At 42.0% G+C, this 144,179-nt stretch overlaps 1 protein-coding gene across 1 annotated transcript; it reads left to right on the top strand.

Moving 5' to 3' along the window:
* The first annotated feature begins 65,636 nt into the window (after positions 1 to 65,636).
* Positions 65,637 to 115,278, top strand: Lrig3 (leucine rich repeats and immunoglobulin like domains 3). The gene is made up of 19 exons (XM_040754778.1): positions 65,637 to 66,159; positions 71,736 to 71,807; positions 72,004 to 72,078; positions 94,136 to 94,267; positions 95,150 to 95,293; positions 96,409 to 96,552; positions 96,865 to 97,008; positions 97,417 to 97,560; positions 98,402 to 98,482; positions 99,578 to 99,649; positions 101,727 to 101,798; positions 102,283 to 102,446; positions 105,826 to 106,146; positions 107,406 to 107,687; positions 108,728 to 109,180; positions 109,872 to 110,030; positions 112,076 to 112,219; positions 112,316 to 112,585; positions 113,811 to 115,278. Exons 1-19 carry the CDS (start codon positions 65,924 to 65,926, stop codon positions 114,053 to 114,055), a joined length of 3,354 nt encoding a protein of 1,117 aa, XP_040610712.1. The 5' UTR covers positions 65,637 to 65,923; the 3' UTR covers positions 114,056 to 115,278.
* Positions 115,279 to 144,179: the final 28,901 nt, after the last annotated feature.

The following is a 144,179-nucleotide window of genomic DNA, read 5'->3' as shown; positions in this document are numbered from 1 at the left end:
ATAGGGGGGGATCATATCCAGGGCCTCATAAATGTTGAACAAACACTCTACCACTGCTGAACCACAACCCCAGTCATCAAGTACATGTGTTAAATATAATAAATATATATACACACATGCATATATATGTGTGTATATATATACTCACACACACATACATACATACATACAGATATTGCCCCTTTATTGGAAATTAATTGACCAGTCAAGTTTGGGTCAACTTCAAAATTATAAATTCTCCATTCTCTGCCACTGACATATATCAGCCTTGACACCAGAACCACAAGAATGTGCTTCTTATAGCTCTGTCATAAATCTGGAATTAAATAACTAAACTCATCCAATTATCCTTTAGAGACTGTATTGACTAACTGCATGTCCTATGAACTTTAAAAATTCATTTTATATTTATAATCAGTTTCTATGTTTCCCAGAAAGATAATCTGTTTGAAGTTCGATTTGATTACGTTGTATTGATAAGTCTGTTTTTAGACCTAGTTCCCTTTGTATTCATTTCCCATGCATTGTCACATTGGCTGGAACCTAGAGAACCAGAGTAGAGACAGCAGCAGAGGCAGTGCTTGCCTCGCTCTGTGAGCAGGGAAGTCAGACAGTGTGACAGCAGCTGCAGGGTTTATGTCGGTTAATGCTTGGCAGGTTGAGGACACTCTGGTCCCTTTTAGTTTGACAAGAACTTCTGTGAGTTATTAAATTCTCTGGAGATGCTTTGGATGTCACCTGTTGAGTTAAGCATATCATTTTTAGCTAACTAATAAATTACAGAGACTGATTTTCAAGTGTTAATGATAAACCGGCCTGCCTGCATTTTAGGCTTGGAAGCCCTAGTAAAGATACAGTAGACTCATTCCTGTTTACGATGAAATCTGTTTCTCATGGATTGGGCTATGCTCCACCTTCCTTGGCCTTCACAGAGAACCAGCTATGGATTTCATCAGTTCTCAGTTGCTATTCTGTTTCTAATTGCAATGGGATCTTTCTGGGTTTTGTTTTGCCTTTTTTTTTTTTTTTTGGTTTTTCAAGACAGGATTTTTGAATTCACTCTGTAGACCAGCCTAGCCTCGAACTCACAGAGATCTGCCTGTCTGCTTCTGAGTGCTGAGATTAAAGGTGTGTCCCAGCACCCTTAGGTTCTCAATAGGATCTTTCTATGTCTTTCCTCATTTTTTCTTTTCTTTACTTTTAATTTATTCTTTTTCCCACATAGCTTCATATAGTGGTGGTGTTTAATTTTCACTGAGAACAATGTATAATTTACTTTTCATTCCTTCTGTGATCCATTAATTTTTTAGCAATCTGTTATTTGATCTCTAATTATTTATGAATTTTTTCAGATAACTTTGTGCATGGAGACTTGTTTGATTGCCAGAGTACATATTCTACTTTGCTAAGTGTTCTCTGTGAACACGATAATTTTATTGATTTCATTATGTAGTCTGTGACTGCCAACTGTCAAGTTGGTTGACAATATTGTTCAAGTCACCCATGCTCTTTTGTGCTCTGGTTCAGACGTTGAGATAACATGTTAAAAATCCTCATTACAGTTATAGACTTGTCTGTTTACCCTGCAATCTTCACAATTACTTCACTAACTTGTATTGCTTTCAGAAAAATCTTTTAAAAGAAACACTTATAAATTCCTTTTCTATGTTCTATTTGTCATATAACTATCTATATATTTATATCTTCTACCTATCATCTATCTATTTATCTACATATCTATTATTTACCTATTGATCTATTTACCATCTATCTATGTGTCATCTGTGAATCTATCAATCTATTTATTGTCTACATCTCTACCTATTATCTATCATCTGCCTATCATCTATCTATCTATCTCTCTATCTACCATCGATCTATTTATCATCTATCTATCATCTATCTATGAATCTATCATCTACCTATCTACCTTCTATGCATCTATCATATACTTATCATCTATCTATCATCTATAAATCTATCTACCTATCCACTATACTTAAGGTAATATGTTTCGTGTTTATTTTCATGTTTCTGTGCTCTAGGAATCACTGATTTTGTGGATAATTAGAACTTTCACCTGCTTAAGAAATGTTTCCAAGTGACAATTTCTTTGCATGTTTTGTTTTGTTTTTTCCCTTCTGTGACTCCAACTACATGTATAATCAGGGTTTGTCTTTGTCCTATAGTCAATGATGCTTGGTTGAGTTATTTTGTACCACTTTTTTCTTTTTATACCATATATAGATTGAACCTCAGGTTTTTATACATGATTGGCAGGTAATCTATCACTGAGCTACTAAGTTACACCTCAACCCTGTACTTTCCTTTTCCCTGTCTCTCTGTCTCTCTCTGTTTAATTTTGGATAGTTCCTATGGTTTCAGGTTTACAAATATTCCCTCTGCAAAATCTCATCTGTGAATTAAATCGCATATATTGCTTCATTGTAGAAATTGTATATTTTGTTTTCTACATGAGAAAATAGAAAACAGGGCAGGTAAAGCCACAAACAAAAAAAGCAAAAGAGGTGAGGAGGTACACACTGGGCTTTTCCACCATAGAGGTGCAGCCTGTACCGCAATCGTGTTTTAGGCCTGCAGTGAGCTTCTCAAGCACGCGGCATGTAATTGCCGTAGCTCCCTAGATGCCTCTGCCTGTTAATTCTCCCTTGCTTTACACTAATTGATTTTTCTCCTCGTTATTGGTAATACGCTCCTGTGTCTTTGCATGTCAGGTAACCTTTGATTGATCCCAGGCTCTACACACTTTACCAAGTCAGGCACAGAATTTAGTTTCCTGTAAGGACTTGAATGCTTTGTTCTGGGGTATGAGTAAGTCACATGAAAACCACTTGATCCTCCTCAGACTTTCTATTTATGATACGCTGGTGAGACTAGAAGAGCAGTTTAACTACGGTTCATATTCCCCACTAATAAAGAACATTTTACCCGGTGTTCCATGAATTACAAAGCTATTGCATCTAGGAGGAACGCATGTTTTCCTCATGAGTGTGCTCTCTCAGAACTCTGCTAAAAGCTGGCTTGAGAGTCTCCTCAAATCTCCAAACATTTTGCCATGCAACATCTGTTCCCCCTAACTCCAGTTTTTTTTAAAATCCATCTTCACATTCTCAGTGCTGTCTCATAGTTTAGGGAATCCATGAACCTCCACCCGGGTTCTTACTGCCTCTCTAAACAATTACCACACACACACACACACACACACACACACACACACACACACACACACACTTAAAAATTTCCGTTGTTCAGTCTTCTTATTGATGTCTAAGAATTGGAAGGCCAACTAGACAAAATGGCCTTCTTCCTGGTTCAGCACTGCAGACTTGGTATGCTGAGGAGAGAGTAACGTTTCCCATGCACTCACTGGCTGCTGTTCCCATGAAGCTCCTGCCATGTTCTCAGAGGAGAAGGAAAGGCGCCTGGTGAAATTTCCATACTCACTATGTCATAAGGTATGTGATTTGAAAACCAACCGCACACTTCTGTATTATAAAAGAAAGCTTCAATCTGACATCAGATGTTAAGAAATGCTTAAAGCAAGAAGTGACTGAAAACCCCAGAGCCTCTTTGCACACTTGAGGTTATTCAGTAGGCAAACAAAAGAGAAAGAAGTCTGTCTCAGCTCACCAGGGAAGCATGTAAGCAAAGGGCATCCTGCCTCCTTTCAAGGGAGTAGAATTTCAAAGGCTTAGAATCTGGTATGGCGGAGTGGGGTAGGGAAGAGGCGTCAACTGATACCATTGAAGTTAATTGGGAATTTGAGAAGGTGGAGATGAGAAAATGTATTGTTTACTTATTGGTTCACTTAAATTTTGATGACAAATTTGTTTGATTCTAAAAATGATGATTAATTTGCATGATAAAATGCAATGAACATGAGCTGATGACTCTATGTTCCCAACTCAAACATACATGAACAGTTGTGTGCTTGCAGGTGGAGATATTTTTGTAGCTATATGAGGTGAACACTCAGAAGGGCAGTATTTGGGCTCAATGCTTAACCTCAAATGATACTTTCCTTACAAAAGTTTCCTGTCAGTTTTGACAAATGTAAGTTTGGAATTCAGCACGGCCATTCAGACGCATTCTACAAGTCTTGTTTCCTTTCTCGTTTAATAGGACACAGTTAAGATGCAGTGCATCTGGGGTTGTAAATGGTATCTGTAACACTAATTACCTCAGAGAAGGAACTGTTACTGTCCATGACTGGGCAACAGCACCTGCAGTGTGTTTGAAACCAGGACACAGTGGATGGAGGCCAAAGGCAGTTCCGTTTGCTGAGAAAACAAATTACTGTGTAGCAGCTCAGTTAGAATATGATCTTAACATGTTAAACTCAAGTCCAAATCATTTGGAGTTCCTCCTCTCCCCTCCAGGACAAAAGGAAAAGTTCTGATAACATATACTACCAGTGTATATAGAACACTTGGCTGAATCATTGCTAAGCTGGAGAGCGGTGTCACATGACTTGTATCCAAGAGTATGAAATTCTTGAGTCTCTTAGACTCATGAGATTACACCTCAGTGTCTGGAATTCCTCCACATGGGGTGAGGTGGCATGTCTTGTAGCTAAAATGCAAGACCAATTGACTTGAGACAAAGGGATTCACAAACAAAATGACAATCATCTTTATTGGGCAAATCCCATGGTGGGGCTTAGAGAATTCAATACTGTGCATCACATGAGGATAATTTGAGTTTGCCCAACTGGAATCTGATGAGTTACTGCCAGTATTTTAGAACATATTAATACCATAGCAATCTCCGTGGTTTATAATAAAGTCCCGGTACCCTTTCTAATTCTAAGAGGACACAAGGTGCATGCATCCCTCCCTCACTTCTTTTGTCTTTCTTGTTTTCCATTCTTTTATATCAAACAATATTCCCTATGTTATAATTTAGGACATAAAACTGCAAACAACTGGTATGTTTTATTGTGTTAAAACATTTCTCTCAGCTGTCCACTTGGTTTTTATCTGTCATCTTTCAAGTGTAAGTTTTGAATACCTAGATGTACTGTTAGCATTCATGTAAAATGTTTCCATAGGATCTTTTTCTCTCTCCAAACAACTTTAAAATTTGCTCTTTGGAAATAGTGCTCAGTTGGAATTTGTCTCTTGATCCAAAAGAACAACAGAGTTTACCAGGCCTTCCTCCCACACTCCCGGCATACAGGGAAGAGCAATTCTTAGAACATGAACAATATCTGAACAAAAATGGAACCAACACAAAAGCAAAGAAAGTCTTTCCAACCTAGAGAGAAAGCTGGATGGAGAATTCCTGTGTGTTGCATACAAGGCATGAATGCAGGCATCACAGTTGCATAAACAGCAACCTAATTCTAGGAAACCAAGGGAGGATACAAATTTTTTTTCAAAAAAAAACCTACAGTGAGAAAAGATGGGCTTTAAAAATATCTCTCATCTTTCTCTGCAACTGTAAATAATGGGAAAATGGCAAGAGGGCTTCAAGAAACAAAGTAATGTTTCAGACTGAATGGACAGTGGAATGGATGAACGGTGGAGGCTATTTCCAGGAACAAAACAGATCTGAGCATGTCCAAGTGGACTCCTCTATTAAAGTCTGCACAGTTTACATCTATCTGTTCTTTGATTTCATTCTCATATGGTCCTAACAGCAGAGGCCTTGGTTGTCATTTTAAAGTTGAGAAAGGGCTGGAGAAATGGCTCAGTGGGTAAAGAGCTCAATATGCAAACACGAGGACTTGACTTGGAATCCCCAGACCCCATGCGAAGTTGAGTGTGTGGCCTGTGACCATCTGTAATCCCTGTGCTTATGGTGAGACGGAAGATGGACAGGAGAGTCCTTGGAAGCTCTGAGGACAAACAATGGGCATAACAACAGGAAAACAAAGTTAACAAATACATCCATGCAGATTTATAATATACATGAAAGCATATACATGCAGACATACAGTCCACACATCATTATATACTTTAATATTTTAATGCAAACTTATTGTATTAAAATATAAATTATATAATTTAAAATAAATATATTTTTTATTTTAAAATAAAACACAATGGGTAGTTGATATATCCTTTGCATGCTAACACAGCTTGAGTTTACTCAATGAAATGAAACATAATGTATTGGTGTTACACAATTGCTATTCACATTTTCTTAGCATCTCAAAGTGCCACTGACTCTCACAGAATTACTCCAAAAGCACATATCTCCTCTTAGCAAGCTACACATCCTTTTTATTTGCAGCTCCCTTTTTCCATGTCTGTATGTTACAGTGTGGGAAGTATTTGTATCACTCGCCTAAATATTTAATGTCTAGAAACTTAAGGCTTGTGAACCTAACTTTGCATTTCCATGGATTCACAGAGGACCCTATTACACTGTTTGTATTAGGAGAGTTCCACTACCTACACAAAGAAATGGAACCCCTTGAAATATTTATGTCATTTGATTGCCTGTTTTATTATGGAACAAGTGTATGAAAGTGTTGGACAGATCTTGTTATGCAGTCCTTTTTCCACAAGTATGGTATATTTAAAGGAAAGATTCCCATGGCCCACTATTAACAATCTTTAACTACAGGCTGGGGATACAATGTTTCTCTGAATCCATCTCTCAAAAAGAGACTCTGTGTCACAAATAATATGTACTATGAATAATAAAAACTCAGAGACAGATATTGGAGTTCAAGCTGAAGATCAGAAAAGCAAACTACTAGCAGCCAACTACTAGTTCTTACCTGTGCTTCAGACTGAAAGGACAGTTCTGTCTTCATGAATCCTCAGCGTGACTGGAGACTGAATGATGCATGAGACCCTGAGTTCCCATTTTATCTACCTCTCTAGTGCTAGGATTAAAGGCATGCACCACTACTACCCAGCTTCTATGGCTAATTAGTGTGGCTGCTGGGACTGAAGGTGTATGCCACCACTGCTTGGCTCTAGGGCTGTGGCTAGCTTTGCATTCTGATCTTCTGGCAAGCTTTATTAAATCATAAACAATATATCATCACAAGATCCACTGTGCATTCACTGTTTTTGTTTTGTTTTTTATTATTACCAGGTAATTTTTTCTTGAATTGTTTTATTTTTTCCTCCTAACTCCATGTTGACCACTTCATTAGAATACAGTTTCCCACCTCTCTTCTGGATTAAGATAACAGACCTTTAAAAATCTGTTGCTGAGGGGGTGAGAAGACACAGCACCAACCACTCAGGCACTGGGAGTCAGTGAGTAGCAGAGTGAGCTGCAGACTCATTCATTAAGGAAGTTAGACCTGCCTTTATACCCCCTCCCTAGGTCCCATTAGCTCAGGCTGCTTTGTCCTTTGCTCCTTGGTGTCTCTGGATCAGGTGTCTCTTCCTCAGCAGTCTCTGGGAATTGAAGCAGGCTTGGCTCAGGGAGGAATTACTTGCCTTGCATGCTCATGCGGGTTGGCCTGGGCACCAGGGCCAGGGCTACCTTGGGTTGGATAGGCTGGCCGCAGTTTCTTCTACAAAGATCTCCATTTACTATTCTACTATTTTAATAGAAATATCTTTCAAAATACAAAGCAGATTTTTTAACTCTATTGATCAACATCCTAGAGCATTTCACTGTGCTGTCCATGTAGTCAAAACTCCCTTCCACAGGCAAGAACTAATTGGGACAGAAATGCCCCTGAACTGAGTTTGTTATCAGATTTAGAAATATACACATATGAATATTTAGATGTTTTGAAGCTGGAACCCAAAGCTGAAGACAAAATCCATGTATGTGTTCTATATACTTTTTATGCACAGCCTGAAAGTAATTACAGAGAACACTTCATGCAACTGTGTTTTGACTGGAGCCTGTCACATGAAGTTCACCTGTAACGTCGAGTAAGCTATCAAAAAGTTTGAACATGAGAGCATTTGGTATCTAGCATCAGTCCCCAGCCTATCTGTCCTCCGAGTTGCAATGCCCAACCATGCCGCATCTGTCTGCCTCTGGCGTACTAAGCTTATGCCTGTGTTCTGCTTGCTTTGGCTCTGAACAAAGTCTTAACTCACAGCTTGCTTCACTGACCTATCTCTAATGGTTTCCTCTCAGAGATGGCTTCCCTAATTCCAGCTACTACCATCACCACCAAACCATGTTTACCACCTGCTGGCTCATGGATCACTCTTATTCTGTTTAGTGAGTGTATTTATGTATCATTATATTTGTCTGTTATTTGCTTCCTGACTTCACATATAAACTCATGAAAATAAAGACACCATCTTTTATGATTACTGTTGCATCTCCAGATTTTTGCTGAACAATAAATATTCTCTGGATGAATGAATTAATGATATTGCTTAAATCTAAAGATCAACTGCTTGAGTCAAACAAAAGAGCTGAAATCCATGTGGAGAAACAATACCTACACCCAAATTAGACTTATCAGGACAAATGCAGACATGGTAACAAGCTCAGTGAACAACCAAGGAAAACAGCAGGTTTGAGACTTACTGAAAACCAGCGCCTGTCAATCCATGAATGTTGCACTATAGAGTATGAATTCAGTCTTTAGGATGCCACTCTGTAGAGAATGAAGATGCCACAGGCATTAATGTTTTGACACTTCCTTTGGCTTTTGGAGATCATTCCTGTTTCTTAATTTCCTTATTTTTATGATGAATAAGAGGGCTTCAAATATTAAGTGAGGCCACACAATCTCAAAAACAAAACTACATGCTATTTCTTATATATAGAAACTAGCTGATAACATGTGTACACATACAATCAAATATATAAGAGATAATTGTTTGGAAGTGAGGAAGGATTGAATGTTGCAGGTAATGGACAAGAGTTATAAAAGAGGGCATAAAGCTGAATGTCTTTCCAGTTCTAGCTCTGCCATGGATTTCTTGCTTTGGGTGATTGATAATTATTAAAAAACATCCAATAGTAAAGGTACAAAATTCAATATTAAGCCCCATAGCTTCTGTTCCAAATAGCTACTCTAACTGTACAGAAGTTCATTGAGTTGCATAGTCTTTGAGTCTGGTTAATTTCTCGGTGTGTGATTTTTTTTTCATTTTCCATGCTCTTTTATTAAAGGCTTAAAATAAAAAATAATAAGTTAAAAAATAATACGAGATTAGTAATAGTACCGAATTAATTCCCCCAACATATCTCAGAGCATTGACCAGGCATCCACAGAGGAATAGTCATGGCCACTGTTCTCAGTGAATCATCCTTCTAATGGTAGGCATCTGTGTGAGCTATTTGAGTTAACTCATGGAAATGCTTAGCATGGAATCTGATATAAAATAGCTTTGCAAAATTTAGCTAGTGCAATTTTCATTAGGCCTGGGAAACACTAGTTTTGGAAGCAGGGGAAAATGTTGAGAGTGATGCTTTAGCAAAATGTATTTGCTAGAAATAAAAATTATCTAAAGTGGTTGAGATTAGAGAAAAGGACGCAGTTATGACTTCCATCATTTGTAAGGCCTCTATCACTCTGCCCAAAATAAGCATAATTTTAAAGTCATCTACTCAGGTTGACTCAGATTCTAATAACTCAGTTTAGGGTAATTCACAAATATTATAATAGATTCTGATAATGAACTTCAACTTGGCAGTGCATCTACAGCAGAGAATAAATATTATAGCAAAGGGTGCATTGTAACTCAGTGATCTCAAGTTGTCTCTTCACAGATACCTGTTGTATTCAGCGCTATGCTGGGCACTGCTCCTCAAACTGAATTGTGTTTTTGTATCTGAGAGTTCACAGCTAGTGGGGAGGAAAATATACAAGTGTGTTCTTGGAAAGTGGCAGGCAATTCACTATGGACATTCTAAGGAGAAATGCTATGTGCCCAAAAGACTCCATGAGGAGGGATGAGGGCATGTTTAAGAGGGAAGAGGAATTTGCCATGTGTGAAAGGAAGAAGGCTTGGTAGTATTCTTTATTGGTAGTAACAGTTACTTCACTGAGAGACTTCCATGTGTCAGTCTCTGTCTGTATTGCAAGGGTTAACTGGTAATAACAGGAGATGAAAAGTCTATCACTGTGGTCCTTGCTTTGTAAATGAGGCAATTGAAGGCCAATGTTATTAAGTAACTTTTTGCCTATGGCAACACCTCAAAGCAGTGAAGGATTACTCCAGGGCTACCCTCATGAGAGGTCATTATTTCTGTCTGTCACACACTGCATTCTCCTAGCATCATATATAATCAAAGTCATTTACCATAAAATCAAAAGAAAGAAAGGATACATGAGCAACGTCCTCCCAGTTCCTTGTGTTGAACTACCCCCAGTGTTGAGTGTTCCTCAAACACTGTCTCAAAAATGTTGTGAGTGTGGTGGATATCTTTACCTCACCTTTGGTCACAAGTGAGGAAGATGAAAGGCTTTGTGGGCACAATCAATTAGATTTGGAATAGGATACCCATCCCTGAGGATCACCTGCTACTTCATCCGTCAGTGTCCCCCCCCCCCCAAAGTACTGATGACCTGAAAGAGCAATGACAAAGAAGCATGCTCTGGGGCAAAGGTGGAAAGTACCCAGCTTTGCCAACACTTTTCCTTCTTCTTCTTCTTCTTCATATGAATACAGCCAATCGCAGGAGGGTCACTGACCGTGAGCGGTCATTGTTAGAGGTGAGAAAATGGCCAGAGGCAAACTTCGAGTACCGGAGCTCTACTTACAAGCCTTTGATAATAAAAGATGAAGCCACCTTTCAGAATAGCAAAATATCATTTGTGTTACAAAAATAAAGGCTTCTTTATTTTTCTCCCAGGAAGTTATAAAAAAAATGTATGAAGGAAACATATTTTGCAACTTATGTCAATTGTAAAACACTCTCTATGTTGTATGACACACCTGGAATAGAACTCATGCTTTTGTAACTCAACTACTTCACACTTACCCTAACGTTACCATCTCATGCCTAATTTTCTGATTTGGGACTAAAACAGTGAAATACAAACAATGTAACACAGTGACTATTAAGCCAATAACTTTTTAAACCCATACTGCAGGTATATCTTCTTGAGGTGGACATGTATCTGAACCTCACCCCTCCACTGAGAACTTCTATAACTGATTCTGTGTATGTAACTGCATCATCATGTGCCTTGATTTCCCCTTCTGTGAAGTGGAGACCTTATTAGCATGCAACACCTAGGGCTGAGGATCAAAGAAAGTGACGCCTAGAAAGTCTGGGAGCTGAGTCTGGAGTATGGGGAGTTTCTGCATGTGTTGTCACTTGCTAATTCTGTGTTCACATGTGACAGCTACAGCATTCTTCAAATTAGCCAAGATATTGTTTTAATGTGGTGACATTAAACTCAATGTTTTGCTTTGTGAGACTAATGTCCAAATCTCATACACAGGTCCTCAGATGCTGATTATAAATTTCAGAATACTGTAACACAGGTCTCTTTACTCAAATACACAATCAAATGTGTTATGGTATCAATACAGATAAATACTGGTGAGCCGATTCATCAATTTGATAACAACTTATAGATAAGAGAGCAAAAATGAAGATCATAACTGTAATTTCTTTCTTGGTAACATCAACAAACTAAATAAAATTGAAGATAAGAAATGTAGACAGTGTTGTGTAATTATTTCCGCTTAACTGACTAATTCCGTCCTGGAGGAAGGCTGGTAAAACTCTTGGAAGGAAGCAAAACTAACAAATCTCGTGAAGTTCCTGAAACTTATAAGACTTACAAGGTCCTTCCACAAGCAGCAAACATCTGCTGAGAGGAGGGGGCTCTATAACCAGCCAAGTTGCCTGCAAGATGGGTAGAAGATTCTAGGGATGGGACATTTGTGAGTCATCATGTGTGATGAGGTGGGCTTTTGGGTGATGTAGCTGTTTTGATTCACCCATGATCCTGCAAGTAAACCCTCATCCATATTCCTAGGAGAAGCCTCCGTAAACTTACTGGTTCATGACGCTGAGCTTGAGTGGAGTCATTTCTTTTGTTCTGTCATAAAGCATGCTATCTGGAGTATACACATGTTTGCTCGTGTCTCTCCAGGAAAAAAAAAATCAAACAACACACAGAAACTGGAGAATCCACACGTATGTTCATTTCATCATTAAGGAAGCAATGACCTCATGAGTTTCACTGACTTATCTATAAGCAATGCTCCTTTTTGAAAGACTTAAATTGGCCAGAAAGATTAGTATTCTTTATTCTTGGTACCTACGTGTCTTTTGTTTGTATTACTTGAAATAAAGGTTAAACCACAAGATGCTATGGGAGCCTTGTGCACCCTTGATTTCTGGCACCTAGCCTCTACTCTGAGGGAAGAGATTCCTCTTGTTTAAAGCCACTTCATTTGTGTTCATTTATGATGGCAGCCTTATGAATCTAACATGTGTGCCTTATTCAACTCATTCCTTATAGCAACACAGATCAAAGGAATGGCATATGGGTAAAAATACTAAGATCTAAGAGGTTAGGGATCTTGGTCAAGGTCACAGGCTAGAAATGGAATTGTGTGTTCCTTAGAATCCTGTCCCCTGTTCCCTCCAACAGGCATTCACTCTTCTACTCAACTCCTGCCCATTCAGAGCTGTCCAGACACTGGACATCACCTCTGCTAAGCTGAAATCTCTATAAGCTCCTGATCCAAGCGGGAAAGATCCAGGAACAGTACAACCTGACAACGGCTTCCTTTCATACTAGCACTTGCCTACTCTCACTTCCTGGGTGGCTATGCCCTGCCCCTTTCTCTGTGTTTAATCTCAAGTGAGATGTTTCATTTTCTGAGTTCTGGTTTATCTGGGAATAGAATGCAACTGAAAGCTCTAACTGAAGAAACTTTCCATAGAGAGACAAAAAGAGCTTGTTCAAATAAATGTTCTTAGTTAACTTAAAAATACAGGTGTGGGGACTTCTTTAATTTCTTTCTTTAAAGATTCAAAGTTCTTGTGATACAGGTCTTTCACTTGTTTGGTTAGCGTTAACCCAAGGTATTTTATGTTGTTTGTGGCAATTGTAAAGGGTGATGTTTCTCTTATTTGTTTTTCAGCCCTTTTATCATCTGTATATAGTAGGGCTACTGATTTTCTTGAGTTGATCTTGTAGCCTGCCACTTTGCTGAAGGTGTTAATCAGCTGTAAGAGTTCCCTGGTAGAGTTCTTTGGGTCATTGATGTAAACTATCATATCATCTGCAAACAGTGAAAGTTAGACCTCTTCCTTCCCAATTTGTATCCCCTTGATCCCCCTTTGTTGTCGTATGGCAATGGCTAGAACTTCAAGTACCATGTTGAAAAGGTATGGAGAGAGTGGACAGCCTTGTTTTCTTCCTGATTTTAGAGGAATTGCGATGAGTTTCTGTCCATTCAGTTTGATGTTGGCTGTTGGTTTACTGTATATAGCTTTTATTATGTTTAAGTATGTCCCTGTTATCCCAGATCTCTCCAAGACCTTTATCATGAAGGGGTGTTGGATTTTGTCAAAGGCTTTTTCAGCATCTAGTGAGATGATCCTGTGATTTTTGTTTTTCAGCTTGTTTATATGCTGGATTACTTTGATGGATTTTCGTATGTTGAACCATCCCTGCATCCCTGAGATGAAACCTACTTGATCGTGGTGAATGATTGTTTTGATGTGTTCTTGGATCCAATTTGCCAGTATTTTATTGAGTAGTTTTGCATCAATGTTCATGAATTAAAGAAGCCCTCAGAAAATGGAAAGATTGCCCATGCTCTTGGATAGGTAGGATCAATGTAGTAAAAATGCAATCCTGCCAAAAGCAATCTACAGATTCAATGCAATCCCCATTAAAATCCCAGCACAATTCTTCACAGACCGTGAAAGAACAATAATCAATTTTGTATGGAAAAACAAAAGACCCAGGATAGCCAAAACAACCCTGTTCAACAAGGCAACGTCCAGAGGCATATCCATCCCTGACCTCAAGCTCTATTATAGAGCTGTAGTCCTGAAAACAGCTTGGTATTGGCACAAAAATAGACAGGTAGACGAATGGAATCAAATTGAAAACCCAGATATTAACCCACATATGTATGAACATCTGATCTTTGACAAAGAAGCTAAAAATATACAATGGAATAAAGAAAGCATCTTCAACAAATGGTGCTGGCATAACTGGAGGCTGGCATGTAGAAGAATGCGGATCGATCCATGTTTATCGCCATGCACAAAACTTAAGTCCAAATGGATCAAAGACCTCAACATAAATCCAGCCACACTGAACCTCTTAGAAGAGAAAGTGGGTGGTACCCTTGAACGAATTGGTACAGGAGACAGCTTCCTGAACATAACACCACTAGCACAGACAGTGAGATCAACAATTAATAAATGGGACCTCCTGAAACTGAGAAGCTTCTGTAAGGCAAAGGACACGGTCAGCAAGACAAAAAGGCAGCCCACAGAATGGGAAAAATATTCACTAATCCCACATCTGACATAGGGTTGATCTCCAAAATTTACAAAGAACTCAAGAAGCAAGTCTCCAAAACACCAAAGGATCCAATTAAAAAGTGGGCTGAAGAACTAAATAGAGAATTTCCAATAGAGGAGTCTAAAATGGCTGAGAGGCACTTGAGAAAGTGCTCAACATCCTTAGTCATCCGGGAAATGCAAATCAAAACAATTCTGAGATACCATCTCACTCTGGTCAGAATGGCTAAAATCAAAAACACCAAAGACAATTTATGCTGGAGAGGATGTGGTGAAAGGGGAACACTCCTCCATTGCTGATGGGAGTTCTAACTGGTTCAGCCACTTTGGAAATCAGTATGGAGATTCCTCAGAAAAATGGGAATAAACCTACCACAAGACCCAGCAACTCCACTCTTAGGCATATATCCAAAAGATGCCCATTCATACAACAAGGATGTCTGTTCCACTATGTTCATAGCAGCATTATTTGTAATAGCCAGAACTTGGAAGCTACCTAGATGTCCCTCACCCGAAGAGTGGATAGAGAAAGTGTGGTACATTTATACAATGGAGTACTATTCAGCAAAAAAACCAAACCAAACCAAAACAAAACAAAACAAAAAAACAAAAAACAATGGAATCCTGAGATTTGCAGGCAAATGGATGACACTAGAAGAAACCATCCTGAGTGAGGTAACCCAGTCACAAAAAGAGAAACATGGCATGTACTCTCTCATATATGGATTTTAGACATAGATTTGGGGAGTGCCAGCCTACAATCCCATGGCCAGAGCGTCTGGGAAACAGAAACTTCATTCAGTGGCTGATGGAAGAAGAGGCAGACTCCCATGGCTAAGCACTGATTTGAACTCAAGAAAGCCAGTAACAGAGAGGGAGGACTGATGACCAAAGGGATTAAGACTGGGCTGGTTTAACCCCCAGAAACAGCTGACCTGACAAAGGTTAGCTCTTGAATCCCAGGCATCAGCCTGGGAATCCAGCATGGGACTGATCAAGACCCCCCTGAATGTGGGTGTCAGTGAGGAGGCCTAGGTAATCTATTGAGCCTTGGGCAGTAGATCAGTACTCATCCCGAGTATACACATGGACTTTGGACTCCCATCCAACAATGTGAGATGCACTCTCACCCTGAACTCTTGTGGGAGGGTCTAGGCCCTGCCTTGTATGAAATGACAGACTATGGACACCCCCATGGAGGACCTCACCCTCCCTGGGGAAATGAGGGGATAATGGGGGGGTAGGGGGAGGGCATGGGAGGAGGGGAGGGAAAGGGAGAGGGACCTGTAACTGACTTGTGAAGCAACCTTGTTTCTTATCTAAATTTAAACTGAAAAATAAATTTTAAAAAATTCAGGTGTGGGGAATTCTGGGAAGGCAGTTTGAAGCCATTTATTTTAATCAAAGAGCTGATCCAAAAATACTATAAGTCTTTGTTACATCTTTAAACAGATCTTCCTCAACCACACGTCGGGAAAGCAGCAGAGAAAAATGGATCCTGGATGAGCTGCTGAAGAACTGTGATGGAGATTGACAGGTCACCTCCCACACATGTGGTCTTCACCTGGCCACTCATCTCCCCATTCACTGACGGAAGGAGCTTTTGGCATGAGAGATGCCTTGACTTGTGATGAGCAGTTGCTGGGCAAGCTTCCAAGTGGTTACCTGTCTTGCTCCGGTGAACATTTTAAAATATTTACATCTATACGCTAATAAAACCAGACAGAGCAAAACACCCAGGCACATTTTAAATCCATGTAAATGGTGCCATTGTATTCAGAGAATGACAGCACTGTGAAATAACAGCACTGTGCTGTGGAGAGAATGTTCCCTATAGTAGTCATGCTGCAAGAATGTTCATGTGTATCAGGTTTGTCCACGGCAGCTTCATTTTAAGATGTTATCAACGTTCCATAACATTTGGTACATGGATACAAGTGGAGAGAGGCACTGAGCCTCCACAAAAACTGTCTGGATCCCCAGGATGAGCAAGGATCTTCAAGACATCCTTGATTCACTCTAGACTTCTATTCACCATTATTTATTGGGTAGGCTCTTGCTGTCTTGAGTCTCTGAGGTAGACTAGGATTATCCAAGCACAAACAACAATGCAGGTGGTAAATAGTAAAAACATTGGCTTCAAAGTCAAATTCCATATGCTGTTTCTATGTTCACTGGTTGTGTTGCCCTGGACATCTTGTCTGCACATGCTCATACATGAGCTGCACAGGTTGTGGCAGGTGTACAGACAAGCCAAGGAGAGGCCCTCACTAGCTGGACATTTGGTTCTTCCTTTTCCTCTCAGGAGAGTCCCACACTCTCCGTTTCAGGGTAATCTAGATTTAATTAGGTCTCAGTCTACCCATTATGTCTCCCTGCATCAGGCCCCTGCCCTGAACACTTCTTAGATCCTTGCTGCTGGTCCCTGAGGGAGGTGGCTATGTGTTTAGATCCTCTATCTGGAGTATAGAGAGGAAGGCTCTGAAAGGGGCTGGTTGGAAAATGCTCGAGATTGGCATGCTATGTTTGGGACTTAGTCCTTCATCATGATAGTATGAAGAGGCACTAAAGGGATTAAAACAGTTTTATGTCTAAAGGATCACCGTATCAAAAGAGGCAGAGCTGGGGAGATCGGGGATGAGACAAAGAAACTTTTGCACTAGTTGAGATAAAATAGAGAATTTTCAATAGGAGGTGGGGTGGGTATTCATGCCGAGAGGAAGAGGTAAGATATTTTTAAATTGTAAGTAAAATACTGAACCAGAGATTAACTGGAAATAATGTAGAGAGAAGAGAAATCAATAATGCAACCATAATGGAAGGGAATTTAGGTTATTTGTCATTTAATGAGCATTTGATACATGCTATTGTATCAAATTGAGTGTGTTTTATTACAGTCACTAGCTGATGTGCTGAAACGTACTCAAGTTGAATATAAACTTGATTTTTGTTTGTACAAACTGAGTAGAGGGTTCTTTTTGTGTGTGTCATTTTTCTGCTAAAGTTCTTTGGCTAGGCATATCAGTGGACTTAAAATTGGTTACTTTTATGATAATCATCTTGCATACTAAAGAATTTCACAAAAAATGGAAATCGTTTCCAAACATCATCAACTTTGACAAATACTAATTTTAACAAATGATGAAGTTAATATTATGATCATAGATATTTAAACATTTATCAACATTAATCTTATTATTATTATAATTTTTATTTATATTATTTTATTCTTAATTTTGTAGCACATGGTTTGTTTTCATCCCTCAAAGGATCATAAAGCTTCTGGACACATACTGCCAACCATGCCTAGTTAGCACTCCGGACCTGAATCAGGTCCACTGTAGAAGAATAAATGGGAACTTGGGTTATGGCATACAAGATACTACAGACAAGGGAAGCCAGCTTCACATGGTACCATTTCCCTCAATGTCTACAGCTTGGCTCCCAGCCTCTCTCAGCCTTAACCAGGAGAACTTACTAAACAACATCATGATGTCATTCCTTTCACCTTATTTATGGGTGAATATGAACTGTACAGAGTGTCTCACTGTCTTGAATAAAAATCACTGGGTATTAATGATTATCTGGTGAAAATGTAACATTTCAAAAAGCCAGTAAATACTACCCTTTTAGGGTAGTGGTTTTTTTATGTTTTTTTGTTTTGTTTTGCTCTTGTTGGTTTTTGATCATAAAGAGACATTAAAAATTATACAATTGGAAAAACAAAAGAGAAATGCCATGCCCAAGATCACTGAGCAGCTATCGACATCACCAAGGGAGTCATTCCCAGGAATGCTCTGAATTCTGAGAGATACTGGTGACTCTTAGGTGACAGGTGATGGAAATCTCATGTGGCCTAGCATCCTGCTTCCATTTCAAATGGCATTCAGAGCATCATACTCTGCTCTCATTTGTAAAGCCTTCAGAACTCCCTCTAAGAACAAATCACGGACATGAATGGCTAAAACAATCTTCCAAAAACTTGGCTATTTGTTATTGAATCTGTCCAAACACTTCACTGCATTAAGAATTTGGAACATGGCTGCTGTTTAAAGATAGTGGATGCTTTTTCATCATAGATGTTGGCATGATCTCCAGATGATATCAAGGTTATGTTTCTGTTGAATTCTTGAATAAGAAAGAGGCCAACTATGCTCTTATGATTATGAACAGGTTCAAACTCTATGGAAAGTCAATACAGGTATTCACCTCATAGCAAACAAAGCAAAACAAAACACAATCAAAAAACCCAAACCGTTGATGAATAGGCCGACATTTTCTTTGGAAACCAGGACAAAAGACCAATGAAAAGCTCCTTTGTGATACTTCAAGTGCCTTTTGGATCATCATAGAAACCCCTAAGATCATGTGGGATCCTGACACAGGCAGCATCAAAGGTTACACGTGCTTTAATTTTAGCTGATGCTTCAGATACAGAGGGAGGCCATGAGTAGGCAATACCCCTATAATCACATACCACTCTGCCTTATGCCTTCAAGAACTCTAAGGATGGATATCAGAGTTTAGCAGGTGAATGGCTTCTGGAAGTCTAGCACCCATTGTCCCAGGCTCAGTCACTTCATGAGCTGTGTGCCGATGCATGTTCTGTCCCCAAACCTATGGTATCACTATTGGGATCTGAGCTTTCTCCACGAGGTATGTCTCCTCCTCACTCCTCACCTTCAATTCTGCCTCCTAGGAACTTCTCAACAGAGATACCATGAGCCATGTCCCATCATCTATTCCTTCTGGGCACAGAGGACGTTGTCTCTAGCAGCAGGGACCCCAGACACTGGGCATTTTTGTAATAGACATCCACATGCATACCCAGGTAAACATTCTCCTTCACCTCTGCCACTGCTTCACTAAGCACTAAATCAGACGGTGCAATCTTCCTGGAAATCCCCCAGCTAAATCCACTCCCCAATGAACAAGCTGTGTCAGGATAATTTAAACAAGTTGTACGAAGTTACACTGTCACTTGGCTCCCGTTCCACCCCTGCATGATGCTGCTTGGGACAAATTTAAAAATTCCTTTAAGGTGGAAACTGGAACCTGTCTCGTCCTGACAGAATTGAGAATGTATCCACTCGGGCCGAAGGAAAAGCAGGTGGTACAACTGCCCTCACCAGCTCCTTTCTTGCTAAGACCAGACCACTGTGAAAATTCCTAATGATTGCTTTAGTGAGCTTTGGGCTGGGTGCTTTGTGCTACAACCTTGTTTGTAATTACAGCACTCTAGAGAACAGGGCAAAGAAAGACTTGAAACCACATTCTAAGATTCCCCTCTTAAAGCAAAACAGAAGGAAAAACAGACAAACCCAGCTTCTTTTCTAGAGATGTGTCCGAGACCATCCACTGACTCCAGAAGGAAACAGAATGCTCAGGGGTTTGGAATGGTGGACCGCAGTCCCTTTGGATTCACCAGGTACTCACCTCAACACAAAGCCAAAGTTCTGAGGGATGCTTCTGGAACACTGCCGAACTCTTCAGAAATCTGCAGCTCATGCAAAGAAAATTGCATGAGCAACTCCAGGTGTGACCAGGCTATTCCTCTGGCTGGAGGGGTAAGGGTAACTAAGACACCTGTCCTTGGGTAGGTTAGGGGAAAATAAGACACACGCCTGTCTTGGGATGATCTCATGGCCATCTACCTAATTTGTTTCTATTGCTGTTGAAATTGTGCAAGGAGCAATAGCTTGAGTGCCTCAGAATACCACAGTAATTAAGTGATTACAGGTCCCCATGCCAGACCTTTCCCAGCCAGGTAGCAGCGGCACACAACAGGCGGGACAGCAGACAGCAACAGTGAATTCTAAGAACATACTTCATTATTTTTAACTGGATGCAATGTGTCTACATGGAGTAAAGAAGCCCAGTGTAAAGGGAAAAAAGAGCGAATGTTACCCAAGTTGGGTAGCAAATGCAAACCCACAAATTACACCTTTAATTGATTTATTTTCAACTCTGCTAAAAATTTGTGTTCAGATCTAATATCAAGAATATATCCTCAATGCATTTTAAAAAGGTTCTATTGCGTGTCGTTTATTCTTTAAAATGAGAATTTTTTAATGATTGTATAAAAATCTTCTTTGTTTTATGTTTTAAATAAGCCAGTTCTCACACAAGATAATTCATATCAAAATGTTTAAATTTTACACAGGAAATTTCACTCTTGCATTGAGAGAGAGAGAGAGAGAGAATAGCAACAGCATAGTATTCACCAATTCACCCTAGATCTCTTTATAAGTCAAAGCCTCACATTGTGTTAAGTTAAAAATAAAATATAATAAAACACTGGGCAATGTTAGCCCATGTATTTGGAGGCAGAGGAAGGTGGATCTTTGTGAGTTCAAGGCCAGCCTGGTCTACATCAGGAGTTCCAGTACAGCTAGGATTACACAGAGAAACCTTGTCTCAAAAAAACAAACACCAAAACCAAAACAAACAACAACAACAACAAAAACCCACACATTCCAAATATACTTTGACATTTCTCTTTTTTGACAACTCCATATATGACAGTTGTCAGAGTGCATAATGTAGGTATATAGCCTAATATCTCTTGCTTATCAATTAGAATGTCATAATTACTAGTATCTACATAAGTTTTATTTCCATGAAGAAATATATGAAAAAACAGTATTGTATAAACAGTAAGTAACTCATGTAAACACACTAATGTAGTTGGAGACTTTATGTGCCACCTGCCAGTCCACAGCCTCTTATAAAACAATTACTCAGAGGTTTAATATTAATTATAATTATTTGGCAGATGGCTCAGGCTTATTTTTAACTAGTTCTTACATCTAAATTAACACATTTCTATTCATCTGTACATCATCACACGGCCATGGCGTTATACCTCTATTTTCTACACATCTTGCTTTCTTGGCAGCTGCCGGCATCTCCCTCACTCCACCTTCTTTCTCTCTGTATCTCTATTTGGATTTCATGCCTAGCTATATTCTGCCCTGGCATAGGTCAAAACAGTTTTAGTTATCAACCAATAAAAGCAACACATATTCACAGCATACAGAAGGACATCCTACATCATTTGCATCATACAGAAGGACATCACGTATCACACAACAAAATAAAATCTTTCTCATCCTATATTTTACTGAGACCCAGCTTTATCAACACCTGTCATTTTCTTGTTTAAAATAAAACCAGCTAGAAATATTGACTTTGTATAAATATAAGAAATTCCTTGTTTGTGCTAACTTAGTGTCAAGTTACCAAACATTTTATTTCAAGTACCTTTTAAAAGACTAGGGAGATAGCATTGACAAATGCATCCAAGCACAAATAATTCCACCTGAGTATATGGAATATACCCAAGAACTGAAGACCGTGGTTGTGAAGCGCTACCTGGAGATCCCATCGTTCTGGTGTAGATTTAAGCTGTTGTTTTTCTCTCTCCTCTATTCTAAAACACTTTTAGTTGTCTGTATGGAGTGGCAAGTGTCAACCAACCTCCTTTTACCTGAGCAGCTAATAAGTATCATTTTGACATTAAAAGAAGTGGCGTGTCTCAATTTGTCACCTGTACCCTGGCTGTCCCCAGACACTGACTCCCCTAGGCTCTTTCCAGACTTTGTCTTTTAATTTCAGTTCTCTCCTCTGATTGGTCCAACCAACCTATGTTACAAACTTCTCTCCCCAGGAGCCTGGCCCAACTCTCCCGGGTAAAACCATCCTCTGCCATGGATGACTTTTTATTCTGATTATTTATTTGAAAACCTATCACTCTTCAATACCATGCAGTGCCTAAGACTCTGGATTATATATTATTGATTTTTTTAAGGTTACAGAAATTATTACAGGAGATTCTAGGTAGACATCTGTTGAATTGACTATCTTACACGTGCATACACATCCAATGTACACATTGTCCCATTCGTAACATGCTATGTGGTCTGTCTTTAGTAGTTTTTCTCACCATCTGTAAAATGAAATAATAAATCTTGTTGGAGTAATATTTAAATTATACAAATATTTTAAAAATTCATTAAGATATTTAATGGGGTTGAGGAAAAGGTACTTAGGAGAAAATTCAAATCTGTAAAATTCTACATAATGATGCTAGTGATGCCTGTGTTTGGTGAATAACCCTTGGGCACTAAGCCCGAGGGGGAATTCTCTCATATCTCACTGAGCATCCCTAAACTCTATAGACTACGACTAATTTGTACTGTCTGTGATTAACTTGTGATAATGACAGTAATAATGCTTATGGCATTTATCCTTTGCAGGAAGTGACCCCATTAATTAATTACAGATAGATATCTACCACTCACACAAAGAAGGGCTCTGTGTTATAAAACTGTTTCAAAAGAGTCCTGATTGTAACAGTTATTGGTAAATAAGATTTAAATGAGTTGCTTAAAATAAGAGAGTGCCGCCCAAAGGTCTGAAAACTCCTAAGACGCATGCACCCTATGAACTGACTAGCTGCTCATATCATTTAGACCTTCCTGCTTCAAAAGACCTTCACACCGTGGTTAGAGGGGGCAAAACAATAAAAAAAAACACAGCTCCCCATGAAGCAGTAACACATGACCAACAGCAGACATTGAAAATAAAAGGGCGGCAAACCTGCAGCTTGAAAGGGGAAGGCAGAAAGGCTTTCATACTCCTCTTTCCTTGAAATCCCAGGAGGCACAGTTTTCCCTTGCTCCCCCTCCCAACCCTCCCCTGCTCCTCCTCCCCCTCTCCCCCACCCCTCCCCTCCTCTTTCTCCTTTTCAACTTGCAGACCAGCAGCTCAATTTACACAGGACCATGTCAGATACTCAGCTCAGAGTTCTCAGAGTTCAAAAGTACCCTGCATCTTCCCTCTGCTTTCTCTGCCTCTCTTTAGCTCCTTCCTCTGCGTTTGAAAGAACCCTAAGCACCCCTGACCTAGCGTGTTCCAACAAGGCCACTTCTGAGCAGTTCCTTGTTGGGTTAGGTAAAAGAAAAACCGTTCCCAGCTGTGCCCCCCACCCCCATCCCTCGATTTTCTCAGACTACCTCAGGGCTGCAGTTCAGGGATACCCCAGTGGAGTCCCACCAGAAACTGCCAACACCCCTGAAATATCAATATAGTAAACTAGCAGGCATCAAAGGGATTCCTAAATCACACCAAAGACAGTTTTACTACCCATAAAGTAGAAAACCCATGCAGAAGAGAGGCTGCCCTGGCTTTACTGTTTATTGGCCAGGTGGAACTGATTAAGAATGTGAGAATCTGTGGTACCAATAATCATGTGCTTCTCGTGTTCAACTCAAGAAAGGGTTTCACATAACCCAGCAATAGACGGGCATCAGTACTCAAGAAATGCAACTAGCAGCTGCTTACACTCAGAACTGGGATAGACAGGCTGGCTCAGAGAAAATAATATTAAAAGAGGGACAGAGAAGACGGAAAGTTAGTCTCAGAAACCACAAACCAAGATACCAGCTTCTTTGCAAATGAATGTGAGATGAACCTGTGTGAATTGAACACATGCCATATTAAAATAGATGGAAAGCTTATTGTCGGGTCTGGCTTCATTTGAAGTCCTCTTTATGATGGAGGCCAAAATATTGCATTCCCTGCTGGACATGGTTCTTGTCTATGAGATGCTTTACCAGATGCCAAAGTAGAGAAGACACTGCTGAAGAGTAATACTCCAAAGACATTCGACTGGAGACAGTCTGTCTCCAGTCTTTGATCAGAGGAAAAATAAGTGTACCTTAAAATCCTGAAATGACAGGGTCCAGGATAATATAATATATGGTTAATATTTATAGTGTGAATATTTATGACTTTGAAAAAATTATATTGGGGCAGTACTGCTCTAAATGTATTTATAGCTTATTTACAAATACTCTAGTAGTGTGGTGTTGACTCATTCCTTTAATCCCAGCACTCTGGAGGCAGAGGCAGGTGGCTGTCTGTGATTTCAAGGCCAGCCTGGTCTACACAGTGAGTTCCAGGACCGTCAGGGCTAAACAGAGAAACCCTGTCTCGAAAACAACAACAAAAAATACAAAACAGTTACCTGGTCTGATGTTTCCTGTCATCAAATGTGCAATTCAAAAGCACCAAGTGAAAGTTATGCCAAAACCTCAAATCTTTATCATAAAAATCATAGTTATTGAACACTAATTGCAATAAACTTTCCAGAGAACTTGATAGTTGTGGTAGTTTGAGTGCAATTGGCTCCCTTAAATTCATAAGGGTGGTACTATTAGGAGGTGTGACTTTGTTGGAGTGGGTGTGGCCTTTTTGGAAGAAGTGTGTCATCTTAGAGGTGGGGTTTGAGGCAGCATATGTGTTCAAGCCACACCTAGTGTCCCAGTTCACTTTCTGCTGACAGAGAATCAAAATGTAGGAATCTCAGCTCCATGTCTACCTGCACACCACCATGTTGCACCATGATGATAATGGACTGAACCTCTGAAACTGTAAGCAACCCCATTAAATATTTCCCTTTATAAGAGTTGCTGTTGTCATGGTATCTCTTCTCAGCAATAGAAACCCTAACTAAGACAATAGTTTTTCATAAAACAATAAGAAAATCAACATATAAAGAAAATAAAGCAATTTCCCACATTTAGAGTTTAATTTTCATTAAATTGCTCAACCTCTATGAGATTAAAGGCTCTCAATAGGATGTTTTACATATGCAGTTTTTAAAACTCCATTAATTTCAAATGTTATTCCATTAAAAAATTTAGAACATAGTTCATTAATTATAAATGATTATCAAAGGAAATCATCTTTCCCTGAAATTATAAAATGGAATTTAGTTAAAAATAAAGGTACTACTTTTACTGAAAGAATTTACTCTGAAGCTTTTGAAAAAGAAAAATATGAACAGGTAATAAGTGTAGAGAAAAGTACATACTTGTAAATTATACACCAGTCATCCATAAGATAAATATCAAATACGATAAATAAGAAACACGTCAGGAAAAAAAAAGGAGAGCTTAGATTTTAATTGCATCATTTTAATAGGTACTGTGGCAAAAGAAAAATTAAAACTAAATTGAAGATATTAGTATACATGAGAATCCATGCATGCACCCCAGGATACCTGAGAATACAGTCAATGAGAAATCATTAGCTTATTTGATACTATGAGGGGGAATTTTTTTGAGATTCCTTTTTTAACTCTACTGCACAGTTCTTGAGTGTGAAATCTGTAGCAGACAACAGAATGTCACAATGTCAAAATATTTGGTATGACTGCTCAGAGTAATTCTTGGTGACTCTGAGAATCAAAGAAAAATCTATACAGGAAAGCTACATAGGAAAGCAAAGGAATTTGGACATTGGGTTTAGTCTCAGTGATAAGGCCTGTGGTAGTTTGAATAGGAATACCCCCCATGGGCTCATATATTTTAATGGTTTGTCATTAGGAAGTGGCACTACTTGGGAGAGATTAGGAGGTGTGTACTTACTGGAGTAGGTGTGACCTTGTTTGAGAAACATGGTATTAAATGACTGGCCTGACCATGTTTCTTGTTGGTAGAATGTGGGTTTGAGGACTTTGGATTAGGAAATCAGTTGAATGCTTTAAGTGGGGCTTAATGGGCCATACCAGTAGGAGCACTCAGGAGGTAGAGGCAGGTGAATCTCTGAGTTTGAGGCCAACTTGGTTCACAGAGCAAGTTCTAGATCACCCAAGCTTAGGCAGTGAACGAAACCATCAAAAATTCAAAACTGGTGAAGATGAAATTGAACAAGGGTGCCACATTCCAGCCCCAGCAAGCAGAAGAATTTGGCAGTTTCAGCCACATGGTTCTGGCTTTAGAGTCAAGAATATAAGAAAGGGATTGTGAAATCTCCCTCCGTGGTTAAGGAAAGCTGCTGAGACCAGGTGTGTTTCAGGGCTGTCCCCGCAAAGAGGCACAAAGAAGTGTTTGCATGAAACTGTGCAGGTGAAGCCTGGATTGCCTTGGAGACCTCACAATTTTGTAGATGCCAGAGTTGTGGGATACCTGCCAAGGAGAGCCCCTAACAGAAAATGGAAACACTCCGAGAGAGAAGTGTGTTGCAGTCAAGAAAACTGAATGGAGCTGGAAATCTGAAGAGTGCTTTGACATAAGACATGGAGATGCAGAGTTTGGAATTTCCTACCTGGTTTTAGGTCTTGTTTTGGTCCAGCATTTCCTCAGCATGCTCCCTTTTCACCCTCTTCAGATGGTAATATATATTCTGTGTCATTGTATGTTGGAAGTATGTGATCTGCTTTTCACTAGTGTTTTATAGATTATAGCCGAGAGATTTCTCTGAGTTTCAGAAGATACTTTGGACTTCAGAATTTTAAATAGTGTTGAGACTGTGGTATACTATGAGAACTTTTAAAGTTGGACTAAATGAGTTTTTGCAGACCCAACCACAATAGTTTTTTGGGAGAATTGTGGAAAAAAATTGTAACTTTGGGCTAGAAAAGCTATTGACTTTTGAAAGCTCAGTGAGATATTCTGTAGGAGCTTGAAAGATGAGAATGTCCAGAGCAGAGTAGAGAATGGAGGTCCGGCTTGTGATGGTTCAGAAGGAAGCAAAGACTCTACTGGGCCTTTTGAGTGATGAATCTGTGGTTCTTGTAGCTGAGGCTGAAGAATCTGCTGTGATTAACAGAAAACCAAAACCCAAACCTTTGCTTTGTTGGGATAATAAGTGCTGGTCAGCTAGAGCTAATAAATTAATGATAATAAAGAAAAGACCAGAATCATTGAGGTGAAATCTTCTGGGAAGTGTTTTCACAGAGTTAGCACACAGAAGCAGTGTCCCAGAGGCAGTCAAGGTTGAACCTCATGCTGGCATCTGAACTTGGTAGTGTCATCTAGGTATCACTGGTTTTCAAAGAATGAAGACATGAAAGCAGCTGAGGGTTGGCACTGTCAGAGGCCAGGATAGGCCATTGGAGAAAGTATGGCCTCAGTAGCAGTAGAAATACAAGGACTGAAGTGTTCATGGAGAGAAGCTAAGGTTTTACAACAGGAAAAGAGCCCAGGAGAGGCCATTGGTAAAAGTGCAGCCCAGTTGCAGTAGAAACCCCAGCATTTTGGAAATGATGGTACTACGGGATGAGCACCAAGAACAATGGCAAAAGTGGAGTAGAAGCTGGGCAGTGGTGGCGCACGCCTTTCATCCCAGCACTCGGGAGGCAGAGGCAGGCAGACCTCTGTGAGTTCCAGGCCAGGCTGGACCGACAGCCTCCAAAACAATACAGAGAAACCCTGTCTCGTAAAAACAAAAAAAAGTGGAGTAGAGCCAGCCTAGCCGAGAAGACAAGTGTGTGTGCTGCAGAAAAAGGAGACAGAGAAATGGCCCAGGACCTTTGGAGGAGACCAGATCACGAGTGAATCCCAGATACTAAATGTTGAGTTATCTACACTGTTGAGGTTAATTTTTGCTTTGTTCAGACTGCAATTATGCCCTGGTTATCCCCTCTTGAAATATTTAACTTAATTTTTCATTTTATAGGAGCTCACAGATGATAGACCTTGATCTTTTAAAAGGATTTTGGATTTTTGAAAGAGATTGAATATTCTAAAGAGATTGAATTTTTAATATGTTTGAATTTGACTGTGGAACTTTTAAAGTAAATATGGTTATAGTGCAAGATCTTGGTATTGATGAGAAAGGAAATGTGGCTTCACAGTGATATGTTAGTGTGTCAAGCTGACAAGGGGTCAATTGTGCTGAATAGTTTTATATTAGATTGACACAAGCTAAAGTCATCTTGGAGTAGGGATCCTCTTTTAAGAAAATACCTCCATTGCTGGGTGGTAGTAGCACACATCTTTAATCCCAGTACTTGGGAGGCAAAGGGAGGTGGATCTCTGAGTTCAAGGTCAGCCTGTTCTACAGAGTGAGATCTAGGACAGCCAGGGCTACACAGAAAAATCTAGTCTTGAAAGCTCCCCCAACTGCCCTCCAAAAAAGAGAAGAAAATGCCTCTGTAATATCAGCCTATAGGTGAGCCTATAGGATATTTCTTAATTAGTGATAGATTGGGGACGGTCCAGACCATTGTGGGTGGTACCATCCCTGGGCTGGCAGTCCTGGGTTCTATAAGAAAGCAGGCTGAGCAAGCTATGAGGAACAAGCCAGTAAGCAGCACCCTTCCATGGTCTCTGCATCCTGCCTCCTGGTTCCTGCCCTGTGTGAGTTCCTTCCCTCACTGCTTTTGATGATGAAGTTTTATGGGCATGTGAGGGAAATTAACCCTTTCCTCCCCGTATTGCTTTTGGTCATGGTGTTTCATCTAAGCAATAGAAACTCTAAGACAAGACCTAAATCTGGCTTAACATTCATAATAAAATTGCAGAATATCTAAATTCTGTCCCATCTGAAGACTACTTGATGAGCATCTTCAACGTGAAGGACTAGAACTTTCCTGTAATGCAGAGGCTTCTTGTCACTTTATTATATATTTCAATCCCTATATATATACAGAACTGGGAAACTATTCATCATTGCATCTGCTGTGGTCCTCAGGAAATACTGCCAACCTGTAATGCAGGGGTGAATTAGCCATTGACAAGTAGTGTTTAACCATCTTGCACAACAACCTAATGATCTACATGACATTTTTAACTTGAAAATGCTCTTAGGATGAGTGTAACTTGTCAGAATATCTTATTGACTTTATTCTGTCTTACTAAACAATCTGTTTTGCTCTGATATGTATTTTAAATATCTTCCCCTCATGGAGCTAAGACTATAATTCAGTGGCAGAACACATCCTTAGACCTACAAGACCACATGTAAAATTTCCCATGCAAACAAAAAAAAAGAAAAGAATTCTCAGTTAGCATAGTGAGACTGATCCAAATGTCACATTTCCTAGGAGATTGTGGCAAGAGGATTATGCATTTGAAGCCAGCCTAGGCCACACAAGTCCCATGCCAGCTGGGCAGTAGAGAGTCTTTGTTTCAAAACACAGAACAAAACACAACAGCAACAACAAACCCCATAACTCTCTATGTTGTAATTTTCAATTATCCCAATGAGCCCAAAGCATCATTTTGAGTTATTGGGTTTAGAAGGAAAAATTTCTGCATGTGCCAATTGAGTTCTAAACCTCAGAGACCCAAGAATCACATGACAGAGAGACAGCACAGCAGACAATCCCGTATAGGAAAAGAGTAGCATTAATTGAGTCAAAGTCTACCTGGATTACAAGTCCAAACACAGACAAGTATGGCCAAGGCACACTGCCAGCAGGGAGAACATTCAGGAACTCTGCCACCTTTGAACCCAGTAAGGCCAGCCAGTTCCATGCTGCCTGCCCAACAATGAACCAGTGACCTTCTAGGATGTGGGGTTCTCAAGGCCCTGAGAGCGATCTACTTGCCAATGCATGTTCAAGCCCAAAACATGTTTCCTAATATGTTCTCAGCTTGCTTAACAAACAGAGGCCTCTAGGAGGTTCCCACCAAATAAAGGTGCAGTCCTACCTTCATTTCGCATGACCTCATGCCTAACCCTTTGTATTTTCTAGAAGGTGATCCCTTAATGTCCTCTGGCCCTTTTGAGTTTCAAATTCCTGAGCAGGGCTTTGAGGGTAAGGGGATCTTATTTTTCTAACAAAAATGTCTTTGCTCTAGTAGATTGATTTAGGTGCTCTGGATATGACCTATATTTCCTTATATTGATTACAATGCCTGTAAATCACTGTTGCAGAGTAATAACATTAGTATTATTATTACAGCTGTTTGTTTCCATTTTCTTCTACTAAACTATTGGCTCTGTAATGGGCTTCCTAATTCACTGCTTGGGTATAATATGTAATGGGTAGGAAGGATGCAGAAATCATTGTTGAGGGGACCTGGGGGTGGCTGGGTTGGAAAAGCTTTCACTGTGCAAGCATGAGGACCCTCGTTGGATTCCCCAACATCCACATAAAAGGCTGGATGTGGTAGGGGCTGTGGGAATGGAGATGGGAATCTCTGGGGCAAGCTGTTCCACCAGCCTAACTTGGTTGGTAAGCCTGAGGTCCAGGGAGAGACCCTGTCTCAGAAACCAAGGAGGACATTCCCAAAGATCACCACAGGCTGGCTTCCGGCTCCCATATGTGTGCACACAGATGTGCACATGCACCCGCATCGTGCTAACTTGCTTCCTGTCGCTGTGCTGGGGAACTTTTCAAAAGGCAGCCTGAGGAGGAAAGAGCTAATTTCATCTCACAAGTTGTAATCCATCATCACCAAGGAAATCCCAGGCAGGAACTCAAGACAGTGACTTGAGATAGAAACCACATAGGATAGCGATGTATTGGATTGTTCCCCCAGGTTTGCTCAGCTACCTTTCCTGTGCTGCCCAGGCCTACCTGTGTAAGAATGGCACCTCCCACAGTGGACTGAGCTGTCCTGCCTTGATTGGCAATTAAGAGATTGTCTCACAGACATGCTCAGAGGTCACACAGAGCCAGGCAATTCTTTAGTTGACAGTCCTTCTTCCCATGTGTCTGTCTCATGTTCACCAGGACATGCATGAACAACCACCCATATGTGTTCATGCATACACATATGGACACAGATACACACAATATCAACCAAATTAAATTTAAAAATAAAAAATGGAGTGAGGGAGAATTTATATTGAGGGGGCTGGAGAGATGGCTCTATGGTGAAGAGCACTGGCTGCTCTTCCAGAGGTCTTGAGTTCAATTCCCAGCGACCACATAACGACCAATAATGGGGTCTGATGCCTTCTTCTGTCATGCACGTGTACATGCAGACAGAGCACTCATATACATAAATAAATAATATTTTCCAGGCATGGTGGCACACACCTTTAATCCCAGCACTTAGGAGGCAGAGGCATGTAGATTCTGTGAGTTCGAGGCCAGTCTGGTCTACAGAGGAAGTTCCAGGACAGCCAGAGCTATACAGAGAAACCTTCTTTCAAAAAACTAAAAGATAATAAATAAATAAATAAATAAATAAATAAATAAATAAATAAAATAGCTATAGAATAAGTGGAAGACATTTGTTATTCTAGACTGTTAATAATCATTTCTGTTCTGTAGAAGGCATGTTTCAAAGGTGAATATTTTCCCTAGAAAGTTAAAGGCCAGCAGTTGAAAGACTATTTTTCCCATGTTTAGTTTACATAAGGAACATACCCTGTGGTATACAAGCATATACATACCCAGTCTGAGACTGCAAAGCCTTTGGGGTTGGTCCACACACAGGATGGCAGGGCTTTTCCCTCATTTGCTGCCACCAGAGCTTGGCACAGAAACACCCCTAATGACTTAGGCAAATGAGGTCACTGTCCCTTCCACAGATCAACTGTGGTGGTAGGAGCTCATGTCCCTGTGGTCCATATACCAGTAAGAAAATTTAAAAGTATTGCAGTTCACAAACCACCCTTGTGCACAGTCTTTACAAAGGCCAAAGGCTCCAGACACTAAACAGGGACAAACGCAAACTCCTGTTGTATTGGCTAGCCTCGAAGATCAGCATTCTTCTACCTTATTGCACTTCATACTGAATTATTTTCTGCACATTCTGCCCTGTGCTCCCATCCCAATCCTTCACTTTTATAGGGCAAATCTGTTTCCACATGTAGCAGTCTATGGAGTTCTTAATTGCTCTAAATAGTAAAAACCCAGAGTCAGATATAGAGGAAAATGCTGAGAGATCAGAGTGAAGAAGAAGCAAGCCACAGCACACCTTACCTCCTTATTGACTCAGCAGACTAGGGAGTGAGTTCCTGTTTCTCCCTGCTTATATCCTCTTTCTGCCCAGACAGCTCACTTCCTGTCTGTCTGTACAGACCTCCAGACCTCTATGGTTAGCTGATGGAGAGCTCTATTCTGTGACCTTCAGACAAGCTTTATTTGTACAAGCAAGATATCACCACATTGCATGGACCCCACACAGGAAGAACTTGCAATAGCCTCAGTATTTCTGCTTTCTCCTGATTGGTTCAAACCACCACAGTGAATATCGACTCCCCAACTTTTACTTCTTCCTGGTTTGAGATGGGGTGACTACTTGTGAAAGGCTGAAAGTTGTAAGCGGTTAGATGATCAGGTGACTGAGGCTCTCCACAGCAGATCTGTAGACTGGACTTCTTTGTCAGTACAGCGAATGATATGAACCCAGAGATGTTGGGGTTCTAGCTGAAGACCAGAGAAGCAAAGTGGCCAGCCACCAGAAAGCTCTTACCTCTACTAAGCCTGGGGAGATCCTGTCCTCAATGTGACTGGAGACTGAATGCCCATTATTAGACCCTGCTCCTATTTTATATACCTCTCTACTACTGGGATTAAAGGCATGAGCTCTGTTTCTCCTTTAGACTGATTGACCCTACGTGGCCTTGAACTCACAGAGATATATCTGCCTCTGTCTCCTTAGTCCTGGGATTAAGGGTGTGTCACCTCTGCCTGGCCTCTTTGGCTGTGGCTAACTTTGCATTCTGATCTCCAGGCAGGCTTTATTAGATCATCAACAATATAGCACCACAACTACTAGCCTCTCCACCCCCCCTCGTCCTTGGCCAGACAGACACAAGGCAGATGGTAACCTAAGGGTTAAACACTGATTTGGGTTTTGTTGGTAAAGGAAATATAGCACTCCATCACATTTTATTCTGAAAATGAATTCACATATACTTGTATACACAAATGAACATTACAGTTTAAGTTTTTAATACTTGTTCTTGTATTTTTGAAAAGGACTAAAGATTTCAATTAAGCAAACTTTTAGAGGAGGACTAATTTGTGCAAATCATCCCACTGAGTATCATGGAAACACGGTGAAACAAAACTTGTTTTTTAAAGATGGAGTCCAAGCCATGAGAAACATGAGCACACTAGTATATTATGAACTCCACTGAAGATACCGATACTGATCTTGTAGGGCACCACTGCATGGTGAGTACAAGCATACAAAATCATGAGTACACACACAGGGAATATTAGTTCATGTATAAAATTGCCTGTAACTATCATAAAGGCCTTTCAGTATACATTACTAAATAAGGAAGTTTAAGGTGTTTGGTCGTAAAACAAGCAAACTAGGAGGTAACAATTCAGGGCTTTGAAGTTTCGACTCAGTGCCAAAGTCCCTGCTCTTTCCACAAATCACCCAGTCATTAAACTGCAATATAAAAGTCCAAACCATGTGAGGTGACATTATAGATGAAAATGAAAAGCAAAAGAGAAAGGAGTCACTCAATATTTTTGAAAACAGGTGATATTTAAATATTTCAGGTTACACTCTGCCAAGTTTTAGCTTCTGCTGGGTTTTTGTTGCAGACCTTACAGAACAAAGATATATGACATCTTATCCCAGTCACACCCAAGAGAAGTCGGCCCTTCAAACTGTATTGGCCCCTCTCAATGGTTTACCTGATTTCAACCTGACTATAATTAAGAATCTCTGATTTAAATTTTCTTTTCAAGACAAGGTTTCTCTGTATTGTTTTGGAGGCTGTCCTGGAATTCTCTTTGTCGACCAGGCAGGCCTTGAATTCACAGAGATCTGCCTGCCTCTGCCTCCTGAGTACTGAGATTAAGGCGTGTACCACTATGCCTGCCTGATGACTTAAATCTTGATGAATGAATATATGTGATACTATTTTGTGTACAGATATACTGAATAGTACCAGTGAATCACATGATACTCATAGCCCTCAGAAGTGAATCGACAGCTCTAGCCATTGAATAGAATCCTTCTTGATGCTTTTAATCAGGGCCACAAATAAACAAGAGAATTTTTAATGTTTTATGCAACAAGAATCAACTGTACATTAACAGAAAAGTTAGAGATAATTGAAGCAATTATCTGAAAACTTGAGGATGCCCAGCTATGATGAAGTAATAGAGATTGGGCAGAGTACAATATGGACAGTGGGTTCAAACATACCAGAGGATGATGTACATGGCTCAGCCATTGGAGCCTTCCTGATCCTTCAACAGGGGAATTTGTGTATGGCTGCTTGCCTAGTTGCCCACAATTATTCCAGTTGAATAAGTAGTCATAGACTGACTCTTTCGAGTAATCACAACCACCTGATTAGCTTAATAACAGAATAAATGCCAGGACATTTAAGAAGTCTGAGAATTATTTTCTAACCCCTGAGGTCATTGTTTGAACTACTTAAAGCTATAAAGTCTCTTATTGATCTCCCCAGAAAAGTTTCCCATGTAAAATCACGTGCATGTGGGTATATATGTGTATCCTTCCATGACCTAGAACTCTGGGAACTACATAGGATGCTCCAAAAGTACCATCCATCCATAAAGAAGAACAGAGAAGGAATGTTTTATGTGCAGATGTTTTTCCTTTCTGTCTTCCTCCCTCCCTTTCTTCCTTCTCTCGCCCTTCCTGATTTGTTTATGGTTTATTTTAGGATAAATTTTTATTTATTTTCTTATGAGAAGCACTTTTACTATCCTGATATATGAAAAGTACTACTCTGTAACCATATTGCAAGTTTTTCATATCTTTTTATAATGGTGGAAAGTACAAAGAAAATCCAGTTTTGTGCTTCAAAGTAGAGCTGTATGACAATTTTTCCGTTAACTTGAAATGCTACATTTATTGGATATCAAATTTTGACCTATGCATGGTCCATTTCCAGAATAGTTTTTTAATATGTTTTGATATCAAATTAAGACATGTATCTTCTTTTCTTCTACATCTCTTAGAGATCATCAATTCTTGGATATTTCTCTTCCATAATAGGTTCACTTTGCCAGTTTGTTTGAAAGGCAACTTTGAAACTATAACATAGAAAGAATGAGCATAAGGATTAATTTCTGGGAGAATTCAGAACTTTCACATGACTGATTCTTTACAACCATGTTTCTGTGTTTATTTCAACAGGCATTTATAAGACTTGCTTTAATTACCACTGGCTTATGGTCCATATTAATACAATAACACTACCAAAGTCTACTAGACTACGTCTTGCTATATTGTCTGTTACTACTTCCCACACTGCTCATGATTGCTCAATAAATATTACTTGGTACAATTCTGTATATCCCAAACATAAAAATCACAGAGCACAAGCTTAGCACAGTGGACTCCTTGAGTTCAATCCCCAACACCCTCAAGATAAATGAATACATATGATAAAAAGCAATTTAATCTGGCTTTACGGAAAGAGCCATGTTTGTCCAGAAGGAGGAGAGAAGAACAATTCGGCTCAAGGAAAAGACTAAGCAAAATCAGGAAGAGATCCCTGCACAGCATGTTTGAAGACCCGGCTGTGAATATTCTGGGGTGCAGGTTTGGGGTATCCAATAATGAAAGCCAGGTGCTCAGACTAGAGATGAAAGATAAGGCCAGCTCATGAAAGGTTGGGATACACCATGGGGTCTGACCATACTGTATTTATTTAACTTCGTGGTGGTTCAAAGTTCTATCTAGAATTTCATCATTACCATAAAGTCACTATACATTGCAGACGTGATTTCAGATATAGAAACCCATAGCACTGATATGCCCTGCACATTCACTGACAGGCTGGCACTGCTCTGTGTTAAGGAGGACAATCCTGTCAAGATGGGTGGAGTCAGTGGCCAGGAGTCATGTGGAGATTTAATGATGAGTCTAGTCCTTGCAGGTGCCTTATTTTAATTGTAGAAAACTAGGAGATTAAATGTCAACATTTACAAATAAATATTATTCTGAGCTGCAAAAACAAGTTATTTTTAAAGAGGGAAGGCTGGTTAAAGGAAGTCAGGGGTTAGTGGCCAATATCAAGTACACCCAATAACGTTCAGCACTTGTTTAGTTCACCCTTCTGGGAATTCGAGATTATTACTTCCTCCTTATCTCACCTCCCTCTTCTGCTGCCAGATGAAGCTTGTCCTGGGGAACCGGAGCTGGACAGCAGCAGCTGCAGTGTTAGCAATAGATGCTATTAAGAGTGGCACCTGTATCACAATAAGAGACAGTGTTCGATACCATGGGCTTTGATTCCCAATGCAACAGAGACAGGTGAGAGTTTACAGCCATTTCTCTTGTAAGCCTAATCAAACATGCCATATGTATGCATATGTATATGTGTGTGTATACTATAACATATGATATAATCAATCTATATATTTACACATACATGCATACCTCTACTCATCCATTCATCTAATACCCATCCATCATCTATCTATTCATCTATCTACCTACCTACTAGCTATCATTTCCCATTTTATCGTCTATTTATTTATGTATCCATCCATCTATCATATCCCCCACTATCAGTAATCTGTCTATCTATCTATCTATCTATCTATCTATCTATCTATCTATCTGTCTAGTCTGACAGGATTTTAACACCTACCCTAGCCTTATAGTACTAATCATCCTGCCTCTGCTTCCCAAGTGCTGGGATTTCAGATGTGTGCTGAGATGGTATTTGCTGAAGACAGAAGACTGAAGACAGACCAGATAACTAGACCACGCTAGGGAATGGTGGTGAAACAGGAGCCTAATTTTGTATTAAGGGTGATGAGATACAGAGCCAGGGCAGGTAGGGGGCAGGGGTCTTAGCTAACACAACTCAATGGGACCCCTAGCTAAAGGTGGTTTTTACAAGGTGTGTACACATGAACCTTGAAAAAAAACCTCAGATCAAGCAGTGACCATCACATCCTTAAAATAAGGCACCTTTCTTTACATGTTGACCATGCCCCTGTGCTGGAAGGCAGTACATGCCATGTTCCTGGGAGGAAAGCAGTTGGTGCTGCTGCCTCCTTGGCATGCTGTAACATTTCAGATCACAAGCTTTCCCCAGATGACAATTGTGGTCAGGGAAGAGTTTAACCATTTCAGGGTCAGAACAGGCCTACTGCAGGATGACTCTAATGGGAACTTCTGAAGAGAACTGTTATCAAGAGCAGCAAAAACAAACAATCAAACAAATGCTGCTGAAACCTGAGACACGACTCCACCTACCACAGGCCACCTTCCCCTCACATAGTCAGCACATCGGGAAAGCCTGGAGCACATACTGCAGGCCAAGTCAGCTCTGCCAGCTGAAGCTTAACTTTGGAATTTCCTGTTTCTCTCTTTCGATTAGGATTCATTCTCCTTTCCTTTTTACTTTTTAAAAAAAATTCTTTGTGAAAAGAACAGAAGTTGGCTGTGGGGGCTGGAGCTTAGGGATCAGAGATGGATAAAGGGAAGAGGGTCCTAAAAGACAGCAGAGAACAGGAGAAGCACTCATGGTGCTTCAGCTCTTGCTGTAGGCAGGGAGCAGAAGGGATGGCGAGGGGAGGCAATGAGTAGGTTCATCTGTTCCACTGTAGGAACAGCTCTACCAGGGGCTGGAGAGATGGCTCCCCAGTCAAGCCCTGCTCTTCCTGAGAACCAGTAGCAGGAGGCTCACACCAATAGCAACTCCAGCTCCTTTATCGCTGATGGCCTCTGAGGGCACACACACTCATGACAGTAGTCGGGGTTTCCACTGCTGTGAGGAGGCGCCATGGCCATGGTAGCTCTTACAAAGAAAACATTTTACGGGTCTCACAATTCAGAGGTTCAGTCCATTATCACCATAGTGGGCAGCATGACAGTGTGGGCAGATGTGGTGCTGGAGAGGTAGTTGAGAGTCCTACATTTTGTAGGCAACAGGAAGTCAACTAAGGCTCTGGGCTGTATCCTGAGCACAGGAAACCTGAAAGCCCGCCCCCACAGTGACACACTTCCTCCAACCAGGCCATACCCACTCTAACAAAGTCATACCTCCTAATAGTAACATTCCCTATGAGATTACAGAGGCCAAGTACATTCAAATCACCACACTCACATGGCATATACACATAGATACATATACAGAGAAGTACACAAATAAAAAACAATAAAAAGTATTTAAGGAAACTGTTTACTATGTGCAAATACCATACATATTATAGATATAAATCTTCGTACTATCAAGTTGCATACCTTAAATATGTGCAGTGAAATTTGTTTTTCTAAGGAAGACTTTCAGACTTACTGAGAAACGGAAGGAAGAAAGCCCTTACTCTGAGGACGGGGTATTTTGAGGAGACAAAGAAGGACACAATGAAGAGGTGTGAGTCTTATATGTAGTTTGATTATAGCAAACAGGAGAAAACAAGCAAATGCTCCCACGAGGCCATGTCACCGTTCATCATGACGAACTCATCTTTCTTGTCAGAATTGGGTTTGCAGCTACTCTTCGTTAGGCTTACACAAATAAAGATCAGTTGGATCCTACAAAGCCAAGAAAGAAAGAATTTGACTATGCTGCAGTAAAGAGGGGATGGAGTGATGTCTCAATGATTAAGAGCACTGGCTGCTCTTCATGAGGTCTCAGGTTTAAGCCCAGAACCCCTATGGGTTCACAATCTCCTATAACTCCAGTCCCAGGGGATCTTATGTCCTCTCCTGCCTTCCAAGGGCACCTTCCCACAGATACATGCGGAGAAAACATCCACACACACAAAGTAATAAAAGAATTTTATTAAAAGAAAGGGGGGGGGCGAGAGGAAGGAGAGACAGTCCCAGGTCACATCATACAGAGCCTACAGGAGCTGAGTGAGGCCTGTCTCATAGTTCTTGTCCTCCCTTCTAAGAAACCAGGTGGGCGGGACTCTCAGAAGCTGTCTTCATTCAGGAGGGGAATGGCAGCACATTCACCATTCACATGTGATTTCTTCTGCATCATGTCACTGAGCAGTCTGTGGGTACCCTCTAATTCCGTGAAGGACGACGCCTTCCATACATAATTTCGGATGAAAAACAACTTGGAATGTCCCGTCTTTCCAAGCAACAATGAAACCTTATCAAGAAGGAGCTTCAGCTTGACCTTAGCATGGTTTTTTTCACGTGGAAGTTCTTTTTTATAATGTTCCTATATAGAGAGGTAAGTCTGGCATTGCTGGCCACACTTGGCCATACCTGGGCAACAAGCATTTTCCTTTTTATGGCTCCATGGTTTTGAATTTGCCACTTGATGGATTAAGCCGGCTGATGGCAGCTCCTACGAGTCAAATGGCACAAAGTTTGTCCCACAATTCTACATGTACCAGTTAGCTTGAAACAAGTGTGGTGCCAATATTTATATCATGGGCATGGGCAGACACAACAGCTACCAGAGCTCACCCCTCCAGGTGGACAGTGGATAAATACGTACCATATGACTACATATAGCACATATGGGTATTTGATGTATCAAGGTTAAGAAGCATTTTCAAAAACACGTTTCACTCTTTCTTTTATTTATTTATTTATTTATTTATTTATTTATTGGTTTTACAAGATAGGGTTTCTCTGTATTGTTTTGGAGGCTGTCAGTCCAGCCTGGCCTCAAACTCACGGTGATCCGCCTGCCTCTGCCTCCCGAGTGCTGGGATTAAAGGGGTGTGCCACCACTGCCCGGCATGTTTCACTCTTTCTATGTTGATTAGCACCACTCTGAATTTGAAGATAACCACCAAATAAATAAATAAATAAATAAATAAATAAATAAATAAATAACTTCATTCCACATATTTGAACATGGTTTATTGTCAGCCATTAGAACTAGTAATACTATATAGGAGGTTTTTAGTGAAAGGCTACAGCCCCTTTCCCCCTTTTGAGAATCTCACTTTGGTTTTTGGTTTGGTTTGGTTTTCCTTTGGCTTTTTGAGACAGGGTTTCTCTCTGTAGGCCTTCCTGATCTGGAACTTGCTCTGTAGGCCAGGCTGGCCTGGAGATCAGCTTGCCTCTGCCTTCTGAGTGCTGATACTAAAAGCTCGAGCCACCCCCCACAGCCAGTTTTGATTCCTCCATCGTTTTTGAAAGAACAATTGGCTTTTAAATGGGAATGATCCCAGTCTAGACTTTGTGTGAAATGACAGGCATGTTTATTCAGGACACACCTGGCCCAACGCAAAGTTCCGTTTCAGTCTCCAGAGAATGGAAGACTTGATCCTGTCACTAGTGCTTTCAGGGCTTAGCGACCGCCTGCAGAAGTCACAGAAGCAGCAAGGACCAAGGTTACATAAGGAAGCAAGGAGTCAGGGCAACATGCTCCTTACTCCCCACCCCCAGTCAGAGCAACACACTCCACCCACTGGAGTCATGGCAACATGCTCCTCCCACTAGAGTCCCAAGCATCATGCTCCTCCCTCTCTGGTCAGCAAGGATAACAAAAAGAACCTGGTCCCACTGAGCAGGTACCACCCACTCTGACCTGGGTGAGAGATTCTTTAACTGTCAACAGGCCTCCCTGAAGAAATCGAGCTCTTGGAAAACCACAAATCATGGACTTGAGCCCGCTTCTGTTAAGAAATCCTTCCCAGACATTATGTCACTTTATTTTTCTTTCAAGGCTGCTTATGAACAGGGCTTCAACTGCAGAAAACGTGTTGATTGTACTTATCACAATGCAACTGCCTTTCAACACTTTGTAACTTTTGTGCCAACGAAATAACTGGGAACATCTTGGGCAGGTAGAGGATTTACTCATTTAATTACACACATACTCATCTATGACTTCATTTTCTAGTACAAATAATATCGACTTGCATATTGAAACTATTCTTTCTCTTGGGATCAAAGCTGTGATTTTTATTTAAAAAAACTGCAGAAAAAATGAAAAGTGCGAGTTCCTAAATAGTTATTAAAATTCCTAAGATTTTAACAAACTATTTATACGAACTGGAAAAAATAGATAAGCAGTTCCCGAATTGTAAGCTAAATTATCAGAATATAGTTATGAACTGCATTTTAGCAACACTTCACAGTTTTATGAATAGAAAGAATAAAGTTTCTAGAAGAAACTAAAGACCCATAAGACTTATAACCAGAACTGACAACTGATTCTGTAACATAGCCAGTAAGCCAGGTGTGGTGATTTACCCCTGTAATGCCAGCACTTGGGAGGCAGAAGGAGAAGGGTTAGTATTTTAAGGCCGAGCATGTGTTTCACCGTGAATGCCAGACCAGAATGGGTTACATGAAACCCTGTCTCAACAAAACAAACAGGCAAAAGACAGCAAAATAATTCATAATAATAAAGATTATTTGGAACATACCTACAGTAAAGCCCTGAAGTACAGGGATAAAACCAGGCATTCTAAATTTAAAAGCATTTTCTCTTTCACCAGTCTTTCCAAAATACATACTCAGCATTTCAGTGTAGCACTTCCAGTGTTCCCTCATGCCTCCATTTTAACTCAGTCCTAAAAACTAATTTGTTCACCATAATCATTATTTACAAAACTAGCTTTTCTGGGCCTAGAAAAAGTAAGACAAAAATAAGTTAATTCACATATTCAAACGGAGGTCCTAGTTAGAGTCAGATTGCTACTTTCTTTCCAACTAGATTGCTTTCCACTTAACTGCATATCAATTTAATTTTTAGTAACAGACGCAACTGCTTCAATTACCCACGACAAACATTTACTTATAGATACCTCTTCCTGGATCTAATAAAACTCCACATTAGGGGGAAACCCCAGTACTGTAGAGAATTCACACACTCTGAATTCAGCTCCTGTACAAGAATAGTCTTGCTAAAATGTGGGGTTACCCTTTGGAGAGTGAATTATAATGAGACTTTGGCAGCTCCCCAAATCCAATATTCATCTTGGAAAGTGAACCACCTAACTGCATTCTTATCTGTATTTGGTGATTAGCTGTCAACATTAGAGTCCTCAGCTCTTCTCTTAGTGAGAGCATGTGGACACCCCATGGTCAAAAATCTTACAAACGCCCCCGTGTGTTGCCACAAGAACTGTGTCTCCAGGATGCATAGCTCTAGTGCAAACATAGGAGTCCATCAACTAAACACAGGAAAGGCTAAAAAACACTAGCCACCACTATTACAACATGCCAGGATCTGTCTAGATGGATCTCAGTGGTGGAACAATTGCCTAGCTGATGTTCCCCAGACTCATGATGGAACCTAGTGCTCAATGTGACACTATACAGATAGAAAGAGTATAGAGGACAATCCGGTCTTGAGACTCCTTCTGCAAAGCAAAACTAGAGCTGTCACAGTGCAAACCTGTAGGAACCCCTCTCCACTTCCATCAGCTCCAAGGAAAAGCTTTTATCTGGTGCCTTGATTGTGGACTTCCTACTCTCTAGAACTGTGGCCAGTTAATTTGCATTATTTTTAAATTATCTAGAAAAAAAGTACTTTGTTATAGCAACATGAACAGACTGAGGTGGAAAAATCTGACAAAGCTCATTTTTTTTCATTTTGGTAAATATACCATAAAATGTTCACAAGAGTGAGTTTTCAACTTTAGTTGGTTCACGCCTATTATCACCTGAATCATCAACACTTGGTAAAGAGGCCAGATAAGAATGAAGGCTCTGACTCTTATTTTGAATTCACCTTCTGCTACTCACAAAGACATTTTTCTTTGACTATGAAATGCCATGGCAACGGCCACAACATCTGTGTAAGGTAACTGCTTGCCACCTATTGAATATCCACAGAAGGCACAGAAGCCAATTTAGCTAATGTCCAAGCAACCACTTTAACAGTAGCCCACAAAGCTGGCTGAGGATCAAAATCAATTGGAGAGCTTTTGAGAAATATAAATTCCCAGGCCCCATTGCATTTTTATAAAGCTCCTTAAGGAATTCAGATGTGCAACCAAATTTGGAACCCTGTGACTTTTTGGTATTCAGAGACTCACCAACGGGGAGTTCTTTCCACAATGTTCCTTGAAAGTCAAGAATTTAAGCTTCTGAATAAAGGGCAAATAGATTCTTTATAACAGGTAACGTTACACAAGCTTTTATCGTCCGTGGGGAGCATTGGAAAGGGGGACATTTCAGTGTTATTTAAGGAAAGGTAGAGCTTCAGAAACTTAATCTCCCAGACGATCCTGAACTCTATTATATATTTATATATTCTCATTGTAATCACCAGGTCTTTAATCCCCTACTTTCATTTTTCAGATTACTAGAGCCAGGAACATGCCCTTTCATTTAGCTTGAGTTTGCTCATTTGATTACTTAGCTGTCATTTTTCAGAAAATACTCATGGCAAATCTGAGCCCAGGTGGGAAAACCTGCCCAAGACAGTGCCCAGGCGGGAAAGGCTGCCCAAGACAGTGCCCAGGCGGGAAAGCCTGCCCAAGACAGTGCCCAGGCGGGAAAGGCTGCCCAAGACAGGAGAGAGTGAAAACACTAGGCAGAGACAAGGAATAATGAGGGACATCCAACAGTGCTTGAAAGTATCGCCTCAGGTTAGGCCATTGACTAATTCTCCCCCCACTGTGTGTGTGTGTGTGTGTGTGTGTGTGTGTGTGTGTGTGTGTAATTTCCTACCTTTTGAAGAACAGGAAAGGACAATGAACAAAATGTAACCTCTAAAGACTCTACCTGAGAATAAGAAGAAAGCACGTGGACAGCACCTAAAATTGGGGTTTAAGAATAGAATTGCTGAGGTCAGGATGAAAGACAGAAGAGCAGCATGAAAGGTCAACGAGATGGGTCAGCGGGTCAAAGAACTTGCTGCCTAACCTGACACCTGAGTTCAATCCCTGTGACTCACAGGATAGAAGGGGGGAGCCGACTGCTTTCTATTCTTTCCTGACCTCCACACATGTGCTGTAGCATATATACACACCTGTTCACACCTGTGCATACGCACACTCACCAAGAAACCAGCAACAACACATAACTGACTGCTTCCTATTATCTTCTGACTTCACCTCTACACATGTGTTGTAAGCTTATATACACACCTGCGCGCGCGCACACACACACACACACACACACACACACACACCAAGATACCAGCAACAGCACATGGGCTATTAAAAGTGACAAAGGTATTTTCAGCTTCTGAGCTACCTGCCACCAAGATATCAAGTGTCATCATTCACATCACCAGGACTTGGCAGCTTCAGCCTTTACCTCATGATGGAAATCCCCATATTCCTGAAAACGGTTCCTTTGGAACTGTGTTTTATTTTCTGTTCGCTTATTGTTGTGTCACAAAGACACCAATAAGAATTGTGATTACCAACAGCATTTCATGCTGAGCCTTGTAAGCATCTGCACGTGCTCCTGCAATCCATGGCCCTTTTGATTTCTCTTCTTGCTGCGTTGCCCTAAAAGCTTCCCTGAGAACACAGCTTAGTCACAATCATTGGGCACTCTGCATATGGATTAACTCCAGGAGTTTCATACAAAGATAAGGCAGTGGCCTATGAATGAGCAAAGGTCAGGCCGGAGTCAGAGAATGGCTTCCCCGTGGCTGAGCCTGCTGCCATCTCTCATCACGTCATAAAAGCCTCCAGAATATAGCTACTCCCATTAGCAGACTTTCAAAGATTTGAAGTTTCTGTGTAGACACAGCTTTTTTCTAAGAGACTTATACTCATTTTAATTTAGGAAAGTTTTACATTAAGCTGTCCTTAGAGCAAACAGGAGTTCTAGAACACCATCCTGAAAAACTTAGACTGACATTTACATGAATCTAAATCCACCATAGCAGTTCTATCGAAACCCTGAAGAGGATATAAACATCTGACTTATGATAGGAAACAGCTAGCTAGTGGAAAAAAACATGCAGCCACTTTAAATAGTTTATGAGGAATTATGCTTTGAAGAAGTATTGACATGGGGATCCTTACAAGTTTGTAGAAGGGCAAAAAGTTGCATTGTTTCTCAAGTATGATTTAAATATTAATGAGCATATCAATTGCGTATGCAGCAATAAAAGATACCTTACCCACCCAAGTTCTTGAGCCTCTCCATGTCTAAGACATATCATCAATAATAGTCACATTTATAATATTCTTTGTTGTGAACCAATTGAAGATGTTTATGCAATGCACACTGTATTATTTTTCTCATTGTTCTTGGTAGGTGCTGGCTGCATTCATAATTATTCCACTGTTGTTTAACTATGTCACTATATTTTAATGTCCATGTTGTTCTAATAGTGCTGACATTTTAAAAATATGATTTATTTTGTTAGCACATATTTTAATTGTTTTATTATTTTATGCAAATGGGTGTTTTGCCTGTATGTATGCCTGAGCATCCCCAGTGGAGGTCAGAAGAGGACATCGGATTCTCAGAACTGGAGTCACAGCCAGTTGTAAGTTGCCACATGGGTGCTGAGAATCAAATTCAAGTCCTTTGGAAGAGGAGTCAGTGTTCTTAGCTCATGAATCGTTTTATCCAGCTCTAGTACTGACATTTTCAAAATATAGAAAAGAAGGTGTCCACAGGACTTGCTTGTGCAGAGTGGGGCTGATAGGAGACTGTTTCTAGCTTACCTCTTCTTGTCTTTTAATCAATTTTGGGCAAGCATGACCTATGCTTTTCAATTCAATGAAAATTAAAATTGCCCACTGAAAACAGAAATGCAAAACATATCTCACAATGACAACTTTCAAACCATGAAACCCAAATCTTACAGACATGAATGTCATCCACAACTCATAAAGAGCACATTCTAACACACGGGTGTGATTTCTAAGACATTGGCTTCAGCTTTGCAGAATAAAAAGGGTCCCTCAAACTGCTAAGCTATAATTTTTAAGCCTATTCCTACCCAGATAATTGTCCAAGTCAGAGCAACCCATTCCTAACTGGCACATTTTATTTATGTCTCGTCCTTGAAGACACACCCCTACTACAACAACATCAGCAGTATGTACTGGCTCCTTTGTTTAGTTCTACTCTTGCATTGAATAAAACTATCACTCACAGGAAAGGAAAGGGCCCACGGTATGGAGAAAGGACTCCCCTTTCTGAGCTAAAATGACATCAACACAGATTTTACCCTGTAGGGTCAGTACCACAAGACAAGAGCTGGCAGACTGTCACAGGAGTCAGAGAGCAGCAGTGACACATCTTAATTTGTTTTACAAGCTGCCACCCCCAAGAGTGTAAATAGGACTTGATAAGAACTATGAGCTTTCCAAATCTCTGATTTATTTGTTCTCCCAGACCAACCAAGTAATGCCCTCTGAAAAGCTCAAATTTCTACCCTGGGAATCCCTTGTCATGTTTAATTCAGTTGACACAGGCAGACCCTCCTCTTTTGAGGAAGGTTTAGAGGCTCGATTTCAAAAGAGTCTTCCCTTTCAGATGTTTTACATTTAAATTTATAAAACTAAAACTAACCAGCTTCTGGGACAAATAACATACCAGTTCTGAAATAGGTTCTTCTGATTTCAGTTTTTGTTCTTCACTGCTTATGCACTGCTCAGGACATGGTTTGTTGAACCATGCAAATGTAGAAGCCGAAGAAGTCCTTCAAACTAATTCTCTTGACAGGGGGATAATTACAAAATGAACCAATTATGGGTGGTTTAGAAGATGACAGTTGAGGCAAGCGAAAACAGGATTTCATTCATTGGACAGCAAGATGCTGTCACATAATCAGGTAGTAGGGCTTTCAAACAGACCAGATTGTATCATACGCAAGCACCAAGGCCCGATGCTTGAGGCTGTATGACAAAAGATGCAGTTATTTTTAAAGAAAAGAGAAGTGAAGAAAAGAAATGGCATCTGTTCCTTTGATGTACCCTGGCAGGTGACTCAGGATGCTCCCATGAATCTGCAGGTTTTCACTGCACTGGGCTGTCATATGCCTATGACTGTGAATATGTTGCTTCAACCCTCTGGCCTTTATTTTTGTTTCATTTCAAAAATAAAATTATGGGGCAATTTATATGCAAATAATAACTAATTTAAAATATAGCAATGAAATTAACTTTTTATTCCATCTATTGTTGCCTTATGAATTGAGATAAAATAGCTGGGTCATGACCCATGTTAGCCATCAAAAAGAAATAAAACAAAGAAAATATACCTAAATGTGTTTTGTTGCCAAATTCAGAGGATATCTCAGGACAATCTGATTTAATGTCTAAGCCCCATGGAATTTCACTTTGGGGGTCTCATGGCAAATGTCCAATAGTCTGCACTGCCAGAGAACAGAGAGAAAGTGGGCTGGAATTTCAAAGCCAAAAGAGCAGACAAGCCTACACTGAGGAATCAATTGGCAATGACTGTTCTATACTTGGGTAACTCCCATAGCTAGCTCAAAGATGGAAGGGGAAAGAACTTTATTAATTTGAGGAATGCTAATTACTTTTGTGGACCAATGCCAGAGTAGTTAAAACACAGATTTTCGTTTTCAGAGGAAGGAGGGGAGAGAACAATGACTTTAGTGGGTGTTTGCAAAGCCGGTCTGTGAGGGCTCCTATTTGTGAGGTTTCCTCAGGCCAGTGGGGGGGCCCTCCCTCCCACACACACACAACACACACACACACACACCCCTTCCTGAGGACCTGCCTTACCCAGTTAGCTCCAGTGTGAGGTATTTTCACCAATCTTTCTTTCCTTTGTCCTTTCCCACATTCTAAAGACACAGCATGAACCTCATGGGTAGATACTGGCATCCTTGAGAGTATCGTGTCTATATTGCCGATGGTCTCTTGCATCTTATTCATCCTACTCCACTTTAGGTCCTATCTTTCTTTGAAGGACCCTCCCCATATCCAACTAATGGTCTCCTATAGCTCCTTATTCTTTCCCTGGTTTGGCACGAACACTGTTTGATCCACCCTTCCTCAGCTATAGCATCCCTGCCCCCACCAGTTCAGTATGGATTCCACCACGTTGGTCTTAACCACCTGGCCTCAGTCATGAGCTCTTTTCACAGTCACTTTCTGCCTGGCCACTTCTCTGTGGATGAACCACAGTCACTTGACACTTGAATTCAGCCAAATGAATCCACTCTTCTCACCTATCATGCTGTCACCTGAAACCCAGCCTTATGTCTTTTTTCCCTTGTCCTGAACAGATTCCGTTTTATGCTTCAGCAGTCTTCTCTTTCCGTGACTATTGTCTTCAATATCCTTGACTCGCAGAGGAAGTGCCTCGCTGGCTTGCTGACGTTCACACCTCCTATCTGAACGTCTCATGGTTCATTCGCTGGCTGGCTGGTTTTTCTCTAGAACCATTTCCTCAAACTTCACATACTCTTAGTTGTATCCTCAGATAGTTCCTCTACTGGTAATCATGACCTCTACCTTCTGTTCCAAACACCCATGAAAAACCACTCGTTGTCTAGTGGAAACAAAGCGTGCAGAAAACCCAACATAAAAGCTTAATGGGTTTTCTTCCAAAATCCCTCCACCTGCTCTCCCATTTGTTCCTACCCCATTCCTGCACTGGGTATTTGAGTTCATTAAAGCTCTCAGCAGTGTCTGTCCAGAACTCAGTTATCTTTTCTCCAAATCTGCTTATCTCGAAGAACCCATTTGACTCTGAAGAAACTCAGAGTCATCTTGAGATCCTCCAGGTTGATTAGCAGTCATAAGTGCCAGTCAAGAATCCTGCATCTTAACCATCCTGAAATGTCTCTTGGATACACTGAGGCTTTTTAAATTTGCCCTTCTGTTAGTTCATTATTTTCACATGTGAAATTAGTTTAACCTCAGTATTTAAAACTCATAGTAAAGAAGGGAAAATATGATGCAATCTGACACAACTGTTAGGATTTTTCTGTGTTTCTCTTAAATCATTTCAAAATGCTGTTATCCTAGCTATAATATAAAGGTGCCATACTCTGCACATACCATTGATATTTCCATCATTTTTCTCTGTGACACTACATAGACCTTATATTATTACCGCATGGCAGCAACAATTAACACAGTCTCCCTTAAATCAATTATTTGAGAACAGCACTGATGTTGAATCCTCCTGAACCTCCAAGGCAGCAGGGAATTTAATATATATTTAGAGCTTACAGGCGGTATATTAAAAAACATTGCCATCAGCTGTTCTAATGAGCAACATTTCCTATCAGGTTTTCCTAATGTCACCTGTCATGCAGAGAGCATAGGCACTGTCAGAAGACTTTTCACTCAACCAGACCAGCAACATCAACACCTGTGCACACGAGAACATCGTTTCCAATCTCTCAATAGATTCTCCTCCACCTAGAGTCATGTAAAGTTTTCTTTCACCATAGAACCACACAAGAAGAGCATAAAAGTTCAAGACTCGGGGCTGAGGATGTGGTGCAGTTGATGAAGTGTTTCCCAGCATGCACTAAGCTCTGGGTTTCATAACCAAAACTCTGTAAATAAAATGTTGTCATCCAGCCTGGTAATCCCACACCGTAGCAAGTAGAAGTAGGAAAATCATATGTTTAAGGTCGTCCACAGCCACATAGAAATCTGAAACCAATCTGGGATGCATGAGACCTGCCCCTGCCCCAAAGAGTTTAAAACACGTCCCTTCATTTACCTAGCTTGTGACTTTGAGCTTATTATTATTTCTTCTTCTTTTTCTTCTTCTTCTTCTTCTTCTTCTTCTTCTTCTTCTTCTTCTTCTTCTTCTTCCTCTTCTTCCTCTTCTTCTTCTTCTGCTTCTTCTTCTTCCTCTTCTTCTCCTCCTCCTCTTCTTCCTCCTCCTCCTTCTTCTTGTAAACAGCTTGTGTATGTGTGTTTCAAAATATGCATTAAAAACTAAGCAATGAAAGATCAGTAAAAAAAACTATAAACCAGTGATTATTATGCTAGATCAGATTTTTTTCAGTCTCTAAGGCACGCTGACAAGGACTTGGGGTGCAAAAAGCATAATTAGTATCACTGAAATGGCAGAAACAATTGAAAAATCTAGCTCTGTTTGTTGAACTAATTTCTTTAGCTAAGGTCTCAGTTTCCTCACTCGTAAAATATTGATAATAATCATAATTAATAATGGTAATTACTACCCAGTGCTATCAGGAGAGTCAAAAACTAACTGGTACAGAAGTTAGTATTTTAGTTAGGGTTTCTATTGCTGTGAAGAGAAACCATGGCCACAGCAACTTTTACAAAGGAGAACATTTAACTGAGGGGCTCACGTACCCTTTCAGAGGTTCAATCCTCTATCATCATGTCAGGGAGCATGGTGGCATGCAGGATGCAGGCAGACGTGGTCCCGGAGGAGTAACTGAGAGTCCTACGTCTTGCAGGCAACAGGAAGTTGACTGAGACACTGGGTGGTGTCCTGAGTATAAGAAACTTCAAAGCCTGCCCACACAGTGACAGGATTCCTCCAAAAAGGCCATGAACACTCCAACAAAGCCACACCTCCTAATAGTGTCAGTCCCTATGAGATTTGGGGTCTGATTACGTTCAAACTACCACAAGGATATGTGCCAGCACCAGCAAAGCCTTGCTCGTTTTGGACATTGAAGTCAAAATGAGACTCTGTCATATGCTCTCACTGCTGTGGAGTTTGTAAGCCTGGGCACAACTCCTGCGCTGTGCTTTATTTACTGATACACTTTGGGTTTCCTGCCTGTCACATGCCTATATCTTTCATCACCAAGAGAAAGTAAATAGTGCAAGGAGAGAGAGATCAGTGCACTGTGCAGCACAGTTCGTGTCTCCAATCAGAAAAAGTTATGGGCATTGTAGCCACTGGGCTCACTTTTGGGGTGACACACAGTCCAGAAAACAGACACTGGGGCTGAATCTTGTCTACAAAACACCCCAATAGCAAAGCATACATTGAAATGATTTGTTTAAGAGGCCATTTTGAGTCAAGCTTACCAGATTGGAAAATGTTAAATCCCACTCTTTTAATCTTATGACTTTAGTTGATATTTATTCCATTCTACTTTGAAAAAGATGGCAAAGAAATGTTATGGTTTTCCCACTGAATAAAGTTTTTAAGAAGAAAAATTCTGATAGCCCATATATATGTACTTTTTTTCCTCATTACTTGTTTAGATTGACATCAGAAAACCCAAATAACAAGTAATGAAAACAAATTGTAACTGGAAGGGATCAGACTGCCCCTCTTGAAAAAGATCAGAAAGACTTCCTGCATCTTTGAAGAGCTACACTTCATCCTCCATGAAACCCAGTAAGGTCACCAACAACAGGCAAAGCTTGATGACTTGGAGCTCACTGTTATTAAAATGTTACAAACACTGCGACTAGCAGATAAGCTTCTTGATAAGTTTGAGAAAATATCCAAAGAGGTCTTCTAAGTTTTCAGAGAAAAGCAAGGTCCCTTTCCCTTCGTTTTAAAATTTTCTTTAGGAAATATTTCTAAGACCGGTTTCTTAAGGTAGCAATGCATAGTCCCAAGCATCAAACAAGATCATTCAAAAGCCAAATAAAATTGAGTTAGCATCACCGTAAAATACAATTAATAACTCTTAAGTTGGCATAGCACAGAGATACTTGCACACAGTGTTTATTGCTGTACTAGTCACTATATCTGAGATAGGGAGCCAGCATAGATGTCCTAGCTCTTCCTTTGAGAGATCTGTGTGGATTTTTGTTTGTTTGTTTTCTGAAAGTATCCACGGATCACTCTTAAGGTCTGATACTCAGGTTCATACTCACTTTCAGTTTCTTTTCCCTTCTCTTTTTGTCACTTCAAAGCATGCACCCACATATGGCCCTTGAGCAAACAAGGTATGCCAAGAGAAGAGCACCTAGGCTCAGAGACCGTCAATTACACTTTTTAGCTGATAAATAACTTGGACACAGTCTCTGTATTGTCTCAAAAACATTATCAAGGAGCAGACAGCGAGGCTCTCATCCGTGTTGACTCTGAAGCCACTGTGGATAACTCTCTCCCTCCTGCTTCCTCTTTGACCCAGGATGTGCACTCTGCAATGAGCCCAGGAAACAGTGGGTGAAGCAGGATCCAGAAAGATGTCCTCGACACAACCTGAAGTAGCTACAACGCGTAGCTGAAGGGTAAGGAATAGAGGAAAAGATTCCCCATCACACGGAACATGGCCGCTTGTCTTCCAGTGCCGGTGGTTGTGGCCTGCTTTCCCTGGGAAAACTTCTCTCCTCACTGAAAATTCAACAGTGAATCACGGAGACCCCAAAGGGAGAGAACCAAGCTGCGCGGTGGAGAACACCTGTGAAAAAGACCACCAAGGCAGTTCTCCTGCGGAGTGGATTTGCTGGGCACACAGCCATACCCTCCACTAGGCCAGCCCTGACCCAGGTTACTATAAAGCTAATGATTTGCTTTAATCCAAACCAAATAAGACTAGGCAATGTTTTAAAACTTTTAATGAAAAATATATTCCTACCTTTGACCCTGGCTATTTTTCTTCAAATATTTAAAATTCAAACACACAGAGAGCTTATGCTTTTATTTCAAACTAGAAAACCTACACACACACACACACACACACACACACACTTAGTTTAATTTACAGGTTGACTTATCATACATCATACACCGAACTTCTCCCAGTAATACACAAGAACTCAGTATTTATTTGTTAACTAGAAAACACACAAAGTCCTGGCATTGTGGGCCAACTTGCATCCACTTTTTAAGCAGTTATGTTGGAGAAGAGTTACAGGAGAGGTTTTCAGCAATGAAACACATTGCCCACAGCTGTGGTGAAGCAGCCATAGCTAAAAACTCAACTCTTTCTCCTCCACCTCAGTGACACCATCACTGTAGTTTAAGTCGAGTTCACATTCATGTGTGGGGAGCAGTTGTCTCTGAATTAAAACTATTCTCTGATTTTTAAGGTGAGGAGGGAGGCTGGCGGTGGTGTGATTTTGCGTCTGTGGATCCTTGATGTCCCTCTCTGAGATTCTCTGAGTGTGAAGACGCCTCACTTCTGTGCCATCATGATACGGGCACTCAGGGTCATGTACACTGCTCAGTATTCTTCTCCTTGTCACTTTGTTCAGAATATGTGCCTGCACACAGATGAGTCCACGGGTCTTCAGCAAACGGGATATGGTATGTATGAGGCACATCTCAAGGTATTTATAGGAAGAAACTTTCCTCCTGGGGTCAACATGCCAGTTGAGACTCCTTAGCTTTCCTGTGACAAGAGTTTCTGCCCCCCTTAGTTCCAGCCACCAAGAGGCTAAGGTTGGGGAGTGTGGGGTCGCCTAGGCTATGTAGTGAAACCATGTCTCAAAAAAACAAGGAAGAAAACTTTTTTCTGATTGAAAATGTGAGAATAAGAACTATGTGGTCCCCAAATCCTCAGGCACTGTCCTCAGAGCATCTGATGTCAGTATAAAGACGGAGCAGAGCAGGCAATGACTGCAGATCAGGAGATCTCAGTTGGTAAAAAGGTGGTAGAGTTGGAAGCCAGCACAGAACGCCTGCTGCTATCAGCTCTGTTAGTTTATCTTTGGTATTGATTTGTCCCTGTGATAAGCTGGAAGTTACCGTACATCCTTCTGCAGGACAAGATTAGTTTTCTGTTTATTTTCAGGATAAAATAACCCCCAAGCTGCTTTTCAATTCATCAGAACAAGATTGCATTTGACATCTGCCTTCAAACAGAAGAACAGAGTTTTCTTTGGGTGTGAGGATATGGTTAAAGAAAAGACAGGGTCTGGGCAAGAGCACCCATCCTTCAGCATACCCCGTCAGCATGAGTAAAGACTGGTCCACCTTGGTTCCCAACCAAAGAGACAGAGCTCCTGTGCTGACTCAGACATTCTGATAGGCGTGCATGTGTCATCTGTAGGGGTGCAGGCACTATGTAAAGCTCCACCGACTTGAGGAGCAGGCCTCATTCTGGATACGAGGTTTCAGTATAAAACAGGATCAAATGCCTATTCCATTTATTACATTCCAGTGGAGGACATAGGCAATAAAAGAATTCATTTGTACATGCATGTGTGTGTGTCGGGGTTATATTTAATTATGATAGAGCAAGGAAACTTAAGTAGGGTAAGAACAAGGGGTTGCCTTGGAAGGAGAGGAGGGAGTAGAGGTGAGAGTCTCTGGGAGAAGAACCCAGTCATGGACTCTAACGAGGAAAGAATGAAGCAGGAGGCTATCAAGGAACTGCGTAGAATTAACACCAACAGGAATTTTCTTGGGTACAAATGTTCTAGAAATGGAAAGAAAGAAAAGCAAGGAAGGTTTTTGCCACAGTAAGGTTGGAGAAGAAGGTAAACCAGATAGATCACCAGGAATCCTGTGGCATTTGTTCCAAGTGTGAGAGAACCATGGAAGGATTTTGAGCAGGATGTGGAGGGATCCATGTTGGGAGGAGGATAGGCACTGCTCTGTGGAGGGTTACAGGGATCTCTCAGCAGCACCAGCAGTGGGTAAAGAGACTTGGCATTAGCTTAAGTGAAAAAGGTTGTGGCTGGAATTGGGTGGTGAGAACAGAGCTGTTGAAGGTGGTTAGCATTAGTTTGACAGCAGAGATAACAGGACATGCCCCTGGGAAAGGTGAGTGGAAACTATGATGGAATGAGAGGTGTGTGGGTAAGAGTAAGGGAGAGGGAGGCTCTGTGTTCAGATAATGGCAGGACCTGACTTCCAGGGCACAGGGAATTCACACATCACATCTCTAGTAAGAAGCCAGTACACATGCCATCTATACCACCTGTGATCACTGAATGCTATTGGTCCCCATAGTCTCATAGGGAGTGGCACTATTAGGAGATGTGGCCTTGTTGGAGTAGGTGTGGTCTTGTTGAAAGAAGTGTGCCACTATGGAGGCAGGCTTGAGGTCTCATATGCTCAAGATACCACCTAGTTTCTCAGTCCACTTCCTGTTGCCTTCTGATGAAGATGTAGCCAGCACCATGACTTCTGCATGCCACCATGCTCCTTACCATGATGATAATGGACTGACCCTCTGAAACTGTAAACCACCACAATTAAATGTCTTTTTTGTCAGAGTTGCCATGGTCATGGTGTCTCTTCAGAGCAATAGAAATCCCAAGACCACTCCTTCAAAGGCTCAGGTAGAAAAAATGTAAGTGCCAGAGGATGGGGAAATGCACTGTGTTCATAACATGGGTCACAACATCTGTAGTTACCTATAAATCCTGAACATGATCAGAAAAGTCAACTTTTCGTCATGGATACTGGTAAGGATCATGAGTGCTCCCCCCACCTCTGTCCTGGTGACTATTGGCTGTTAATAGTTGCTGAGGCTGTGATATATTCACTAGTGTAGTCACTGACAAGTTGTCCACGCTTCAGTAAATGACTTCCCACACATGCTCATGGGAGCAATTCTACTATGACTTCCCACACATGCTCATGGGAGCAATTCTACTTAAACACAGTCCCTCTCTTTCTCCTCCACCCCAACAAATAAAAAGATCTGAGAGTAAGAGGGATACCTGTTAGAAAGAAAGGTTTCAGTGAGAGAGGTAGATGAAAAAGGATAATGAAATGTGGGAAAAATGACTAAAATTCAGTAGTAGATGTATAAAACTGTTACTAAAAATCCATAAATAAATAAGTGGAGTGAGAGCCACACAAAAAGCAGAAGCACACACACACGCACACACACACACACACACACACACACACATACACACACACACCTTGGAAGTGTTGTCACACTTTCAAAATAAACATTTATGTTTTCCATTCACATAATAGACAATTGGATGGAGTGGACTATTGGGATACCTAATACTTGGTGCTGGCTGATTGTTTGTAGCATGGCAATTTCCTCATAGTCATTTATTATGTGAGTATACGATAGAGATGATTCTCCTTGTTATGTAGACATATTGGAAAGCAGCCCCCCCATATGCTTCCCCCTCTAAATTCTCACACTCATCCAAGGCAACCATAATTAAGATAGAACAACTGAGTGGTTTTCTTTACTCCTTAGCATTTGTCTACATGCTTTGATGGAGCTGGGTGGGAAGAAAGAGGAGTTCCAAGAGCTCACAGTTAAAGAGTGTTGTCACTCACAGAAAGAAACCTTAGCACTACATGAAAGGAGGTGCCATGCTTCAAATTCCCACGTCCCTGAACTCTACATGTAGAATATTTCACAGCAGGTGGGAAGGGTCAAATGGTGTTTGTGTTTGAGATACCTCCTCTATCTGATGCTAGAAATACCCTGGTGCCCTGTGGAAAGGCTATCATCATCCACAATGTCCCTCAGTTTTATCCTGGGCCCTCTGTGCCTCATAGACTGTAAATGTTGGAAAGCTATTTGGTGCCAGCTGTGTAACTATCTATGATGAAAGATGCAAGGCATTTTAAAAAGTCACTGCCCTAAACCATTGATTCTCTTAAATATTGGAGTTTCTGGAAGCTGATGACTCTTGCTCTCAGATTTAGACACACGAATGTGTTTAAAGATACAGCTACAGCTGCCAAATATGGACTGTTTTAGGATATGTAAGCTATCTTTCAGCAGATAGTCTGTTTTTGAATGGTTTTATTACAAAGCTGTTTTCCCAAATGCCTCTGGACAACCTTTTAAAAAACTCTTTGTAGTCATAATCAGGGTGTTCAAATTGTGCATAATTTGGTTGTCACCATTCTGGTCTTGAATCAGAGGAAGTTAAGTGTCATTACATATAAGATGGAGAATCCACTCCTCACCTTGGGACAGTTCTCTGATGCTCGCATTGGCATTATAGGAAATAACCAGGACTCTTCAGTGTTTCCTTCCTAGGGTTCAGTCTCAATGACTAACTGCAGACTTCAGAGAAACACTCCTCTACTGCCAGTGCTCTTGAACTCTTTGGGGACAGGTCCCTGGGCATTCGATGTATTTAATAATTCACATCTAATTTCCCATGATAGACTTTCATCACTACAAGTAAATATCTCTTCCAAATTCAAGTTTTGAAGGGACCCATTGGCCTTTTAAAAATATGGCCACCAGGGCTTGAGGAGTGGCACAGTGGCAGAACACATTTTCAACCAAGTGATGTAATCCCACACCCAAAACTAACCAAACAAGGTACTACTATTTTACATAACTTAATATGCCAGAACCAATGCTCAAATAAACGTCACTTTCAATAACGTATTTTTTAAATTTCTAGAAGATTCGACATATTTTCATATGAAGTCCTTTGGTGCATAGGTTAGAATCATAGATGAGGGCACATAATATTAGATGGTAAAAATGAGCTTACAACTTTTAACCTGGGATGGGTGTGTCTCCAGCACCTTCTCTTAATAATGGTAGAACATGTGCATCTATTTGTACTAGAATTCCAGAGGGCTTGATTTAGCCATGACTACATTTTTCAGTGTAGGGATCATTATCACTGTGCTGCATAACTTTAGAGTAAAAACAAAAGCAAAAGTTAACCTTACAATTTGAATCAGGTCACCAATTCCTTTGTCTAATGGTGCCAGTTACCGGATCCCAGGGTAGGATGTTTTACAGTACTAGAATCAAACCTAGGATCTCATGTCCATTAAGCAAGTTCTGTACCACCAAGCTATACTCCCAGCCCTGGTCTTTGCATTTGAGCAATGATTAACTCATAACATAATTGAGCAACTTAGGGAGAGTCTACTCATTAAGGGAAGCCTCATGGAAGTTTCTGGGGCAACAGCTTGAAAGGCAACCTCAAACAAAAGCTGACTGGGAAACTGAGCCACTTTGAAACTCTTGTTTGTTTTAAAAGCTCTCTTTAAACCATACAGGAGTCAGAAAAGCACAAAGATTATCTTTAGTCCCTATAGCAAAGGCAAGGAAATACTGTTACCATGTGTAAAGACTGTCAAGAGTTGGAATATAACTACAGCAGCGACATGTCTTTCTCTGGGCTTCTTGGAGCACATGGTTACCATTCATCTAAGTACAGCCCATGATGAACTTGTAAAGAAAGGGGAGCATTCTTCTCTTTTAGTCTTTTCTCCTAGTCTAATAACCAACTGCCTAGGCTCCTAGACAACCTTCATTTAGGGAGCAGCAATGGTTAAAATGTTCCTGACTTGTCAGCGGCAATTCTAAAGTTATGGTGGGCTTATCCAGTAGATGACTCTACTGTCCTTGAGAAGATCTCATTCTGATACCAAGGTGAGAGCGTCAACCTTCAACCTTTACAGACCAGGCTCTCAAGTGACTGAGCCATGCAGCTGCATAGCCATGTTTCAAAACTTTAATCCATGTCAAAAGGAGGGGCCTATCAGCGGTTGCAATGCCATGTTTCACCTGCTGCTCCCAGGCTGCTGACTTGAAAGCTCGTGTTTAGAGCATGAAGAGAGACTTTAGAGACCTGCCTCTTCCAAATCTACAGTGAAGAGGTGTGGTGCAGTGGGTAAGGGACAACTTGTGGAGTAAGATGGAGTAGGTTGGAATCCAACTCCTACACATGTACATTTCTTAGTATCTCATACCACGGTTTCTCTCATTCACAAATACGCAGATACTCTATGGGGAGGTTGTAGGACACAAATGGGTTAGTACATACCAGACACTTAGAGAATGTTAAGAAGCCAGGAGTGCTGGCAAAGATCTGTATTCCCAGCACTGAGGTGCTGAGGCAGGAGGATCAAAACTTTGGGAAACTCAGTAAGACTCTGGCTCAGAAGTCAACAGAGAACTCTAGGAAGATAGTTCACTGGCAGAACACCTGGCTAGCATGTGTGGGACCCCAGGTTCACTCCCTGGTGCTGCAGAAATAATAGTGGCGATGGTGATAACGTGCTGTAGATGCTTGCCAACACTGACAGCTAGCGTGAGGAGTTGCAAGGGACATTTGTATGCTTATCTCTGTAAAACACATGAGCTGAAAATAAACATCCTATCTCTCAATAGGCATGTATGTTGAGTAGTGTTTGGGAGGCCCTGTTAAAAATAATTGCAATTCTTCAAATTGCATAGAGAAGATTCAAGAATATTGCTGGCTAAACACTTTCGGGTTTCCTCTGGGAGTTTGGAGTGGGGTGGGTACAGAAAAGCTCGAATGACAGCAAACAGCAGGCAAGATTCATTTCTAGGACCTGAAAGGATGAATGCCCCCCAGCCCCACAAAGCCACTCGAGTCTGAGTGAACTTTCCTGGAATGGACACCTTTGCCTGCAGCGGACAGGTGTGCCTGGATGAGGCGGCAGCGTCGAGATAGCAAGCTTTCTCAGGCAACTTCATGCTCTGTGCCAACATTTCAATGGGAATCTTTTGTATCGATGTCTGAGCACCACAGAAGTATGTAAAACCTTTTGCCAAAAGATTTTATGATTTTATTACATTTATTTGGTGTGTGTGTGTGTGTGTGTGTGTGTGTGTAGGTTAGAGGACAACTTGTGGGCATCAGTTTGCTCCTTGTATTACGTGGATCCCTGGGATTGAACACTCACTCAGTGATTGTGTGACAGCTTGTGTCCTGTTTAGGAATGGAAGCTGGGGGTAATGGAGGCCACTTGATCCTGAGGATGAGCAACATAAAGCCACCTAATAAATAGGCCTGAGTAAATGTAAAGTGCCGAAGATGGTGAAGCTGTAAATAAAATCAATAAACCAACTATTTAGGTCATGATTTGGGAATGCAGATTAATTATTAGAATACCATAGATTTACTGTTAATCCGAGAAATAGGAGAAAACCATTTTACAGGGAAGGTCCCACGAGGCACACAAGCATCCTTTTCAGTAAATATGCTTAGTGATTCTTTTAGACCCCATGGCATATATCACAGCATAAAATTATGTATGTTATATAGTATATTTTATAGTAATTATTATAGATTATATGTTACATTATATATTACATTAATAATTATATATCTTACTATTATATATCTATTGAAGCACATTATATCTATTAATTAAGAATCCGACTTTATGTGGAACTTTTAAGTTCTGAGGTTCTACTGTGAAGCGCGGGTCTTGGTTTTTGAGCCATTTTCTAGAGGAGGAAAGTAGAGAGAGGAAACGTCAAGGTATGGAGAGTTTTGCCACTTCACCTCTGACCTCTCCAAGTCCACTGCCAGGACTTGGACTTGTCATGCATCTGTGTTTTACACTCCAGAAAGAAGGACTGGTCTAGGGAGATCTTATTGTTTGGGATGTCCCAGTGGACTTTGAGGACTGATGCTAGCTGGGGAGTTAGGAGTCCAGTGAAGGTATCTGAAGGACTAAAAACATCTTAAGGGTCCCTTGCTGGGAAAGGATGCTGTAATAAGGAGTGCAATAGTCTCACTGCCTTTACCCATCTCTCTAGCTCCATCTCCAGACAGCCAGGAGCCCAGGGCAAGTGGTGCCTTGATTTCCTGGGTATCTGCTTTTATCCACAGTCTGAGTTTCAGAGGACACATTCTTCCTAGAGGGTGATTTGAGAAATAAATAAAATGTAAAGCAGTATGTATTTAATTTGTAGCTAAGTCAGTGTTCAGATAACAGTGTTTGCTTTTAGTTCAAATAATGTCATACAACTGATAGACTTGAGAAAAACAGATTGGTAGCCAGCTCCCTCTCTCTAGACACAGATCTTTGTTGAGCAAGACTGTGCTTTCCATTTAAAACTGCATTTTGTGTTTGCTTGAGTGTGAGGAAAGGGAGTGAGGGGAAGCCGTGTTTAGGTTACTGAACCAGTAGCAGGGACTTTTGCACTTTTCTTTCTCCCCTTATCTTCCCCCCTTTTCACAGTTCACGGGTATACAAACCGCGTCATTCATTGTAAGGATAAGGCAAAGGCTTCATGCTTGTCCTTGGATGTTAAAACTGACAACCTAGCACCTCTATTACTTCTTATCTCTGAGTCATTGGCCTTGCCAACACTCAAGATAAGAAAGTCTCTCACTTGTTGGGGGTGGGGTGGGGAGTGGAGAGAGAAAGAGAGAGAGAGAGAGGGAGGGAGAGGGAGAGGGAGAGAAAGACAGAGAGAGAGAGAGAGAGAGAGAGGGAGAGGGAGAGAAAGACAGAGAGAGAGAGAGAGGGAGAGGGAGAGAAAGACAGAGAGAGGGGGGGGGAAGAGAGAGAGAGAGAGAGAGAGAGAGAGAGAGAGAGAGAGAGAGAGAGAGAGAGAGCATGCCTGCATTAGTATGTAATGAGCCAACCAAGTAACAGGCATGTTACAAGCAAAAGAAAAAACAACAACAACAACAACAAAAACCTCCTACCCACAGGGTCTGGGACATACTAGCCACAAAATGGGCCGTAGTAGGTATTTTATAGTCAGCACTTTCAGTTCACCTGGGGAGTGTTGGAATGGGGGAAGGAGGGATCTTATAAGTAAGAAACTGCTAAAATTTAGGCATTTTCCACAAGGAAGTCAATTTTCATTTTCAATTACCTGGTGACACCTTGATTCTCAGAAGGAAGAAGAAACTCAACACTTCATCTCATTCTAATAGAAATGTTAAGTGACTCCCAGTCAAAATGAACATGACTACCTCATACTAAAGTCATGTTGATTAGACATTAGCCACAACAATTCAACCATAGGTACAGCATGTGTGTACGAAAGAACACTAGCCAGAGAGGATCAGCAACTCACTAAGCCTCTCAGGAGTCTCTGTTACTAGTTTTGTGAAATCAACAGAATTCTTTGTTTTTGTGCAGCTATAACAGCATCCCTGAGACTTGGTAATTTATAAAGAACAAAGATGTATTTCTCACAGTTGCTGAGGCTGCAGAGTCCAAGCTCAAAGCACCCACACCTGGGGAGAACTTCCTGATGTGTTATCCCCTAGTAAAAGCAGAAGGGAAGAAGCAAATCTTGGGAGATAAAGAGGGTGGAAGGGGCCAAACTCAACTTTCCAACAATCCACTGTTAGAGCAGAAGATGTCTCCCGCTGTGGTGGCAGCACTGACCACACCATCCCCAGAAAAGCAGAGCCACACTCCTCTGACTTAATTGCTCTTTGGGGTTCCCTCTCAACCTTGTCACATTAGGGAATGTTCCAAGCATTGGCAAACATGTCAAAAAAAGCTTGGTGCCTTTCTTTAGCTGTTTCCTGAGGACTTCGCCTTCAGTTTTGTTTCCCACAGAACACAAAGGAATCCATACAGAATGTGGGGAACCTCAAATCCTATTTCAGCCCCCATTGTTACCCTAGATAGATGCCTACCCAGTTAAACCTCTCTCTGGCCCTTGTTTGATGAAGGTCCTTGGGGAGTTTGTAGAAAGAAATGCCTTGCTTTACATTTCTGTGTAGGACAGACACTCTTTGTATGACTACATGATTAAAGGATGTATGGAGATGGACAACACTCCAGGTCTTTCCCACGCCATGTCTTCTACCCTCCATCATCACGTGACATGACTTTCAGTGTAAGCATAAACCACACATCCATAAAGCATCCTTTGCTGGCACTGGGTTCCCAGCAACTAATCTGAACCACAACAGGATCTTACACAGGCCCTCGAAGAAATCTGTGATGACTGTCTCTAGAGACATGGAATCCCCTCCCCATCAGTAGAATGTGTCTGTCCATGTTCGAGTCCTGCAGACACAACCCCAATGCCATGTTGTTGAGGCTTTGGCTTCAGGATTGGATGAATGTCACCCTGGCTGCAGCAGGTTCCCCATAAAACAATCTATACTGCTTTCCCTCCCCCTTTTCCTCTCTCCCTCCCCCTCTTCCTCTCTTACATGACTTCTGCCTTGGGATGGTACATCAGGAAGGTACTCACTAGATGTGGACCCCTGACCTTGGTCTTGCCAACCTTACTTGTTATGAGTCTCCCAGCATCAGGTGTTCTGTTACAAGAGCATAAAACGAACTAAGAGCTTATGAGAACATAAAGCAAACTAAGAGCCTCCTTCCCATTTTGACAATTGTTTTATTTGATGTCATCGCCTTAAGTGGTTACCCTTAAAGGATATTTCCCATGCTCCCAATTTATTATCATAAAAATGAGTGTGTGTCTTCTTGTTGTGCTCATATTTATATGGTTAACTCAAACCTTAAATTGTGTAATTATAAACACAAGTCAGTCTGAACCCCACTGTGGATCAGCTGGCTACTAACCGTCAGGGGCACATGGGCAGAGGAGCGCAGTAGGGAGGAGCTGGTGGTCTTCAGAGAAGGCCTAGGCCACAGTTAGTAGGTACTACAGACAGACCACTGGCGACAGGGACTTATCCAAGGAGCTGATAGAGGGAATCCTGATAAAAAAAAAAGCTTTGATTGTATTTCCAACTAGCTGATTAAGAAAATCTACCCAGTGAAGGCAGTGGGAGAACATGGTTGGGGGCAGGGTGGGAATGGTTAGGCAGAGCTTCTGGAAGCCTGTGTAGGAGGGATTCCTAGGCAGATGTGCCAATGGACCAGGCTGAGGAGGTACAGAGGGATCTGGACGGGGAAGAAGTGCTATGTCACAGAGCAAAACACAGAGCTCCACAGTGAATGGGGAGGGCTTGTAGGTTGGCAACAGCAGCCAACTAAAGGGGTCATTAGAAGCCAAACACAAAGAGGAACTGTATAGGTCACTCTCAGAATTTCAGACTTTACTTCCAAGGCAATGGAACCCAAGAAAGGAATTGGGCTGTGGAATCGTGGGTGTGGACCCTGGTTTGAGCTTTCTCTGGGTTGTGAGAAAAGAAGTGGGGTGCCAGATAGGAAGGGAGTATGGGCCCGATCTGAGCAGGAGCCAATGGTGTCTGGGTTTACATAATGTCTAGGAGAAGGAGACAAGGCGCTTTCTTGATTGGCTTCAACAGAACTTGCTGGCTGGTTACGGAGGTGGCGCTATGGATGAAGGATGCTGGAGGCTGTGCTAAGGTTGGAGAGTTGCTTTTTAGAGTCCAGGGTGGTCACCTGGATGGAATGACGCTCCCTTGTTGGAAATAGTGGACAGAGATGGAAAATTAGTGAGGTTCAGGGATGCTGAAACACAATTCTGAACATGTCACATTTGAATATCCAATGTGAGGTGGCCTGTGGGTGGTTGCTAAAAGTGTGTGTGTGCGTGTGTGTGCGCGCACGCTCGCACGGCTGTATGTTTTTTGAGTATGTGTTATTTAGGAGAAAGTTCTGAACTGGAAACAAGGGTGATATGTAAATATAAACATAGAAGTATCAATTTAATTCATGGAGAAGGTGAAATTGAGTGTACGCAGGAAAAGTGAGCCTTACATTGTCAACATGATGACAGACTTCTGATGGTCCTTGACATCTCAGGAACAAGCCAAGGCTCTCATGACACATAGCAGCATGGGCAGACATGTGCTGAGATTTCCAGTGTTTTTAGGAACTTCAGTGTAGCAAACCTGGCTTTCCTTATGTAAGTTATTCAAGCAACACTAGCCTGGAAAAATCCATAGCCCAGACTATAGTGAACACAATTCTAATGGAGGCCCTGTAATTATAACCATTTCTTGTCCATTGTTTTAAAACATGACGCAGCTACAGGCAGGTGGAAAGATCTCACCTAAACTAGGGTTTGTCTACCTCACAGACTTCCATTTCCAATGGCAATGACCACACAGGTGAATTGCTGCCGGGGAAACTAATGGGCATGGGGTTAAAGTCTCATTTACACCTGCTCTTCAATGCACACCACCTAGCATATTAAGCAGTGGCCAGCTACAGACATGCATGGGCAGATACCATACAGCACACAGCCTATAGAAACAGAGCCCTAAAATTAGTTCATGCCATCCCACAAGGTGTTAGATATCTCTTTAGGGCCTATTACTTTTTCCTGAGGAGGGGTTCGTTTTCTCTGAGATCTCCATCACTTTCAAAACCTGGCTGCCCAGGTTACCTTCAGGAGTGTCCAGACAGACTTCACTGGGAAGTCTTGTAGCTTGATTCTCCTCCCTCAATAAAACCCATAGATGGGCAAGTACGTTTAATTCTGGTAGCCTTTTCATTCAAGATCTGTCATCACCTAAAAACCAAGTAGACCAAGGTACGTGTATTTTTATTCTTCCAAGGTCTTAGTATATATTACTGCTCTTAGCTATTGGCAGAAATCTGATTGCCAACTCGGGTTTATTAAAAGATTATTTCAACCCAGCTCCATCCACTTGATTTTGAATTATTTGAGACGGGGTCTGACTGTGTTGTTCTGACTGACGTTGAACTCACAGATCTGCCGGCCTTCCAGGACTGGGCTGCCAGGCTATGTATGTATGTATGTATGTATGTATGTATGTATGTATGTATGTATCCGGCTTGTGAACCTAAAAAGACCCTAATAGTATCAATATTAAAACTGTTTTTTTTTTCATCAAAGCCGCTGTTTCATCCGCGGATGGTAAAATAATCGACACAGTTCTTTTCTCTTGGAATTGGAGAACTCCCTCACCCCCAAACTACTTCACTGTACTCAACTAAGTTTCCCCAAGTTAACTCCACGTCTGAGCAGCAGCGGCCTCAGTCCTCCTGGCTCGTTTTGCTCTTCCATTCCATCTGATCCATGGTTCCCAGGACATAGCGGAGACTTCTGGCTGCAGACGCTGGAAAAAGTAACTCGGAATTTCCTACAATCTCAGCTCCACTTTCTCCTGGGCGCCTGCCCGGGGGCTGGAGCCTTGTTATTGTCACGTGGCCTCGGGTGCTAGGCGAGCCAATGGGCAAGCGCCCGCCTCCGCGCCCCTCCTCTTCGCTCTCCGCGCCGGGACTTCGCGCCCGGCCGCTCGCCGCAGGCGGAAAAGTTTGTCTCAGGGCGATCGAGCTCTCGGACCCCGCTCGGGCTGCTCGCACCGCAGCTGGCCGTTCTCCACCGCTGAATCTCCCGCTGCGCGCGGGCATGCGAGGCCTTCAGTGCCGACACTGAGCGGCGAGGAGCACGCGGCGGCGATCAGCGCGTCCAGCCCGGTGTGGGAGTCGGTGCTGGTCGTGAGAGGGAGTGAGAGGGGTTGGCACGAGGCTACGGAGCTCCGGGACGACCGGAGGCGGCGGGGCGCGCGACGATGGGTGCTCCCAGGCTCCGTGTGGCCGCGGCGGCGCTGGGGCTGCTGCTGTGCGCCGGGCTGGGGCGCGCGAGCCAGGCCGGGCGCGGAGGCCACGGGGCGCTGGGACAGCGCTCGGACGATGCTGCACGGCGTCCGTGTCCAGACGCCTGCCACTGCCTCGGGGACCTGCTAGATTGCAGCCGCCGGCGGCTGGTTCGCCTTCCTGATCCTCTCCCGGCCTGGGTCGCCCGGCTGTGAGTATCAGATCGTTCTCGTGGGGTGGAGGGGACCGCCCGGCCGAAGGGTGCGGGACGAGCGGAGTCCGCCAAGGCCTGGGCTCAGGGCGCAGTGTGCTCTGCGTGCGCCCAGGCCGCGAGTAGAGCCCAGTGGGGAACTCAGTCTCCTGTGTCCGCGCAGGTGGGCTCTTGGCTTGGGGGATCGGACGCCCGCGACCGCAGGAGCCAGTCTGCGAGATCCCTGGATTTTGCATGTTTTCTTCTGAGTTTATTATGTGGGAAACTGGCCCACCCTTTGCTTCTCAGTGGTTTAGAGTCCCTGCTTGTCTCTGGTCACTGCTTGTGAGACTTTCACATAGAAACCCCTCCTCACCCTCCCTGGTGCCCTGAGTTTTCTTCTCTCTCCTGTAAGTAATTTCACATTAGCAGACCATCAGCCCCCCTCCTGGGCCACTTTGTAATGCGTCTTGGTTCCGGTGAGAAGTTGGGTGCGAAGTCTGATCTGTGGATAAGCCAAGGGAGGAAGTAGGTTTTCAGAACCGACACCTCCTCTCGGAGGGTTTGAGGGCCTGCACCAAGTGATGTTTGGCGAGTTTTAAGCCGAGAGGTCTGAACGGCCTGAAGTCACTGCCAACTGTGTGGAAGAACACGAAAGAAAATATAATTTACTTGGAAATGCAAGTTCTTAAAACATGTCAGCTCTCTCCAGTCTCTCCCAACCCCTTACTTTTCTTAAAATTGGAAGGGGTGTTTAAGCCATAAGCAATAAATAAATAAATAAATAAAATCTGCATTAAAAATAGTTAACCTGCTTAAGAAAAAAGAACAAATTGCACTTTCTTAAATTTAGGCCTAGCAGAAATTCTCAGCTCTTAAACAGTCGTAGTAGGTCTTGACAATAGTGGCAGAAACTTTGGTCAGGAGGCTTAAGAAATTGTGTTTTGAACCAGTGGGCCAACCTAAAGTCTTTCATCAGTTATAAACTGTTGACCATCAAACAAAACGCCTGTTTTAAAAAGCAGTTTAATAAGGAAATAGAATTAACGAGAATTGGATTGATATTTAATGGCTGATTATGGAATGTCTGATGTAGCAACTTTTATTACTCGTGAAAGGGGAGATAAAGGCTTGAGCCTAAAGCAGGAAGACTTTCAATTAGTTGTGGCTAATTCCATTCAATTGCCTCCTCTTGGGGGGTGGGGGTGGGGAGTGGGGGTCGGGCTGCAGCGTCCATGGCAGCAGAATGGCTCCATTGACAACATATGGAATTGAACATGTAAATGCCTGCAGGCGAACACCTATGGATGATAGAGGGATGAGAGAGAAAACTAAACGGGGCTTCCCTGGAGTACCTTTAGAAATGCTTACCAAGTCTAACTTTACCCAGTGGTTTCTCAGTGACAGGTGGCCCATTGAAGACTGTCAGTACACAATATTGTATTTTGTAAGTTAGATGCATTTCAGAAAACCGTGTGGGCCTGGATTGGAAGTTGAGTTGAATCGAAAAGGGGGATTCAATGCCTATTCAAACGTTCTTAAAGAGAGCTGACCTAATTAGGATTTTGTCTTGCAGATAATTTGGTGGCACACTAAAAACAAATTACAGTTTATTTGGTTAGCACACTCTTTAATTACATTTCCGCCAGTAGTAAATTGTCTCAATACAAGTCCACATTCCTAAAATGTATGTGAAAATACATTCCACTTGTATAAATAAGCACTTAGTTTGTTGTCAGGGGCCCTGCTGTGACCTCTCATCGGACAGCCTTCCCATTCTTGTCCTTGTGTGACTTCTGACCATCTTTGTAGGTGTCACCAAACCATGTGGTCTTAAGTTCTTTATTGTCAGTGTTTCTTTTGTTTGTGCTCAGAGCCCTAGAGGTCTGGTCTTCACCTCAAAGAGCAAAAAGCAACATGCAATTGAGTTCCTCCCCCTGTTATTTGGTGTATTGCAATAGGAGGTGTAAGCTGCTGCTAGTTAACTCTTACATAATTACAAAAGCTTTTAAGTAGGTGGCTTCTAAGACCTGGGAGTGAGTAGAAAGTGTGCCTTGTTCAGCACAGCTCTCTTTTCCTTGGGTAATTAACAGAGCAAAAGCTTTGTCTTTGGAATAGTATATCAGAAAGTTCAGGGAAGTATGCTGTGTGCCCTTTGTTTCCTTTGTTGAATTGCAAGTTATGAATGTCTGTGCTGTGTGTGTGTGTGTGTGTGTGTGTGTGTGTGTCCACTTTATCCAGTTGTCACTTATTGCCATAGGAGCGCCTTGTGTGGAAAGCTGAATAGTTGGAGCTAAACAATAATAACACTGTACTTGCTTCTGCTTTTAGAACAAACCTGCGGTTCTTTAATGAAAGTGGCTATTAAAAAAGTAACTGCTTGGAGCCTCGCTCGCAAAATCTTTGTGCTTTCAGAGCTCCAAACCCAAAGAGGGAGGCTTGTTAAAATGCACTATTTAGCCAGAGGAGGGAAATTGTTTGATTGCCAACTGGAACCTCAAGTGTTATTAGATCCTAGCTGGAATTTCAGATGATGTATCTTATCACGTGGAAATGTTTGAACTCTTAACAGTGCTGAGGTGAAAGTCCGAAAGGTAGCTTGTGCCGGTGTGACTTCTTTGGTTTTGGTCTGTTATGAATCCTCTGGAACTGGCTGCTCCTGGGGCTGGGGAGGGAGTAATATTCCTTATAGTTTCCACAGCTGTTCTTCTCTATTTTCCAGACCAGAATTCGAGCATGGCAGCGTGATTTATGAGTCTCTTTGGATTAGTGTTTTAAAACAGCTACAGCCTGCCTTTTTGTTTTTCGGCTTTCCATATTTCTGCTGAGTTAGCAGCTTGGCAAGGCCCCTGTGGGGTTCAGAAACTCCAGCTCCACTGTCTTTGCATTTTCAAATTTGAGTTTGAAGACAGATTTTCAAATAGAAAACTATAGCTAGAACCAAATGTTGTAATATTGATAATTTTCACATATGTTCATTCACTCCATACAACGAAGAGCTAGTTACTCTACCGTTCTACCATACACGGAGTTTGATATTTCCAAGCCTTTGTCCCCTGGCTTTCTGGATAAATAGTTAACACCTTGCCACCCATGTATTGGCTTCATCACAGCAAATCTTGCTGGGGGAAGCTGTTCTTTCGTGTAACTTCACATAACAATGAACCTGCCCTCCCAGGAATGGTTTCTGTCAAGGAAACACTAGCACTTTATGTCCAGAGTCTCTCAGTGCTCTGTCCATAAAAATAATGTGTAGGGAAGATGTAGCAAAACGCGGCATCCCCTAAAAAGAAAGTAATTACTTCTGAAATGTATATTGCCTTAAAATCTAAATTGAGTTGAATTAAAAGTTCCATGGCTTTAAGTATTTAGCAGTAAAAGTCACTTAAGAATGTTTCTCTTCTTTTCTTCTCCAGCATATAATGTGGTTTTAATAGTATACAGAGCTTAGGCTGGAAGCATTTGCAATAACTGAACTGTGTATGGCTGCCAGTTCCTTCCGGAAGACATGAAACCGGTGTACCCAGATTTGTGCACTGGGCTGCTTCCCAGTTTAAAGATCTTTTGTTGGGGTTTGGGGGGAGGGGAACCCCATCCCATTACCTGTGGAAAACTTTGAACACTCAACTCTTATTTCTCCCAGGATTCCCTGTTAAACAACCCTTGCAGTGAGCTTTTCTTTCCTTTTAATTTAAAAGAAAATCAACTGTATGAAATGTAAATACCGGATTGCCCCCCCCATTCTTTCAAACACAGGAAACAATGGTGGGGTGGGGGCAGGCTCAGCATTCTTGAGTTAAGTAGGTCCAAATGACTGTCTGTGGAGTGAGGCTAAAGTCCCAGGTGGAGGACTCTTTCCTTGACTGTGTTTTAAACCATGTGGGCAATCTGGTACTGTCTGGGGGTGCTAAAGGCACTCAGGTTTTGTTTGACTGCAGACGTGAGCTGTTGGGCTCACGGCTTCCTTGATGAACTCCAGATGGACTTGGGCTGGACTGTGAGGGGAAAGTGTCTGGCTGCACCAGCGTGGTGAGCATACACAGCAGCGGCTGTAATTGTAGGATTTTTATAGTTTAAAACAGAGCCAGATCACTCCCCCCCCATGTTATAACTCCACCAGAACAAATCTACTCGTGTCTGTTACTGTCTGGTAGGCCTCTAGGCAAACAGAGCTTGAATAAAATCTTTGCAAGTTCCTTTTTATTTTGTCTTAAGGTGAAACACAGAAATCAGGGCTTACCCTTAAAACAAACAGTGTAGAAAATGACAGGATCCTTAAATTCGAAGCAAGCAGCAACCCTGTTTGTCTGGGCCTGTGATTTCTATTTTTCTGTTGTTCATGGGAGGACATTCCGATGTAGGTAGCTTGGTTCATGCTTGTCAACAGCTAACTTTAGTCATCCAAAACTTCGGTTATTTAAAAGTCTTCATTTTAAACACTGAGGAACTAATTTAGGATTAGCTGGTCTGTTCAGAGGGGAGCTTCCAGCCAGCCACATTGTGTTTGAACCTTGTTTGCAGTGATCTCCTAACCCATTAGTCTTCATTATGCTACTTTGGAGGCATATGAATGGGATGTTGAAACATTTGTTCAATTTTGTTCCTTCTTTCAAATCTCCATGGTGGACTTTCTAACCCAGAGCACTGTGTAGCTAGCTAGGAGTTGGTTACTTGTAGCACTTTGATGCCTGTGGGAAAGTTACTAAGTTTGACTTAGCCTTCGGTTAGTAAGAAGCACCTTTCTCTTAGTGACCAAAATGCCTGTGCCTCTTGCCCTGCAGTGTTAGATGGTTGGTGTGGGTTAGACACTGTGCTACATTATTGGGTTTTGAAATTCAAGGTGTTCTTTTTTTTTTTCTCTGTATTGCTTTGGAGGCTGTCCTGGAACTCACTCTGTAGACCAGAGTGGTCTTGAACTCACAGAGATCCACCTGCCTCTGCCTCCTGAGTGCTGGGATTAAAGGCATGCGTCACCAACGCCCGGCTGAAATTCAAGGAGTTCTTAAAGGACAGGATTCAGGCTGTATCCTTTGAGCATGTACATTCAGGGGCATGTGTACTTGCACACACAGGAGCATACATACCCTTTACTAGTAATTTGGTTCCTTAATTCAGAGAAACTAAGAGCTACCCACAGAGGTCAACCTCTGTTCTCACTGGCTGTAGTAAGGACATTGGTACTTAATTTTGTGATAATAAAAATGTTTCTTCAGAGTCCTTGTTTCAGTAACCTAATTAGCCACTTCTCGTAGTCTATGATGTCATTGTATCAAGCTGGGGTGGGGAGATAGATGAGAGGGGGAACCAACTATAGTTCATAAAAGGTCTGTTCACCATGTGCCAAAAAAACAGCTCTTAAAATGCTTGTGGGCTTCAAATATTTGGATCTGCCAGCCTCTTAAACTAAATTTGTCCCCAGAGTTTGTCATTTGGAGTTTGTCATTGCCAGTTAGTCTGTGGACAGAGCAGTCCGATTATTTCTCTTCTTGTCACTGGTGTTAAGACAGAGAATCCAAAACCCTGCTCTGCCTAGTAGGTCATTAAGTGATATTAGTAACTTTTAAGAAAGTTGTAACATTACTTTTGTTTTCTTACAGGGACCTGAGTCACAACAGATTATCGTCTATCCAGACAGATTCCCTGAGCCACCTCCAAAGCCTCCGAGAAGTGTGAGTGCCCGATACTTCCTGTCTGAGGGCTGCATGAGATATTTCCTCCTCCAACAATTTCATGGGATGAACCTTGGGATTATAAGGTTCCTTTGAACTTTTAACTCGGGTGATGTCTTTAAGTAGTGCACAGTACTTCACTTCTTTAGATTTGAGATGACCTAATTAGTTTTTTCTGCTCTTTTGGCATTCTTAGGAAGCTGAATAACAATGAGTTGGAAGCCATTCCAGACCTGGGACCAGTCTCAGCAAATATTAGGCAGCTCTCCTTGTAAGTGAATGTCAGCATCCTTCCCATGTGTGTTTGTAGGGGCAGTGGGTATTACCTGTATCAGGGGTTCTCAACCTGTGGGTCACAGAGCAACAGGTACCATCAGTGTCAGTGGCTCTCAACTGGTGGGTCACAACCCCTTTGCGTGTTGCATATCAGATATCCTATAAGATGTTTATATTACAATTCATAACAATAGCAAAATTACAGTTAAGAATTAGCAATGAAATAATTTTGTGATGGGGGGTCACCACAACATGAGGAACTGTATTAAAGGATATTAGGAAGGTTGAGAACCCCTGCTTCATCAGGACTAGCGTGTACCTCTTATGAGCTAACTTTGTATACCCTTTCCAGGGCATAATAAAGGTCTCTTTAGATTAACTCGTTTCCACTTATAAATCTCAAGTATTTATTTATTTGCTTGTTTATTTACTTTGGTGGATCCCAGAGCTTCTTGGTTGCTAGGCAACCCATTAAGCTACTAACCCCCTCAGGCATCCTTACAACAACACACTTTACACTCAACTGTCTTTGCTAACCTGACTTCCAAGATTCAAAAGAAGCTACTTTGAGCTTTGGTTATGTTCTGTAGATTCACATTTAAATTCTGATATTGCTCAGCAATTGTTGCTTTGTCATGGCAACTGTGGATGCTGCATTATGTGATGTTTATAGATAATGCTCAGACGTCCTGTGTGAGGATAATGGGAGTTGGTACTATGCCATTAGGTATCATCTTTATTTTTAGTTATATGTGTACGTGGATTTGTGTACATGTGAGTGCAGGCACCCATGGTGTCCAAAAGAGGGCACTGGATCTCCTGGGTTGGTTATCAGCTGTTGGATGTGGATGCTGGGAACTGAACTTGGGTCTTCCCAAGAGTTGAATCTACTCTTAATGGATGTGTCATCTCACATGATCTTTTAAGTATGGCTCCTGGCGTGGGAGTCAGGATTAGAAGCCCCCACTGAAAATGTCAACAATAAGTGAAGTTGAGACTTTGCAAAGTTTTCAGGTGCAATTAAAAATTGTGTCAATTTTTTTTTTACTCTCAGAACAGATAGCTTGTTTATTTTCATGTATTGAGATCAGTTTTTATCTTTATAGCATTTAAAAAGTAGCATTTTGTATGTTCCATGTTTAATTTCTAAAATTAATCCGTTTCCTGTCTTGACCTTGAGTAATTAAAATTTCACTTGCCTCTAAAGTTAAAACATGTTCTCTAAATAGCTTGATTTTAAAAAAACCACCATTGTTCCTTTTTTTTTCTAGTAAAGGTGTTGGAAGGGTTGAAGTTATATAGTAAATTTCAGGAGAGCTGGTCAATTAATTAAAGTGATCACTCTGCAATTGCTTACATCTGGTGATTTATAGTGGTTTGTTTTTACTGAAGGCCCAGGTCAGCCAAGTCACCCTGCAGCTGCTGTGTCTGCTGTCTCCTGTTTGAATAAGAACTAAGTGGCATTTGATATTGGTGTGGTTTTTCCAAAGATCAGAACCAGAGAGGAATGAAAGAAAAGGCACTTGGTATTTGTCAAATAAACACTAATTAACAAAAAGTTTTTGCATTAGTATTAATACCCATTTTCTTTGTGTATTATTGGCATTAAGTGGAAGATACCTTGTCTGATCAAGGAGAACTTAAAGTTCCTCTTTATCCTGTTACCTTTGTCCTGTGTTTTGACAGATGGTGTTAGCATGGTTAAGAGCCTGGTACAGTGGTGGCTGAGGGTCCACAGTGTGTCTTTTTCTCTGGGGTAGGGTGTCCTGACAGCCTAGGTAGATGCAGGGAAAAGTTACAAATTTTCCACACGCTGCTTTTGTATGTGCTTAGCTTCACTGAGGCTGTGTGCCAAATTAGCGTCAACAATCCCACTTCCTTTCCCTTTCATCGGTCCTAGTACATCTGGGCAGTTGCTATTTTGTTTCTCTCACATGAGAGGCCCAGTTATGGCTTAGCTTAGGAGGCCCCCATGGGTGGTGGTTTATGTGAGGAGCCTGCTCATGGAGAGTGAAAAATAGTTTCTATGCCCTCAAAAGGTCTTGAAAAGCCTTACCTTTCTGGTGGTTACTCACTACAAATATTTTATTTTATCCTGAGGGCACTCCTGGTTATTGCAATATATAGTTGTTATTTCTAAAACATTAATATCTTCTGTATTATATTGTGTAGATAGAATATCTATTTTCCTTCATAGAAAATCCCTTGGAAGTTATCTCAGCTAAATATCAGTACTTTTAAATACATTTCTGAAATTACAAAAAAAAACCCTCAAAGTATTAAACCTCGTGGCATGACTCAGATTTCCATACTTGCCTTAGTACTATATATAAATTGCATTTTTGAAGTAGTTTCTAAAACAATTTGACCTTTGTTATCATAGTTTTTTTGCTTGTTTTTCTACATGGTTTTTAAAGAAAATATTTTTCTGGGCTATTTATATGTTACAAAAAGGGAAAATTAGTTGTAGTCATATATATATATATATATACATATATATATATGGATCTCACACAATCTTTATATAAGACCATATTTGTGATATATATCTTCTGTGCGTATTATACATCTTAAGGATAAAGGTTTACTACTCCAGCTTTATGCTGTTGTTTCTCTGTGCCACAGGGCCCTCCCAGTTGGAGTAGCTGGTTTCAGAGATGACTAACTGGTAAAATATTTGTCTCTGCCTGTAATTGTAGAAGACAGGAGCTAATGCTGGGTCAGATGGCATCACAAGTCCAAAGACAGTTCTGAGCCCTGGGAGAGAGATGAGGGAGTTGGGATGCTGGCTGGAGAGTCATTGGGTATCCTCTGACAAAGCTTACCTCTAACTTGATCGCAGATCTTTTGCAATACAATCTTTTTAAATGAATAGAAACTCAGAGTTCACAGATGTGTTGGGGCAAGGCATGAGCTGTGTGTGTGTTTGTCTTTTATTTATTGATTTTTTTTCCTCTCTCAAATCATTGCATAGCTGTGGCAGAATAGGGTTTGTTTGTTTGTTGTTTTGTTTTTCAGAAATGTAACAATCTTGTAATGAGTACATCTCAAAGTAAAACTGTTGGCCGCGCACTTCATGTGGTGTGGTATGACTTATCCAGGATCCAATCACTTTTGAAACCTGTGACATGAATTAGGGAGGTTTAATTTGTGAAACATGGTGGTTAAACATGGCTGGTAAAGTCTTGGTCTTCATGTTGATGGTTTAAATAGTAAGCCTGACTTGTAGGCATTTGCCAAGTGTCATAGACATGAAGTGTTAAATTGGTGGCTGTCAGCAGTGCTTTTGGACTTAAAATGAACATTCTCCAACCCTGTCCCTAAAGAGGCCCAATTGATGTGGTTGGGGCAGGGCCAGGAGCATCTGTTGGGATACAACTGCCCCCTGGGTTCTGATAAGCTCTGAGGTAGACATTTCTGAAGTATCAGTCAGGTCAGACAATGTCACTATCAAGACGGCATTGTCAGCATTTTCTACAAGTATGCAGGTATGTGTGTGCCCGTGTGGAAGCCAGAGGGCAATGTTGGGTGTCTTCCTCCACCTTGACTTCATCATCATCATCATCATCAAGATGAGGTCTGTCAGTTAGCCTGGCATTCAATAACTTAGCTAGAGGCCAGCCTCAGGACCCTCCTGTCCAATACTTTACTGACTGAACCATCTCTCTGGCATTGTTCTTAGAAGTACTGGTTAACTTGGGTAGAAAAGCCTCTAGAGAGATTTGTAACAGTATGAGGATCAAATGTTATGACTGCAAACTCCAGTCCAGCTGCAGTGCAGAGAGCAGCTGGCTGGTGTCAGAGGGTTACCCTTCAGCGGAACCGAGGCGTGGTGACTGCCCTGATCTATGCAGGGGTCATGCCGAGAGGAAGGGGGGTAAAGCTCTAGGGTGGGTGTGTAGGTCGGCAGTATAACCGGGGACCCTCAGTCTCACTGATTTGGAGAAGCAAAGCTTAGATCGAGAGGCCTGGGGTTCATTACCAGCCCCACCCACAGTGGGTCTTTCTCTGTGTGTTCGCTCTTCTTTAAAACGAAAATGCTAGCAGTATCTGTCTCCAGAGTCATTGTGAGGGTTTGTGGAGGGAAGGCAGGAAAAGGCACCCGGTACACACACCAGTGAAGAGCGATGGGGAGGGAGATGATTCATGGACCTAGAATGTGGTGAATGTGTGTCATATGCCAGGATCTGTTTCAAGCAAAGAGCCCACAAACTGCCTCCTAACAGCGCAACTTCATCCGAGCACGAAGGAGGGGAGAAAAAGCGGATCGGTAAGCCAACTTCAAAGGAAAAGGTGGCTTTGGCTCCTGATAAAGGTGTGTTTAGCGAGTCCTGCCAGCTGTCCTTTGATGTGCTCAGGAGGGGCCAATATTGACAGAGCCCTACTATGTGTCAGGTTACAGTTCGAAGGTCAGCAGTGAACAATACAGACAGAAATCCTTGCCATCATAGCAGGAATGTCTCACCTTCTCATGGAAGCGGGAAGATAAAAATTGGATAAGAGTTGTCCACAGAACAGGGCGGATCTTGGAGAGAAAAACAAAGCAGGGGAGAAAGGAGGAATAGGTGTGGCCAAAGAAGAGAGGCCAGGGAAGGCAAGCAAGATTGCTCAGTGGTGCCTGCTGCCAAGCCTGGAGACCTGAGTTCGTTTCCCAACATCCTGCATGATAGACAAAGAGATCCGACTCCCACAAATATGACTTTCACCCGAGCACTCATTACAATAAATAAGCAAAAATACAAAGACAAAAACAAACACATAAATAAAAGAGGATGCAAAGAGAAAAAGATTCACCAAGAAGGTGAGATCCCAGAAAGGACCTCACAGTATATGTTGGAGCCTGGGCCTCATCCCTAAGCTGCACTGCCCAGCTTGCCTTGTATGTCTAGCTGTTACTCTGCTATCCACTAACCTTGTTTCTACTGTGTTTGGAGACTTCTCTATTTTGGCTCAGTATCCTATTGCAGGTATATAGTGTATAGTTGGTGCTTAATTAACGTATGAATTAGGGAATATTTATGGAAGGCCATGTGTACTTAGCATAATTCAGAAAGATCTTGTATATACATAGTCTAAACCTGTGGCTAAATATTTACAGTGTTCAACTATGCATACTTGGTAAAGTAATAATACTAAATTATACTGACAGCAATAACACTAATTAAAAAGACCAAATTAAAAAGAATAAGAGAAGCAATTTAAGTAGCTCAGGATTCATTGGATGGCTCTACAGCAAGAGCCTGTCCCAGAGTAAGTAGCAGGTGGGACTCCATGGCCCCTTTGATTTTATCTTTGTAGTCACACAGGGTGGTGTTTTTTCATGGTGGCCTTGCCTTTCACTTTGTGATCAAGTCCTTATCGAAAAGCAACAGCAGAGAAAGATACACAGAGAGAGAGAGAGAGAGAGAGAGAGAGAGAGAGAGAGAGAGAGAGAGAGAGAGAGAGAGAGAAAGAGAGAGAAAGAGCACAAGATTGAACTGCTTCACTCAGAAGAAAACTAGCCATATTGGATTTCTGGGGTGAGGGAGGGAGATACTGTACAAAATCCTTGGCTGTGTTTAAGGTGGCTGTCCCTATTGCTGGCCTCCAAACTTACTATGGGTAACGTGTGGTGGGTCTGTCCCATCTTTTGTCCTGTTGTACCTGAGATGTCTTGGAGGCACAGAAAAGTGTGTGAACCACACCCTTCCCTTGGTGTGTGGTCTTTTGAGCTGAGACACTACAGAAAACGTCACTGTAGCGGGGAGTGTTGACCCTTGATGGGGACAGGGACTTCAGGTTCTGTAGAATGCTTACAAGGGTATTGATTGCATGCCAGCCTTTCTTGTCCCTGGAATAGAACTCCTGGGAAGACAAGGAAGGAAGGGTCCTATTTAATCCATACTTTGTGTCAGGAAAGGCCTGGTGGTGCAGAGCAGGGCATAATTTGGTGGCCAGGATGCAGAGAAACGGGGCCTCTGCAATACAGGGTTTGCTCTGTTTCCATTTTATTCCATGTGGGCCCCAGCCTATGGGACGGCACTACCTTCACCCATGCCAAGGTTTTCCTCCCTTGTTAACCCCCTCTGCAAATGTCCTCTCAGATGCCAGAGGTACTCCTCATTAACCTCCTAGGTGCTCCTCAGCCCAGGCAAGTTGACTAATGAAATTGGCCATCTACTACAGAGATTTTTTATTTCCATTATGAAACTCTTACAGGTGCAGGGTGTGTAGCCTCTAGGGGCTTTTGTCACATCTCATACCAAAGGGAGGACTCATGTCTTCCTGAGGTCTCAGTCCTTACAGCAGTTCCACTGGTGTAGAAGGCATTGCTCAAGAATCTGAGTAGAGCGGTAGAGACCAGGGCTGGAGTTGGGGCCACAGGTTTGTGTCTGGCTCGCAGCAGTGGCCTGTCTGACCACAGCAGACTTAATTAATTCTTATTTATCTATACAAACAATCAGGGCTGTCTGCCCATCTACCTCCTGTGTTCCGGCAGAGGATCAAATGGCATTCCATACTTGAAAGGGCTCCGGGGAGCTCCAGCAGCCACAGCTGCGGCAGTTACACTGTGCCGTGGGCCCAGCTCAGGGGCATCGGCCTAGGGCAGTGGGCCAGCATGGATTCTTGAACATGAGGGTCACAGGAGGTAGGTGACATTTTAAAATTGCCTTAGGAGCAATAGATGCGGGAGAGTGACAGTGCTTTATGTTTAGAGTGAATCGCCAGTAAAACCCAAGATTTCTTTCAGTGCTCAAAAAGGGGGACAGGCAGCATAGCATGATAATAGTAAGGGAGTCGACATTTATACTCTAAATGTGTGTTTATAGGGTGAATTTTGAGCCTAATGACAAGAGCTAAATGATCTTGTCACTTTGCTAAGTGATCAAGAGCAAAGAAAGAGGGCTTTGGTGTGTGCTGCACCGTGTGGCTCTAACAGTGGAAAGGATAGCTGGTAAAGACCATCAAAGAGAGGTGATGCCCAGGGGATTGTGGGTAGCCCAGGCTTTGAGGTGCAGCATCAATCGATACTTGGGTAGAATATTGAAGTCAGGGAGAAGATGATGAAGGATGAGTTCATGGAACTTCTTCCCTATTGGCTGGTTTGGAAGGAGCCACGGAGGAGCTCTTAACTTTTTATTATTTTTTTAAGCAGCAGACTCTGCCTTTTTCTGTCCCCTCCCCCCATTTTAGATAGTCAACATACTGTTCCTTTTCAAAGTCAAGTGTCCTGTGTGGCTTTGAGAGTCAACAGTTGGGACATACCTGTCACCCACAGAGCCTACGGTTGTTCTGTATTCGGAGCCCTGGAGGATGTTAGTGCCACATAAGGAGGTTGGTTTATCTCTGGGAATGACACAGCATTGGCTTCAGGATCATGCACAGGGTGGATCAGAGTGGCTGAAGAGAAATGAGATTGTAGAACATGGCCCCCAAAACTTAACTGTGTTTCAACTCAGTATTTAGGCTGGGTAGACTTAACCTACTGGTCATCCGAGCTTAGCATGTTTAAGATAGGGTTAGCCTAAGCTCAGATTAAAGCATTTTAACTTATAATATTTCCACTTATGATGTGTCGTCTGGGATGTCATCCTATCACAAATTTGGAGAAATATATTCTGTTACTTATATAAGGAATACAGCCTATATTAGTTACACAGTTCTCATTTATTCCAAATGTTAGACTTCCTGGATTAACTTGGAATTCATTTAAGATACAGTCACTTGGTTGTGGGATACTGAGTCTATCTGAAGAATTCACCAAGCTTAATTTATAGCTTTTAAATCTGGTATTAGTGATTTTAGTAGGTTCGTAGCTCAGAAGTCAAGTTGCATATTGGAAGACAAATGTTACAAAACTTTCAAGTAGTGACATGTCTGAATAATTTTATAACTAGGAGGTAAAAGCACAAATAGTTGTTTTAACCAAAACCTTCACAAGTCACTATTTGAAAAGAGGGTCACCAGTTTGTCATATTAATTAAGACAGTTGGGTATTAACTTTAGCCAAAAGTAAAACATAGGTTTCTAAGGGAGAATCAACAAGCTTTGTTTTGATTAAGTGGGCATAAACCATACCCAATGCTTGCCCACATCTGGTTGTAGAGGAGCCAATGGAATTTGACCAGCTTAACTGCAAAATTCTTCCCTGAGCACATGCTGTCCTGCTGATGGATAAATGGACTAGTGTCTTCCTGCATGCAAAGAGTCTTGCTTTAGAGGCCTCACCCTTCTACCAGATACTGTTGTGTTCATGGAGCAAAAGTTCTACAAAATAAACACTTAAGCACCTTAATCCCTTACGTGGTATTCTTTTACTGGACTTTATGGTGTCTAAATAAAGCTTGTAGGTAAAAGAATTTAGTGTTCACAGAACTGTGTCTGTGCCACATTGTGAATTTGCCATTGCACTTAATCATTAAACTAGTTTGTCGCCAGAATACAGACTTACTGGGATTTCAATTCTCTGCTTAGAGTGACTGAATCTGAAATATGTATTTGTCATCATTGCATGGGCTTTGAGAGCTTTCAGTGTCTTTACATGGCTTATTAGGTCAAAAGTGGAACCTTGGTCTAGATGTACTGCTGTGCAACCTTTCTTCAAATCGGACTGTCTCTGGAGTCATCCCTGGGGTCCAGGGATGGGCCACGTTGATCCAGCCCAGGTGTCTTTATATTTGCTTTACACTGCGTAGCATGATCACTCAGCTCTCCACTCTACCCATGCCTCAGCTTAGGCTCCACCCTTATGGAATTTCGGTTGTTTTTAGTTTTAGGGTTTTTTTTTTTTTGGTTTTTTTTTATAGGGTCTCACTACATAGTCTTGACTGGCCTGGACTTTGATATGTAGACCAGGTTAGGTGAGAACTCATAGAGATCTATCTGCTTCTGCCTCCTGAGTGCTGGGACAAAGAGACCTGCGCCCTCATACCCAGCCACTTTTACATTTTAAATGCATCTGTAAACATATTTCTTCCAATAGCATATGTTATTTTAAAGTTTCTGTTTCTTTTTTACAAATGGAACCTCCCCAAACATATCCTTTCCATTTTTATCCCCATTTGGACATGACTTGCATAATGGTGTTTGGTAGATGGGAATATTCAGTACATGTTTGTTGGATGAATAGAGACATGAATGGTTGAATGGCTTGTTCCTAGTTAATCACACAGTTGTTTTTCTGTCACTCCATCTGTTACAGTTTGTTTTTACTCATTAAATTTGATCCCCACCCCCAAAATACAAGAGTTACAGATTTGACAGAAGTCACTTATTGAACAATCCTTCCACAGTGGTCTCTCTTGAGGCCCCTAAAGTCAAACTCCGCTCCCTTGAGCTTGTCCTACTGGAATGCTTGCCATAGGACATCTGTGCTATCAGAGTGTCACCATCCCTCCCCACTTGGGGTTAGCCATTTCAAGGACCACTTTGAAGCACTGGGAACAGCATCTACCAGGAAGCATCTCTCTGCCAAGTAAGGCTTGTTCTACCAAGACAGACAAAACAAAGTTCTAGCCAGTTAGCTTTCCATGATTGGGGTGGCAAGATTCAACATGCACCTCTATTCTGGTCTAATTGCTTTTGCCTCGTCCTTTTCTTACTTAAGTTTCTCTGATGGCTTTCTAAAGGCAGTGGCTCAGGACTCTTGTTTGTTGAAGACCAAAACAGTGTTGTAACCAACAGCCCTCTTCTTTCTTTGGATGAAAGTTGCTTAAGTACTAAGCTCAAAACATGAAAGGGAATGCAATTATAAACACAAACACCTCCTTTCTGTCCCTTAATACACCTGCCCAGCTTTTTCATTCTCATGTGTAACTTCAGCCAGAAGACAGAGCAGTCATTAGTGTAAGGCTGAAGACAAACAAAAGGAGATTTTAAAGGAATAGTCACACTTCAGGTACTTTATAGCATAGGATAAATTTAGTATTTATTTGTGAACTGTCAATTTTATTATGTATGAACAATTAAAGTTTTCATAGCAAATACAGAAACATAACATGAAACACTCAAAATGAATACACACATACATATAAACAAACGTGTACATATATGTGTGTGTGTGTATATATGTGTATGTCTCTCTCTAGAAAGAGAGAGAGGGGGAGAGACAGAGAGAGAGACTGCTTTTGAGTTTGGTCACTGTTTTCTTGGTAATCCCACACATGACATTGGCCTAGATTAGATGGGAAAGTTCTTCCAATGAAAACATGCTTACAGATTTGGGCACATAGTTCACTGAATGAGGCTGCCTTTTTTCCTACCCACCACACCATGTAATTATCAAAGAGTATCGTTTGCAAAGAATTAGGAACAGTTTGATATGTTATGTAACTGTTGTACTGTTGTGACCCATTTTTTATTCAGTATAAATGTCTGTGCATACTTGTAATAACTTGTAATAACTTGGGATTGGAAGAGGCATTTTCCTCTGTTGGGGGGAGGGGAAGAATCCTCCAAACAGCGATCCTTGAACCCCTCCATGAAGCACATCGAGGCCGAAGATCATTCTGGTGAATTCCCTTCCCTGAGAGACATGCTCTCTGGTTGTAATTGCTACAACTTAACCTCTGTGGTGGGGAGGAAGCTTCCAGTTTGGTCATTACATGCTTTAAAAGATAGTCTTTTTGTCCATCATTTGTTGTTTTGCTATTGCTTGTTTGGTGGGACAGGGTCTCGCCTGCCCTGTAGACCAAGTGTTCACTCTCTGTGTTCCACTGCCTCAGCTTCTCCGTGCTGGACCCCACACATGCACACCATTCACAGCCCTTTCCATCGCTAGGCTTAAATTCTCTTGTCCCCTTTTTGGAGGCTTGACCAGTCCTGCTCAGTAGCTCCTTATGATTGTGAGAATCCCCGAGCTCAATGCCAGTGTACACACAACAGGGGACAAGCTCACCTTCCTGTAGGATCACAACCATCACATATTCTGTGTCTACTCAGAGGGATCAGTGAGTCCGAGGTAGATACTCTATCACACACATCCCCACTGCCCCCAGCATTGCTCCGTGAACCAAATAAAACAGAATTGATTAAGCCTCATGTATACAAGCACAGTTAATCCTTCTATGATATCTGGTTATTTACTTGTGGTTTTGAGCAGCCATACTCTCTTGTTTTTATTATTAAGTGAGAATTCCTTGTTTAGGCCAATAAAATAGTTTAGTCACATGGAAGAAGTGAATTGACCATAAATATTTTGCTTACTTTTAAGGAAAATGGGGTCTTACAGATTAAATTACTGCAGAAGACTTATGTTAGGCATGTTACACCAGGCACATTCATTCTGCTCTGTTCTCCCAGAGCCACCTTAAAATGAAAGGAATAAAACAAAGAAAACACCCAAAGTAAATACCAACAAGGACAAAGGAAAGATCACAGGCCAAATGAAAAATGCCTCAAAAAGTTCTCAAGCCAATGGCTAAATCATAAACTCAAGTAGGGAGAAAGTAGAGGCGATCCCTGAACGTGAAAGCTCCTGTGTATGTGTGTGCCTGTGTATGTGAGCATATATGTGAGCATGTGTGAGTGTGTGTGTGTTCTTGTGTGTGCATATGTGTGAGCCTGTGCGTGAGTGTGTTATGCATGTATGTGTGTTCCTGGGTGTGCCTGTGGGTGCATGTGAGTGTGTTTGCTTGTGTGTGTACACACATGTGCATATACTGTTGATCCTCAGGATAGTTCAGGAATTCTAAACAGAAAAAGGTAGAGGTTCCCCATAGAACTGGAAAAAAAGAGGCTAAACTAAAACTTGTTTCTAAGAAGTATTGTGAAAAACAAAGCAAACCAACCAACCACACAGCAACAACAAAAAAAGTGGCATGACCTAGACATTTTCATTCCAAACTCCTAGCCTAGTGACTGCCCTGCATCTGACACAGGAGATTGCAAGTTTATTTCTAGGACAACTTGAGCAGAAAGTCTTTGGATTTTGTATGGGATGGAGGGCATTGCCTCTGAGTCAAGGCAACTGACTCACCATGAATGCTGACGTTACATCCTCCCATCTTAGTTAAGTTAGTTTCTCAGGTGATAACAACCGTGCTCATACCTGTACACTGCAGAGTGAGGTTTTCCAAGAAGAAAGCATCCTAGCAGAAAACAGTTGCCCTCTGTCACCTGTGTGGTCAGTTATCATTCAACAACCTGTCTACCTGAAGTCCTCAGTAAACTCGTGTAATTGGAGTTTTCTTTCCCACCAGGTCCCACAGCTGTTTCAGGCCCAAATAAGCACACATTAATTATAAAAAGTGTTGGCTGATGACTAGGGCTTCTTATTGGCTAGCTCTGTCTTAATTATTAACCCATTTCTATAAGTCTATGTATTTCCACGTGGTCTTGGCTTACCAGAGAATGTCCGCACCTGTCACTCCTTTGGCAGCTACATGGTGTCTCCTCGTGGTGTCCCTCCACCTCTCTCCCAGCATTCTCCTTGTCTCCTAGCCCCGCCTATCTTCCTGCCTCTGCTGGCTATTGGCCAAACAGTGTTTTATTCATCATCCAATAAGAGAAATATACATACAGAAGGACATCCCCCATCAAACTCAGGTTCCATATTTTCTTTACGTTCCCTTCTTTATCCGTGTGCCCCTGGGTGCTCTCCCTATAAGTCAGAGGATGACCTTGAACTTCTGATCCTCTTGTTTTAATTTCATGAGAACTGGGATTAAAGGCATCTACCAACCATGCTTCGTGTGTATGGTACTGGAGACCAAATTCAGAGCCATGGGTTGGCCAGGCAAGAATTCCACCACCTTAGCTATAGCTATATCCTATCTCCTAGTTGTTTTGTTGTTGTTTGTTTGTTCTGTTTTGTCTTTTGTTTTTGAGATAAGGTCTTGTCACATGGGTCAGAAAGGCTTCTGAACTCAATAACTCTCTGCCTCAGCCTCCTGAATGCTAGGATTACATGTGTTTGCTGCTCTGCCTAGTTTTAGTAAGATTTTTTATTTTAAAGAACTTACTTAGAAAATATGAAACAAATGGAAAAGGGGGATTTGGAGGCATTAGATGGAGACACAAATCTGGTTGTGGGGGCAGAAAGAGTAACTGCTAATGCCACAAAAACAGAAGAGCCCACTGAACACACAGGCAGGGAATAGTCTGGAAGCTGAAAATGCAAATATTCACCAAATTGTGAAATTGAAGTTAACGCAGAAACAGTGATTGTAAGAAGGAAGTAAGAGTACTAGGAGGATGTTGAAAATTTTTCCCAGTAAGAACCAAAGGACAAAGGGATGGAGACTAGGAAGAGGAGAGAGGAGAGGTGGGAATGTTACCTAGTAAGCAGGTTCCTCTATGAATTGAATTCTACCACAAGACTCTGGTAGACATTGAAGAGAAGAGATTACCAAACGTACAGGGAAAAAAACCCAAAACAATCTGATAACCAAGAAGCAGCAAAGTTCTCTGCTGTAAGGGCCTACTGTGTGCCAGCGAAAGGCTTCCAGTCGGCATGTTACTGGGAAATTTCCGAATGTTGGGACTGTGAGGAGAAGCTCTGAGAGGAGGAAAACTTGAGTGCAGGCTCTCTCAGGATGACTGTCAATGGTCTTGCCACAGCACTCAGACTAGCAGGGCACTCCTGAGAGCTTGGTAGGAACACTGACTCTCAGGTCTACTGTCCTCTGCACTCGCACTGGATAGAGCTCCCGGTGGTGCAGTGCTCTAGAAAGCCTGCCTCCAGAGTGCATCTTCCAGTGCTGCCGTTGGCTCAAGTTTGGGCAACACTGGGGTGAAGGATGGCAACGGCACCTGACTTCTAAAACTGTCTCTGTGAGTACCAAGCCTTCCAAGTATGATAGGACAACAAGCTTCTTCCCGGACACAGTGCACACCTAAACAGCCAGACTCACAAAAACATTCCCAAACATGGAGAAGCTAATGGGAGAAGAGACCCAGGAGATTGAGAGCACACACGGAGAACAATAAGGATCAGGGGTACAGTGACAGAGTGTCTCAGAAGTCTCTTGGTGGGAGGCACAAGGCTAAAGGATACTGCATTTCTTCCCTGAAGTCTCTGTAGCAAATCCAGTTACTGGCCGTGCCCCATCATCCAGCTCTGGACTTTCCGCCCATGATGGCTGGGCGAGATCTCTCTATTCCATTTCTATCTGTCTGGATTCACCAGCTGGAGAAAAGCATGTAAGACATTGAACCAGGAAGAGAGTGAAGCCCTCTTGGGCACAGCAGTTTGAACTATTTTATCAAAGAGCCTCTACTTTGACGTATAAGGAATCATCTTTGTGTTTGCTTCCCTGCCCTTCCCAGGCAGCTGGTGGGGGGGGGGGATGCCATTTGCTGGTGCACCTAGGCATTTTGGATGGCTGTTCCCATGAATACCTACGGCACGTGTGTGTGGTGGCAATGAGAGACTAGAGATTCACCATGTGAGTCCTAGGGTTCAAAGTCAGGTTACCAGATCTGGCAGCAAGTGTTTTTTTTTTTTAACCTGCTAATTCACTTCTCCAAACCCAGAATTTAAAAATTTTATTGTCAAAGCAGAGTTAGCTTTATTGTACATAGTAATTTCACCTTAAAATAAGTTTTCAGAAACTTCCTGATTTATCGCCCTCCTTTAGAATTTGTTGTCAATTTCTGTTTGCACAGAGGACCAATTTGAACTCATATCCGGGATCAACCAGGAAGGGCTGTGTTGTATGTGGTATGAATGGGCTTTTGACAAACGTGTCGTTCTTTTTCATTTTAACGTTGTAACTGGCAGACATACACAGCCCTGTTTATTGTCAGACTGCTGTTAAAATGCTGTGTTGTAGCCATCTTTATCCTGCTTGTGATCCCAAAGATACTTAGACTTGGTGTTGACCTGGCCTTTAGCTGGAAAGAACTGACAAGGTCTTCCTCACATGGTTCCCTGGTCTCCTTTTAGAAGTTTCCATGGTTGACTCTCTTACTCGTTGGCTCAGTGCTGGTGGGCCAGTCTAAACATGTGTGTTCTCTTAATGAAATTCCCTCATTATCTTGTTCACAGAGGTGAGCAAAGGCTGTTCATTTTTATCTGTATGGGAGAGGCTTCTCGCCTGTCAAATCCTTCTTTAAATGAAGTCTGATATTAGGGGGGAGTTAGTTGTTTCAGCCAAAGTAGTTTTCAAGATGGCTAAAGGAAACTTTTTTTTAGTGTGTGTGTGTGTGTGTGTGTGTGAGAGAGAGAGAGAGAGAGAGAGAGAGAGAGAAAGAGAGAGAGAGAGAGAGAGAGAGAGAGAGAGAAAGAGAAAGAGAGAAAGAGAAAGAGAGAGACAGTGCATGTGTGTATGTGTGTGTGGTAAATGTTGGAAACAAATGTCCTTTCCTGTGTTTGTACCGTGTTGTGTTTCCACTAAAAGCCTGTGATTTCTTTATATACGGTGTTAAGCTGGTTGCTTGTAAGTTTATATGGAGATCGGTATTTCCCTATGGCCAGGCCAGACTGTACCAGTCAATATGTCTAATGTGCTTGCATAGTGGAGTTTGCATGGAATGGCACAGACTCAGCTGTTGTTGTTGGTGACACAGAAGAATAGAACCAGAGCGTCATAAGCAGGGTGAAACATTCCATAGAGAGAGGGAACTGCAATGTCTAAAACCTGGTTTCCCACCTCGAGAAAGGAGAGTGCCTCCACCACATAGCATTCTTAAGTAGCCAGAATTGCATGCCCTTACACGTCATGCCTGCAAGGCCCCGGGCTGCCTTTTAGCTGGTACAATAGTAGGACACGGTTGAAGCTATTGGCAGATGTTTCTTACTCATCAAGTAGCAAGCGCTTGATTGGTTCAGGAATTCCAGTGTGGAAAAAAAAAGACCTGCTATTCCTGCTCCTCACCGACAAACTGTTCCATTCTGAAAGTTCCTTTTCTCACCTTGGAAGTAAATCATCACCATTTAAATCCACTTAGCAGTGCACGAGAGCTTTCGAGACTCTTGTACATGCTGGAGATCACAGGCAGTCAAAAGTAGAAGCAGTCACCACCTAGTCAAGTGGCCGTCCAAGCCTCACCAACTGTGTTCTACCAGGTTTACATCCAGGACAGGTATTCCCAATGTCCAATCAAAGGGACACATTCCTAATGTGTGGAGATATCATACTCAATCAGCATTTTCTGAGGAGCTGCTGACACATTGGAGTGCTGGGGTTGGTTGTTTTTATCTGGAACACTCTGTACCGGCCAAGCAAGAGGGAGTGCCATGTCCTAGAAAATCCCTTACATCTAATGCAAAACGAAAGTATCAGAGTGAAGGGAAACTCCTGTAGAGTTGAACTTGGTCCCAAGGCCAGAGCTGTAGAGCAGAGGACCTGGACCTGTGTGCTCTCTATTTCAGATTTATTAGTTTTTATTTATGTGTATGTGTGTATGGTTGTCATGTGTGTGCAAGTATCCTCCAAGGCCAGGATAGGGTGTTGAATCCATGGACCTCCAGTTACAGGTGAGCCACCTGATGTCACTGCTTGGATCTGAACTCGGATCCTTTTCACCGGTGAAGCATCTCTGTAGTCCCCAGATACCTCACTCTTGAACGTCAGCCTTGACATCTATAGCTGTGAACACTGCATCCCAGGCAGCCAAGTGCGCTGCCATTTCCTGGAGAAGATGCTGAGTTTATGCTCTCGTTTGAGCCGCTGGCATGCGCCTCTGCTTTTGCGTGCAGCAGCACTGGCTTGCCCGTTTGCCAGGCTAACTGCATGCCTGGGTCTCAGCAGTGAGTTCCTTGGCAAATTCTGCTGACCTTTCTGTGCTCTTCCCAGCACCCTTGAGGTGTCTGAGCCTAGCACCTTCACTGCTGTCCCTCCCTCCCTTCCTTCTCAGCACCAACCTTGCTGCCAGCCTCTGGTTGTCTGTTGTTTTCTCCACTGGGCTTGAGGCTTGAGGGAAGTCAAGGGCATCTTGATCTGGTTCATGGTTGGGTTCAACATTCTTAGTCTAAATATCATCAGAGGAAAAAAATGGTAAGTCATATTTGCATCTACATTTTATGGTATTTGGGAAAGTTGACTGGAAGATGGCATTGGCAGCAAAATGTTAAGCCATTATTTTTGGGCCTTGGAACCCAAGTTTGAAATACCTGAGGCTACTGTTTTTCCTGTGGCTTCTTCGGAAGCAACTGTCTTATGTTCCCCACCAGCCATGCCCAAAGGTTTGTTTGTCTTGAAGGGACTAATTATAAGTCACCTCAGCAATGATTTTGACCATGGAACTCTCTGTACCATCAACAAACAGAAGACCAAATATTGCTACTCTCCAATGGATTTGTTTAGGGCTTAAACACCCTCCAGGCCTTGTTATTTGGGGTGATGGAAAGATGCCGCGGGTGTGTAACTTCAGCCACGGATAAGGAATTTGTTTTTAATCAAGAACTGCACAATTCGGCTCCAGTATGAATCAGCTGTGGTACTTTTGAATGTGTTGATGAATTTTGGCATTTATCCATATTTGGATAAAAGCTAATGCTGTAACTGAATTGAATCTTTGTCCTCTGCAAGTGACTATTTAGGACCCAATCACTGAAAAACATTTATTTTGAGTGTTCTGGGTGGTAAGGGATTTTCTTTACATTTAAAAAAAATGTAGTTGCTTCTCTCTTTCTTTTTAAAACTCTCTTTCATGATATAAAGCAAGTTTTTTTCTTATTTGTTTGTTTTTGTTTTAAACTGGTACCTATCAGGTGGTAATTTGCCAGTTAGTGTAAGGTAATAAGAAACTCGAATTTGGATTTGATTCCGTTCCATTAGGGCAGATGTAAATTTTTGTGATACAGGGGCTATTATCCTGGTGGCTGTAAGGGATTTTTGTGCTGGGCGTCTAGGCTGACAAAGACCACACTGTGTATGCTCCATCTAGAAGGGAACACTTTCACACTGCGATTTAGGAGCTGTGCAGCTCAGGAAATTGCTGGCTTTGGCTGGACCATACTTTTACTGCAAGGAAAATTTTATTCGTCACTCAAGTAATTGACAGTTTTAATACCTTGTTCATAATTACCTTATAAACAAACGAATATATAAACCAAAGATTGTATGGCTTCTTATCTGACTTGCAGCCTTATTTGACTAACATGATAGACACCTGTGGGCCTCCCTTTCCCTACCTCAAAAAACTAATTTGCTCCATTTATTACAAAAAAAACCCTGTAGTAATAACAAAACCAAACACTACAGCTATTGTTTCTTTTTGTTGTTGCAAAATACCATTTCAGTCTAGGTAGTCTAGCCCAGACAGCATATGGCCCAAACCAGGTGCACACTTGAAGGTAGATGTACGACACAGAGTGGGTCTGGGCACTTCAGGGATACTGAGTAGGGAGAGGGACATTCTGGTGATAGAAACATTTGGCTACGTATTTAAGAGAAAACCTGTGTCCCCCAAATTGTGGTTTTGTTCAGCCCCTATACCCTGACCCTAAGGCCTCTTGACTTGTCTTGGACTGCCTCCGTCTCCGGGACCTAGAAATTGACTAATTGTCGCACTTGCATTAGGCTGTACCTCACAGCTAGATCAAGGAGTTTGTGCTCTGGCACATCCAGATGTGGGAAATCCAGATGTGGAAAATGGTCAAAAGCAGAGATCATGGCTGACTTAACTCTAAACAAAGTCTGTAAGGTTTTATGGGGATCCAAGGGGCTTTGTAATTTGTGACTTGTATGTGGGACTACTGATGGTCTTTTTCTTTTCCAACTTCACTATTATCTCAACTTTTAAGGTGTACATTGTGAGCTTGTTACCCAGTGTAGGATTGCTTTTGGTGGCGTTAACATTCTTTCATGAGTTGGGTCTTAAAGATCAAGCAGACAAAACCCTAAAGTCCTAGAAGGAATAGACTGAGGGTTCTAACTGTAGCTTGAGAAGTTAGTGTGCTGTTTAGAGCCTGAGTCTGTGGAGTCCCCCCACCCCCCACCCCTCGTTGTTTATTGTGGAGAAAGCAGCACCTGGCATTTGCAGCAGCAGGAAGTAGGCCTTCCAACTGTAGTGGGTGCTGAACACACGAATTCCAGGAGGCCTGGACTGTCTGGGAGAGCACACTGCAAGGGCCCTGGCTCTGCCTGTGACAATGGGTCTGGGGCCAGGTGGATCTCCATCAGTTTGAAAGTAGAAGTTGAGCATTTTTTTAAATGGTCAAGGTAAGAATTAACAGCTCTTTCTGAGGGAACATGCGCAGTAAGAATTTACTTGCAAAAGTATCTCTGATGCTCTATGTTCTGTAAAAGAACCTGTGATTGCTTGGGGACCAACTCAGACTCACTGTGTGAGGTGGCTGAGAAGTGGTTGGACTAATGACACAAAAAGCCCTAGTTTCCCAACCTTAGATTATCTATTGCATTCGTAAGAGAGAAATTATTTTATCATCCAACGGCATGATGCACCAGATGCGTTTAACCTAATGGGTGCACACCATCGTTTCTGGTTTCATCACATCCCAGCACAGTGGTGTGAACACGAATTCCTGCCTCAGAGGAGTTTGCAGTGTGGCAGAGACCAATAGTGTGCATGCTATGATGAGATGTAGTGTAGGACTTAGGAGCCCATCTAAGAGGTCCAAGATGCAGAGATGTCTCTGAATTATTAATTAAAGCTTAGTAAACCCAAAGTACTACAAAAATCCATCTTTCGGTAAGCTATGTAACACACGTGAGAGCTGTTTTCCCACTAAGGAGAACACACACACAGGAGATATATTTTCTGATTTCCTTGTAAAGAGTTACTGCCAACCATATTTAGAACTACTGGGGTGATATTTTATAAAATGCACAGCCCTGTGTGCTCAGGTCATCTCGCTGTTCCTTGGGTTGTAAGGAGAAACCGTTGTTTCGATGGATCCCAACTTTTTTACTTTAACACATTCTTTCCCCCTAGCTAAGTGACGGTCTGAAAAGTCCATGCTACCTGAACTTGAGTGACAGTTGAGCTCACCTGCATATTCAGTTCACTCCTGCTTTCTAACAAAATTGTCACTTCGTACTAAATTTCCCCTTGGAAGCTATAGTACCTGTGTCCATTTGTAAGAGCGTGACTGTCATCCCCCATTTGAAATCAATAGAAAAACCGTGGGGATGTTCTGTCTTATCAGATGCTGTTGGGTACACTGGCTATTGCTCTCTGGAAATATGGGTACTGTTATGAAGGAACACTTTTTGGTTTGTTTGAGACATAGTCTTTTTGTATAGCGAAGGCTGACCCAGTATTTCTGCCTTCTTAGCACTGTAGTAGACCTGTGTGTCCTGTGCTCAGTAACATTTGTTTATGTGTGAGTGTTGCAGGGTGTGTGTGTGTGTGTGTGTGTGTGTGTGTGTGTGTACACTTAACGTTATATTTAAAGAGTTACTTGTAGCCAGTGACTACCATTGTGGTTTAGTTTGGTCTGTTATTGAGGACTGGCAATGTCAATACTTCTTAATATACCTGGGTCTAAAGATTGTTCAGGCTGGTTTCTCTTCTAGGATACATTTGTAACACAGAAAGCCCAGTAGCTCTTCTTTGGCATAGAAGTCTCTGGCAACTTAGAAACGTGCTGTAAATAATGGGTAATCTTTCCAGTCAGGCACTAAAGCAACCACAGGATGATGGGTATTGGAAGTTGATTGGCACTGTGATGTGAGGGCACCTTCTAATAAAAGACTCAGATTAGGAATCGAGAAGAAATAGGGCTGGCTAGATGTTTCTGAAGGTAAATGTACCTGCTGTGCTGGCTGGCCTACCCAGCTGACTGCCTCCCCAGATCCCATACAAACACATCAGAGCAGAAGTAGAAAACTCGACTCTATAAAGTTCTCCTCTGACCTCCACATGTGTAGCCCTCTCCCAGTATAATAGTAATGAATACAGTAAGTTTAAATGTGTGTGTATGTGTGTGTGTGTGTGTGTGTGTCACACACAAACATATAAAGAATGGGGAAGGAAGCTATATACATACACACACATACATATAACACATGTGGGATATGGAACAAGGACAGTATGGTCTGGTACCCACTCAGTGCTAGATGTTTCATTTACTATCTAATAAAACAGGAAAAATTAGATAAATAATCTGAAAGGAGAAAGGTCATTTGGTTGATTTTGAATGCATGGCAGTCAGCTCTACTAACTGTCCTGTTAGGTTTGTGTGAAACTGGTCTTCATATACTCTAGTGTGAGCTCAGGAAATACATGGCCATGACTGGTCTTCATATACTCTAGTGTGAGCTCAAGAAATAAATGGCCATGACTGGTCTTCATATACTCTAGTATGAGCTCAGGAAATACATGGCCATGACTGGTCTTCATATACTCTAGTGTGAGCTCAAGAAATAAATGGCCATGACTGGTCTTCATATACTCTAGTGTGAGTTCAGGGGATACATGGCCATGACTGGTCTTCATATACTCTAGTGTGAGCTCAAGAAATAAATGGCCATGACTGGTCTTCATATACTCTAGTATGAGCTCAGGAAATACATGGCCATGACTGGTCTTCATATACTCTAGTGTGAGCTCAAGAAATAAATGGCCATGGCTGGTCTTCATATACTCTAGTGTGAGCTCAAGAAATAAATGGCCATGACTGGTCTTCATATACTCTAGTGTGAGTTCAGGGGATACAAGGCCATGACTGGTCTTCATATACTCTAGTGTGAGTTCAGGGGATACAAGGCCATGACTGGTCTTCATATACTCTAGTGTGAGTTCAGGGGATACAAGGCCATGACTGGTCTTCATATACTCTAGTGTGAGTTCAGGGGATACAAGGCCATGACTGGTCTTCATATACTCTAGTGTGAGTTCAGGGAATACAAGGCCATGACTGGTCTTCATATACTCTAGTGTGAGTTCAGGGGATACAAGGCCATGACTGGTCTTCATATACTCTAGTGTGAGTTCAGGGGATACAAGGCCATGACTGGTCTTCATATACTCTAGTGTGAGTTCAGGGGATACATGGCCATGACTGGTCTTCATATACTCTAGTGTGAGTTCAGGGGATACAAGGCCATGGGTTGCTGTTCATCTTTGAGAAGTACTGTTCATCTCAGCTTGTTTTTCATACTCCTGAAGAAGTCATTGGTCTGTGCTGTTGACCTGTTCCCCGGACTGCATTTTAATTTCAGGGCAGGGAACAGCATTGATGAAATCCTCCCTGGGCAGCTGGAAGCCTTTCAGTCCCTTGAGGCCTTGGACCTGAGCAACAACAATATTTCAGAACTTAGAACTGCATTTCCACCCTTACAACTCAAGTATCTGTAAGTAAAATTACCCAAGCCTTTCACCCACAGTGAGAATCTTGTTATAATGGGGGTGGGCTTTAAGATACAGTAAACTTGGTTTTACTGTTGTTGGATTGAAATAGAACTTTCTTACTGACTAAAATTGGCAATAAGCCTAAGTAGGCACAATCTTCTTTCTTACCACTTTGTATCTCCTCCCCTAAAAAAACAGTGTCCCAAACTAGCCTCTTGCTTTATTTTATTAATAATTAATTCCACACAAAGTCTCTATATATCTGTAACACTGTCACCTTTTAAGATCTTGGTGAGTCTTTCCTGTCACTATGTATTAGTTACTTTACTTGCGGCTGTCACTCAGTTCCTGACAAGAACCCATTTAAGGAAGAACCCATTTAATATGACTGACAGTTTGAGAGCACAGTCCATCTTGGCAGGAAGGCATGATGGGAGAAGTGGTAGGCAGCACTGTCACAGTGTGGACAGGAAGGTGGACCAGATCATAAAATCGCAAGTCCCGCCCTCTGTGGTGTACCTCTTCTAGCTAGGCCCCACCTCCCAAAGGGTTTACAGCGTTCTAAAGGAGTGCCAAGTTCTGTAGAATAAGCATTCCAGTGCAAGAGCCTGCACAGGGCATTTTATGTTAAAGCTACAGTGAATCTTTACTTGTTGTTTTTCTAATACTGGATATGGAACTCAGGGCTTCTTCACACATAACAGGTGAGGATTCTGCCTGTATGTGTGAACCTGAATTTGTTTACAGGGACCTCAATGTTAACAACTTTAAGTGCTCACTGATGGTCAGGGTCTCTGAAGAAATTTTTGCAATGGGGAGATTGAACGCACTTTACCTTCCCAAAAGGAACCTGAGCAAACCTCTGACCTTCAAACTCTCAACAGGTATATCAATAGCAACCGAGTTATGTCCATGGAAGCCGGGTATTTTGACAATTTGGCGAGCACACTTCTGGTGCTGAAGCTGAACAGGAATCGAATAACAGCCATCCCCCCCAAGATGTTTAAGCTGCCTCGACTGCAGCATCTGTAAGTGCGTATGGTCTCCCGGATGTCATGTTCTCACCTCTACACCTTTTGTGTCTGTATTCTGATGTCCACAGTAGGGCAGGAGAAGTTTAGAGGCAAGCAAGTGATAGCCCTCCCCTTTCATGGCGAGAGTGGTGGAATCTCCAGGTTGGGAAAAGGCTCCTCAGTCATCTCATGCCAGCTGCTGCCTGACAAGACATGTTAGTCGGTTGATGAAGGAGCAAGCAGTGTGATGACTGAGCGGCCCCTTCACAAAGGTTCCATTGTGGACCCGGGGAAACCACAGGGTCTCTTGATAGCTGCGGTTTATGAGAATAATGCCAACAACTCCTGGATGCTTTGATAGCCTAAGTGGCTGTAAAGAGTTGTCTTGTTAAGGATGGTGGAATGGTTCGTGAAGAGACCCTCACTAAAGAACTGTCTTGTTAAGGATGGTGGAATGGTTTTTGAAAAGACTCCCACAACGGCGCTTTTCAACCCTGGCTGCACATTACAGGGACTTGGGAGCTTTTTAAAACCCCAGCGCCCAGGTTGCACCCCAGACCAATTGTACTCAAACCCTCTCGGGGTTGCAATTTGGGCTTTGGGAACTTTCAAAACTCCCTAGGTAGTTCCAGTATTCGGCGGAAATAGAGAGTTGTAGCCAGCAGGAAAGTACCAAACTGAAACTGATTGGCAATGCCAGTAACCAACTTGGCATACCTTCTAGGATGGTTATTGTTCTGATCATACATCCATGAAAGATGAATATCAATTTGTTTGCTGCTGCCCTTGGTGGACAACAGTATGGAAATGAAAATCTAATGTTCTTCATGTATTATTCCAAAAACATGTCATGCATTTTACACGGACATTCACACCCTGTAATAAGTAGAAAAGGGGGGGAAAGAAGGAAATTCTTGTCAATAAAATGAGTGGATGGGGGAACTGCAGTCAGTATGTAAAATAAATGAAAAAAGTTTAAATAAAAAATGAAGTCTTGGAATTTTAAAACCTTCGTTGTAGTTTTGCACTGGTTGGGTTAAATATATTGTAGTATGTGACACATTTTATTACTACCTTTCCAATTTTATTCTCATATGGACTAACTGCTTAATCGTAACGTCCAAATGCAGTGAGCTGAACCGAAACAAGATTAAGAACGTGGATGGGCTCACATTCCAAGGGCTCGGGGCACTGAAGTCTCTGAAAATGCAAAGAAATGGAGTGACAAAGCTTATGGATGGAGCTTTCTGGGGGCTGAACAACATGGAGACTCTGTAAGTGTTGGCTATCACGGTTCCAATTCAGAGGGGATGGCCCCAGGGTACTCAGTGGACCCTTGGTAGCTCTTATGTGAAAACCCACGTTAAACTCTTATGCTATACAATCACAGCTATAATTCGCTATTTCAGCTATGTCTCAGGCCACCTGAGAATTCAGAAGTGCATAAATCTTTCGCTGATGTCTTTATATATCAAAGCCAAGTATCTACGCACATCAGGGACGTGTCATGGGTTGCAGCCAGCCAGGCATGTCGAGACTAGATTATGAACTCTGTATCCCGCCTCTGGTTCTCATTGTACGTGCAGGCAGCTAGACCATAACAACCTCACCGAGATCACCAAAGGCTGGCTCTACGGGTTGCTGATGCTACGGGAGCTTCATCTGAGCCAGAATGCCATCAACAGGATCAGTGCCGACGCCTGGGAGTTCTGCCAGAAACTCAGCGAGCTGTAAGTTGCCTTTTATTCTCCTTAGGTTCCAGAGCAGAGATCAGCAGAGATCGTGCTGGGGCAGGAGGTTCTTACCACCAATCTGTGACATTTTCATAACAAAGTCTCCCAAGCGATAGCGACTTTCCTAGGTGCCCTATGTTGTCACTGTATTTTTGGTTGAAGCTGAAGCCAACTCTGTGCTATTCAGCTCTGTGGTGCATTGACAAAAGCAGTCATTGTTTCATGGACCATTTATTTAATTTTAATTGCTGAGGTGAGAAGTAATGTTTACCTGGATACTGCTAGGGCAGAGTGATAAAACAGGGTTATTATAGTTACATTTCTTACTTCTCTTTTAGAAAACCGATGATTGTATTGAATGGAAAGAGAAAAGCTAATTTTTGTTGTTGCTGTTGTTCTTTGCAGGGACCTGACTTTCAACCACTTATCCCGACTAGACGACTCCAGTTTCCTTGGTCTAAGCCTACTAAATACCCTCCACATTGGGAACAACAAAGTCAGCTACATTGCTGATTGTGCCTTCCGGGGGCTTTCCAGTTTAAAGACTTTGTAAGTTACACATTTTGCTCTTGGTACACGAACCTAATTGGTTCCTAAATGTGCCCACTTTTCTCCCAGCAGATTTCCTTTGTTGCTGAGGAAATGTGTACAGCCTCAAAAGTGGGGGTCTTAATCTTTCCCAGAGCAGCTTGATTAGAATAGATCCATGTGTGTTTCTTAAAGGGATTAAAAGGGACACTGATCGGGCTGTCCAGTGATTGCAGCTTCCCTTCTCAGGATCACTAGGAAGTTCAGAACTGCTGAAGAGAGAAACAATTTTTAACATAGATTAAAAATAACCTGGAGGAAAACAAAAAGTTATAGGAAGGGCCTTGAGGGGAGGTGAATGTCTCTTCTGGTTACCCACCACCTAATTCTGTACTAAGAGAAAGAAACGTGTTGTATTGATTGACCGTTTGGAAAATCTCTCCAGCATTAATTGAATGTGCAAAAAGGGCTTTGGGCTCTTCAGAAGCCAACACCGTGTCCCGTCTGAGCCATTCCAGAGTGGAAAGATATATGGCATGCTTTGGCACATGCTTGTCTGTTTGTGTGACGAGAGCTTGGTTTTAACATTTTATGTATTTTTCAAGTTGTTGCAGACTTCAGGGTCTAGCCATCTTGGTAGAAAGTTTAGCAGGTCTGGGGTGGCTGTCTTGGTTTGAGGAAAAATTTTTTGAAATGTTGAGTGCAGAGTTCAAGGTGTGAGAGGCACCTTGGAGAGCTGAATTTCTTATTCTAAAGAAGGTGGAGCTGGCAGGCAATTGGGCAGACTTTGGGAACACCACCTAGGTGGTGATCTGAGGTTTCTGAGAAGTGTGTCTAAGGAGAACACTGTGTTTTTCCTTAGGGATCTGAAAAATAATGAAATCTCATGGACCATTGAAGACATGAATGGAGCCTTCTCTGGGCTGGACAAATTGAGGCGGCTGTGAGTATAATTTGCCTCTTAATTTGCCTCCTCTATGACTAAGATTATTGTCTTAATTGAAGTCATATCCATAAGCTGACATCATAGAGACATTAGCGGTAGATATGTCATCTGGTTTCGCCCTTGGTCTTTCCCCCAAGAACATGCTGTTGCCCAGGATGTGTGCATGTTAATTAGCTTTTATTCCTTGGATGAAAGGAAGAAATTTCAATCCTGGAGTTTGTCTAACCCATTTCTATATCTGGATAAGAACTTGAAGTTAATTTTGACATTAGGAACGATCACTGTGTTGAAGTAGAGTGTGTTTACATCAACATTTAGAAGCTCCCAACAACGTGCTATAGTCATGAGTTCTCAAATGAAGCAGTCCACCATCCATCAATCTCACTGCACCAGGGTTCATTAGCCACACAAATGGTCTTGTAGATTGTGCTGTTTTCATTTGGTGATAAAGGGTATCCACAGGGAGGAGGGGGGCAAGCTACTCTGTGGGGCAGTGTGATCCCCAGAGGAACTTAGTAGCACCCATGTCGATTACTCTTCTGTCGCTGTGGTAAAATGCCATGACCACAAGCAAGTTAAGAGTTTGTCAGGGCCTATGGCTCTAGACAGCTAGATGTCCATGATAGTAGGGAAGGCACTATATCATTATATCAGCGGCGGGAAGCTGGGAGATCACATCTCTGCCACACACACACAGGAAGCAGAGTAACCTGGAAGTGGATGTGTAATCAACTCTCAAAGCCTCACCCCAGTGATGCACTTGCTCTGTCATACCCTTAGTGTTCTGTAACCTTCACAAACAGTACTGCCAACTGGGGGCCACATGTCCAAGCTGTGAGCCCATGGGTCCATTTCCCATTCGGTTTCCTACATAGGGGTGTCTGTTGAATGCTTTGAAACCTATGTTAAGTCAATGTTACTGAACATGATAATATCAGGGTTCAGTATTTCAAGTTGCATGGTTTCATTGAAGAAAATAGCGTTGTTCACAAATGAAAATCGTGGTCCCTTTTGTAAGAGTTTGACTCCTAAAATGGCTGTTAAAAACTTTACTAAAAGTGTGATTGTACCTCTCCCCTCATAACCCTCCAGAATACTCCAGGGAAACCGCATTCGATCTGTTACCAAAAAGGCCTTCACTGGTTTGGACGCATTGGAACATCTGTGAGTAGCTGGAATTGAGTTCCTCTAAGGGTGTTCCCAGACAGTTGCTGTTTATGGCTCCTGAAACATGAAACAAATACCCTGTGCCAAGGACATCCTCCCTGTACTATAAAACACATTTACACATCTACCTATCATCTATCAATCTTGCTTCCTGTTTATCTGCAGGAGCTTACCTGTTTGCTTTCTTAAACACATTTAAGAGCATTGCTCTACTTTCATGCTTATTCTCCTTTATAAACAGTGACAGCTTTAATTTAAAGCAATTCACCCTATATTGGGTCCTTATCATAGTCTGGACATTTTTCCAGGTACTGAATTAATAATTATCTATTACTCCATTCAGTACTTACAGGAATACTGTTCGCTAGCCATTGCTATCTTTTTAAAACGTTAAATACGATTCATGATGATTCAGGGATTGTGTTTAACAGTTAAGATGACTTGAATATTAAAGATCGAAACGATGTCCTTGAGAGGGAAGTGGTGGAGCTTTGAGAGTGGATGCCACATCATGGGAACCTTTGCCGTTGCTGTCACTTGCTGTAAAACGTACTAACTAGCCCTCTCTACCTTTCTTTGCTCCCCACAGCTGGGGATTGCCAGGAAAACACAAGATCAGGCTTTCTCTGACTTCAGAAAGATCCTGTATTCCTTTAGCCTCTGACTCCTCAATCCATGCCCCGTCTCAGGAACCTTTGGACACATTTGTGAAATGAGATTTCAGTGTAGAGGGTTTCCAGTTACTAAAAGAGGACACTAACCCTGGGGAGTATTGCTTAAATATTATGACAACTGACCCAGCCAACTTTAATATTAGCTTCAAATGTAGATAGTCAAATCACAATATAGTTTAGAGTATGTTTGCTCTATGGAGGAATGCTTGTAGCCAAAAGTTTTCTTATATGTTAACCTGGAATTATATGTTATAATTCGGGTTGAACCTCACTAGGCGTCTGTATTCCGGTGCTATCCATCAGCTGCCTTGTAGGCACCTCCCAACCATACTGGTTGTTCTGAGAGAGACATGGATTGCCAGCCCCACGGACAGCACCGCTGTGGAAATTGCAGAGTGAGTCTGCAAAACTGAGTGCTGCCGTGTCAAGCCAAGATTGCTGTTATTGAAACAGATTATTTTCAGAGGAAAAGTAGCCAAAGCGTTTGTCAACTGGCCCGTTCCGTTTCTGGGAAAGTGGAATTAGTGGATCAGTGGAGGATTAACCTCTGCTTCAATTTTCGTTAACCTTGCCTAATTCTCCCAGATGCTCTCCCTACCCAACTATGGCACCTTCGTTCTCTGCTTTCTAGTCTACTTGTCTCATTCAACACCCCCTCCATGTGCTCTGAACTGAGAAAGAGAGAGAGAAAGGAAGGAAGTGAAGAAAGAAAGAAAGAAAGAAAGAAAGAAAGAAAGAAAGAAAGAAAGGGAAGGGAGGAAGGAAGAAAAAAAGAAAGAAAAGAAGCCATTGTAGCTGACAGTTTAGTTCCAAGTACTAGTTAAAAGTAAAGTCAACGCAGACTGTCCTCTCATTTTATGAACGTCCTGCCTGGAACCATATTTGCTTTAATGAGTACATCTCATGTGAGCGTGACTACATTTGCAGTGGCAAGCTGTGTGTGACAGAATTAGGCTGGAGTAGAAACTAATGGGCTCAAAGATCTTCTCTCATGCCAAGCCGCATAGAAGAGCCATCTTCCTCTGGGTTGCTTTAGGAGTACCTGCATTAACATATATCCAAACACACATCACAGGAAGTAGGCTACGGAAGATTTTTTTTAAACGTGCAATCATAAAGCCGTAGGTTGTACAATTCATTAATAGCAAATTTGAATAATGAAAAGTAAATGGCAGCCCTTGAGCAGTCAGCACCCTGAGAGTGGTAACAGAAATGACACCCATATCTGGCTTCCCTGGTCATAGCTCTCTGAAGGACTTCATTGCAGTCGTACCATTCACACATTTCAACATGGAGTATTTGCTTGCTGGATGGGGGTGCACAGTGGGGTGTGGCCCGGACTTTAAGGACACAGTCTGGCAGTAGTTCACTCTGTTGTGTTTGATTTGGCTATTTTCCAGTGACCTGAGTGACAACGCCATCATGTCTCTGCAAAGCAATGCGTTTTCCCAAATGAAGAAACTTCAGCAACTGTAAGTGTTCCCTTTTTCTTCTCCAGTTTCAAATAGAGCTCAAAAAGGGGAGCTGCCATGTGATATGCCACCAAAAAGAGTGTCTAGTACATTCTAAACCTTATTAATGTTTATACCAGGAAACAAGGGAAGTGGGTTATTTGTTCCCCGGTTGCAACTGGAATTTTTTTTCTCTCTGTTTTGAATTTGCAGCTTAAAATTTGTGGGACCATATATAGTATGGTTCCTAAATATAGTTCTCATTTTCATTAGTTAGGAATTTTGGTGCTTCAGCACTTCTACCTCAGCAGAACAATAAGAACAACAAAAACCAGGGGCCCTGCTATCTCAGTGTCATGGCATCTTAAGGTAGACTGTAGAATATTTTCAACATCATGGGTTTTGTTTCCAAATTCCTCACTTGGTGAATATTTATTTAAGTTTGACTTACTCGTAGAAGTCTGTACTTCATACAAAACAAATTGAATGTCATTCCTCTCCTCAGGCACTTAAATACATCAAGCCTCTTGTGTGATTGCCAGCTAAAATGGCTCCCGCAGTGGGTGCTGGAGAATAACTTCCAGAGCTTCATAAACGCCAGTTGTGCCCACCCTCAGCTGCTGAAAGGGAGAAGTATTTTTGCTGTCAGCCCAGACGGCTTTGTGTGTGGTGAGTAAAAGTATCATCCTTGATTTTTATTAATCCCTTCTTTCCATTCGTTTGTCCTAGTAATGGTTTAAGAGAAGATTTGTGTTCTCTCAATGGATCCTTCCTTTCCGCTGAGGTACACGAAGTGCATCTAGTGTTTGCTACCTGTTAACATTTTGCAGACGTGGGTAGAGTTTACTGGTGGTGTCTTCGTATTTGTTTTAGCATCAGCATGGTGCGGTGGCAGGAATGAAATCAGATCTTGAATGAGCTGGGAGTTGACCCAGCTTCTTATCCTTCGTCACTTCCCCCAGCCTTCCTGGGCACCCAGGCCTCGGAGGGAGGCATGCACGGTACTGGCTTTTGACACTGATTGTGTAGATGGCATGTCAAAAGCTGTCTGTGGTGATGTTATGCTTGACACTCCCTCTCTTGACTTTGCTGCTATTATTCCTAAAGACCATAGAGAAAATTGCAGTTGCTAGTAGTAGCTTTCAAAGATGGTCCCTGAGTCTGGGTGTTGCAGTCTTCCGTGTGTTCCTGGAGATCATAGCTGGGGCCTTGTTGTGCACGGAGCTAGACCTCCTTCACCGAACAGCATCACCAGCTCCACACCCCTCACAACTTTGTTTACTTTTAATTTCTGAGATGGGGTCTCACTGACTTGTTTGGGCGGCCTGGAACTCACTCCACAGTCCAGCTGCCTCAGTAGGTGGGTTCGTAGCTCCTAGCTACAGGTCCAGGGAACGTGAACACCTCTTAACTGTCATTTGCCCCCTTTTAAAAATCAGCGTTCTGTTTTTAAAAAGTATTTTTTACTAATTCATATGTATGTATATATGATACATATTTGTTTGTGTGTAGTTATCGTTCACAAATTCATATATATAGATATACATATATGCATCTTTCTTCCCCATTATCCTTTCTCAACCCCTCCCTCCTCCCCCCCCCCCCGCCACCAAACCCCATCTTCCAGCATCCAGCTCCTTCTTTCACGTCTTTTTTGCTGACCCACTGTGTGTTTAATAAGTGTTGTCTGCAGGAGCATGACTTAGCTGCATTATTTACTTGTGAAAGGGCAATGCGCTGTAACTACATGACTCCCAGCTCCCTCGGCAACTATAATTGCCTATAGCTCTCAGGAAGGTATGAGGCCAGCAATAAGTCTCTCCCCCACCCAAGATGACTCATTGATGGGCAGGGTCCTGTGCATTTGTTCAGTTTGCTTTCTGCTCTTTAACTCTGGGGTTTGTAGGAAAGAAAACTCACTAGCCAAGGAATTAGGGCTGCTGAGACATTAATTGTTGGCAGGTAAATAATAAGGAGGAAGAGCCAGTTTGAGTTTATTGTAAATCATTTTAAGATCTATTGTCTTAGCAACCAAGAATCTCAGTATTTGAAATCTTCTTTCCCAGAATTCCTGTGGCTAGCCAGGAACAGACTGTGGTTAAGAAAATAAAGTTTCCATCTCTGATACAGTTTTCTGTTATAGATACCAGTCTGCTCTTTACTCTTCGCTGCCTTGGAAACCTTTACAAAAATAAATGTGTGTATAAAACACAAAAATCAAAATTTTCTTAAATTTAAGCATGTGTGAGAAGAAACTACAGGCCCACATTTTACCCTGGCATTTAAAACCTCACTACACACTGCTTTGCCTGCAAATATATACAGGTCTATATCAAGTTGCAGACTCTAATGATGCCAGCAATTTTGGGAAATAAAACCTCTGATGTAGATTTTGGAACCAAATAAGCTTCTGAAGCTACTCTTTCTCCAATTCTTTACCTTACAGTTCTCTGACCCGGGTATAGGAACTGTGCTACTGTGAGACAAACATATACAACATCCATAGTCCTTGTCTGGTTTTTCCCCTTCTCCATTGTGAATCTGAATATTGCTTTATGAGATGGAAATCTTAAAGAATCACACAGAAGAAACTATCCTACTTAACAACCCACAGGAGTAGGGCTGGAAGGTGACAGCCAAGCCGTGGTCCGTTCAGCTCCCTGCTTCCGTTCAAGGACTCTGGAAGCTTTCAGATGAGCCAACCATCATCCAGAAGTCCATGTTGGGAGATCTGCTTGTTTCCTTCGGGGTTTATTTAGGCCATCTCTGAGAAACTGAAGTTCAAAAAAGGTGACTCTTCCAAAAAGTAACAGAGAACTAAAAATAACGGCTTAGAATGAGAGAGTTGCCCAGCTCTAATTATAATGTAGCCCCGACAGGCTGTCCAGCAGCGTGATTGATGGACTGTCCCCCTCCAGGCCCCAGCCAGTATGCTAGCTCCCACATGCTTTTTCATTTGCATGATTTACTTTTGACTTTTTTTGTTGTTTGCTTTTGGTTCAGTACTGTCTTCTCTCTCTTTCTCTCTCTCTGTCTCTCTCTCTGTCTCTCTCTCTGCTCTCTGCTCTCTCTCTCTCTCTGTCTCTGCCTCTGTCTCTCTCTCTCTGTGTGTGTGTGTGTGTGTGTGTGTGTGTGTGTGTGTGTGTGTGTGTGCCTGCCGGTTTGTCTGTTCGTGCATCGTGTGTTCTCAAGGAATCGGGACCCTAACTAGAGGCAGTTATGAGCTGACCCGTGTGGGGCTGGCAACCAATCCCATGTTCTCTACAAGAGCAGCCGGGCCTCCCCAGCCGCTCGTTGCTGTCTTGATGCTATGGTTGTGATGATTTATTTGCCTTAGATGTCTGCTTGCTTGTGTTTTACTTAATCTTTTTGATGGGGAGCCTGGGCAAAAGGATTGTAGTTGCTGAGAATAGCATTCAACAATCATTTGTGAGACTGGAAGTTTTTAAACTGCTTTTCTTCCTTCCTGAAAAAACGGTAGTTAATATGGTAATTATTGTAATTATATTGTAATTATACTCATGTACGGCTACACCATGGCAGTTGGGTACCCGAAGATCAAGATGTCCTATGAGCTGATCAGGCTACCCGGTAGATCTGTCACCTCAAACTTAAATCATTTCCTCGGGCTGGGGACTTTGCTAATCCTCTCTACGGGCTCTTTTAAAACAATCACTTAATTGCTGTCAACCAGCCTTACCCCACTGTATCACTCAGTTTTAAATATGGTCTGATTTCCCTTGTGCCTTCTTAACGGCTCTTCTTATGCTTATACGAAATACCAGACATGTGGCATGAACTTTTATGATCATTTCAAGGTAACACCTCTCTCAGGTAAATAATGATGGAGCCTTCATCTCCACTGGGCTCCCGCAGCATTCTCCAGGTTGTCGCTCAACCCTGGGGCATCTGATATGTCTGTAACACACACAGGCATGGGGTCAACCCCGAGCTACCCTGTACTTTGTTCCCTGGTGCTGGCGTTTGAGCAGCGGTGTACTCTGAGACCTTCAAGTCATTTTGTTTCCTCCTCTTCCATTTTAAACAGATGATTTCCCCAAACCCCAGATCACGGTTCAACCAGAAACGCAGTCAGCAATAAAAGGCTCCAATGTGAGTTTTACCTGCTCAGCTGCCAGCAGCAGCGACTCCCCAATGACTTTTGCTTGGAAAAAAGACAATGAACTACTGCAGGATGCTGAGATGGAGAACTACGCACACCTCCGGGCCCAGGGAGGTGAGGTGATGGAGTACACCACCATCCTGAGGCTGCACAGCGTGGAATTCACCAGTGAAGGGAAATACCAGTGCGTCATCTCCAACCACTTCGGTTCATCATACTCTGTCAAAGCCAAGCTCACCGTAAACAGTATGTGATCCGCTTTCCTCCAGTGTTTAAAGATACCTTTAGAAGCAGCTGCATTGTCTGTCTCTCTGCTCCCCTTCCTCTCTCCTCCCCCCACCCCTGCTTTTCTTTCTCATAGTTTCCCACCGAGTTACACAAAAATCACTATTTTTTTATTATTTGTATCTCAATTCACGTCTCTGAATGTGGAAGGATGGACCAGAATTAAAATGAACCAGATACTTTGGCACTCTCTGGGGTACTGTGATGTGTAGGGCCACACAGCATACTGCCTTTAACTGAGCTCTGGATGCAAATCCTGCCACTCCTGACATATAGTTATGACTCTCAACAAGTCTTACCCTTTGTATCTGTATCTTCCAATTAGAGATGGGGGCTGGGGAGATGGCTCAGAGGTTAAGAGCACTACCTGCTCTTTCAAAGGACCTGCGTTCAATTACCAGCACTCACATGACTGCTTAAAACTGTCCGTAACTATGGTTCCAGGGCATCTGACACCCTCCCACAGACACACACATGCAGGCAAAACACCAATGAATGGAAAAATAAAATTTAAAAGAGATGTTAAGTACCATTTCATAGAAATGTCATAATCCATAAACTGGATACTACATGCGTCAGTGACTTGTTGGAGCACCTTGGAGTTTGGGTAGTGCTCAGTAAATGCATTCATAGTGGCCACTGTCAGTAAACGTTTGCTGCACACACATGCAGGCGTACAACTCTACAATTCTAAGATTGTGGTTTGGATGCTCTCCACTTTATCATTTTAACTCTTAATACCTGCCTGGTAGACGATTTCGGATATGATTTATTAATGAATTCATTGAGCAGGCAATTGCTAAGGCCTGGCACATAGGAGAGTTTAGAGTGGAGAATGGGATGAAAATCACAAAATGCTAGGTCCTGGAGGCCTGGGCAAAGAATAGATGGAAGTGAATGGGCACAGCACGGAGAGATTTATTGATTTGCCCAAGATCTCACACTTAATTATTGAAAAAACTAAAATGTGGCCAGAGAATGCCGGGAGGATCTTTCGCCTGAAGAGCCTGTGACCCGAGTGTTATTCCAACTCCCATCAGACCTTCTCCTGTGTAACCCAGAGCAAGCAATTTCTTTTCTCCAGCTCAAGTTTAGTTTCTCTGTCTTAGAATAATAACCCTGCTGTAGCTAAGTCAGGTATCTCCGTGAGTACCTGCAAGAGGAGCAGTGCGGTGACTCTCGGAACGCTAGTCACACCTGCATGGCTTTTGTGGTTGCAGTGTTACCTTCCTTCACCAAGACCCCCATGGACCTCACCATCCGTGCCGGGGCCATGGCCCGCCTGGAGTGTGCTGCCCTGGGGCACCCTGCACCACAGATAGCTTGGCAGAAGGATGGAGGCACAGACTTCCCAGCTGCCCGGGAGCGGCGTATGCACGTGATGCCCGAGGATGATGTCTTCTTCATCGTGGACGTGAAGATTGAGGATATCGGGGTATACAGCTGCACCGCTCAGAACAGTGCAGGGAGTGTGTCCGCGAATGCGACCCTGACTGTGCTAGGTGAGGCAGACTGTTTCTTAAGACTCTGAGTCCCTCCTGAATGCCCCAACTCACCCAGAGGCTGTTTGGGGGCATGGGCAGATACAGATGCAGAGCGTTCTGCCTCAAAAAACAAGCAGCCTCGGGGTAACTTTGAAGCCACGGGGCATTTTACATGTCCAGGCTTCTGGCCAGGGAGATGAATCTGCCTGTTTCACTCCAAGTATAGTCTCTAGTGTTGTCTTTGTGGACAGGGATCATTCACAACCATTGGTCATCTCGGTGTTGTAAGGAATATATAACAAAGTATCTATAGATAGATACGGAAGACCCGCTCTCTTTGCTCCACCTCCTATGTCTCTGTGGAAGTTCTGGTTTTTTACCACCTACCTGAAAAGGTGTTTGTCAGATTTGGAACTTGTTCATAATTCATGTGTCTTTGGGAGAGTTACAATAACCTACCAAGATGCTGGGTAACAGAGGAGGTCCTTTCAATGTTTTCATGCAGACCTAGGTATCTGGCATGAGAAACTTAATTCAAAAAAAGCATGGGGCTGGAGAGGGGCTCAGTAGTTAAGAGTGTGTACTGCTTACTGCTTCAGATGACCCGAGTTTAGTTCCCAGGTTCACGCCTGCCTTTAACTCCAGCTCCAGAGAGCCCACCACCTCTGACCTCCCCAGGAGTCACATTCCCACACAGGCACATGCATGTCATATACATAATTAAAAGTAGTAAGAAGAAATCTCTAAAGAGCGTTAGACTTTTTTGACATATCAACAGTCTTGTGTGTGAAATTGTCTTTTTTACTCATTTTCTAGATTTTTTTTAAAAAATGTTTTCTCTTCCTACTGCTAATTTACTCACCTTGGTACCAATGTGGGAGGTAAATTTTCCCCTTAAGTAGTGGGATGGGTATTGTGATCCAAGGTTGCCTTGTTTGGGGGCTCTTTAATGTGGTTGTCCAGTGAGCTGTAGGAGTATACAGTTTAAATAAATTCACCTGCTAGGTCTTATGTGGAACCCAGTTCTCATTTAGGAAATCAAAACCTTGTACTTTCAGAGACACCATCATTTTTGCGGCCTCTGTTAGACAGAACTGTCACCAAGGGAGAAACGGCGGTCCTGCAGTGCATCGCTGGTGGGAGCCCACCCCCTAGGCTGAACTGGACAAAAGACGACAGCCCGTTGGTGGTGACCGAGAGGCACTTTTTTGCAGCAGGCAATCAGCTGCTGATCATCGTGGACTCGGATGTCAGCGATGCCGGAAAGTACACTTGTGAAATGTCCAATACCCTGGGCACCGAGAGAGGCAACATGCGCCTCAGTGTGATTCCTACTCCCACCTGCGACTCCCCTCACATGACCGCCCCGTCCTTAGACGATGACGGATGGGCCACCGTGGGCGTCGTGATCATAGCCGTGGTTTGCTGTGTGGTAGGCACATCCCTCGTGTGGGTGGTCATTATATACCACACGAGGCGGAGGAACGAAGACTGCAGTATTACCAACACAGGTGTGTAAACACAAGCTTGGCCCAGGACGCAGCAGTCATGTGTGTTTGTGGTTTCGCAGACATTCCCTCCTGGGATGTGTCTCCCAGCCTGGGTCTGCCTCAGAAGGGTGATTCATTTGCTGCAAGCTGCAGGAATATGGAGTAGCTAAAAATTACTGCCCCAGCCTGAAATAACGCTGATGCACAAAGATTAGTCTTTATATTAAAACCTCATCGGGATACCCTGATGGCTGAGAGATCAAAACCAAAGCACGAAGTGTGAAATAGCCCTTTTCCAGGATGGGCATGGGGAGGCAGGAGCCACCAGCGGGTTGGCTCACCCTCAGTAGCAGTCCTGTTCTGTGTACCCGTGCACACACAGCACGGTAGGATTTTGTCATGAGGATTAACTGCTAGCTTTGCTACTGATGAAACGGAGAGTGGTTCAAGGACTAGATTCCTGTTTTGAGTCATTACCTTTTGATTTTGAAAACGTGGTTTTGAAATTTGGGCAGGGGTATATTTTGTGGGTAAAAAAAGTAAAAATTAACTCATGGCTCAGAGCTGAAAAGCAGCCATGTGCCATTCCTGTCTTTTCCAGATTAGATCTTCCTTTATTGATATTGCAAAACAAAAACAGTCTACACTGTATCTGTCAGTGCCGGGAGCATTGGGGCAAGGCTGTTGATGGAATGCTGTTGTTTGATTACAGATGAGACCAATTTGCCGGCCGATATCCCTAGTTATTTGTCGTCTCAGGGAACATTAGCTGACAGACAGGATGGGTACATCTCCTCAGAAAGCGGAAGTCACCACCAGTTCGTTACTTCTTCAGGAGGTGGATTTTTCTTACCACAACATGACAGTGCCGGTGAGTGTCTGAGATGTCCATGGACTGTTGTTTTGAATTCATGGGGGTGGGGGTGGGGGAGTCCTACATGTAATAGTAAATTTTCAGAAGAAATTGATAACAGTGATGAGGCCTGATGAAAGTTCTCTCCCTCTCCCCCTCCTCTCTCCCTCTCCCCCTCCTCTCTCCCTCTCCCCTTTCCTCCCCCTCCCCCTTCTGTTTTTCTAGAATGGATATTCAAGTTTTATTAAAGGCTAGATACTGTGGAAGGACACACAGGAGTACATTCTCTGATAAAGAGAATCTCTCCTCCCCCTAGCCCCCAGTAGGAATAGAGTCCTTTTATAGCTGCTTGGAGAATAAGTCCAAGCAAGAAAGTAAAAGACCAACGCAAGTAAAACTTTCGAACACAGAACAAAGAAATTTAAGAAAATGGTAGAAAGTGTAAAGGCCACCCATGCTCATGAATGGGAAGAATTAATGTTGAGGAAATTGCTGTACAGTCAGAAGCTGTCTACGGGTTCATGACAGTCCCCACAAAATCGCCATGTCAGGGTCTGGAGAGATGGCTCAGCTGTGAGAAGTACCTACTGCTCCTCCAGAAGACTTGGTTCCCAGCGGCTCACATAAACCTGTAATCATGTGCAAGCTCGTGAGTGTGTGCACACATGCACACAGGCACACATATTTTTATATCCTTTTGTTAAGTTCTGGAAAAGCACCTTTTTAATGGTAAAAGAAGGTAGGCAGATTAGGTCAGATTTACTTTCTCTGGGGATGTCCAGCTTCCTTTACATTGTGAATGTTCCTTGGCGCTGAATGTCCTGTGTTGGAGTTTCTTGCATAGTGTAAGAGGCCAGGTGGCTTAAAGACGACCAGGGAAAGCTGATGTCAACCACTTGTAGGTGTCTTTATGTGTCTGAGACTAAGGATGGGGGAAGCATGATACAGGAGCATCTCATCATAGACCCATTGCCTGTATACAAAAGTCAGTCGCAGCACTTCCCAGAGAGGTGGTTGAAAGGAAAAATGGAAAACTACATACACAGGACTTGGCATATGCCTAACCCTCTGCATGTGAAAAGTCTAGTCTCAGCCGTTTATCTTTCTCCACAAGCCTTTATTGAGCGTTTATATTTGCTCTGTACCAGACCACGAGGTTGGGAAGGAAGCCTACTTGTTTTCAGTTTCAGTTTAGTCTCTGGTGAGACAAATACTTACCCAAAGGGGGGGAGGGGAGATAGACAAGCTGACTATGAAGTCGTCCTTGGCAAGACAGTTGAGACAGAAGATCCAAGCACAAAGTGAGCGGGAATGTTGGCCAAGGGTAGAGACCCAAGCTCAGTCAGGTATAGTGCAGCTGATTAAGAACACACAAGGGAAACCTTTAAGGGACAGGCCTGAGGCATACAATTGACAGGCTGGCCTTGAAGGTGGCACTCTCCCAGAGCAGCATCAGGGGCTCCCAACATCGCTGAGCCACAGTGTGCTTCTCTCTTAGACCACAGGGCATCCATCCTCTGCTTCCATGGCAACTTTAAGGAGAGCCTATCCATAATCCACTGCTAACCGTTGTATTGTTCCATGTTGTTTAATTGAACTACCAGGACATGTTTTGTTTGGTTTGTTTTTTTGACTCAGCTTTGAGGTAAGACAATAAAAGGCTACTAGTCAAATGTCCATGCCAAGTCTGGTCACCTTGAGTGTTCAAGCCATGGCTATACACATAGATCCGATTCCCTTAGAATCCGAATGGGGCTAGCAACACTGTTGGCACACCTAACTCAATGGCTTATCAGGACTTGCTATAGCTGCCCTGATTGGTGGATCCCAGTTTGAAACATTGGCAGTCGGGACCCAAGGATAGCTTGAATGTTGACCATTACAAGCCCAGCTCCACAGGCCTCAAGAAATTGGAGAAAAATTCCTATGTATGTGTGTACCTTCTCTTTCTTATCACGTTCTAGTCAACTTTTCTTCTGTAAATACGGAAAATGCAGAACCAGAGAGAATGTTGAATGGCATTTAATACAAGCAGTTTGGTGACTGAGGTTTGTGTTTTAAAGGAACCTGCCACGTAGACAACAGCAGTGAAACCGACGTGGAAGCTGCCCCTGACCCGTTTCTCTGCCCATTTGTGGGCTCCTCAGGTCCTGTGTACTTGAAAGGAAGTACGTACGGCCCAGATCCATTTGACGTTTATCTCCCAGGTATGGTTTTCTTGACTGAATAGGGTTCTGTTTCCTGAGAAATACTCCCCGGCGTGCTAACCGTGTCTCCTTCTGTTCTGGATCTCAACTGAAAAGGTTGTAGTTCTGACCCAAGGAGAGCTCTAATGGACCACTATGAGCCTGGCTACATGAAGAAGGACTGCTTCCCATGTGCTCACCCCTCAGACGAGCCCTGTGAACGGAACCTCAATGGCATCCCGTGGCCACACTCAAGAAAGCTCATGAACTCCATGTACTCTCAGAACGAGGGAGCTGTGGTTCAGACTCCGCGTTTAAACAAGTCCTCTTCAGATTTTAGCGCAAGTCAAGAAGCAGCATCGGTTACTTCAAGTAACTCTTTCATGGGTAAGTTTGTCAAGCCGGGAATCACCTAACTTCTCTGACTCAAACTCCATCTCGCTTTAGACAGTGGTTTCATTCGTGACGTTGCTGCAATGTCCTCTGAGTTGCAGATGTTTCTCAGATGCAGCCAGGGCTGGGAATTGCGTGTGGTTATATATTTAATCTGTTCCTAAGCCCCGGGAGCTTTCTGGGCTGGGCTGTGTGTGGCATGTATGAGACAAGAGTTTGGGGGGATGAGTTAGGAGCTGGGCTTGTCAGCCATGTGGAAAAAGTGGTTTTGGGTCTCGGCAGCCTGAGGGGTGGAGCCGTATTCTCTGCATGGTTGCGGTTTCCTAAGTCTGGTGGCTTCTAACTGAGCTCACAGTGGAAGCCGGGGAAGCAACATCATACCTAGCCTAGCTTCTGACCCTCAGCAGAGGCCTACAGTGCTTACCCCACAAGCCAGTGCTGTTTGACAACAGCTAGCACCACAGGAAGATTGGGAGGTATTTTGAGATGAACAGAGAGTGGATATTCTTTTTATTGAGGGAAGCAATCAGACAAACAGGCCTCGACCTGCCGTGGTGTGTTTTTGAGCTCTTGGTTTGTTTTTAAAGGAAAATTCCAAACCATTTTACTGTCGTATTTAAGAAATTTTACCCGTTGTCCCAGTATGATTATTTATATACCTTCCTGAAGAAAAAAAGAAAAGAAAGTATGTTCTGCAGAACTAGGGTAGGCATTTTAGTTAATTGGATGATATTTTCCTGCAGTTGAAGAAAGGGCGAGACAAGAGTGTCAAAAGACGCTGGCTGTGTTTTATGCAACCTCCCTTCGTGGAGAATCAGGTTCACTTCGATTGACAGACTTCAGGAACTTCAGTGATTAATGTTAGCAAGGGTCATGGAAAGCATTAAAGTGGACATATTTATTTGGTGGTTTTAGATAAATGGGTGTGCAGGTGCTCTGGGCTCCATTCTGTAAGCGGTGCAGTCACACCTACAGCTGCACAGGACTCCAGGTGTTCTGGGCTCCATTCTGTAAGCGGTGCAGTCACACCTACACCTGCACAGGACTCCAGGTGCTCTGGGCTCCATTCTGTAAGTGATGCAGTCACACCTACACTTGCACAAGATTCTGGGAAAAGAAAGCGTCTTCTTGTTATTGGAAACATGCTCGCTCCTTTCCTTGTTCATTTACATGCTTGCAAAAGGACCCCTTGTGCTCATGGGATTTTCCTTTCTTGCAGGTACCTTTGGAAAACCTCTGAGGAGACCTCACCTGGATGCCTTTTCAAGCTTTGCAAAGCCACCAGACTGTCAGCCAAGCCCCTTTCGTGTGACAGCACTTTCTTCTCCGGAGTTGGACTCTGAGTCAGAGGAAGATGAAAAAGAAAGGACAGATTCCCGGGAGGAAAATCGCAGATGTACTTACCAGCAGATATTAGACGCTTACAGGACTCCAGACTGCCAGCCTTGTGACTTGGACACATAGGCTGGATGGGTCCAGAGGAAATCTTCCACACACTACCTCATCTGGGCTTCTATTTAAAAGAGACAGAATGCTGTGTTTTTAAATGGACTTACAAAGTTTAAAAAGGAAAAAAAATACTTTATTTATACAGAGGAACAAAAATTACAAAAAGTTATAAAAAATTTTTATACTGGGAATAACTTTCATATAAAATGTGTTTTTAAAAAGTATTTTATAACTTTGTTTTATATGAAAAATATCTTATGTAAATTAATGGTATAAGTCCATGACTATTTTATGTATTTTTATAAAGCCAGATTTCTTTTTATTGAAGAATGAATGCTAACGCCTTTTAAATAATCCCGTCTTGCAACTTTTTTTGTTTTTGGACAGAGGCCACTTCATTATTTCGTACATCACATTTAACAAAATGTGTTATTTGGTGCCATGCCCCAGTCATACAATAATAGATTTTACTGCATTTTAGGCCTATTTCATTTGTATTATCACATCTCAAATAAATTAAAGTTATATTTAGCATGTTACAGTACAGCCAAAGGGCCCATTCAGCCCACTGCACCCCTGGATGGTTAACAAACTGGCATCACGTGGTTTGGAACCAAGCACACTCAGGAGGAGCTGCAGCCATCAGAAGCGTATTTCTACTTCACCAACAGAAGGAGCTCTGTTGCTCCCATCTGGTCACCTCTGTAGCCTGGATGACTCCACCACAGTCCCTGTTTCCTTAATAATGCCAATGCCTTTGTGGTCTGGTACCTAATGTCTATCCCGGGAGTTTCCCATCCACCATGGCTGATGCCATAGCTAGGAGGTCCTTTACTGCATGTCTCTGCAGTGGAAAGGGTCACGGAGAAGGTGAATGTTTATCCATGTTTGGTGTGGGATGCCACCCCACTCTTTCCTGCGCTCGCTTGTCTTCCCTGGATGTGGGTGGTGTACACACAGTGGTGTATTTGGGCTGTGCACAGTGCTTCTAAAATACTCCAAAGCATATTTTCAATGAATGTGTTTTACTAACTTTGCCATCCTAACCTTACTTCGCTGGAATTTAAGGTATTGAACCTGTTACTTCAACACCTACTGTCTTCTAAGGTGTTTGCTTTAAACAGTATGAAGGGAGAATGTTACGTGTCAAGCTCATTCATGAATGAATGAACAGAAGATTTTCAACACCGTGTACCCAGACTCCAAGCAACAGAATAGATAAACTTACTACACTTGAAGACTCTGGTGATCAAACTGGACATCTGTTCTTAGCAAACTCATGTTCGTGTGTCATTTAAAGAAAACACTCTGGCCCATGATAAATTGCCATGATAAGAGTTAGTATGGTATACTGAACATAAAAAATAATGGAAACGAGGGTGTGGGTTTCAGCCATTTGCAGTTTTTTAAAGTAAACTAAAAGTGGTGCTTGGGAAAGTAGAATCTTCTGTGAGAACAGGGTAGAGATAAGAATTCCCTGTTCTGTGTCCTTCTTTATTGAGAGCCAGGGTCCCAAACCTAGACCACAGCAAGCTTCCCCTTTTGTTTAGAACTTGGAATCTTAAGACAGGAAGTGCATCCCTCCACAGACAAACAGAGACCAGGAGAGATTTCCCATGCTTTGGCTTTAACTGTCAGGTTTTTTAAATCTTACTGTGAATTTATCTACATTTGTTACCTGAAGTGTTCCAAACATGGACTTCTTAATTTCTTTTGAAGGAGTCATTCTTTTTCAAATTTTGACACAAAAGTTTAAGTCAACACCTTAAACATACTGGAATACTGGGTTGGACAAATGGCTCAGCAGGGAAGAATGCTGATTTCACAGGGGGCCTGGGTTCAGTTCCCAGCACCCACATGGTGGTTCACAGCTATCTGTAGCCCCAGTTCCAGGGGATCTGATACCTCCTGATGCTACAAGCACCAGACGTACACACGGTGCCTGGACATGCTTGTAGGGAAACTCAGACAAAAATAAAAAGAAATCTTTCTTAACACAAGGAAAAACTGGCTTCCTCAACATAATTTCACTGAGGGTAGCCAGACTTGCGGAACAGATAGGAATCTCATCTATGTAGAAAAAGAAGAACTCGGTTCCGCTGACATCAGCAAGAAAAGAGTACACACCCATCGAATGAACAAATATGTAGACATTAAATTCTAAAATAACAAAGGAAAGGGCAAATGTTAGCTCCATTGGTCTGCTCACCTTATTTTTATGATGTTAGGAATCAAACCCAGGGCCTCAACACATGAGCAACTTGCAATTGTCTGAGCACATGTCATTTTTAGTCATAGGTATGGCCGCCAACTTGATTTGAGTCCTTCTGCCTTGTAGAACTGAATGTGCATGGTTGGCACATGCCGTAGACGTGACCTGTGGTCACTTCCTTTTCCTGATCTTTCCACAGCCTCAGTGTTCAGTTTCCTGCAGTGCTAGTGAACCCAGTTTCACTCTACAATGTCTGGGGAAAATCTTGGCCCTCGAAATTTCTGGGCCAGCTTTACTACTTATAGCTTTGTAGAGACCAAAAGTTTACATAAGATGGCTTGAGAAAATTCATTCATTTTACCTATGCCCTAGGAAAGGCGTTCGTGTCAGGAGATGCACTCAACACTGAAGACAAACTTTAAGTGCACGGGAGAGGTAGGAGTGTTCAGCGGGCAGCTGGTGGCCGAGGCAGAATGCGGTTGTAAAAACACAGGATTCTGATGACGGGGCTTTTTAGGGGAAATAAACTGGTCTTTTCTCTATGAGGCATGCATATATCTGAAGGGTTTTGATCAAAGGGAAGACATGTATTAATGGGCATTTATTTAGTACTGGGGAATGAGTTCAGCCTTGGGCATATTACATATGTATGTAACCACATGTTAACGCTATCTAGGCTGATAACAGACTATAATGGACAAGGTTGGAAACCAGGAGCTGCTGAGGATGCCTAATCTCAGGCAGGGGACAATGTAGGGACAATGAAGTTTATTGTAGATAAAGTCAGCTCAGCTTTGGACAGATTATCTAAGTCTGAGTGATGTTCAAATGGAAATGTCAGGTTGGCAATCAAGTTTATGAATCTGAGATGAGCTTATGAGTTTAGGAGTCATCAACATAGAGATATTATTGAAAGACTTTACCAGGTGGTGGTGGCGGCCGCGGTGGTAGTGGTGGTGGGGGCACCAGCGCATGCCATTAATTCTGGCACTCAGGAGGCTGAGGCAGGTGGATCTCTGTGAGTTCAAGGCCAGTCTGGCTTACAGAAGGAGTTCCAGGGCAGGCTCCAAAGTTACACAGAGAAATCCTGTCTCCAAAAAAAAAGAAGGAGGAAGGAAAGGAGGGAGGGAGGGATGGAGGAAAGGAGGAACGAAGGAACAAAGGAACAAATACTTGGAATCAAATTATTCACTAATGGAGTAAGCAGAGAGAGGAAACGAAAAGACGTCCGAGGTGGGCTCGGGCTCTCCAACAAAAAGCACCTGGCAGATGAAGAATCAGTCTAAACTAATTGAGAAGAGCTGGTGGGCAGGAGGAGAAGCACAGACGGTATCCTTGGAAACCACGTTAAAAAAATGCCAAAGCACGCATAGGATCACTGGTGACTGACCTGTGCAGTCTGCTGAGAACTCAAAAAAACTGGAGCCTGAGAGTCTGTAAACCTATCAGTCCCATGGAATCCACACGCGACTGTAGGAGTAACTGGGCTGGGGTCAGGTGCAAAACCTCATGGGAATGGACTCCCAGGAGCATGAGAGGGAAGAAGTGGGATGCAGAAACTCAAAAACAGCCTTCTGAAGAAAAATAAGGAAGCCACCACAGGACAAAAAGTCACAAGAGGAGTTTGCTTCTTTGTTTTGTAAGATGAAAAAAATCAATGCCCAGTATAACTTAATGTTGAGAAAAATCTAGTAAAGGACTGATAACTACCGGAACTGGTGTTCGTGAGAGGGGGCAGAAGGTTGCAGAGAACAGTGATTTGTCTACATTGTCAGCTTAGATTGAGAGATGGTTTTAGTCAGTTTTCTCTTAGAGAGTGGGACTGATAGAATGAACGAAAACACACACACTAACAGTCATTCATACATATATATATATATATGATTTGTCAGACTGGCTCATACATGGTCTTAGTAATCCAACCCCGGTTGTTTCATGCTGGAGAGGCTGAGTGAGAATCCAGGAACTTCTTAGTCCACAGGACTCGGATGTCTTAGGAGCCCCAATATGGTGTTAGAGGCCTGGAGAATTGCTGAATCGTTGTTGATCCCAGAGGTAGAATGCAGGTCACCAGGCCTGGTGGAAAGTACCTTTACCCAATGAGCTGTCTCACCAGTCCAGGGAAGCTATGCTTTTAAAGAGATAAAAAGAAGTGAGTAGATCCCTGCCCACTCTACGGCTACTTCACGGGAGTCCTTGTGTGTCCAGAAGCCAGGAGTAAGGGATCCTGATGGCAAACCACCTGGCCATGAGTTGCAGTAAAGAGCCAGGATGTAGCTCAGTTGGTGTAGTGCTTGTCAAGAATCCATGGAGCCTTGGGTTTCATCCCAACACCTCATAAGCTCAGGTGTGGTGGTGCATGTCTGCAAATCCAGGATTTGAGAAGCCGAAGCTCATCCTGTCTATAAGAGCAAATTTGAGGCCATCTTAGAAAAATAAGACCCTGACTCTGTTTTTTTAAAACAAAAGTATCCAAGGGCTATATAGATATGGGCCTTGAACAACAAAAGGATTTGACATCCTTCAGACAGTTCCAAAACCTTTAAATGAAACAAAATAGCCACAAAAAGATAAAGTATAAAAGTATACCCCAGGAAAAAGTACCTGCTGCCAAGTTGAAGTGTGTGTTCTTTGGTTATCTTCTATATATACAAATTTCCAAAATATCCATTTTTAACATTCTTTGGCAGGCATTATTTTTGCTATACTGTGTTAATCAGACTTCTATAGCCATGATGATAAAATGCCTGAAAAAAAAACCTCAAGTTTATAAGAAGAAAGCTTTGTTTTGACTCTTAGCTGCAAAGTTTTCAATCCTGACTTTGGAGGCTGGACGCTGCTCGCTCTACGATTTCTAGTAAGCAGGAGTGTGGGAGGGATTAGAGGCCCAGTCTTCCAGGGTACACTCCAAGGATGTAACTTCTACCCACTACTAAGTTTCACCATTTTAAGATCCACCGTCTCTTGGTTGTGCCACAGACTGGGGACTAAGCCCTTAACACATACTAAATGTCCCTACTTTGGGGACATTTAGTATCTAAGATAGCACGTGCACATTAACATAATGTTAAGCATAGTTGATACTGGCCACATAAACTCTCTAAGTTCACTTTTGAAATCTTATCTCTGACATCCATGAGAACCCTCAAACTCCAAAGATTACTTCCAACTACCACTAGTCTTCAAACAGAAGTTACACTGTAGCCAAGTCCCTATGAACCATGACCCCAGCACATAGTGACCCATAGCCAGGTACACAGTGACCATAAACTAAAGCGTAGTGGCTACACTGTGGCCAACTGCATGCAGTTATTCCTGGTGGTGGTTGCCTTCTAGACAGCAGCTTGTGCAAACCCATGCATTTCCTTTCTTCTGTCGTCAGTTTTCTCAAGCGCACTCTAGCCCCATACAGGCCTGCCATCAACCGGACCCAGCACCACCCACAGAAGCAGCTAGATGGTTGTTTGCAAATCATTGCACATGTATGTGTCAACAGAGGCCAGATCCACAACCCAAGATGCCAACAGGTACAATCACGTTGCCAACACACTCTAGACGCTCCACTACTGGTTTGGGAATTCCTACATATAAAATTGTGCCAATGCTCCAGACTGTAGTGAATGAAGGTCTTGTATACCCCCTCCATCTTTGCCGAATTCCCTAGCTCCCTCAACTTGGACCTCACCTCAGACCAGGTGTTCCTGAATAAGTAATATAGATTTATACTTCTAATCCAGCAGGAGTGGAGTCTACATATAAAAACATCTATTAAAGCCTAGAATCGTTTAAAGAAAGAAAGAAAGCTGTCAAAATAGAAAGGTTGAAGAGGTTTCTTGGTTTCATTGCCCAGTGCCCCCACCCCAGGGAAAATAAAGCTCACCTTTTAGAACCAGATGTTCTTTAGAATTTAGCAACAATGGCAAGGAAGGGGGTGAGCTCGCTTTTAAGAAAATAATAGAAGTTTATGCTAGCCTTGTAAGCATGTACATAATTTTAAATGTTACATAAATATAAAAGAAAGATAAAGAAAGAGGAAGGAAGGATGGAAGGAAGGAAGGAAGGAAGGAAGGAAGGAAGGAAGGAAGGAAGGAAGGAAGGAACTCAATGTCTATGAAAACCTGCAGTGCCCCAGGAAACTCAGGGGTTCCCCCGGGCTCCCCTCCCCTCCCCCTCACCCTGTTCTACAGATGCTAACACAAATCAATTAGGGGCTGACACAATTGGCTGCTTGACAAATGTTCCATAATAACGCAGCTCAGGAGAACGTGGAATTTCTGAGGTACGGGTTATAGCGCTTTCAGTGTAGCTGTAAATTCCACACCATGTCAGCCCAGGTGGATGGCTTAGTCAAAGATAAACTGCTTCCCTGGTTCCTAAAGCGCTCCCCGTGGTTGTCCAAATCAAGTTGTGATTTAATTCAACCACTTAAAACTCCGAAGGAATAAAATCAGACCATCATCAAATTCAGACAAAAAAAGGGGGGGGGGGAGTTCAGATGTGTGGGAGGAACGGAGGGAAGAAGAAAGGGAGAATACTGTGGTGGCCAAGAGTTCCAGCAAAAGCAATTAGAGGAGTCATTATTTGGAAAATTGTAAAAGAAAAGACCTTGGCTAGACATGTGCTCAGTTCCTTGGGAGTAATTAAAGGAGACGCAGCACCCCACCCCCACTCCCCTTGTGGACCACTGCGAGACGTGTGCTGGGTGACTTGTATTTTCCACTATTAACAACTGAGGGTGGAAGCGCTCAGCATCCGAGTTCTTCCCCCAGTCCCCTCTTCCGTTTAGAGAAAGCGAATGGAATCAAGCCAGTATTCTTTGTGTGGAAAGTGGAGGGCGAATTGTAGTTTCCGTACTTTTCTTAATCTCTCTACAAGCAGACACTATAATACTGTGTGAGTTCTCCATGGCTTTTAGCATAACTGTGAGAACACATCCAGACGATCTAATCTGTGCCCAAGAGCATCTCAGAGGCGTCCTCAAAGACGCGTTAAGAACAAATGGCAAACCAGAGCTGTGCTGCTGTGTTTAGACAAAAATCCAAACTTTGAGTATACCCCATGTGAACTTTTAAAATAAAATATGGTTACCTCACCTAATTTTCTCTGTGTTCTCTTTGGTTTTACACGCCCGTGTGTCTAAGTGCACATTGATTATTTGTGAGAGGGACAGAAATCCCTCCGGTATGATTGCGTGCACGCCTGGCACTGGTGGAGGTCAGAGCTGGGCTTCAGATACCCTGTGACTGGAGTCACAGCCCATTGTGAGCCTCTCTGTGGGTGTTGAACCTGGATTCTCCGCAAGGGCACCACATCCTAAAATAAATAAATAAATGTAACCCACTAAATCCAATTCGAGCTGTTCATATTAGTATGATGGACCAATTCCTCAAGTTTAATTTGAAGTATCGAGTTGTCTATACTGTTTTTGAAAACGTGAAATATGAAGGAATTTGTTGTTATTTTAATTTACCTAAAATCCTTCAGTACCTATGCCAAATATTTTTCAGCTCACTGAAATCAAATTACATCATTTGGTCTACATAATAACCCTATGAAGTAATCTCTAGTCTAAATACTTTTTTGTGATCTAAAATGCTAAACTAGAAATTTATTCTAGGCTAAAAAGGTAGCTTATAGTTGAGCCTGTTTGGTTTGTAATGTTTTTTTGTTTTATGTGTACAGATACTTTGCATATATATATATATATATATGCACCATGTACATGCCTGGTATCCTTTACAAGGCTTATGAGCCGCCATGTACATGCTAGGAACTCCAGCTTTCTACAAGGGCAGACAGTGCTCCTAAGCAGCAAGTCATCTCTAACTGAGTCTGCATTTTAACATACAGTGTTGTATGCATTATATTGTGAAACCTAATCGTTTAAGCCATATGATGTTATTGTCCCTCCCCTTTTCTTGGCCGGTGTATGTATGGTAATGTGGATGTAATCGGCCCCCATAATCTCATAGGGAATGGCACTATTAGGAGGTGTGGCTTTGCTGAAATAGGCGTGATGCTGGAGGAAATCTGTCTCCAGGGGGGCAGGCTTTGAGGTTTCCTATGCTCAGGATACCACCCAGTGCCTCAGCCGATTTTCTGTCCCTGCAAGAAGTAGGACTCTCAGCAACTTCTCTAACACCAGTCTGCCTGCACAGCTCCCCACCATGATGATGATAGACTGTACCTCTGAAACTGTAAGCCAGCCTCAATTAAATGCTTTCCTTTGTAAGAGTTGCCATGTCATGGTGTCTTTTCACAGCAATAGAAACCCTAAGACAATATGCTTGCACATGTTAAGTGTGTTTGTGGGCACATGTGTATGGGGAGTATGCACAGTAGTGTGTGTGTGTGTGTGTGTGTGTGTGTGTGTGTTGTGTTGTGTGTGGTGTGCATGCCAGAGGCTAATATTGGATATCTTCGTCCATCATTCACCGTCAGAATACAGTCCAAGAATGGAGTGGTGTGAAGAGAATTCTGAGAGCTTGTGGGAAAACAAGACAAGAGTCTTGGGACCTCAGTTTCTTCAAAACACAGAATTGTGCTTGGAATGTGTTTTTTTTTTGCTCCTTCCAGGTACAGCAGAAAGGAGTGAGTTTCCCTCAGATTACTCATTACAATTAGCTGTTGTTATCTGTTTTCATGCCTCTATAGAAAAACAAGTTTGCTATGTGTAGCTTGTCCTTGTGACTGTACATGGCCTGAACTCATGACAACTTTAATCAGGTGACCTTTTTTAACCCTCAGAGTAAAAATCATCATCAGATGCTTTGAATAAAATTATCTTTTGCATGAGAAAACATTGTTCAAAGTGTTATTTTTTGCAACATATGCTTTATGTGTGTGTGTGTACTATAGACATATGTATATACACATGTGTATGTAATTCTAGCTAAGTGATTTCTTTGACTCTCTTTCCTGCTAGATCTAAAGAAGATGAGTGTTTTTGTTTGTTTGTTTGTTATTTTAATAAGGAAGACCAGCTCTCTCAGGACATGCAGGCCAGGCCTCAAGGGTTAGCTAGGTTTTCTACAACCTACTACTGTCAATGAGCAATTCAGGGACCCCTCATGCTTCGGTCCCACAGGTGGCCCTTACTAAATAATGACAACAGCAATCTGAACTGAAACATCTCTAAGGTTTTGGTTATAGGGCCTACAATGTCACTCTCTTTTGACAGTTCTTTCTGCTCGTACAAGGAAGCTTTGGAAGGTGCTGTTTCAGACACTATGCGAAAAAAGAAAAGAAAAAAGGAGATTTTTTTATGTGCTGACAAAGCTGCCCTTCATTTTGTCATTCATTTCTCTTTCCTTTCCTTCGTGATACTGCCTGTAGCACCCAGGAGTGACTCGAGAAATGTTAATAGCTGTGATCTTCACCATCGGCAGTTTGCAAACTGGGTGATTATTGTCTATATGCAACAAGGGAGACACTATTGCTATTTATGCTAATGTGAAGGAAGACATCTACACACAGCAAAGATAAAACTGAACTCTTTAGCCCCTTTCAAAGCAAACAGAGGCCACATCCAGGAGGAAGAGTGACATCTATTGTTCTAGACATGACCATTGATGCGTTTCTCTTTCACCAATTCATGCCTGTGTCAGTACCATCAGCTATAAATAAGACGATGTCTAGCACAAAGTGGTGCTTGCTTGCCCTTTTGTAGCATAGGACAGCTGATATCGGCAGCAATGGTTGTCAGCTTTATTTTTGGCTAATTACACACATGGCAGCAACTGTATTTTCATTCATGCTTATTTTAATAGCAAGTCGCTTATTTTTGGTTGTGAGTCTAGCCTTTAATGACTGAGCTATCCCTCTAGCCCAGCAAGTCACTGATTTAAATAGCAAGACGGGAGAAATGTGCAAAAGCCCAGCTAAGGCACATCTTTTTAAATTACTTAAAAAACTTGAACTATGAAGGAAAAATTCCTTTAAGCATTCTTGATAAATTCTTACTTCTCCATATAAAATTTAAGTCTGTAATTGTAAGGGGAAAGAGGAAGGAACTTTGAGATTTAGGTTTTATGTCAAGTATGTTAAAAAAAAAAAAGCTTCCCCTAAAAGTCACTATCAATAGACAAGGCATTGGCTTTTATGTGACCACTTTGCGTTTGGCTAGACATGGAGAAGGGTCCTGCGGATAAAAATTGGTATCTAGCCTCAACTCTAGCATCTCTGGTGACGAGAGTGTTATTGTCATGAGGCAGATGTGACAGGGTACAACAGTACTCAACACTTGTCATGTATCCCGTGGAAAACATGTATGGATGCCATGAAGTATGTTTGGTACTACTCACTATCAGGCATGAGATGTCCAGTGACGGTCACACTCACCGAGAACACTAAGGCAATTATCTACTGTGTATAACATAGCTTCTGAGAGCTCACTAGTGTTTTCAGCACCACACAGCACACATTACAAGCTGCTGGGCCTTAGGATTTATGAAGCACAGATCCACCTTCAGAGTTGCTAAAAACATTCCCCTCCCCAAATCATTTGAATTTCTACAGACAGGTCATTTTAAGTGCCTGGCAAGACATGTCCACTTGTTTAATGGTGGCACAAATGTCATGGAAGTAACCAATAACTTTTGGATTCGAATCAAGGACTGCCCTACAATATGAATATCAACAGTGGCGTTGATATCTGAGCCAAGAATGAGTGGCTAGACAGGTCGTGGGACCCAGGAGGGAATCTACTGATACTATTCTGCTGAGTGGACATAGTACAAAAACTGACTCCCAATGACTTGTTATGCCCATACATTAGGACATCTCTCAACTCTCATTGGTGTAGCTTCCTTTTGCAGTAGATGACAATTAACACGGAAACAACTGGTCAAGGCTCAGAGAAGACATGCAAGAGGGCAGAATTCTCACCCTTATATGGAGCGTCTATGTGGCAGTGCCCTTCCCAAGGCTCAGGGATCATCGTGAAAGAGGTGGCAGAAATGGCAGTAAAATCCAGAGGCAGTGGATGACTACAAGGAAACTGTGTTTTCTCAGTCTGAATATGACCTCACCTGGAAATTATTGTGGGAATTTCCTAAAAATGATGTGTGGTGGTAGAGTGTCTTGATCTTGCCAGAAGTGGTTATTAAGTGGTTATTGATACAATTCAGGTCTTCTATGCCCGTTCTTTTGGTACGCTCCTTTGGCTCACCATTCTATCAAGACTTTAAGAAGATCATTACAATCTCCAAATGAGCGTTAGGATCTATTTTTTTCAAGTTCATATTTTTATATCACCCACTATATTTTGCTTAATATCATTTAGTTTTTTGCCCATTTGTATCTTTATACTTAAAGGAATTTTATTACATGGTATATAATTTCTTATGCAATCCTATGAATTCAACTTTTCAGCATTTAGGCCATTCGTATTTAATGTGCAGATAATCAGGTTTAAATAATTTGTCTCTGTTTTTTTGCTGCTTGCCACATCTTTAATTCGGTTTTATGGTTGTTGGCTTTTCTCAATTCTATTGTGTCTCTGAGTCTGGAAGACTCGCCACCACTTTGTCATGTTACTATCTTGGATACTTTGGAGTTAACAGTTCTCATTTTTGATTTGCCATTCTCTCCCTTCAAGGCATAGCTCGTCATTTCCTGTATGCAGTGCATCAGACAACTTTCATTTCTGCTCTCCCAGCTATCTTGCTATCATTCATTTTACCAGTACTCACGATGCCATAATGCACTGCTGGTATTTTTTCTTTAAGACACTGTTGGAGAAGTCCTGTGTATATGTCAATAAAGCACTGTTGGCCAATAGGGAAGCAAGATAGGTGGGACTAGGAGTCAAGGGGGACTCTGGATAGGAGAAACACAGGAAGTCAAGATATAACCGCCATAGGGGTAAGAAGCCCGGAAAATTCTCCGGTAAGAGAAATACTTAGATTAACAATTATGGGATAAATATTTAAGTCAGAGATAGCCAGTAAGAAACAAGCAAGGCCAACAGCTTCATAATTAATATAGCCTCCTGTGTGTTTATTTGGGACTGATGCGGCTCTGGAATGAGGCTGGTGGGAAGGCTTTCCCTTTACATAATGGTGATCAGAAGTGGGATCATGAATTTCCACGTAGAATAACAAAAGCTTTAAAGGAATTTTAGAAACAAAAGAATGGAGAAAGGACAGATTTTTGGTAGCAGCATTTTCTCAGGTGGGCTCTGTTTTGCTGGAGACAAGCAGAGACTCACATGGCTTGCTTAAGGGAGTCTTCCTGACTCAGCATAAGCAAAAAAAAAAAAAAAAAAACCCAGAAAGGTTCTTTTAAGAGGCTCTGCTAACGATTGGAAGGTGTGTACATACAGCTGGAAGTGGCAGTGACCACATCTCCAAGTCGGCAGCTTTTGCTGGATGTCAGCATAAACTGAGACAATGAGCTGGAATCATGCTTATGCCCGCCATCTTGGAAAAACTGCAGTTTAAATAGCCGCGGTTTTAACAGATAAGACACATGGCCAGAAAAACATAAAGATTTACTGTAAAGTCAGACTTTGATGAAGAAAAACCTCTAAAGGTTTACAGTGTGTTTAAAAATATATGTAGGGTTGAGAGAGAAAAAGAAACGGCATAGTGGTAAATAAATAGAGAAACCAGATGTGGTGGTGCACGCCAGTAGCACTTGCTGCAGAGGCAGAGACAGATTTCCCGAGAAACCCTGTCTCAGAGAAATAAAAGTAAAAGAAATAGAGTAATAATAATAGATAAATAAATAAGCCACGTAAAGATGAAAAATACACAGAAAGTCTGGATACTGTACGCTATTGTGTTTTTCAGTTTTTTGATTGCTCAGGAAGGAACAACTGTTAAAATACACTTGATTATAAATGCTGCTGAATTAATTCAACTTATATCTTTTGAAAATGCCTTTACTTCAAAATTTAAGTATAAGGATATGTTACTTGGGAAAGAAAGTTTTGTTTATGTTTCTACAGAAAATGAAAAGCTGAGGATTCCTTCCAGGCTTCTGTGGTTTGATGACCCAAGACCCCCGGAAGCAGTGGACCAGGTGTTCCAACAATTGAAACAGCTAAGATGCTGCAGTCTTACAGACCCTGAAAATACAGACTTGTACAGGTTTCTGAGTTTTGTCATGATCCCCATGGTATGAACAGTGCCCCCTTCCAGCACGAAGCAGTTTGGAATGAGCACCGTCCTAATTCCCATCTTGTTTATAAATCTTTGTTTTCATTTAAATGGGATTGTTTATAATTGGTTAATGATCACAACCAATCTCTTTTTAAAGGAAAAAGGGGATTATGGTATGGAAATGAGTACTTTGTATTGGTATGGTTTTTCATTTATTGATACAAATTCAAGGTCAATTTTGTGATGTGTATATTTCTCCTCTTGATTAAGTATTGTGTTTATACTAATCTTTTAAAACATAATACATAGTTAAATACAGATTATAGATAGTTACTTATAATAGTCAGAACTTATAGTTAGGTTTTCTAGATATACAGAGATATATTTGAGATAGATAGACAGTCTTCAGACCTTTCAAAGACCTTCAGAAAATGGCATTTAAAATGGTTTAGGATTTTTCTTGACAATGAGAAATGTCTGCTCCTGGCAGCACCAATTACATCTGAGAGGAAGATGGGCATCGAAGAAACTCGTTATGGAGTTTGCTTTCAACATGGCAAGATTAGCCATTTGGGCAAGAAACTGCTCTTGCCTAGACTGTTTGACTGTTGCTGTATAAACTGGATATGCAGTACCCACAGGAAAGTGACTGTTGAACTCAAATAGTCATTCAGGGTTCCTGCTTCATGGAAGAGTCTATGAGACTTTCTGCAGGACACAGAAAAATGATTAACAGACTACTGATGCAGATGGACAGTTTGAAATTTCCTGATTTGCTGAGAAGTGTTCCAGACACACTGTGGCCTATGGGCTGAAGATGGATGCCCCAACAATACAGAGGAACTTTGGGTGACTGTCAAGGTAGAAAGATGTCTCTGTCAATTCTAGTGTTTATATATTATCCTTCTGTGGTCTTTGATAGAGTTGAAGACAGATGGTTATAGATTTCCTTAGTTATGATAAAGATAAGCGACATATAGAACTTTGGACTCACAAAGATGGGATGGATGATATTTTCTTTAAATCTTACTAAATGTTGAGAGACAAAATATATATAATTTGACTTTTGTTAAAGTTAAGACCTTTCTTTTTGCTTAGACAGAAAAGAGGAGATGTTGGGGAAGTCCTGTGTATATGTCAATAAAGCACTATTGGCCAATAGGGAAGCAAGATAGGTGGGACTAGGAGTCGAGGGGGACTCTGGGTAGGAGAAACACAGGAAGTCAAGATGTAACCGCCATAGGGGTAAGAAGCCCGGAAAATTCTCCGATAAGAGAAATACTTAGATTAACAATTATGGGATAAATACTTAAGTCAAAGCTAGCCAGTAAGAAACAAGCAAGGCCAACAGCTTCATAATTAATACAGCGTCCTGTGTGATTATTTGAAACTGATGCGGCTCTGGAACAAGGCTGGCGGGAAGGCTTACCCTTTCCAAGACGCCTAAATGGAAATTCAGAGGATAACGAGGAAAGACTTTATATTAGTTCTCAGAGTTTCAAGATGTATCCAATTCTGCTTTTCTCCACATAGATCTGGGTTTCCAAATGACAGCCTGTTTCTTCTGCCTGGAGGACTTGCTTTGGCATTTGGTTTCTTAATGACAGTCCACTTCAGGTTGGCACTCATTTTTCATTCTTACTATGTCAACGTCCTTCTTAGCATTCGGGCATATGTCTTATGAATTTTGGAGCTCCTAACATGGCTATTTATTAAGCAGTATTAAGCAGTACTAGACCCTTGTTACAGGCTGCATGTACTTCGTCTATCTAAATTCACTTGTAGGTAATTTAACCTCTAATGAAAGATATTTGAAAGGCAAGAAATTTAAGAGCAGTTAGATCATGAGACATGTCTTTGGGTCAATAGATTAATACTGTAATGTGTGTATTTGCCAGATTGGATTTGTTATAAAAGTGAGTTTGATCCATCTTACTGCCTTACCCTGGGTAGCCTTTCTGCAATCTCCCACTAGATAGTGGCTTCTTGAGTCTGTACCTCCCAGCCTTCCAGAACCATGAGAAATGAATCTGTGTTCTCTGTATATTACCTAGGCAGTTTGTTACAGCAGAAGAAAACAGAATGGGCACCATTCTCTCTGATTCTTTTAGGTGGCTTTAGCCTTGGGTAATTTTCACAGATACATGTGTGGGTAAGTATTTAGCTGGATGCTCCAAGGGGGAAGCTCTGTAGATTTCCAGGGCACATTCCCTGCTTCTCTCTCTCTCTCTGTGTCTCTGTCTCTCTGTCTCTGTCTCTGTCTCTGTCTGTCTCTCTGTCTCTGTCTGTCTCTGTCTGTCTCTGTCTCTGTCTCTGTCTCTGTCTCTGTCTCTGTCTCTGTCTCTGTCTCTGTCTCTCTCTCTCTCTCTCTCTCTCTCTCCATTCTGCCCTGTGAACTTGGCTTTTCCTTGAACTCAGGAAATAGTAATCTGTCTTCAATTCAGAAGCTCTACCGATTCCTGGGGCCTTCAAGCAGTAGGCTGAGGTAATGACCAGGCTCACAGTATTATTTTTCACCCCTCAGTATTCACTTTTCTTTCTTGCCTGAGAATTAATGTTTCAAAAAGCATTTATTTTGAATATTTCTCTATTTTTTCAATTATTCTAGTTGAAAGGATAAATCTGGTCCCTGTTACTCCAACTTGTCTGGAAATTAAAGTGAACTGGATATTTCATTGTATTTAATTTTAATTAATTTAAATTTTAAGTAGCCACATGTGGTATTATTGAGCTAGACAGAAGATGTTGATTATAGAGGTATTCATATTGTGAAATTGTATTGAACTCGGAACTTCAGATTTACAAATTTTTGTGCATATGCAACACTCCAAGAAAAGATGTTTAAAGATCTAAAATATTTCCTAAAACTTCCTCATCAGAAGCATTTTTTTATTTGACAAAGATGTATGCATTTAGCAATAATATTTTATCGAGGAAGAAACAACAAAATATTTTCTTTTTCAGAGTAAATACAATGAATACCATTTGCTTTTATAGTGAATATACTACATTTGTACCTCAAAATTAAGAATGTTGCCATCTTTAAATGCCCTGCCCAAGAAATTAAATTGAGTAATCAAAGTTTTGCCTGAAGACAGGTATGCTGACACAGACCAGTCATCCCATTGCTTGGAAGGTACAGGTAGGAGGATCCAGAACTAAATAAATGTCATCCTGGGCTACATAGCAAGTTAGAGGTTAACCTTTACTGTGTGAGACCCAACACACACACACACAAACACACACCACACACTACACACTCACATACGTGCTCACACACATTCACACACAAAGAATTGTGTACACCACACACATACAAACAGACTCACTAACACACTCACACACTACACACTCACATACGTACTCACACACATTCACACACAAAGAATTGTGTACACCACACACATACAAACAGACTCACTAACACACTCACACACTACACACTCACATACGTGCTCACACACATTCACACACACAAACAGACTCTCACACATACAACATACATACACATTCACACACTCACACACAAAAGCATACACCACACACACAGACTTTCACACACAAACACACTCACACACTGCACACTCATGCACATACAACACACTCAAATATACATTCATACACTCACACACATTCACACACACTACACACACTTACATACACATTAACACACACAAACATTCACACACACACTCTCCTATACACGACACACTCACATATACATTCACACACTCACACACACAAACACGCTTTCACATACACAACACACTCACATACACATTCACACACACATACACACACACATACACACACATACACACACACACACCTGAAAAATGGAGTAGAAGTCAATCTTAGTTGTTCATTGACCTGTGGTGGGGAATCTTGCAGAAAATTACAGGAAAAGCAGAATATTTATAAAAGTACAGAAATATAAATACAGAAGTTAGCTTCAACAGATTTGGGGAATTTTGAGGGAATGTCACTGCCACTGAAGAATCTAGAGAAAAACGGAGGCGGCTTGAGTCTAGATTGAACAAAGACCCAAATCAAATGATTCAAGTTTTGTTGATCTAGTGGGCCATTTTGGTCATGATCATAAAATCAATGAAAAAAATCAGACAGTACTGGTCTGTGACACCATCAGGTTTGTGTGATACAGCAATCACTTTAGATGGCTCAGGAAGGGTAAACAAGGCAGACATACATAAGAACTGTGAATCTGGGTGGGCTGGAGAGATGGCTCAGTAGGTAAAGTACTTTTTGCCTAAGCCTTAGAACCAGAGTTCTCTGATCCCCAAAATCTGGTAAAAACCGGGTGCACATGAGAGCCCATTTGCATTCCGAGCACTTGAGAAGTAGACATAAGGGATCCCCAGAGCCAACTGGCTACACAGACTCACTGGAAGACCCAGCTATGGGTTCAGGGAGAGGTCCTGACTCAATAAATTAAAAGGAGACCAATCTAGAGTTGCCTGGCTTCAACCTCAGGCTTCTATACACGTGTATATGCCCCACACATGTGGGCCCTCTGTATTCATATGTATATACACAACCCACACATACTACAAAAATTGTTTTACAAGCATACAAAAGTTGGGACATGTGAAAGCTGATATAGGAAAGGCAGTTTAGACACCATGTAAACAAGAACTAAATAGTCAAAATTATTAGGAAGTCCAAGAGTGGGGGGAGGGAGGGAGGCGGGAGAGGGAGGAAAAGGGAGGGAGGGAGGGAGGGAGGGAAGGGGAGAGGTGGGGGAGAGGTGTGCATGTCTGGAATTAATGCTAGGATAGAGTTCAGACTCATAAGGGGAATTTATTTCTTGAGTTTAATCTACATGTTTTAGATAAAGAGATTCTATCTCTTCTTTTAAAAAGCTATGTGTGGTGTGGTGTGCATGTGTGTGCATGCGTGTATGCATGTGTGTGTGTGTGTGTGTGCCCGTGTGTGTGCGCACATGCATGTGAGTGCAGTGCTCATGGAGGCAAGAAGAGGGCATCAAATACCTCAAGGGTGGAGTTGCACACCCTTATGTGCTGGATACTGGGAGCCCAACCTAACTTGTATGCCAAAATGGTGCACATTCTTAACCACTGAGAATCTTTCCAGGCCAAGACATGATACTAAATAATTGTTTTTAACTAGACAAGAGGAGTAGGTAGAGGATTGGTTATAAATTCTTCCTTGGGGCTCACTTTTCCAACATTTTATAGACATTTCTAAGAAACTGCTCTTGAAGATGATCAATTCCCTAAATTCTTATCTATGATATTTTTTCTCTACAGTTTGAGTGGCTATTGTATGGTGGCTGTCTGGTCAAAGAGACCAGACTTTATAGGTCTCTTTTACATACCTCATATAACTAGGTTGCTTTGGACAGCTTTCTCCCCAAAACCTCCCCCCTTTTTTAATTTCCTGCATGATAATGGTAATAATAACATACCTTGGTGTTATTATTGTGTGTTTAATCTCGGGGGGGAATAAGAATATAATATTACAACTTCTATTCTTCTACTGCTAAAATTAGACTGGGGAATGGACAAAATTAGTATTCAAGCACAATGATTTTTTAAAAAAGAACATCTTCATGTAACAATATAACACATTTCTAAAAATGTTCATTACCATGCATTTGCCACCTGCTTCAAAAATCTCTTAAAAGTGTGTCACATTCTGTTTTTTCCCAAGAAGCAAAAAGAAACTTTATAAAAGATTAAACAGACAAAATATAGTGGCATAAACAATAAGATCCAAGTTTTTCTGTGTGCATTGGGAATTCCACTTTGTTTTATGACTTTTTTGCTTCCAGTAGCATGGACAATTTTCCCCTAACAAAATTAAAAGCTCCTCCAGGACTATCGCAATTACATACCAGAACAGAATTTGCCGGTGAGAATCTTATTATGAAATGGGGGTTGCATTGCAAAAATACCTGTTTCAACTTCAAATGGGAAAATAGTTCTTCAATTAGTTCTCAGAGGAACCTTGATTTATGTAGATTAGGTGGCAAATCAAAGGACTTTAAGTTACTGGGTTTACTAAATTCAATTTGAGTCACTACTTTGGGATAGCACATAAAATGCTTCACTCAGTAAGTATTTATTAGTAAGACAAAATGAAATAATCACTTTAGACTTCTAGAAACCATCACAATTTAATGCCATCACCTGCAGAGAAGAATAAAATATTCAAAACTTTATGTATATATTTGGAATCCATAAATGTATTAAGATATTATAGAAACTATAAGAGCTGATATACTTGATGTCTACATTTAAATGCAAACCTCTCTTTTAAAATCCTTGCTAAAAAAAACAAGAAAAAGAAAACTTAGATATATCTTAAGGAATCTAGACCAAATGTCTCCATCCCTTGGTTACAGATGTTCTAGAAATCTCCAGAAGATAGAAGATGATGACAGATAGAAATTGCAACAGCCATGGCTTGATGCAGTTTTGGGTCCCGTCTTCTGTAAACAGTAACACATAAGCAAGGTAGCAATAGTTCTCTGGACAGAGGGAGAAGGATGGGGGTTTAGATCTTCTGCATGGCTTACAGGTGAAGGTGGATGGTGCTTCTGCTAAGAGACCTTCAGCTCCTTCCAAGAGAAATTCAAAGTGATGGTTTCAACAAGGAACATTTATTATCTCACAAAATGGAATGATGGGAGATTTCCTCCTGTATATATGTTTCTCTTATTAGTTGATGAATAAAACACTGATTGTCCAATAGCCAGGCAGGAATCATAAACAGGACTACCAGACCAGGAGAAGGCTGAGGAGAGAAAGGCAGAGGGAGGCCTCCTAGAGACATCATGCTACCCAAGCAGTAACATGCTGGATTACAGGTGAACCACAGCCTCATGGTAAAACATAGATTAATAGAAATGGATTAATAATTAAGATAGAGCTAGCCAATAAGAATCCCTAGCCATTGGCCAACAGTTTTATAATTAATATAGCATCCGTGTGGTTATTTAGGGCCGAAGGGCAGTAGGACCTGGTGGGACAGAAATCTTCATCTTCACAGAAAGTCTTGAGGAAGAGCAACTCCCAAGTTGGATGATTTAATGGCTCAAACACCAACCAGACCCTTCCCACCCACAGTTCTTACTATCTTTGCCTAAAGGCACAGTATTCACCAGATAGAAACAAAATAGGGTATTCCCTTTTAAGGCTGAAAACCTTTCCCCAAAGCTCTATAATAGTCTTTCCTTCATATCTCACTGGAAGTCATTACTCATAGGCCTTTTCCTAAACTATTGGCAGTGGGCATAGCTGATTCTCTTCACCTTAGAACTTGCACCTGCAGTCCTTCTTGATAAAGAGCTAGATGGCAAAATCATCAGGTTGACAGTCATAAGCTGTCCTAACCATGAGTCTACAACCACCTGTTCTTCTTACTATGTTACAAAAATCATCTACTTGTGACATTTAAACAGATGGAAAAAACTTTATGTAAAAATCTTGAGGGTAATTTGGTCCTTAGGTCAGTTTGCTAACTCTTGTTTTAGAATAGAGGTTCACTTCTGACAATGTCTTGAAAACCCATGAAAATCCAGTTTAGGTAGAAAAATATCCACATGCATTTCTTCTACAGTCATGCCCAGAGCCCCAGGTTAATAACTTACAGATCCATATGCCTGCATCTCCTGCTCAAAACATATTTCTCTGTTTTTTAGATTTCTTATCATTTTAAATTATGCATATGTATATGTATTTGTATATGTATATGTGTACATAGGAATAGCTGTATGCATGTGAGTGCAAGAGCCTTCAGAATAGTTAGATCTTCTGGAGATGGAATTACAGGTGGTTGGGAGCCATGCTGTATGGGCATTGGAACCAAATTTGGGTCCTCTGGAAGATCAGAAAGTGCAATTACCCACTGAACCATCTCTCTAACTTGTCTTGTTTTGTGAAATTTTAAAAAAAGCAGTAAGAACTACTAATGCATATTTGCCTCTTTCCTATTCCCAGGACTTACAATAAAGTATGTTTTTCTTTACAGAAAAGCTCAACTTATAATTTTCCAATCTATCTACAATCTCACTAATTAGGCAAACTCAAATCCAGAATAAAAGACAGTATCACTTAGTCACAGCTTGAAGTATATCCATTTGCTCACTTTTCTTGTCAGACTGTTGTTGGAGATGAAATATACGGCCTTCATTACTGCTCTGTTGCTGTGAACAGACACCATGACCACAGCAACTCTTATAAAAGATAAAAGAGTGTTTAATTGGGGGCTCACTTACAGTTTCAGAGGTTTAGTCCATTATCGTCATGGCAGGAAGCATGGCACTGGAGCAGTAGCTGAGATCTTATATCTGATGAGAGAGAGAGAGAGAGAGAGAGAGAGAGAGAGAGAGAGAGAGAGAGAGAGAGAGAGAGAGAGAGAGAGAGAACAAGTTTGGTTTGGCATGGGATTTTGAGATCTCAGAGCCCACTCCCAGTGATGTAACTCCTCCAAGAAGACCACACCTCCCGATTCTTCTTAAACACGCTGCCAACTAGGAACCAAACATTCAAAGTATAAATTTTAATTTTAAAGAATGCCCTTCATCATAGGTACACAGATATTTTAAAAGTGCTATTTAGATCACCTTTGACAGAGATCCTGATCTTGGGATCCTGCACCCCTTTTCTATGCTGGCCTGGGAAAGCCGACTGACTCCTCTGACTTCCTCCCCACCTTTTACAGGAAGGGCACAATCCATACCTCAGTAAAATGTTGAGGGAGAGATGAGATGCAGAGGGGCAAACAACTGTTTCCCCATGTGGAGGGACAGTGCCTGGTGACTGGACTGCTGGACCCCTGTGCTAAACCTGCTTTAAAAGTTTCTCCAGTTGCCATGCAAGTAATACTTCATAAAAATGTTTTCCTTCACGACACATTTTTAGGGTTCTTTTGCAAAGCTTCTCACTCTGGTATAGTGACGTTTCAATATGGGACAACTAAAGACCAGGGGACATTGTTCATGCTTAGCAACCCCCCTCCTTTTAGCTTCTCGCTGCTTACTGTCTACATCCGCCATTGATGATGCCCTGAGAAGGAACAGAAACGTGTTTGACAGAGCCTGTAGTAGTGAGCTGGACTTCATTTCCTCCCCACAGCCCTCCCCAGTTTCTGATGATCTTCGGCATGGCAGACAGACCCAGCTCACCACGGAGACCCACTACACTCCCCAAGAGCATGCAATGCCTTTACAACCTCCTTTCTAGTTTATTTTTAGGCAATCATGCAGTTTGGTAGCTGATTGAAATGGGATCCTAACATGAGAAGTTTGCAGAATTTGTATCCAATTAGCAAGGGCTGCTCTCAAGTCTGTAGTTGCCTATATTTTTAAAAATTCAAATGGCAAGTGTGTAAAAAGTTTCCTCATTGTGAGTTCCTTTTAGGTTTTGTGCTCAGGGTAGGAATGGGTGTTTCCAGGAAGGCTTACTGAACTAGGTATAAATCTACAATATCGCAGCTGCAAACCAACCCCAGGGGGATAATTTTGTGCAACCATTCCTATCTTGATACCAATTAAATTACCCCGATCTATCTCACCACGGTCACATGAAACAGGTTTCTGAGTCATCTCCTCACTCCTTGCTTAGAAAAACCACCAGATTTATTTTTCCCCACTCAGATGCAAGATCATGCCCCACCCCCAGAACTTTATGGCCCTAATTCCAACAGAAAGAACTGTAACAAGCCTACATCTGTGGCTACTTTCTATTTTGTCTTCAACAGAAACCAATTGTATTTGAAATTCCTACCCTCTTTAATTATGTCACATATGTGGGATATGATAGCATCTCCAAAGTAGGAAATTCTTGAGGTGGCATTGTTAGGAAGGCTTAGAAAAAAAAAGTGTTCTGCAAGCCTATAACATAATTCTAGAACCGGTTTTATTGCCTTTGAAAATACTGGCATCCTCCTGGGATTAAGAAATTCCTGTAATTGCTATGTGAAAAAGCAGGCAGAGAGATAGCTTTTGCTGATAAACTTTAAAGTGCTCTAGAGAAAGGAGACAGGCTGGTTTTAAATCTATAACATCCTTTCCTCACTCCTAATTGTTCAAATCCTATTCCTCCACACCCTGGTGCCTCATTGCCTCTGCTGACTGGTTCAGTACTCTTAGTTCTTTGTAACATAACTATCCATGCCACTAAGCCAATACTCTCAAAGGGAGAGCTGATCATACACACACACACACACACACACACACACACACACACACACACACACACACACACGAGAGAGAGAGAGAGAGAGAGAGAGAGAGAGAGAGAGAGAGAGAGAGAGAGAGAGAGAGAGAATGAGAAGGGAAGGAGGGAGGGAGAGGGCATTGTGTATGTGGGGGTGGTGGTCGTGTGTCAACTTCTGAATATAAAAGAAATCTTCATTGTGGCTCTAGTTTATGACATGCCACATAGTCTTTATTCTCCATTTAAGGTTCAATTAATTGCTTTTATCTGGTGTATAGTGATCAGGAATGGGAAGCGGAGGAGGGGGGTAGGGGCTGGCCTGCATGTGGACTTAACTCACCTGTCCAGGAATAGGAGACTAACCCAATACTTCTTGCCTATGGCAGGAATATGACCAAAATCCAGAGAGGCTGTAACCCCTGTGAGGTTTTATCTGTAAATTAAATGTGGGATGACAGTGGTCCTTCACTTTCTAGAGTTGAAGTCTTTCCAGGGCTTTTGGAAGGCTAAGGATGGCCTCTTATGATCGTATAAGGCGTGGAGAAATTGCACATGTCCAGGCAGAAAATCTAAACTCCAAAACAGATTAACTCGCATAATCTTAGTGCTGAAATGACACCACAAATGGAAAATTTCACACCATGAAAATGAATCTCTGAGCTTTATGAAGATTTGACTTCTGTTCAGTCCCCAAGATGGCTTCTTATATAGACACACATATTTTTTAAAAAGCCCAAACATTTGAAATCGGTGACATTCCGCTTCCCAGCTTTTCTAACTTGAGGTTCTCAGTCGTGACACAAAACTTTGCTGTGTTGATCTTGTTGCCATGGCACCCGCAGCTTACAGAAGTATGTGTGTTGGTGTTCCACGTCCGTTTTCTGCACCAGTTCTGCCCAAAGACGTTGCCAACCTTCGATAGCACCGTGTGAGCTTCTGCAGAGTCCTGAGACACAGATCAGCGTGGCTAGTGGCTCACCAGAGAACTGGGCCACTAAGGCCCTCTCCACCCGGCTGCTGTCTCACTAACCCTCCATGGAAGACAAAACCCTTCCTCAAGTTGAACCAAGACCCTTCAAGTGTGTCTTCTGGAAAATCAGACTTTTTAAAAATATATATTAGAAAATAGAAATTTTTATTTTGTTTCCATGTTTTACATACTTCTTGCAAAGCCCTAGTTTTCATGCAGGTGATGATGTCATGGTGGCATGCAGACATATTTCAAGATAACTGGCAAAATCTCTGACTTTAACACATTTTAATACATTTGCAATAGTCAGTTTAGCACATTCTGGTGAGACACTGTGTATCAGACCTTCTGTTAGACAAAAGGGAAATAGGAAAGATAATTGCTGAAGTGAGTTATGAAAATGGCTGAAGTCTCTACCTTCTACTGAAATGTGTGCATTTGTTTATGGTGTGTGTGTGTGTGTGTGTGTGTGCTATGCAGGCATACACAGTATGTCAAGATGAGAAGACAACTTCATTGTAGGGCCTCACCTTCATCCCTTGCTTGAGATGGTTCTCTGCGTTGTTCACCCACTGAGTACTCTGGGCCTGCTGTTCTGTAAGCATCTCTGGAAGCCCACTTTAACCTCCCATCCCCCTGTCAGAGCACTAAGATGATAATATTGATACTGAGCAGGTCTTTCTGTGGGTCTTGGGGATTTGAACTCAGGCACTGGTGCCTGCATAGCAAGGGCTTTGTCCATAAGGCCGTCTCTCCAGCCCCCAACTTGAAACATATCTATTTTAAAATTTTAATGTGTATGAGCTTTGGCCTGCATGTACACGTGACCACTGTGTGGTTACCTGAATCTTCAGAAGCCAGAGAGCGACAATGGTTCCCCTGAAATGGGAGTTAAAGATTTCATTAGTTATCACATGGGTGCTGGGAACTGAACTGGGGTCCTCTGCAAGAGCAGCAAGTGCTCTTAGCTGAGCCATCATCTTGCTAGCCCTCCAGTATTTTCAGAAATGCCAGACATGTTGCCAAAAGTCTTTCTTTTTGGTTTTTTGAGACAGAGTTTCTCTGTATTTCCTTGGAGGCTGTCCTAGAACTTGCTCTGTAGACCAGGCTGGACTCGAACTCACAGAGATCCTATTGCCTCTGCCTCCCAAGTGCTGGGATTAAAGGCAGGAGCCACCACTGGCCAGCATTTGCCAAAAGTTTGGAGTGCTTTATGTAATCATGACATCCCCATTTTTCCTTCCCATCAAAGACTACTGTACTTTTCTTTTTAGTGATCTAAAGACATCAACCTCCTTAAGTATTAGAGTTTCCATAAGAGACATAAAAGTCTGTTATAATGGCATCTTGCTTTACATGTTCTGAGTATACCTTAAGTTCCAGTGTGTCCCACTCACTGCAGATGTAACTGTGAGCAGGGGAGACACAGTCAACACCCCCTACTAAGCTGTGGAGGAAGAAATGTCAGTTATCTGCTCTTGCAGACAGACATCAATGATTCCCACTACTTCATGCTGAAAGAAAATGCCAGACCCACTTCAACCATTAAGTGAAATATCAGCCCTTCTGGAGCAGGCAATGTAGACAGAGGCAGAAACCACAAGTTATGCCACAGACTGCATTTCCAGTTTCCAAAGCATAGATTCCTGAAGCCTTGGTTGTGATCTGCATCATCTCTTCTGTCTGGTAGTAGATAAAGGTCCCTGAAATTTCAGTTTTAAATGGAGACTGTCTATAGGACTCTCTGGCCTTCGTCCCTTTTCTTTCTTTCTTTCTTTCTTTCTTTCTTTCTTTCTTTCTTTCTTTCTTTCTTTCATTTTTATGTGTATGTAAGTGATACACACACACACACACACACTGCTTGACTTTAAGTCTGTGCGCCATGTGCTTGCCTGAGAAGACCAGATGAGAGGGTCAGATGCCTGGGACGGAGCTAAAGGCAGTTGGGAGCCTCCATGTAGGTGCTGGGAACTGAAGCTGTGTCCTGTGGTAGAACAGCCAGTGATGTATCTGTCCAGACCTGTCATCTTTCTCTGAAATTCCTTCTTTTGTTTCAGTGGCTGGATCAGAAATGGAAGGAGTGACAGGGAAGGAAGGAAGGAAGGAAGGAAGGAAGGAAGGAAGGAAGGAAGGAAGGAAGGAAGGAAGGAAGGAAGGAAGGACGGATAGCTTTGGGGAACATCATTCATGGGTGGATGAGGGTCAGAGAGATATTCAAACCCCTGTTTCTGGTTCACTCCTTAAGCACCAATGCCTCTTCTCATGTTCCACAGTCTGCTCTCAAATCCCTCTTATCGATTCCTTATTTGGAGGAGCTGATGAGGGCAAGAAGTCTGTTACATCCAAAGAAACAAATAGTTAATCCAGGTGCAGTTTCCATCGAATAAAATGTGTAGGTCTTAAACTTTGGTAATTATTTCACAGGGATAAACATTTATGTTATAGATATCCACAGCAAAACATCTACAGTTTGTCTGAACACTTGAGAATGACATCTTCCACACTCCAAGATGTTCAACTGTGTCCCTTTCCCTTCCTGGGCAATCCTTCACACACGTGCAGACAGCCAGACACAATGATCACACATGCCCAGGCAGTGGTTTCTAACCTCCATTGCTTTAGCCTGGATCCTCCTGATCTCTTATCTAACCTCCATTACTTTAGCCTGGATCCTCCTGATCTCTTATCTAACCTCTGTTGCTTTAGACTGGATCCTCCTGATCTTTTATCTAACCTCTGTTGCTTTAGACTGGATCCTCCTGATCTTTTATCTAACCTCCATTACTTTGACTGGATCCTCCTTAACATTTATGTAGCCTCCATTGCTTTAGACTGGATCCTCCTGATTTTTTAATTAACCTCCATTACTTTAGACTGGATCCTCCTGATCTTTTAGGACAACAAATAAGATTATTTCACCTAGTATTTCTTTTTATGACTTGAATTTTCCATTGAGCATGCTCTCCATTTGTGTCAGTTTTATTTTGTTTAGAGACAGGACCCCATGTAGCTCTGGTTGGCCTCTAACTCACTATGTAACCCAGGATGGCCATAAACTTCTGATTCTCCCTCTTCCAACTCCTGGGATTACAGGCACACACCACCACACACATCTGCCAGACTATTTTTTTACCTATTAATTTTGTACCGTTTGAGATCATAGCATAATCACAACATTTGCCCTTCACTTTCCTCCATCCTAGTCTTCCCATATACCCTTACTGGATCTCTTCCAAGTTCATGGTTTCTTTTTACATTCATTGTTGTTGCATAAATACCATGCACGCATATATATTGCTAAATACATGTGTGTATAATCATAAACACATAAATACAGTGAGCTCAGTCTGTATTCACGCCCCCCCACAGGCTCACATATTTGCATATTTAGTTCCCGGTTGATGAACTATTTAGGAAGGATTATGAAGTGTGGTCTCGTTGGAAGAAGTATGTGGGGGGGCACTTTGGCACTTTAAGATTTCAAAAGCCTATGCCTAGTCTCAGTTTCTCTCTCCTCTCTCTCTCTCTCTCTCTCTCTCTCTCTCTCTCTCTCTCTCTCTCTCTCTCTCTCTCTCTGCCAACTACCTGTGAATCAGAAGTGTAAACCTCTCATGCTCAAACACTGTGCTTCCCATCATGATGAGAATGGACTGACCCTCTGAAACTGTAAACAATTCCCCCATTGAACCCCATTGAAGTGTTTTCCTTTATAAGAGTTGCCTTGGCCATGGTGTCTCTTCACAGCACTAGAGCACTAAGACAATAATGTTAGCTGTGTATATATATATATATATATATATATATATATATATATATATATGTCTCCAGTGTTGACCATTGGTTATTGGATAACCAGTGAATGAGTTCTTCCCTGGAGAAGGTTACCTCACCCACTCTCCCATTCCTCAGCTTCCTGCAGTTCTTCGTGTAGAACTGAGTCTTTGTGAACATTTCCCCCATCCACATGAGAATGCTGATCAGTGTTGTCCTTGTTCAGTTCATATTTGGGCAGCCACGTTGGTGAGACTTTATTTCTTACATTCCTAGGAGACACAATCTCATAGCAAACTTCTTGTTCCTCTGGCTTTTTGCAATTTTTCTGTCCTTTCTTCTACAATGATACCTGAGTCTTAGGTGCAAGAACTGTATTATATGTGTAGTTGGGAGTGGACTCCACAACTCTGAATTTTAACTAGCTGTGGTTTTCTATAATGCTGTCTGTTGAATGGGGAAGTTTTCTTGATGAGGAGTGAGGATTACACTTATCTGTGGATATGAGGACAAGTGCTTTGAGTATAGTTATAGATTATGCTGGTTTAGTACAGTCCTCCAAATCTCATGACCTTACTAGCCCTGGGCTATTAGCTACCTTTCCAGTACTGGGCATGGTATTCCTCTTGTTGAATGAGTCTTAAATCTAATGAGAGTGTTGTTGGTTACCATCAAGGTATGTGTGCCACTACTGCACCCTTAGGGTCACACCATGGGTTTTTTAATTATTCTATTATTAGTGAGTCTAGGCTTTGTTAATGTACTTCCTTTTCAATCTTTTATATGAACATGCTTATTTTATATGTCCACATTCAGAACTTAAACACTAAATGAAGTGGGATGGGAACAGTAATTTCTGGCTAAGAATGTTTATGACTGGGAGCGGAGCCCTTGATAATTGAGATGGCTTGTCTTAAATGTCGACTTTTGGCAACCTAGGATCACCTGAAAAAAAAAAGAGTCTTGATTCAGGAAATGATCTGGTTTAGATTTGTCTGTGGGCATGTATATGGTGTGTTGTCTTAATTGTTAATTCTCCCAGCCGACAGTGGGCAGCTTCATTTCCTAGAGGATTTTAGGGGAAGGATTGTGATAAAACATCTAAGTACTTTACTGTTTCTATTTCTCCATTCAGGCTTCATCATGGATTTTTCACTGATGAGACACTCTTCAGACTGGTGGCTCAATTGAAAGCAACTCAACAGTGTCTCAGTTGCAGCTTCTCCTTTTAGATACCTTGGGGTCAGACAGTCCTTTCCTTCGCTGCAATACAGAACCTCCATCCCCAGTCATATTTTATTCTACACTTAAACACATTGCCTCCCCCGCTCCAAAAATATAAGAGAGTGTCTTGGAAATCTCAGGATACTTAAGGCACCTCTTCAAAGCAAGGAGATAGCACTTTTGCAAGGGTGTGTGTGTGTGTGTGTGTGTGTGTGTGTGTATGTGTGTGTGTGTGGCCCCCTCCTTTCTGGGTCATATTCAGTTAGTACTGGGATATAGCCCAATGGCAGAGGACTTGTTACACAACAAAGTTATGGACTACATTTTCCTAACTTTCTGCTTGTCACCTGTAAAAAGAAAACAGTCTAAAGCCAAGAAGAAAAGAGATGGAAGGAATATTAAAATCTGAGACTACAGAGTCTTTGAATATTCAGGGTAGAGGTTCAAAGAGTACAACTCCACCATATTCTTTTATTGGTTGGTTATAAATAGAAATTTTTGTCAAAAGAAACTGCCAATTGACTGATATTTTATAGAAATTAAAGCTCCAGACGGGACAGAAAGGTCAAGCCTATGAATAAGCACTAATAAGAAAAGAACAACCAGGATAGCACAGAGAAATCTTCCCAAATGCCACCTTCATCTAGTTGCTGAA

Source organism: Mesocricetus auratus, unplaced genomic scaffold (assembly GCF_017639785.1).
Source record: "Mesocricetus auratus isolate SY011 unplaced genomic scaffold, BCM_Maur_2.0 Super-Scaffold_100011, whole genome shotgun sequence".
NCBI lineage: Eukaryota > Metazoa > Chordata > Mammalia > Rodentia > Cricetidae > Mesocricetus > Mesocricetus auratus.
The sequence above is the reverse complement of the archived record's forward strand: the minus strand, read 5'-3'. Positions and strand labels throughout refer to the sequence as shown.

Coding starts and splice junctions, on each gene's coding strand:
- Lrig3 (XM_040754778.1), top strand. CDS start 65,924: ATGGGTGCTCCCAGGCTCCGTGTGGCCGCGGCGGCGCTGGGGCTGCTG. Junction 101,799..102,282: donor ATGAAGAAACTTCAGCAACT/GTAAGTGTTCCC, acceptor TCCTCTCCTCAG/GCACTTAAATACATCAAGCC. Junction 107,688..108,727: donor TGCGACCCTGACTGTGCTAG/GTGAGGCAGACT, acceptor TTGTACTTTCAG/AGACACCATCATTTTTGCGG.